This window comes from Myxocyprinus asiaticus, chromosome 31 (assembly GCF_019703515.2).
Source record: "Myxocyprinus asiaticus isolate MX2 ecotype Aquarium Trade chromosome 31, UBuf_Myxa_2, whole genome shotgun sequence".
Taxonomy (NCBI): domain Eukaryota; kingdom Metazoa; phylum Chordata; class Actinopteri; order Cypriniformes; family Catostomidae; genus Myxocyprinus; species Myxocyprinus asiaticus.
In genome coordinates, this window is record NC_059374.1 from 4169141 (window position 1) to 4313319 (window position 144179).

Consider the following 144179-nt stretch of genomic DNA (forward strand, 5'->3'; position numbering starts at 1 on the left):
TGGGTGACTTGTAAGACGTCTCAGAGTGACACATGACAAGAAATGCTGTTAGTTAGAGACACGCTTGAAGAAACACACTTTATTATATTTTTAAGAACAGACAAAAGAAAAGCCGTCAGTGCTCGTGTCTGATTCGCTGTTTGTTCAGAGGCGTGCAACAGAACCCTGTCTCGTGGAGCAAGCGCATGTAAAGTGTTATCACTCCTTTTTCTCTGTTTCATTCGACTGAAAACTGTTTGGAAGAATAATGTAATCTATGAGAATGCTGCAAATGACCTCAGACCATCTCAGGAGGTGTTGTGAGTTTCACTTTATTTCCACAGAGCAGTTCGCTCTTACACATTGTGAACGCAACTCTACAGGTTCAGTAATATATTCAGGTATCTTTGTATTAAAGAAACATAGACAAAAGTGATTAAATCATAAAATAATACAAGACACGTCCACCTTGAACCTAAAATGTTGTCCTATTTTCTTTTCTTTAGGCAGCATAAACTGTATTACCAAAACGCAATACAAACACATCTGATAAGAACACACATTTGGCAGCTTTTTTTGGGAACACAAGGGAATTTATTAGGCTTATATATTATGATGATTATTATAATTATCTTTACATTTATTCATTTGGCAGACGCTTTTATCCAAAGCGACTTACAAAAAAGGAAAACAAAAGCGAATCATCTTAAGGAGACAGTGGTATGAATAGTGCCATATTACAAAGTTTCACTAGCATCAGAATAGTATTCAAAACAGATTAAATTGCAACAGGAAATTATTATTATTATTATTTAATAATGACTGGTTAAGTGCTCATGGAAAAGATGTATTTTCAGTCGTTTTTTGAAGACAGAGAGTGAGTCAGCTTCACAGGTGGAGTTGGGAAGGTCATTCCACCATCGTGGTATGATGAAGCTGAAAGTGTTTTGGTGCCTCTTTGTGTTGGTACAACAAGGCGACGTTCCTTAGCTGACCGCAGTCTTCTAGTGGCCGCGTAGCTCTGCATAAATGATTTTAGGTATGCTGGAGCAGACCCAGTGACTGTTCTGTATGCCAGCATCAGAGCCTTGAATCTGATATGTGCATCAACCGGCAGCCAGTGGAGAGAGACAAGGAGTGGTGTAACATGTGCTCTCTTTGGTTCATTAAAGACCAGATGTGCTGCTGCATTCTGGATCATTTGGAGGGGTCTAATTGCACATGCAGGGAGGCCTGCAATGAGAGTGTTACAGTAGTCCAGTCTAGTTATGACAAGTGACTGGACAAGCAGTTGTGTGGCATGTTCATTTACATTTACATTTATGCATTTGGCAGACGCTTTTATCCAAAGCGACTTACAGTGCCCTTATTACAGGGACAATCCCCCTGGAGCAACCTGGAGTTAAGTGCCTTGCTCAAGGACACAATGGTGGTGGCTGTGGGGACCAACAACCTTCTGCTTACCAGTTCAGTGCTTTAGTCCACTACACCACCACTCCAATTCAGAGAGGAAGGGTCTTATCTTCCTGATATTGTAGAGTGTAAATCTACATGATCTTGCGGTCTTTGAGATGTGGTCTGTGAAATTGAGTCTGTTGTCGATGGTTACCCCTAGATTTCTGACCGTTTTGGAAGGTGTTACTGTAGTTGCACCCAGCTGCACAGTGATGTTGTGTTCAACAGCAGGGTTGGCTGGAAAGACAAGGAGTTCAGTCTTGGCTGGGTTAAGTTGCAGGTGGTGTTCCTTCATCCAGGCCGAGATGTCTGCCAGGCAGGCTGAAATTCGATCAGTCACTGTGGTGTCGTTGGGCTGGAAAGACAAGAAGAGTTGCATGACATCAGTGTAGCAGTGGTAAGAGAAACCATGTGCCTGAACATTTTCTGAAACATCTTTACATTTATAATTGTCTTTAGTTCTTAATTTGTATGCTATTAGTAATTTTCACCTGTTGCCACGTACTGATACTTGCTTGGTGGCAAATGGGGCCATTGGAGATGGTAAATATTTGGATTTGGGGAGGTGATTATATATAAGATATTTTAAACACTTAAGTTATTTTAATTGCTTTTTTCGTTTCATTTAAAGTGCAATTTGAATTTAGAAATGTCTTTTAAGTTTTTCATGTTTCAAAAAATTAATTAAATTTTTAAAGCAAAATCAATAAAGCAAAAATATTCACCGACCTTGGGGGTTGACCATATAATCGGATATCCATATAATGCGATTATCATTAAAATATTTTTTACATATCACATTTTTCATGAACAATTGTAAAATGAAGTAATTTTATGGAGACCCGCACAAACGCGTGTACTCAATTCCATATTGCATAATATTACCTATACGTTTTTGAGTAGTCTATGGGCAATATAAACATTTTATTTTATTGAAAAACTTTGTTTTTGAAAATAGTAAATTATTAGTTTGTGGTATGGCTCTTTCAAAAAAATTCTTCAACCAAAAATTTACAAATTGGCTTGTCTGCAAGGCAAGTATACGCTGAGATTCGGTTCATTTTCGTGACGCGCTCCAGACAGAAGTTCATGGAGACCGAGACGGCAGAAAGCGCATCCTGTATGATTTCTTTATTTTACAAAACCACAACGTTTTGCTGTTATTGTGAGCATACACAAATAAAAGTAAAACCTTTAAAGTTTCGAATGATATCATACTCTCATCTGTATGACCAAAAATGACGGAGTATTTCTTTCTGCTGTTATCAGGGAAAAAGTCAGGTGACCACAGAGGATTGACTATGTTATGTTATCAATATAAAAAACAACTCAAGCCCTGCACGATGCTATTTTGAGCCAACGCCTGATTAGCTTGCTTGCTGTTAAGCTTAATGGAGGGCTATTGCCTAAGTTGTGCTGGCTCTATGGAGATTTTTTTTTTTTATTTCACAGCAGTGGCAAACAATGTCGAAGTTTAGGGCAAACATTATCCTTGCCTGGCTGTCACAAATGAAGGCTGGTCAGGTAGACTTTGATGTTGTGTGGAGGCTGTGACAAAGAATGTCAAAGAGGGGGAGGGGCAGGGGCTTGTGTGGTCTCGCAGAATTACAACTTAAATATAGATGTTGGGCACACGTTTAATTGAGAATTGATGCCAAGGGCCAAATTTGAATAAAAACTAAAATATAAATAACAAAATAAGAAATGACTTGCAAAAAGGGCACTTGTCTAGTGAAAGAGGGCGGGTGCTTGAGCACCACTTGGGGTCTATCTGTGCACGTGACTGCCTGCCAAGAGTTTCGTCGACAGTCGGAGGCAGCACGAAATTTGACGGAGGCGGCCGCCTCATAATTCTATATGCAGGAAATACCCAATGGTGAATGCAGTAAACAAGTTTCACACAGAGACTGCTCCAACGCAGATTACGGTGACATAAACACGTATGTGCACGTGTGTTCTTCATGTCTCCTGCGAGATCTAAGGCAGCATCCTCTAGCAGCGAATGTCTGTATAGCAGCTTTATTACTGTCTGCTCAGATGATCAATTAACACATTTGGGCGCAATTTGATTAATCGACGATCGTTAAGCATAATATGTTAAATTATTACTGACAATTAATCGATCATATGTTAATCATTAATGTCCTTTTTGACTGCCAATGAGCTACTGTGTTATCTCAATTGCTCATCTCAATCAGTCAGCGAGCGAGTGAACACTTGCATTAGGCTCTTTTGCATATCACGTTAAGCAAAATCTCTCTCGGTGGATAGTTCATATAATCGCAACAATTAATATAAACACATAGCCAAGCCATATAATCATTAGAACTGTATGTAAATTCGAATTTTCATTAAGTTTAGTATGCCTTGCATTACATTTACATTTGGCAGACGCTTTTATCCAAAGTGACTTACAGTGCACTTATTACAGGGACAATCCCCCCAGAGCAACCTGGAGTTAAGTGCCTTGCTCAAGGACACAATGGTGGTGGCTGTGGGGATTGAACCAGCAACCTGATTACCAGTTATGTGCTTTAGCCCACTACACCACCACCACGCATTAGTCTTCCCACATGCTTCCCATACCAAGTCCGGTTATGGGTGATTTGATCGATCTAACATCTACGATTATTTAAACAATACCTTTACTCTTAGACAATGTATGTCATCTTTACAAGTTATTAAACCAAAATGAACAAATATTTACTTACCAAATTTGACGACGGAGATTTTAAGCTTGTATGTGCACCGTGGACAAATTCCCCAAATGTCTTCTGTCTGCTGCGCTCATCACAAGATCTCGCGATAAGCGTCGTTGAGAATGTGAAATTGTTATTCACTTGATTAAAAATATGTTTTTAAGTTGAGGCAGCAAACACTTTAGTTAAATCTACTTCCAGTCTAGTTGAAGCAGTAAAAACTTAACTTATTAAGTTGACTGAAAAAAATCTATAACTGAAAGTTGTTTCAACTTTAAATATGACTTTGAAACAACTAAACCTCAAAATCATTTTTTACAGTGACTAAACAATGTTTTTTTGAAAATGTAAAAATGCAAAAAGGTTTCTGTGAGGGTTAGGTTTAGTGTGTGTGTTCTGCATTGTGACTGATTTTTATTTGTATTTTTATTTATTTTTTGACAAATGTAAAAAAATATATATATATATATAAATATGTTTTTCACTGAGGATGTTTTAGAGTCTCACCCTGTAATTTCTGTCTGTTTTTTCTGCATTGTGGCTGATTTATTGATTGTATTTGATAGATCAAAAAAAGATTGCTCTGTTTTTTGTCTTTCCCATTCATTTTCAATGATTGGTCAATTTTGACCTTTAATACCAAAGGTGTCACTTTTTATGTTAGGACCACTTTAGACTTATCAAATCTTTTTTTTTTTTATCACATTAGAGAGGGAATTCAACAGCAAGAGGATGTTACAAATAAATCAATAAAAACAACAAATAATATCTAAGCATGGCTGATGTTATGAGAGCGGCGGTCGGTCTGCGCGCCTGTTCTTACACAGTACATGTGCGCTCACGCGCGACCTGTCAATCAAACATGTGCGCTCGCAATCTCACTTGAGAGTTACTGAACACGGCGAGAATATGTCCAATCTCTTGAATAGCTTGAATGTACTCGTTATGAAAACAGAATTTACAAGAAAAAATTACAGTTTTTCCTGCGGTGACGGCATTGAGACAACTTCACACAAATGCTTTTTAGTGATCTACTTCGGTGCAAAACACTAAGGGGGGGTGAACAAATCTTTATGACGTCACTGAAGGACTTTTGGTGCTAATTTTGGATTTATCGCTCTTGTTTATGAACACATTTCTGGTGTATGTGATGTTGAACACTTATGGTGTTTGTTAATTGACAATCACAGTGACAACAGAACTGATCTATATCAGAAAATTGAACTGTTACCTCTTATGTTTAAAATAATTACCAAAAGGGTTAGTTCACCCAAAAATAATAATACTCTCATTATTAACACACCCTCATGCCATCCCAGATGTCTATCACTTTCTTTCTTCTGCAGAACACAAATGAAGATTTTCAGAAGAATATCTCAGCTCTGTAGGTCCTCACAATGCAAGTGAATAATGGCCAGAGCTTTGGACCTCCAAAAAGCATATAAATGCAGCATAAAAGTAATCCATAAGACTCCAGTGGTTTAATCCATGTCTTCAGAAGTGATATGATAAGTGTAAGTGAGAAACAGATAAATATTTAAGTCCTTTTTTACTATAAATATACACTTTCACATCTGTAGTCATGTGGTGCCTGTTTAGTTTCACTTTTTACATCTGAAAGTGAAAATGGAGATTTACAGTAAAAAAAGCCAATGACTTCAATATTGATCTGTCTCTCATCCACAGAGCTGAGATATTTTTTTCTAAATAATCTTAATTTGTCTTCAGCAGAAGAAAGAAGATATACACATCTGTGATGGCATGAGGTTGAGTAAATGATGAGAGAATTTTCATTTTTAGGTGTACTATCCTGCTAACTAACATTTCAACATTTTTACTATAAGAATTTTTACTTATAATTTTATATAAAATCATAAGGATTAAGAGTGCGCCCCTCGAGGGTACAGGGATCCAACTTTGCGGCCCCTGGCCTTTCCGAAGTTGAGTAGCCCTGATCTAGAATTTACTCAGAGTGAGCGGCAATTCTGCAGACGGAAACGTCTTGTTGAGTAGAGAGGTCAACATAGAATGGCCAGAGAGTTTGAGCTGACAGAAAGGCTACAGTAACTCAGATTACAGCTCTGTTCAATTGTAGTGAGCAGAATAGTATCTCAGAATGCACATGTCGAACTCTGAGGTTTCACTTGAACTGATGGCCTCCCCCAGTGTGAGTTCTTTAATGCGTGCTGTAATAAAAAAAAAAAATCTTACCTTACACTTCACAGCAGGTGCACTGAAGGACAGATTATATATTATCAAACATATAATGTGGTTTTTAGATTATGATAGATAAAATGTGATCACGAATGCACTTGCCGGCTATGCATGAAGCCATATTGTTTACATGCAATGCAGCATGGGATTCTGATTTCACCATAGAAGCATAGAAGGTTCTAAAAACTGAACTCTTCAACATTCCCAGCACCAGAAGTGATTAGAATGAGTGACGGATGGAATGGGAGAAGGCTTGAGTGGACTGACTAGTTTGTATATTCTTTGTTTGACGTCAGAAAACATGGCCACATCGTTGCATCAAAACAGTGCGCTCCAACGGTAACGGCTTTAAACTTTTATTTAGGCACGGCCAACTGGGATGAGATCCTGAGGTCGGCCTAGGACCTGCTGGAGAGATTATATCTCCCAGGCTTGGGAGTGACTGGGGATCCCCCGGGTTGAGCTGGAGGAAGTTGCAGGGGACAGGGATATCTGGGCCTCTCTGCTCTCCCTACTGCCACAGCAACCCTAATGGACTAAGTGGTAAAGAAAATGGATGAATGGGTTGTTTGAATGTTTGTAACATAAAAAATAAAGATATTGTGATGTTGAAAAGACTATTTGAGCAGCTGGTTTGTTTTGACAACCTCTTCAGTCCCTCTTTTGCTGGTAAAGAGCAGCACGAATGCAGATCGCACTGGTTTGATCGTATGCGTCTGAGCCCAGCCTAGTGTAATCACACCACTTTGATCGTACGTGCAAAAGGGTTAAAAAGCTGCCTGCCCACAAGTCGACCTGACCCACCTGGAATCATCCCAGAGCTCTCTCATAGCTTCTCATTGCCTGTTGCAATTACCCAGCTGTGCACTGTTCATTTCCATCTCTTCTGCGTGTACAAAGACGACTCAACACAAAAATTACAGATAATTGCTGAGCTCTTCAGCCTCTCTGAAAAGGTGTATGTGAGGCGGTAACATGTGATCACTGCATCTGTCAAGGCTGATGGGAAATGAGCAGACAAAAGAGCCACTGTCATTCACTTTCTTCATAACAGTTCCAATAAAAGAGGTCATCTATGCTTGTCTAATGACCGGCTGTGTTTATCTCACAATTAGCGGTTGATTGTGTTGTTAAAACAATGCTACAGGTTTATATTTATTCATATGGACAAGAATTCATTCAGAATTCATTCAGTAATGAATTGGATAAGAAGGAAGAATTGTCGGAACATTCTCTCATTCTTTGTCAAATTTGAGTAGGTTTTGTAAAAGAGGGCCCACTTTCTTGCTGAATGAATTGATTAGCCTGCCGTCCATTTTTATTCTCTGTCATTAGCTGCATTCAGAGGTTTTATTTGAAGAGTTCAAGTTCAAAATTCAACAATTAAAATCCAAAAAGTCTACATTTAAAATGTAATAAAAATAGTTTTTTAATAAAAAACTTTTAGTTTTATTTTCTCCAAAAGAGACTAGACTTTAAAATAAAAAGTATGGTAGAATATATCTCCAAATATATTTTAAATCATATGTATTGTCATTTTTGAGTCATTTTAGATATTTTTCTTTAATGGTAAAAAATCCTTCATCTGACTTTTCTTACATTTACCATCTGAACACACAATTTTTTTTTATTTTATTTTTTTTTGTACTGGATTCGATGAGTTGAGGTTTCATGACTAAAAAAGTAACTAAAAGTAGTTGTTCCGGGTCATATTTGACCCACCATAGGAAATTAATGGGTGGGACTATAACACAGAGCATTTTTTTTATTATTATTTGTAAAATAAAATCAATAAATGCAGAGCATGCACAGAAATGAAGTGGTGAGACCACAACGCATTCACAATGCAGAAAAGACACACACACACACACACACACACACACACACACAGTTTGTTACAACCAGGCATGAATTAGTGGATCTCTGCAGCCATCTAATGGTTATACTTGTGATTATATGTGATTTTCCTTTCTTTTTTTTTTCCAGCAGAGGGCAGCTATCTGCCCACAATGCATGACACATGTGATATTTTCTTTATGTTTGAACTTGAAGAATGTATTAAGTGAAGGTAACATAAAATGTGTTATTTTATATGAAAATAAATGGTGTAATTTTGTAATTTAGAGGTAAATAAGGCCTAATACCATTGCCCCCAACAACTGTACAACTGTACTGCACTGCACAACTGTAGTGTTTTTACTTAATTGAATTTAGAGTTATTACATATCTTTAAAAAAAAATTAAAGCATTACACGTGTATGTTTGGGTAAATTTTGACCCGCAAATGACTTAACACAAACTAACAATGCACAAAGGTTAATGCATATTTTACTAAATCTATAACATGATCACACAGGAAGTCGGCATGCTGTTTCCGAAGGTTCCGGTACCCTAGGATCGGCAACAGTATGCCGACTCACTGACATGCCCAATCTCCCATCGGACATATTTGGAACAGCTCAACAACAATTAATTTCTCTCGTGGCACGACTGTTAGCATGTTGCGTCAGTTGCATGGGAGATCACAGTTCAATCCCCATTCAAACAAGGTGGTAATCACGTTTGTATAAACAATCATGAGTGTGATAAAGAGGTTGCATTTTTATACCTATCATGGCATTTTGACTATACTAATGGTTAGGGTTAGATTTGGGGTTTTGGTTGGTGGGTAGATTAAATAAAATAAGCATTTCTCTTCACTGTTTGACACCCTGTTCAGCTGAAAACAATTCTTTTTACAACTGGCTTCTGGGGAACTCTCTCGGATATAAATGGATGTCACACTTGTTTATATACTCTGAAACATTTACTGCTTTAGCCTCTGGGGGCAGTGTTTTCAAATTCGGTCAACGTATACCAATTTCGGCCAAAGAAAAATCGGCACACACTTGCCAAATTTTATGTGAGATCAGGCTGAAATCTAACCCCAAACCTGAACCTAGCCCTAAGGCTTTTTGTATTTCAAAATGTATTAATCCAAATGTAAACCTCAAAGGAGAGCATGACATTTTCTGATGCTTTTACAACACTTACAGTGCATTGAAGGTACATTCTGTCAGTTTGTGTGCTCCCTGGGACTGCGAGTGCCATGTTCTACAACTAGAGTTATACTGAAACTTACCTACAGCAAAATATTTGTATTGTAATAAATAATGCAAAATGATCAGTGTTTTATTATGTACTCTCCCTCAAACTACCCTTTTCCATACAAATTGGTCAATATATTGCAACTGTTGTGAAGGGATTGTTTGAGGAACAGACCAAAATTCTTCAAAATGCTAATCTTTATTTATCTCAAAGTCTTGAAGTGCCTTGGCGAGCGAAGTTCTGTTTGATGTTTTGACATGTTTCCTAGTGAAACAGGAAGTGTCGGCACATAACCATCCCACAAATGCACACATGTCTTAAAACCAGACATGGAAATGGTCCCTATAATACAGCTTTCGGTATGTCATCAAAACTTAGGCTGCTTCATTTTGAATGTGTTGTAAACTCCTCAGAATGAAATAAAATGATATATCAACTAATTAAAAATGTCAATTATTATTACAGTTCTCATTGTGTAATTTATATTTATCTTTTTTAAGTTTTATTTCTAAGTCTGCTTCAAATTTAATATAGCGTTGTGCATCTAATCATTAGATTATAATAGAGTATACAGTATTATTAAGGTGGTGCTATGGTGCTACTTGTATATTCAGATTTGATCAGATGTGGCACTTGTTAGGAAAAGTTTGATGAATCACTGAACAACACAGATATAGAAATAGGCTGCTCAACTTCATTGTAACTATGACTCAAAAAGGGGCAACAGAGTCCTCTAGTGGCTTTGTTGATAACTGCTGGAAATGGAATATAAAAATAATTCATGATGGGAGACCAAAGATGTTCTAAATCAGTATCCGGGTCCGCTTTTTTGGGCCATAACCTGTCCAAGTTTCAAGTTAACATTCAGCACCTTCAGCATCTATCTATGGAGCCCCTTAGAGGACAGGAAAGGGGATGTATTTTCTGAAATCATTTTGTTTTCTTGCAATAAAGCAAACATAGTTGAACTATGGTACTTGTAGTAAATCCATAACCACAACATTTTCCACGGTTTTACTACATTAATCATATTTTAGCCATATTATTACGATAACCATGTTATTACGATATTCATATTGAAATCATAGTAAAAATACAGGAAAACGTATTTGGAAGGGAACACAAACTTTTGCGAGAGAAGGGAATGCAAAACTTTTTGCTAGGGAACTATTTCAGAAAATACATTTCCTCCTGTCTTCTATAGAGGCTCTGCAGTAATCTATAAGAATGTCAATTGCCGCTCTACAGTTTATCTCCAGTGGGGCGATTATTATGAGCTGGGTGGGTAGGCTGACACATGAAAATGTATTAATATTCTATGAAGAGTATCTCTATGTCTTTGTATTAAATGGTCTGATTGACCATGCAGTGGGGAATGATGGGATTTCTGCAGTACAGGAAGGGTTGAGTTGACTGGATTCTATTCTATTTATAGCTTTGTGAGCTTCTGGATCAGCAGGTTGCACTTCACAGGAAAAGTCCAATTCAATAAAGGTAACCCAAATAGAAAAATTATAACCAAGTATAGATACCAACAACAGGAATGCTCAGTAATTATGTGAATACAGTCCATTCTTTACAGTTGTTTATTCATTAGTGGTGCCTGCTTAGGTAGTGGTATGTTCTAAACCATAAGACAGTCACAGACACAAGATTTGTGCTACAAAATGAGTCGTGACTCTGAAATCAAAAAATTTTGTTTACAACAGTTGCCTCACAATAACCTGCTGTTTTATCTGTTGTCTGCACAACCACACACACACACACACACACACACACTCAAAGGCACACATTTCAAGCCATGGATAGCACATGGGTTCTAGAGTTTCTCTCCCACACAGACAGCCTCATGCATGATTTAAAGTCTAGTGTGCACACTACAGAATAAGATCTCTCTATCTGTTAACAGCACAGAGACCTGGATTCAAAATACATAAATGTACTCAAACAATTAATAGCAAGTGATTATATTTTGTACGTTTTTTTTTTTTTTGTTTTTGTTTTTTTTTTGTGTGGTTCTTGCACTATGACTAGAAGAAAACCAAAGCATCTTGAATCTAGACAATCATTTTCTATAATATGATTATGGTGGTCAACTTGGAATGTAAATTGGTAACACTTAGTTTACATTAGTTAACTACAACCCCAATTCTGAAAAAGTTGGGACAATATGAAAAATGCTAATAAAAACAAAAAGGAGTGATTTGTAAATTATATTGAAAGCACTAAAACTAAACATTATATGATGTTTTACCTTGTGAATTTCATTGTTTTGTTATTTAATGTACAGTAATTTCAAATTAGATGATTGCAACACGCTCCAAAAAAAAGTTGATGCAGGGTCAATTTAAGACTAATAACAATTTGACGAGTTGAAATAACAAGGCGATGTGAAACAGGAGATGTTACACAGGTGAGGCAATCATGTCATAGCATATAAGGAGCCTCCAAAAACAGCCTAGTCCTTCAAGAGCAAGGATCATTCGAGACTTGTCAATTTGCCAACAGATGCGGCGGCAAATAATCCAGCACTTTGAGAACAGTGTGCCCCAAAGACAAATTCGAAGGATTTGGGGCAATTTACCCTCTACAGTGCACAATATAGTTAAAAGATTCAAGGAATCTGGTCAAATCTTGATGCGTATAGGACAAGATGAAAACCACTTCTGAATGTGTGTGATCTCTGATCCCTCAGACATCACGGTCTTAAAAAAACGTAATTCATCTGTAATGGATATCATGAACATGGGCTTGGTATAACTTTAGTAAACCTTTGTTAATCAACACCACTCGCTGCTGCATCCACAGATGCAAGTTAAGACTTTACTATGCAAAGGAGAAGCCATACATCAACACTGTCCAGAAGCGCTGCTGACTTCTCTGGGCTCGGTCTCATCTTAGATGGACCAAAGAAGAAAAGGACCATCCAAGCTGTTATCAGCGTCAGGTCCAAAAGCCAGTGTTTGTATGGGCCAGGGGTGTGTCAGTGCCCATGGCATGGGTAACTCGCACATCTGTGAGAACACCATGAATGCAGACAGATGTGTACTATCACGGTCCTGTCACTCAGTCAATCTGTGATTTTGTCTGACAGGACCATGGCATCATCGTCCCATGTCTGTCTTGTGTTTCGTTGTCTGTCTTTGTTTGATCGTGTGGTTTTGGTTGTATTCCCTGCCGTGCGCTCTTGTTTCATGTCAGGAGCACGGTGTCTGGATCCTGACTTTCTGTCTGGTTCGGTTTCGGTCTGTTTCGGGATCTGGACACTAGTGCTCCATGTCTGTCTGTTATTGACGTGGGTGCATTGCGCTTATGTCATCTTGGCAACATGCACTCGCATCAATTGTTTGTCTGTCCCTCGCGAACACAGGAGCCTCGCATCGCGCTTGCATTGCGCGCCTGGGTCGCGAGCTGTCTTCATGTTGTGCTGAGGTTCGGTCACTTCAGTCTAAGGTGTCGGTGTGTGTGTGTGTGGCCGAACTCTCGCACAGGTGTCCTGTCTTGTTTGGCGTTTTCCGTTGCTACGCATTCTCTCATGTTGTTTGTCAGTTGGCATGGGCGTATACTGCCTCATTGCCTTGGCGATGTGTGCTTATGCCATTTGGGTGTTTTGTTGTCTTGTGAGAGCACGTGGCTTTGTTTTGTTTCTGTGTCTCTCTGTTTTACGTCATTATTAGTTTATTAGTCACACCTGCCCAGTCTTGTTAACCTTTTGATTTCTCTCCCTATTTTAGCCTCTTTGTGTGTGCTGTCGAGTGCTAGTTCTTCTTGTGTGTATTCCAGATGGTCCTGTTTGTTGGTCTTGTTAATCGGTCTTGTTTCCAGTCTTGTGTGTTCAGTCTTCCTGGTCAGTCCTGTTTCCCTCTGCCCCAGCCTGGATTACCCTTTTTCCCCTTCGGGGGAACTTTAAGTTTGTTTTTCCCCCTTGTGGGAGTTTTGGTTTGTGTTTTTGCCCTTGTTATTCAATAAATTCCCTTTTATTTTTCAACTCTGCGTTTGGGTCCTGCCTCCTGCATCCTGTGACGTACAAATTTTGGAGCAACATATATTGCCATCCAGCACCGTCTTTTCCAGGGACGTCCTGGAATTTTCAGCAGGACAACTTCAAACCACATACTGGCCGAATAAGCAGAGAGTGCGGGTGCTAGATTGGCCTGCCTACAGTCCTGACCATCTTCAATTGAGAATGTGTGGTGCATTATGAAGTGCACAATACAGCAATGAAGACACCGTACAAATGTGCAGCTAAAGACCTGCATAATGGATGAATGGGGGAAAATTCCACTTTTTAAACTTAACAAACTTGTGCCTTCAGTGCTCAAATGTCTAATAAGTGTTATTAGAAGAAATGATGATGTTTCACAGTGGTAAACACTCGACTGTCCCAACTTTTTGAGTGTGTTGCAATCATCTGATTTTAAATTACTGTACATAAAAAAATAATAAAATTTAATTAATAAATTAATTAAATTCACAAGGTAAAACATCATATAATCTTTAGTTGTAGCGCTTTCAATATAGAAAGGGGTGAATATAATTTACAAATCACTCCTTTTTGTTTTTATTAGCATTTTTCATACTGTCCCAACTTTTTCGGAATTGGGGTTGTAGATTAGTTAACATGAAATAACAAATGAACAATAGTTTCACAGTCAGCATTTATATATTTTTAAAGTTATATACGTTAATATCAGTTGATGCATTATGAATGAACTAATAATAAACAATTGTATTTTTATAAATAAATATAAAAAAAAAATAAATGAATAAATAAATAAGCTAGGGGGGCCTGGGTAGCTCAGCGAGAAAAGACGCTGACTACCACCCCTGGAGTTGCAAGTTGGAATCCAGGGCGTGCTGAGTGACTCCAGCCAGGTCTCCTAAGCAACCAAATTGTCCCAGTTGCTAGGGAGGGTAAAGTCACATGGGGTAAACTCCTCGTGGTTGCTATAATGTGGTTCGCTCTCGGTGGGGCACGTGGTGAGTTGCGCGTGGATGCTGTGGTGGATGGCGTGAAGCCTCCACACGCGCTATGTCTCCGTGGTTATGCACTCAACAAGCAACGTGATAAGATGCGTGGATTGACAGTCTCAGACACAGAGGCAACTGAGATTCATCCTCTGCCGCCCAGATTGAGGCGAGTCACTACGCCACCATGAGGACTTAGAGCACATTGGGTATTGGACTTTCCAAATTGGGGAGAAATAAAATATAATAAAACAGCTAAATATTGTAAATTTTTAGTTAATAATGCATTTACTAGTGTTTACAAATACAACCTTATTGTAAAGTGTTAACTGTAAATCTTACCTTGTTTGCTTTATAAAAAATAAAGATTTACATTTACATTTTAGTATTGTATTACAATATTTTTATTTATTTATTTGCTAAATTTTATAAAGAACAGAGAAATAAATATAACATTTCTTGTTTGTGAAATATTTTAAACTACCCCATGTTATCTAAAATTGTAAAAAAAAACAAAAACAAAACAAACATTTAAAGCACCGGTGGCTACATACTGAGTTTAGCCTATTTGTTCTTATGTATATTAGGGCAATTTTCTATCATTTTCCTCATTGAATGTTCTGTTGTCCACTGTTATTTGTTGTTTATCTGTTAGAATTAATGTTTTGTTAGAATCAAACACAGTATTCTTTTTTCTTATGCCTGTGCTATAACCAAAGGCCAACATACGTAACCTCTGTTTTATGCTGCTTCAGCAAATGCATATTCATTGGACCTCATAATGACATTGGACAATGGTGTATGCATAATACAAGGTTTCTTCAAGGGTGCTAATCTTGCTTTTGGGTCATGCACTGTATATGTTGAAATTTCATATAAACAAATAGCCTATTTTACATGGATTATCCATAAACATTACATTTATTTTGATAAATACTATTCTTTATGTAAGAGATTATGTACAGCCAATTGGTCATTATTGTACAGTAAAATAAACCCCTGTTATTTATAGTTATAGTTTTGTAAATGCAGTATTGATACTGGCAAGTTCTGAAGTGAGGGACACAATAAATGATAACTTCCTTCATACACCTGCTTTATATCAAAGCCAGAACGCCTTTAAATTTGCGGTATTGGACACCATGTACTTCTCTGAGCTATAGTTTATCAAACCCACATTTGTGGTGAATTATTGTTGTGACAGCTTTGGGTTGCTTGGTTGTTGCTATGGGATGATACTTTCCTCATTTACTGAATGTTTCAAATAATTTTGATCTTTTGACAAACTAATCAAAAACATGACATTCTAGACATCACCTGTGAGGTGCAAATGATCATATCTGATGACACCAACACAAATGGACAGGGCATATCATGTAAATATCAAGACTTTTATCTTTAATCAAATTTGATCATATGAAATGAAATATCATATGGAAACGGTTACCAATACTCTTCAGAAAAGAGGTGAAAGGGACAGGCAGTAAGGACATTTTTGCTTATGGGGAACTTTTCCATCCTAGATTTGTTGCTATTCGTTGACTGACCTGATGAATTTTTTAAGCTCTCGGGGAGGCGCATCAGTTACCTATGTTATCTATGGCAGATCTTCATCTCTGTGTGATGACAATTTAATTGCATTTGTCTTCTCAGAGAAAGAGAATTAATCAAGACGTTCTCTTAGTCGAGTGTTCTGAGTCCAGTTAGTTACTTTGTTTGAGTATTTCGCCTCTCTATGCACTATTCCGAGCAAAGTCAACAAACGAAACTCAACACTCGGTGATGAATAAAACATCGTCCAGAGTCCCGAAAGGCCAACCACCCGAATCCTTTGAGCTGTATAAGTGGTGAAAGGCGACATAATCTCTCCGGGACAAGATTTGGACTGAGATTGAAAGACACTTTGGGAGAGGTCTAGTATAAGGGGTGGAAAGAGGAATCTTCATGCTGCATTCGGAAGGGCAGCGGATAGTCTGGAAGCCTTTCAGTACCATGGAGAATGGATGGAGCTTGACGCACGTGATCTCGAATATGCAGAATGAGATCCGAAAACTGGAATGTGAAAACAAAGCGCTCCGTGGGCAGCTGAGCCGGCCGACGTCGGCTTCAGACTCGCCGAAGCCCAGTCCGATTCCAAACGGGTCACAGGAAAGCTCGGCCCATGCCAACCTGAGACGAAATGTGTCTGCACCAGTACTTGAAGGACAGTACAATGGTAAAAACCTTGCATTACTTAATCTGTATGTGCCATGTTAAAACGTTTGGTAGAAAATGAGTTACTTCACACACTGTAAAACATAAATGCTTGAGTTGGTTATGTTAAATCATATTTTTGACAAAAAATTATTTAGATGTGACAATATACACATGAAGCATTAGATTATCTTTACAGTTGGCCTATAGTTTTACAAAGTGCAACAGTCTGGTTCCGGAAGCAGGCAAAAAATCTCTATTATTTTCTCCATAAATAAATAAATTTTTTAACGATAACTTATAATCGATTGTATATGCTTTTGTTGAAGCAATCAGTCTGCATTATTTCAACTTCATAAAAAAAAAAAAATACAAAATTGTTTAAGTGTGGAATTCCTGGTGAAGAAAAACCCTACTGGTAAATCATAAAGAGAAAGCTCCACCAATCAGAGAGTCGTGGCAAGAAACCTCGGCAAAAAAAACGCCAACATATTGTGAAAGACCGAATCGGTCTCCTTACATTCTCAAACTATTTATACATTTGCATATATCTGAATATTTTGCTTTAAAATTAAAATATATTGTTTCTATACTTATAATCAACAACCTGAAATCAATAGTTTTATGAATTTCCATAGTTTTTTATTCAATTATGTCATTCACAATGCTTCGTGGGATTTTAGTTAATTCCCTCATTAAAGACATTAAGCACACAATCTTGTACCTTCGTCTTTTTGTCCAATTTTCAAATACATTTTTGCTTCAAATCAAAGCTGTAATCTTGTGATAACCTGGGAGATGGTTGGTTTGGTGCTTAGAACGCTTTTATAAAGGATTTGATAAAATCCCTATTGAAGAAATGAATGGGAGAAATACTCCCAGAGGCAGCTGTCGTGACAAATGTACATATATAATGAGAGTAGTCTTAGTTCTCTTAGTCACATACTGGTTGTAAATGACAAAATACTGATTTAAAAACATTAGCCAATATATCTCTCTGTTTCTTTTTAGAAAACATTATTATGACCGTGCGGAGATACTCCATCTCCTCCAACACCATGAATGGCCCTAGAAAAAATGAGATTTTGCACAAGCCTATGCGATATGAGGAGACTGTAAACAACAATAAATGGGTCAAACTGCATGATGGTTTACATGGGCGTCCATCCAGTGCCTACGCTAAACCGGACATGGAGAAATTAAGCAACATGCACTCCCTTCAGGAGTATGTTAACAAAAACAGGTGGGTTAACCTTTAGCCTGCTGCTGTCTTGTAAAATGTTGGCTAGCATAATTTGCCATTTTATTTTGAGGCTTTATGTGTTTGATTATTGAAAAATATTTGCCATAAAATATAAGAACACAAAGAAATAATAAAATATGTTGCTAAGGCATCAGGAATAAACAAATGTGGCTGGAACGTAGTCTCGCAGTTGCTGAATTTTGCACAACAACATTGCTACAGGCGTCTCGCGTCGTAAGGCCTGGGTATACTTCATTTATTTGTACAGTCGCCGACAATGCGCACAGACATGTGGCATTTCTCAATAGTCTTGTCTAACTACCTAGAAAGAGCTAACTTAAAGACTTGAGGACTTAAAAGGCATCTATGCGAGTTTTGAGATGTTCTGCTATATGTAGATTCAACAACCTCTTAACTATTTTATTTTTTTGGAAGTGAGTGATGACGTCAAACAAGTCCACAAGAATGGAACACAAAAAGAACAGACATTGAAAAACAGCCATAGACTGTACTAAAAGAGTATCACAAGCATTTGCAGTGCACATGCGTCAAATGCGGACAACTAAAGAATACTTAGCCTACATTTCTACGTTGTTACACATGGAGAACACTTGGCAAACAACGTTGCAAAAGTAAAAACGGAATGTTTGCATGGTGGCCTTCTAATAATTATTTATTTAACATTTCAGAGCCAAAGTCAAGACGGTCACTTTCCTGTTGCCTGTAGAAGACATTTATACCAATCGACCTGTACTGGCCGAGCAACTGCCTGACAGGAGCTCATGTGAACTCAACGCAACAGCTGAGACAGACTCGTGAGGTCTGAACTAATGGCTGGAAACACTCACGAAATGGACTTGTATGAAGTTTACATGAGGAGGAAGTGAAGAAGAGGTTTAGTTATGTGGTCGAACTCAGTCCCACTCTTTGGTGATGTTTTAGGTCAGTCCGATGGCTAATTCATACCTACACCTGACCTCTATACACTCTGACTCCTGTTACAGATTTGGTTTCTCAAATTCATCCGGCCAAAGAAACCCAATTCATGTCACAGTCTTGTCCGAAGAGCAGTCAGCCCCGCTATGGTGCATGGATCGGGTGTCGGCACGGGTCTACCCTCGTGTGAAGTACCAGCGGAGACACGCGCTTCCCGCGCTCTGCTGTTGAGTGACTGTTTGGTGTCAGTACACAGAACTTTGAATGATGAACATTACTTATTTACATCTGCTTGTTTTTATCTCATATAATGGCCCAGAAGTAACTGGAAAACTCCCCCCATTTTAATCTGAGTTAGCCTATATTTAACTCATGTTTGACATGGTTTACGTGTTGTCTAACTAAAACAGCCTGAGATGTGCACATCTTCTTTGTAAGCCTAATAAACGCAAACTGCATGAAAGTGACATTTCATTTAAATAAACTGAATAGTCAACTGGATCTCTAGAGAAATCAAAGAATGTTTTCATAAAATGTAGTACAATTTCATTTTTGCTACAAGAAGGAAACATAAGAGAAAAGCAAAGTGGCCATTTTATTTAGCTGCTTAGGTGTAAACAATCAGCTGATTTAGTCAAAGGAGTAAGTCAAAGAAACAAGGAAAAGCAATTATTAATTGTTCTCATAGTTTCTAAAAGTTTTACTGACCGCTGTACCGATTGCGAGGTTGAGTGTTTTTATTAAGCCACAAACCTGGGGCCGTAATACAGAATTAAAGTTGAACTTTCACAAATCCCTAAAATGGATCATACCATTGACATTGCCTGAACGGTTGGTTTAGTGGATTTTGAATGTTCATTTGTAACACTACCATTTTAATTATTGATCTGCTGTGATACTATTTGTACTATAGAAATTTGCCAATAAAAAGATGAAGTAACATGCAGTCTATTTCTTTAGTCATTATAGAGAATGAGGAACTCATCATCAAATGTGGAGACAGATGGCAAGATGCCATCAAAACTTACAATTATTTAGCTATTACACATTAAAATTATATTACATTTATATAAGAAAAAAGCTTGTTACTATACACCAATCAGCCACAACATTAAAACCTCCTGCCTAATATTGTGTAGGTCCCCCTCATGCAGCGCCAACTCGCATCTCAGAATAGCATTCAGAGATGATATTCTTCTCACCACAATTGTACAGAGTGGTTATCTGAGTTACCGTAGACTTTGTCAGTTCAAACCAGTCTGGCCATTCTCTGCTGACCTCTCTCATCAACAAGGCATTTCCGTCCACAGAACTGCTGCTCACTGGATGTTTTTTGTTTTGGCACCATTCTGAGTAAATTCTAGAGGTCTGTCCAGCACGTCTGGCACCAACAATCATCCATGCGATTATCTACTCAGCCAATCGTGTGGCAGCAATGCAGTGCATAAAATCATGCAGATACAGGTCAGGAACTTCAGTTAATGTTATCAATTAAAACTCCCAATTAACATTTTTTATTGATTCATAAATACACAACAAAGAAAAACACAACACATATACATCAATTCAACATTTAACATTTAACCCCCACTAATATTCCTCCCCAATCACCAACCCCACCCTGACCCCCAACGGACACCCCTGTGGTCACATATCATAATACACACACACACACACACACACACACTATATATATATATATATATATATATATATATATATATATATATATATATATATATAATAAACATACATAATTAAATTAAACTCCCCTCCCCGAGAGTCCCTCAAAAGCGTTATATAATTGCCCCATTTCCTAACAAACAAGTCCCAAAACCCCAGCCTTCTACTTGCCACCTCCTCGAAAGCTGCTACCCTCCCCATCTCCGCACACCACTCCAGAAATGAGGGTGCTCCTTCCGCCTTCCATCCCCTTAAAATAATTTGCCTGCCAATCATGATATTGGTCAGAACCCAATTTTTTTATGTGTTTATCCCCCAAATTTATGACCGCCCCATCACCCAAAATACAGAGTATGGGGCAAAGTAAAGTTTGAGTGCCCAAAACGTCACACATACAACTCTGAACCTTCAACCAAATTTCTTGGATTTTAACACACCCCTCAAAAAATTGGGTTGTATCTCCATCTTCTGATTTGCATCGCCAGCAGGTAGGTGTGACTTTAAGACCAAGTCAATACAATCTACAGGGGGTCCAATAGAATCTATGTAAAATCTTGTATTGCAGAAGGCGCACCCTTGCATCTCTAGATATAGACTTGACGTTTTTTAGAATCCTAGCCCACACTCCCTCCTCCAATACCACGTTTAATTCTTTCTCTCATAATCTCTTGATAGAAGTTAAAGCTCCGACCTCCAGACTCTGAATTAGCAGGGAGTAATACACTGATGCCTCATGACCTCTTCCAAATGCAGTAATCACCTCTCTCAGAGTATCTGCCGCTTTGGTGGGGTGTGTGCTACTCCCAAAAACAATACAGAGCAGGTGGTGCTGCTGTAAATACCTATAGAACTGAGATCTGGGAATCCCAAAATGTTGAACCAAATTTTCAAAAGATCTCAACACTCCACTCTCATATAGGTCACCGAGTGTAGTAACCCCCCTCACAATCCACTCTGACCAGCAGAAAGGGGACATATTAAAACATAATACATAATGAAGTGTTACTGTTGCTCTAGGGGGCTTTCACACTTTTACTTCACTATGATCAAGGACTGAGTCCATCAAAAGATTAAAGTCTCCTCCCAATATTATATCATGAGGGGTGCCAGCGGCTTGCAACATCCTTTCAAGATCTATAAAAAAGCTCTGATCATCAGCTTTAGGTGTGTAAATATTAGCCAAAATCAACCTTTGCCCCTGAATTTCTGCTAAAACAATAATGACTCTTCCTAATTTATTTTTAATCTGTTTGAGACATTTGAATTGTAGATGCTTATTTATCAATGTAATGACTCCCCTGCTCTTACTTGAGCCAGCACTAAAGAAAACATGTCCACCCCATATCTTCCCAAATTTTTCAGCTTCCTGCAGGGAAAGATGCTTTTCTTGAAGAAACACTATATCATATTTCTTACATTTAATAAAAGAAATAACCTTCCTTCTATTTAATGGGGTGCTCCAACCATTCACATTCCATGTGGAGAGAGACAATCCACTCTTATTAACATTTGAGATTTTGACATATTAGAAATAATAGATTGTGTGTCAAAAATAAAATTATAACGACCACAAGGTTTGATGTTATTAATGTAGCCGCTATATATGATAAATAAACCCTGTGAAGAGTTTTTAAAAATTCATCTTTTGTGTTCCAAGGAAGAAAAAAAGTAAAACAGCTAAAGGCCTTTTTTACACCAAACGCTAAATGAATGTTCGCCGTTAGCACATTTACGCCTTTACAATATGTGGCACTAATCGACAAGCAATTTTACCCCGATACGGTAGGTGGCTCAACGCACCTTTTGAGCTGGTCCACCCTCCGCCCATCACCGGGTGAGAAGAAGAAGAACTAACCACTTGATAAGTTTGCAAAATAAAAAAGAAAGAAAAGCAAATGATTCTCTAGCGAGCAGATCGAACAATTAAAATGCATCTCTCTACTGGCTAAAGCAGCAATGACGAGTGTGTTGTTGATTTGCGCAATGAGGAAGAAAACTTCAGAGATATTTCACAAACTATTTCAGTTCACCTGCTGGACAAGTTGACTGACAGTATTATCATGTATACACAGTCTGAGTGGTGATCAGAAAGAATCGAGGGTAAAAAATGGTTAAACGGTTAAAACATTATCATTTGGAACAATATTAATTATATGCAACTGCGACACATACTGTATATACTTGTGTTAAGTGCATTTGTTTAAAATCACTGTGTAATGCACACTCATAATGACTGTTCAAACCAATGTTTGACTATAGACCTTTCTCACACTCCGGGTTTTGGAACACGTGGAAGTAAACGTTTGCAGGGTAAACTTCGACAGCGGTCAATGGGAGTGAATGGGATATCACAGCAAATATTATTTTCACTTACCCATTTGCTCCAAGAGCAAAAGAAAAAATCCACTATTACATTTGAATGACTTTCCAGAAAAGGAAAAAAAATAGAGAGCAGTGGATTAAGAGAGTAAAGTGGGAGAAGATGCAAAATTTACTGTCACTCTTTCAGCAGCCGTAATCAAAACCCCCTCGCAGCTGTGGTAATTAATTTTTTTTTTTTAACTAATTCCAGGGTAATATAACACAAAGCATAATGTTTTAAATTTACACTCAATATTTTAAAAATTTATAATATAAAACATTTGAGATTTACGCCAAGGCGGAAACGCGTCATCACAGTCTGTGAGAAAGGTCTATTGCCATGTACATCTACTTGTGTTATATTTGCTCAAAACCCTGCATGTTACTAATTAAACGTGATGAAATTTAAACGCTCCAAGAGTGCAAGCAATACGTCAAGTCATTTTTATTTTACATATCATTTCAAAGCAGCGTTACAGAAAATTATACTTTAACAGAAAAATAAGCTGTAATATCTGTAATGTCTGAGAGTCATAATTGTGCGATTTGATTAAAAAAAATAAAAAAAAAACGTTATTGTAAATTGTGTCTTAGAATAAATACTAATTGTATTTAGACCCAGTGGGCAAGCTGGCGATCTCACCCAACAAAATCCATCTTCAGTCTGACCCATTATTAGATACTTTAAAACTGCTAATGAATATTAAAAAGAGCACAGCAATAATGATTTTGTTTTTGGTATTCAAAGGCACACAGTAGTATTAATATTATTAATATTTGGCGAAGAATAACACTTAAGATACCCAAAGTTGTTTATTAAAAAAGCAATACAAAGGCAAAGATGGCGCGATATTTATTATATTAAAGATACAAGAGAACCCGCGTAAGATTAAATGCAAAGGCCAAACAATGCAGCAATATGGAATAAATTATGAAGACAATCCACATAAGATCAGATCATTTTTAAAGGGGGTGCAAGGCAGTGATGCAGCAATATCATTTACATGTTAAGAGAACCCATTTGACAAAACAAAAATTCAGTTTTTAAGGCATTTGATGCCAATAAAATAAACATCTCCACTGCTGATTCAGGATTTCTTTCTCAAGTTACTTCACAGTTTAATGTTGGTGGTCAAAACAGCTTTCTGTGCATTAGTGCCACCAGTTGCTCTGGTTCTGGTAACTGCAACGGCTTCTGATACGTGATCTAAAGCTTATATATTATTGGTCAGGGCAGAAAAAAAAATGGACACACTCACTGTAAAAAAAGGTTCGCTTTGTCACCACGTGATTCTGTGCGAATGTTCGCTCCAGGTGAGAATGGCTCGTTAAAAATGTTGATTACGGCGAGAAATTGCACCGAACATTCACGTTTGGTGTGTAAAGGCCTTTAGAAGCAGCATTAAGGCGAGTAAATAATGAGGCAATTTTCATTTTTTTGGGTGAACTATTCCTTTAATTTCAATGTAACCACACAGAGCACATTTATTTGGTCTCCTGACAAACATTTTTTTTTTTTTTTCAGTGTAGGATCTTATAGAACTTGAATTTGTCAGATCTTAACTTAACTTAATGGAATATTCAAAAGGCTATTACAAGGCTATTCAAGTACTTTTTATTTGAAAAGCACTTTTCACTATCATTTCAAACCAGCAGAAGATCTTACTGTAATGTCTTAAATGTCTAACGTTTCCATGAACATACACTCAGCCTCATGTTGTTTCTGTGCAGAGAAGCTCATTCTTTAGCTGCTGTTGCTTTCGTGAGGTTTAGAAAAGGAATAGTTCACCCAAAAATTATAATTGTCTTACCCTCATGCCGTATCACACTCATATGACTTTCTTTCATCTGAGGAACACAAACAAAGATATTTTAAAGGATGTATGAGGTGTTTTTGTCCATACAATATTAGTCATTTGGGATCAAAACTTTCAAGCTCCAAAAAGCACATAAAGGTAGCATAAAAGTACTCCATAAAACTCCAGTGGTTTAATCCATGTCTTTTGAAGTGCTCCAATCAGTTTTGGGTGAGAACAGACCAAAATGTAATTCCTTTTTCACTGTACATCCTTTGCAGTTTCTAGGCTCGATCATGATCACTTTGCTTCACGGCGGAATGGGACAAAGATCATTGAATAAAGACTTAAATTTGGGTCTGTTTCTCACACAGAGCTATCACATGGCTTCTGAAGATTTTGATTAAAGCGCACAAATAGAATGGATTACTTTATCATTGTTTTATGGTGCTTTTGTGGTGTATTTAATCTTGTCCCACAGCAAACAAAATAAATATTAAACAATTAAGTAATGATTAAACGATCAGAGAATTTTGTATTCATATTAAAGTTTAGTCTTGGTTAAAGTGATATAATAGTTTGTAATGAGTTGAATACGGCACCAGAAATCAAACAAAACAGAATGAAACATATTATAATGTCATATTAGGTAAATGCGTCAATTGTGTTAAATAAATTTGATGGCTTTGAACATTTAATTCATCTCATTGATTATAAATACAATACAATTAACCAGTTATTTCCATTTATTCAATATTCATGCATTCAATAAGGATATGTAAACATTTAAACATCTATGAAGTTGTTCATATGTAAAATGATTACGTTTTAGATGCTGTCAATATGTCAATATTGTATGCTTCAGTCTATGCAAACGTAAGCAAATGTACAGTACATGTGCTAGAACCACACTTTCATAAGAATGCATACTCATGAGAGTTGTATTTTTCAATTAAAAGAGGTCATATCATTTTTTATAATTTTACTTTTTTCTCTTATGTCCACTGATAAGGTCAAAATGACTAAATATATACAAAATATTGCAGTATAAAACGTGTATTGTGCACAGTATGCACATTTTCTATATGCGCTGAATACTCAGATGACCTGCTACCTTTGCCAAAATGAGCAGTATACAATCTTCAATGCAATGTGCTTGACCTTTCATTTACAGTGTATACAATGAAAAATGAACCTAAAATAACATCAATTGCAATTTTTATTTTTCATGACATGACCCCTTCAGGGTTTCATTTCTACAGTAATGCAAGCTGGTACCCTTTATACTGCTGTGTTGGGGTTCACTGAACTCTGCGGGAGGTTTGCTGTCTATCAGAATATCCCCATATTTCATTGGTACTATTGGACAACTGTCCCCTTTCTGCGACCTCTGTCTGGGTTTAAGAGAGAGAGATGAGAAGAATCAAGTCAAGTCATTTTTATTTGTATAGCACTTTTCACAACACACATCGTTTCAAAGCAGCTTTACAGATAATTATGCATAAACAAAATGAAACTGTGATATCTATAAAGTCTATACACAAAATAATTCAAAATTGCTTGGAAGTCGTAGATCTAGATGGTCTTCTGGAATTAATCTAGAAAAATCTGTGACAGAGTGACTTTTCACACATCTAAATATGAGTCATACATTAACTGCACCTCAATGGCAAGGAACATTTGCGGTCCAGTTATTATAAGCTAATGCGCCAAGTCACCAATTCCTTAACAACCATTCAACAGACTGAATTGAATGCTGGCCTATAGTGAGGCAAATCCAAGGCACAGTCTTGAGTAGAATGAGCCAACACCCGGCCCATTCATTTACATTTACATTACATTTACTGTAGCTTTACAGGGTCAAACTGAGAATTTTTCAAGAAGTATAAAGTAGACAGAGGTAATATCTTCATAGAGTAGTGCTCCTCACTGATAAACACTGGGACTAAGGTGGATTTTGTCAGACAGCCCATGACTCTCCATTTGGGAGGTTGTGTTAACTGTCTCCAAACAGGCAATATTGGGGCATCTTCTCACCAACCACCGCAGCCAGGATCATCTGTCCACAGTTAGACAAATTGTTTATAAATGGCAGAGGTGGGTAGAGTAGCCAAAAGTCTTTACTCAAGTAAAAGTACAAGCCATAAAAAAAATAAAATAAATAAAATAAAAAAAAAATGGTAATGGTAAAAATAACTCAAGAGTAAGAAAGTATCCAATTAAAAGAATCCTCAAGTAGCGAGTAACTAGTTACTTCCACATGTAACATAATGGATGTTTACGCCCCAATATTCCATTACATAATACACATTTAACATGTATTACACAATAATAATACTCCAAATAATAATCATTCTACTTATTATTATTATTATTATTAATGGAAATTGTCATCATACACCCTCATGTTGTTTCAAACCATATGACTTTCTTCCATGCACCACAATTAATGAGATGTCAGACAGAATGTTAGCCTTAGTCTCCATTTACTTTCACTGCATGTTTGTTTTCCTTCATATTTTAAAAGGGAATGTTGACTGAGACTCTCAGTCTCTAACATTCTGTCTAACATCTTTTGGGTTCCACAAAATACAGAAAGTCACACAGGTTTGGAACAATATGAGGGCGGGGAAATGATGACAGAACATTCATTTATGGTTGAACTATCACTTTAAGGACACTTGTCAGGACGAACCTGTCAATTAGAAGAAATGTTTGGAAACCAGTTTTTAGTAATTATTATGGTGAAAAATGTGAACAATGTCCCACAGGCCCAATTATATGTAATGCTGAATAAAACAAAACAAGACCATGCTTTATTAAAGCCTACTGTCACTATTTCAAAAGTCATGTCAATTTTTAAAGTCCTAATTGGATCTTAGTACAGTGTAGTTACTGTATTTTTAGTGTCTAAAGAATTTAGATGATTAGTTCTGTACACTAAGTGTTAACTAGACTAGATGTGGGCATGGCGAGCGACATGACAAAGTTGAGAAATGTTTAACTCGATGCAAATGATGAGCAACTTTCGAGAGGAGTGAAGATGTGTCAGTGGAGCTCACGTCATCCGTCTCCTGTGAGATAATGGAGTCGAGTGCAGGCAAGACAGAGGAGAAGTTAAAGTTTCTGTGAGCAATTTCACTGTTCTCTGTGATTCATCTGTAACCACACGTGGATATAATTAAAAAATGGTGCATGGAAAAGAAATTGTGTGAGTGAGTTTGATTCGTACATTGATAGTTCGTTTGTCTTAATTGTCTTGTATTAATGTTATGATGCATTAAGCACTGCTGCAGTTCATATAAAAACACTCTCCCCTGCAGAATGTATATTTTTAGGTACAAGAAAATGGATTCCTTGTTAAATTAGAATGAAATCGTAGTTTTACTAGCAAAATGCCTCATCTGTGATCATATTTTCTAAAGACAATGCCAGACGTGCAGTCCACCAATAACGTTAGAGCGACAGCAGTAGGAGCGCCCACTAGTGACTTCATAGTACAGAGACTAGCGACATCAAGCGATAAAGTTGCTGCATGTGTGTAGGGGGCTTAACTGTCAGCTCGCTCTCCAGAAGTGCAATCAGCAGAGCAAAAGACATGTACACTTAACGCGGATGTTTACACGGATTTATACAGTAGGAACTGATATATTGCATACTTATAAACTGAGGACATAAGAGCCCATAGTTACAGAATCACCCTAAAACAACCATGATACAGACAAGCCCACCACATCATTATCGCCAACACTTACCGCGCTGCAGTTTTAATCTTGAAATCGCCACTTGTCTTGATGTAAAATGAAGGCATCGTGTGATGAAAGAAAGTGCTTGTTTGGAGCACTTGCTACTGCAGGAGTGATGAGCTTGACTCGAGTGACAGAGCGCAGCTGTAAAGTTCAGCTGTCAAAATCACATTCAAAATTTCTCAATAAATTACAAATTTTATTAACACTTAAAATTAAAATTAAATAAAAACCAGTAATGTAATGACAGGAATGTCGCCCATTGTAACGAAATTTAATTAAATTAATCAGAAATGTACTTGAGAAAGACTAAAAGTGCCCACCATTAAATATACTCATAAAAGTGAAATTTTTCCAAAAATTTACTCAAGTAAATGTAATGGAGTAAATGTAGCGCCTTGTTCCTATCCACCTCTGCTAAATAGAGATGATTTAGTACTGTGGCTAGTCTCCCTAGAAGTGGCCGTCCAGCCAAGATGACTCAAATGGAACACAGCAGAATGCTCAATGAGGTAAAAAGGTCCCTAAAGTGACAACTAAAGAATTGACTAACTAAAGAAATCATTGGAACTGGTTAACATCTCTGTTCATGAGGGGGGCCTGGGTAGCTCAGCGAGTAAAGACGCTGACTACCACACCTGGAGTCGCAAGTTTGAATCCAGGGCTTGCTGAGTGATTCCAGTCAGGTCTCCAAAGCAACCAATTGGCCCGGTTGCTAGAGTGGGTAGAGTCACGTTGGGTTAACCTCCTCGTGGTCACTATAATGTGGTTCTCGCTTTCGGTGGGGCATGTGGCAAGTTGTGTGTGGATGCCGCGGAGAATAGCATGAAGCCTCCACACACCCTATGTCTCCGCGGTAACGCGCTCAACAAGCCACGTGGTAAAATACGCAGATTGACATCTCAGATGCGGAGGCAACTGAGATTCATCCTCCGCCACCTGGACTGAGGCGAGTCACTACGCTACCACAAGGACTTAAAGCACATTGGGAATTGGGCATTCCAAATTGGGGAGAAAAGGGGATAAAAAAAGATTTTAAAAAAAACATCTCTGTTAATATCAGTCTACTATACAGAAAACATTAAACAGGCATGGTGTCCATGGCAGGATACCACGAAGGAGGCCGCTGCTTTCCAACAAAAACATTGTTGCATGCCTGAAGTTTTCCAAAGACCACCTTGACACTCCTCAAGAATACTGAGAAAATGTTTTGTGGACAGATGAAACTAAGGTTGAATTGTTTGGGAAGAACATGCAGCACTACATATGACGTAAAAAGGCCACCGCATACCAACATGAAAACATCATCCCTACGGTGGAGGGAGCATCGTGATTTGGGGCTGCTTTGCTGCTTCTGGGCCTGGACCATTTGCCATCATCGAGGGAAAAATGAATTCCCAAGTTTACCAAGATATCACACAGGATAATATCAGGGTGGCTGTGCGCCAGCTGAAGTTCAGTAGAAGTTGAGTGATGCAGCAGGACAATGACCCTAAACATTGAAGGAAATCCACTACAGAATGGATACAAATTTTTTTTTAAAAATCCACCTTTTGGAGTGGCCACTCAGAGCCCAGACCTTAACTCAATAGAGATGCTGTGGAATGACTTCAAGAGAGCCATTCACACCAGACATCCTAAGAATATGGCTGAGATGAAACAGTTCTGTAAGGAAGAATGGTCCAAATTTCCTTCTGAATGTTGTGCAGGTCTATCAGAAACGCTTGGTTGAGGTTATTGCTGCCAAAAGAAGGATCGACCAGTTATTAAATCCAAGGGTTCACTTAATTGTTCCACAGCACTGTGAATGTTTAAGGGGATGTGTTCAATGAAGACATGAAAGATTATATTTGTTTGTGTTGTTGGGTTAAGCACAATGTGTTTGACTTTGATGAAGATGAGATCACATTTTATGACCAATTAATGCAGAAAAACAGCTAATTCCAAAGGGTTCACATACTTCTTGCCACTGTATATACATTAGGGCCGTCAATCGATTACATGTTCTATTGAATTCATTACATGACATGCCAGTTAATAGATTACAATGCATACATCAATATTTGCTGAGAAATCTCCCAAATATAGATAATTCTATTTAATCCTTGTGCGAACTTTGGGTCATTTTTGTCTTTTTTATTTTTGTTTTTTCGATCATTTTGGCTGTGTTAATGCCAAAGGCATAAATTTTGCCAAAGGTGTGTATTTTTGGGGGAATTATAATGCATCTATAATACACTGTGTACACAAAATAGTTACACTCAGGACCTTAAGGACAAAAATGTCCCCACTGAAACCCATTAAAACTGCAATATTTGATCCCAGTGCCATTAAAGCATAAAATCATGAATTCTATGATATTATGCTTTCATTCCGGAGCTCTGGCTTAAAAATCTAAAATTTAAATATTTTCCACCAGATGGCGCCATTTTTCTCATGTTTAGCCTATGGAGCAAATACATGCTTTTTTCCTATTTTCTGTTTGCTGTATTATAGAGCACTGCAGGCCAATTGAATAAATGATGCAGCTAAAATTGTGTGGGTGTGTTGGTATGGATGTCAGAGTGTGTTTTGTATGTATGTACTGAGAAATGTGTGTGTGTGTGTGTGTGTGTGTACATATTTATACTACATTGTGGAGACCAAATGTCCCCACAAAGACAGTAAAACCTTAGATCACCTACCTTGTGGGGCCCAGCCAGCGGTCCCCATGAGGGAAATGTCTTATTAAACATACTAAATGATATTTTTTGAAAATGTAAAAACACAAAAAGGTTTCTGTTTGGGTTAGGTTTAAGGGTAGGATTAGGGTTAGGGGATAGAAATTATTGTTAGATCTGTATAAAATCCATAAAATGCATGGAAGTCTATGGAGAGTCCCCACAATGATATAAAAACAAGTTTGTGTATGTTTGTGTGTGTTTGTGTGTGTGTATGTGTGTGTGTGTGTGTGTGTGTGTGTGTGTGTGTGTGTGTGTGAAAACCAACAGTGGCATTATGTAAACAAATTGGCATTTAAAGGGTTAAAATCCTGAAAATGAATGAATATTTGGTAGTTATGCTCAGGACAGATGTTGGTTAAAAAATCTACAGTTGTGCTCAAAAGTTTGCATACCCTGGCAGAAACTGTGAAATTTTGGCATTGATTTAGAAAATATGACTGATCATGCAAAAAAACTGTCTTTTATTTAAGGATAATGATCATATGAAGCCATTTATTATCACATAGTTGTTTGGCTCCTTTTTAAATCATAATGATAACAGAAATCACCCAAATGGCCCTGATCAAAAGTTTACATACCCTTGAATGTTTGGCCTTGTTACAGACACACAAGGTGACACACACAGCTTTAAATGGCAATTAAAGGTTAATTTCCCACACCTGTGGCTTTTTAAATTGCGATTAGTGTCTGTGTATAAATAGTCAATGAGTTTGTCAACTGAGCAGGCTAGATACTGAGCCATGGGGAGCAGAAAAGAACTGTCAAAAGACCTGCGTAACAAGGAAATGGAACTTTATAAAGATGGAAAAGGATATAAAAAGATATCCATAGCCTTGAAAATGCCAGTCAGTACTGTTCAATCACTTATTAAGAAGTGGAAAATTCGGGGATCTCTTAATACCAAGCCAAGAGGTAGACCAAGAAAGATTTCAGTCACAACTGCCAGAAGAATTGTTTGGGATACAAAGAAAAACCCACAGGTAACCTCAGGAGAAATACAGGCTGCTCTGGAAAAAGACGGTGTGGTTGTTTCAAGGAGCACAATATGACGATACTTGAACAAAAATGAGCTGCATGGTCGAGTTGCCAGAAAGAAGCCAATGCCACAAAAAAGCCCTGTTACAATATGCCTGACAACACCTTGACACGCTTCAAAGCTTCTGGCACACTGTAATTTGCAGTGACGAGACCAAATAGGGCTTTATGGTCACAACCATAAGCGCTATGTTTGGAGAGGGGTCAACAAGGCCTATAGTGAAAAGAATACCATCCCCACTGTGAAGCATGGTGGTGGCTCACTGATGTTTTGGGGGTGTGTGAGCTCTAAAGGTACGGGGAATCTTGTGAAAATTGATGGCAAGATGAATGCAGCATGTTATCAGAAAATACTGGCAGACAATTTGCATTCTTCTGCATGAAAGCTGCACATGGGACGCACTTGGACTTTCCAGCACGACAATGACCCTAAGCACAAGGCCAAGTTGACCCTCCAGTGGTTACAGCAGAAAAAGGTGAAGGTTCTGGAGTGGCCATCACAGTCTCCTGACCTTAATGTCATTGAGCCACTCTGGGGAGATCTCAAACGTGCGGTTCATGCAAGACGAACAACAACTTTGCATGACCTGGAGGCATTTTGCCAAGACAAATGGGCAGCTATACCACCTGCAAGAATTTGGGGCCTCATAGACAACTATTACAAAAGACTGCACGCTGTCATTGATAAAGGGGGCAATACATAGTATTATGAACTAAAGGTCTGCAGACTTTTGAACAGGGTCATTTCATTTCATTTTTTTCTTTGTTGCCATGTTTTGTTTTATGATTCTTCCATTTTGTTGTTGGGCCTCATGTATTTAGATAGAAGACAAAGGCAGACCTAATACAGTCGTAAAAACCTAACTCAAGCCCCCACCTTCCAAGTCGTAAATTATACTGATAAAAATCGCGCCAAAATCAAACAAAGGGAGTCCAAAACAGACTACAAATCCATGAAGCCTTGCTCACTAAAGGATCGAACTCTCAACTCCTATTGGATGAGGCACACAACAGAACGTCCCTCAAACATGACATCATCAGGAGTTGAAATACCTCTGAAATGCTTCCAGAATTCACTTCCAGCGACTTTGTTCACCGAATATAGACGTAGTTTTTTTTGCTGCTCTCAGGTGCAACCTCGTGGCACAAGGAAGTAATGTCCGACTTGAAACTGTAGCCATACAATCTCCATCTCGCTGGACGAGTTGAGATTACTCTGTGTTCAACAGAACACTCTAACGGATCCGAAGGAGACCGCCGAGCAATTCGCATCTTCATCCGTTTGCCTACAGAAGTGAAGAGATCAAAGATTTCTCTTCCATCTTCAATCAAGTCGACATTTCTGAGTTCTCCGCCAGCCCGCCGAGAATCAACAGCCGTACCGGCCGCCGACAATCAACAGCCGTACCGCCCGCCGACAGAGCGAGGAAACGGCCTCCCGACATTACACGAGCCTCAAGGAACCGGGTCAGAGTTAAAGGACGGAGGAAAACACATTCTACCTGTGTCCTCATGCGATTCAAGTAAGAGGTTTACATCTGGGCAGGGATAGAATATTATAGTGTGTTATTCTTGTGTTTCAAGGTTTTTGCTTGTACAGTTTACGGACCGCCATGTCCGCCCATTATTAATACTCAGGGTATTAATTATCACGATTTTGTTTTGCTGTATTGTGGTCCAACCAAATTGGACTGTTATGCAATTTCGCCATTGCGGGTGAGACAGCAACTGAGTTCATCCATTAAAGAGTCAAATAACGTGGGACTGTTTACGAGCCGTCCACCGCGTCTCTGAGCGATGAACTAAACAGCTGCTTTCTCTCCCACGATCGCGGAATCAGCTTTAGGGCTGTCACTTCTCTCTCTCTCTCTCAAACTAATTACACACACACACACACATACGCAGGCACGCGACCCCTCACAAACATTCTGGCACACATTTTGGCTCGTAGATAGCTTAAATGCTAAAGCCCAGCTTTGTCCCTAAGCTATCGTACAAGCGGATATACGCGGTAACTGGTAGATGCCATCTCCGCCCCCATTCGCGGTCATATTCCCTGGCCGGAAGTCTCGCGTGACATACTCTCCACGAGAGTCACGTCCACTATTTTGTGCGCATCCCTCCTTACACACACACTGTCACACACACACACTGTCACACACACACACCCTATGTGTTATAGAGTTATTTTTATTTCCATATCTAATCATATCACTGTTTAGTTTGTAGTTGTAAGTCGGAAGTTTCTTGACAGCATTGTATTAATTATTAATTGATATTACTGCATAAATAAACTTTTGTTTATATTACAAAGAGAAGTGTTTTGGTTTGTTTTGCATACGCCTGTGTCATGCTGAAGGGATGTCAGTGCTCGGATTCAAACCTTCATTCATTGTTTTTTTCCTGAAAATCGATATTCTTCAGATGTCGATTTTCCTAAGGAAACAATCTAATATTGAGACTGTTTTACTATTTGGTTATTAGTCCCTGATTTCAGGGTGGTGCCCCGTCAATGTTAATCCTTATTAATATTCTGTTGATTTTTGATAATTGATAATTATCTTTGATAATTTTAGAATTTGAATGATCAATAAGCTAGTGTTAATTTAATTAATGTTTCATCGATGTTAACAATTAACGGTTATCTTTGATAATTGTTGATTTAAAGGATTTTAAAAAGCTTACATTGATTCTCATCAATGTTCTATTGATTTTAATAATTAATAATTATCTTTGATAATTATTAATTATTGCTAATAACCAAACCCGCTCCTAAACGTAGCACACTACATTTACTGGAGCCCTATATGAGGTTTTAATGAGTTAGATTCAATTAATCAATTTAAATATTAATTAATAACTAAAGAAATAATTATTAATTATTTCTGATAGTAACACTGATCTAAACAACCAGTAAAGCCCTACATTGTTATAACCTACAGTTGAATATGAATCCCATAAGAAATAAAAGAAATGTGTTTCGCCTGCTCACTCATGTTTTCTTTAAAAATGGTACATATATTACCAATTCTCCAAGGGTATGCAAACTTTTGAGTAAAACTGTAAATCAGTGAAAGTGGAAAATAATATTAATATATAATATTTTTATGGCCGTTTTTTGACACGGACATTTTTGTCCTCTAAGGTCCTGAGTGTAAGAGTTTTTTTTAATCTGACACTGCACAAAAAATAATAATGCATCAAAATCAATGTTGTTGCTAATCATTGACATATCCCAGACTTTGATAATAAAAAAAATGTAAAAAAAATCCCCTTAGCATTTAGTATATGGAAAATAATTCATTTTTAGTGGTTTGTTTTTTTTGTTTTTTTTTTTTTCATAAAAACCAACAGTGGCATTGTATAAACAAACTGGCATTTAAAGGGTTAAAATCCTGAAAATGAATTAAAATTTGGTAGTTATGATCAGGACTGATGTTGGTTAAAAAATGTACTCGAGGGGGCCTGGGTAGCTCAGTGGTAAAATACGCTGGAGTTCGCTAGTTCAAATCCCAGGGCGTGCTGAGTGACTCCAGCCAGGTCTCCTAAGCAACCAAATTGGCTCGGTTGCTAGGGAGGGTAGAGGACTTAGAGCACATTGGGAATTGGGCATTCCAAATTGGCAGAAAAAGGGGAAAAATCCCCCCCCCCCCCCAAAAAAAATGTACTCATTGAAAGTGGAAAATAATATTAATATATAATATTAATATGGGAGTGTTTTGACGCAGACATTTTTGTCCTCTAAGGACCTCTGAGCGACTTATAATATGTAATAATTCAAATAATTAAAAATATAACATATAATAAATATCAGTCAGATATTCAGATTGAAATATATTGAAAAAAGCATTGATTAGACAATAGAAAAAGTGGTTTTAGAAGTCAATATATTGTTTGTTTTATTCCCATGTCATTGAATATAAACCAACAATCAAAAGCAATCCATTGTGCAATTGAGTTTATCAATCTGTTCTGCAGAGGAAGAATTCTTGTGTAGCACCTGAGCTATTTTTAATTGTTGTCTATGTGCATATACGTCAGATGGATGCTTTTGGAGCCTCTCACTATGTGCAACACTTCTCATATTCTATAATCCTGTTTTAAAGTGAATGGCATCTACGCTAATATTATTCTATCTGTTTCCCTGTCTTAACCTCGGGATACATATCCTGAGGTTACCAGAGCCTGCAAGATCCAGCTCTGGTCCTGCATATCACTTCAGTCTACTACGATGGACTTTACAGAGGATGAACTGATGCCAGCACCAACCGTCAGACATGAGATACTTCACTGGACACTGCCTGGAACTTGGATTTATGATGGACTCCACCGGAAATTAATCTGCCACAAGCTTACAGTCGAACTGCAGTGCACCTAACTGACTTCTGCCTGCATCATCTTGGTCAAAGGTTGGACTACACACTTAAAATGGAATACGCAGATAATAAATTATTGCAGCCTTCATCAGCCAGATAACAAAGGACAATGCATCTGTGTGCACTTCAGCAGTTAAATAAGAATGTATATTCTGATCGATACAGTGATGTCATGTGAGAAGCAGACGTGTGAATCACGAGCTCTGCGCACTTTGCTAGTTTTTAAATTATTTTCATGTTATAATCTGGTGAGATTCGATACACACAATTACATATTTCCTCTTTGAAGTAAACATGGCAAAGAAGTCAAAATCCTCAGACTCTGGAGACATTAAAAGATACTTACGTAGGGTCACGTGACGCCATGCAAGGAGCAGACGTGTGAGCGACGAGCTTTGCGCACTTTGCTGAATTTTAGATTATTTTAATGTTATAATCTGGTGAATTTTGATACACCCAGTTACACATTTGCCCTTTGTTGCAAAACATGGCAAAGAAGTCAAAATCCTCGGGCTCTGGAGACATTAAAAGACACTTACATGTTCAGGATGAAAGCCCCGATAGGCCTACAGACCGGGGACTCGATGTGGATGGCGCGGCAGGAGAGGAGATCCAGCGTCAGTTGTCCAACATGTCGGTGATGTTGACGAAGATTCTTGCTGACTTGGAGGATCTCGCTGTAATACGTCGATCGATTACGGCGATGGAAATAAAATTCTCTGAGTTAGTTACAAGAGTGACTGATGTTGAAAAACGAATCGATTTTCTGGAATCTTCGGAGAGGGAATTAACCACTAATCCGACCAAAGTTGATTTGGAACATCTCCTTGAAAAGCTTGAAGATCTTGAGAATAGAAGCCGCAGGAATAATGTTCGAATTGTTGGAATTCCTGAGCATGAGGAGGGCAGAGATATGGTGAAATTCCTAGACGAGTTTTTCCCGAGTCTGCTCAACATAACAGGCCACAAGCTGGAAATCGAGTGAGCTCACAGAGTCCCAGCTCACAGATCTGCTGAGGGAGACAGGCCCCGATCGATTCTGGCCAGATTTCTGAGATCATCCGATAAAGATCTTGTGTTGTGCCAGGCAAGGAGCAAAGAGAAGCTTTCTTGGAAGAACCATAATATTTTCTTGATCCCGGATTTTGCGAGTTCGACAAGAGAGAAATGCGATCGGTTCAAGGAATGAAAGAAACTCTTACATCAGAAAAAGATCTCGTTCGCTCTGATGTTTCCAGCAAAACTGAGAATAGAAACGAAGGTCTGTCTTTTATAGAATCAATGTCTGAGTAAACTGTTGGATGTTTCTCATGTGAGTGGGTCTGACTCGCTGTACTTACTCTTGAGGAAGCTGGGCGACATTTTAGGTTTTTTGCGTTGGCTCCGCCGAGCGGCTGGAGCTTGTTCTGTGAATAACACTTTTCCTTAAAGAAACATTTGCATCGAAGTTCCCGGACAGATTGAGAGTGGATACTATGGATGACCACAAAATATCTACATGCTCACACAAAGGATGTCTTTTATAAAGTTAACAGAATATGTAAGTCATGGTATATACGTTTATGTGGCTTCTGAATGAATTGACTCGACCATCCAGGGAACCGGGATGCCGGTTTTGTTTCTTTTTGTGTTGGCTCTGCCTAGCGACTGGAGCTTGTTCTATTGAATAACACCTTTGGAACAGCTGTGGATTAATCTGTTCGTTCTTCGTGATTATTCCTCCTGCTGGCTGTAGTTTGTTTTGTTGAGTTTTTTTTTTTTGTTTTTTTTTTACGAGACATTGAAATGATTACGTCATCCGCTGAACTCATAACAGCTGGCTCACTGAACATTCATCTGTCTGTCCAAGGAATCTGAATGGTTTTATATCAGCTGGAATTTGTTTCGTGGAAGATCACACCTTTGAGACAGTTCTGTGAATGAATCTACACATTCTTTGTGTTCATTCTTCCTATTGACTGGGTTTATTTTACAATGTATTTTCTGTTATGTAATTTTGCTTCACAAATTTGTGAGGCAAAATTGAGCAATCCGATGGCAAAGTTGTCATGGGCTCTCGTAGGCGTTCATGGACCTTTTGAGTTTAGAGGGATTGTCGCCGGTTGGCGCTGTCGTGCGCGGGGTTAATGCACATGTTTTTCTTTTTTCTGTTTGTTTTGTTCGGGGGTTGATTGTTTCACTAATGGGGAATGTGGTCTGTATAATTTTGTTTTTGACACACTGTTTTTTTTTTTTTTTTATTATATAAATATGTCAAATGTTAATATGAGCAGATTGTCTCTCTCCACATGGAATGTAAATGAGTTGGGGCACCCCATAAAAAGAAGGAAGGTTATTTCTTTTCTTAAACATAAGAAATATGATATAGTGTTTCTTCAAGAAACACATCTCTCCCCACAGGAAGCTGACAATTTGGGAAGATATGGGGTGGACATGTTTTTTTAGTGCTGGCTCAAGTAAGAGCAAGGGAGTCATTATATTGGTAAATAAATATCTACAATTCAAATGTCTCAAACAGACTAAAGATAAATTAGGAAGAGTCATTATTGTGTTAGTTAAAATTCAAGGGCAAAGGTTGATTTTGGCTAATCTTTACGCACCTAACGCTGATGATCAGGGCTTTTTTATAGATCTTGAAGGGATGTTGCAAGCCGCTGGCACCCCTCATGATATAATACTGGGAGGAGACTTTAATCTTTTGATGGACTCAGTCCTTGATCATAGTGAAGCAAAAGTCTGTAAACCTCCTAGAGCAACATTGACACTTCACAGGATGTGTAAAAATCTTGGTCTTACAGATATTTGGAGACTTTTGAACCCATCTGGTAGGGACTATACATTTTTTTCATCAGTCCATAAGATTTATTCTAGAATAGATTTTTTTTTTATATCCAAATCCCTCATTTCATCGGTTGTTGATTGCTCAATTGGAAATATCTTAGTCTCAGATCATGCCCTGGTGAGTTTAAAGGTGTTGCCATATACAGAGAAAAATAATTCATATAGTTCATATTTGATTTCCAACAAATGTTAAAGACTGAAATCAGTGTTTATATGGAGACCAACTGGTCCTCAGTATCCTCTGTGGACGTGGCTTGGGAGGCACTTAAGGCGGTTCTTAGGGGTCGGATCATACAGTATGCCTCATTCATTAAAAAATCCAAAGCACAAGAACTTGTGGAGTTGGAAGGAAATATTAAAAGTGCCGAGGCAGAGCTGAAGCACCCAATGTCGTCTGAAGGCCTCAGAGAATTGACCCGATTGAAATATAGATATAATACTATTTTGTCACGGAAAGTGGAGTTTTGGTTATTCAGAGCAAGACAGTCATACTTTGAGTCGGGTGACAAAGCAGGAAAACTTCTGGCTAGATATATAAAGCAGAGAGAGTCTTTTTCTATCATTCCCTCAGTGAAATCTGCTTGTGGTGAAATATTTACCTCGGCTATTGATATTAATAATGCCTTTAAAGAGTTCTATCTTGATCTCTATGGTTCCATGTCTTCATCCACTGATGAAGATATTAGGAACTTTGTGGAACCATTAGATCTCCCTAAACTGATGACTGTGCAAACAATTATCTTGATTCTGAGATAACCTTGGAGGAGCTTGATGAGGTAATTAAAGCCTTGCCTACTGGCAAGGCTCCAGGGCCTGACGGCTTTTCCTCTGAGTTTTTCAAATCTTTTGCTACAGAACTGGCTGCACTTTTGTTAGAAGTTTATACGTAATCATTTAAGAACGGAAAGCTTCCACTAACCATGACAAAAGCCCAGATCAGTCTGATTTTAAAAAAGGACAAAGATCCAAGCAAGTGTAAAAGTTACCGCCCAATTTCCCTGATCCAGTTAGATGTAAAAATGTTGTCCAAAATTCTGGCTAATCGATTAAGTAAAGTTATGACATCACTTATACATATAGATCAGGTGGGGTTTATTCGAGGCAGTAGCTCTTCTGATAACATCAGGCGGCTCATCAATATTATGTGGTCAGTAGCGAATGATCAATCTCCGGTTGCTGCCATCTCTCTTGACGCCGAAAAGGCATTTGATATGGTAGAATGGGATTATCTTTTTAAGATTTTGGAAAGGTATGGGTTCAGGAGTACATTTATTGGTTGGATTAAGTTACTTTATAGACACCCTGTAGCAACGGTACAAACAAATGGGTTAATTTCAGATTATTTTACTCTGGATAGGGGCACCCGGCAGGGTTGCCCTCTTTCCCCATTATTGTTCTGTCTTGCCCTGGAACCATTAGCAGCCGCGATAAGAAAGGAGGATGATTTTCCAGGGGTGACGGCGGGAAGTGTGGCGCATAAGCTTCTGCTTTACGCAGATGATATTTTGTTATTCGTCTCCGACCCCACTAGATCTATGCCTTGCCTCCACAGAATTATTAACTCCTTTTCCAAATTCTCAGGATACAAAGTCAATTGGTCTAAATCCGAAGCTTTGGCAGCGTACTGTCCAGTAACGGCCTTCCAGCCAGCTGCCTTCCAGTGGCCCAAACAGGGAATTAAGTATTTGGGAATTTTATTCCCAGCAAATTTGTCTGATTTAGTCAGAGTTAATTTTGATCCCTTAATAAAAAGGTTTTCAAATGATGCTACAATCTCTCCCTGTAGATGTCCCCCTCTCTTATTTCAAGCAATTTGATAGCATCGCGAAGTCCTTCATTTGGAATGGTAAACGTCCCAGGTTAAATTTCATTAAGTTACATAGGCCGATTGACAAAGGTGGATTAGGCCTACCCAAGATTTTATTTTATTATTATGCATTCAGTCTTAGACATGTGGTTCATTGGTCACTTCCACCTGAGAGAGCTCCTCCCTGGTTTCGTATTGAAAAGGAAGTTCTTGCCCCTATCTCGCCACTGCAAAGCCTTTCGATTAAACTAGCTGGAGAGGTTAAGTCACACCCCGTTATTTTGCATTTGCACTCGATATGGACAAAAGTGTCCAGAGTGTTTAATTCTGATATTTATTTAAACGTAGCCTCGAGCATATGGCTGAACCCTAAACTATGTATTAATAAGTCCCCTTTCTGCTGGTCAGATTGGATTGTGAGGGGGGTTAATACACTTGGTGACCTGTATGAGGGTGGAGTATTGAGATCTTTTGAAAATTTGATTCAACATTTTGGGATTCCCAGATCTCAATTTTATAAGTATTTACAGCTGCGCCACCTGCTCTGCTCTGTTTTTGGGAGTAGCATACACCCCCCCTAGAGCGGCAGATACTCTGGAAGTGGTGATTGCTGCTTTTGGGAAGGGTCATGAGGCGTCAGTGTATTACTCCCTGTTAATTCAGAGTCTGGGGGATGGAGCTTTAAATTCTCTCAAAAGATTATGGGAGGAAGATTTAAATTTGTTATTGGAGGAGGGAGTGTGGGCAAGGATTCTAAACAACATAAAGTCTGCATCTAGAGATGCAAGGGTTCGCCTCATGCAATTTAAGATTATACATAGATTTTATTGGACCCCCTCTAGATTGTACAGGATTGGTCTTAAAGACGCACATACCTGCTGGCATTGCCAGTCAGAAGACGGGGACATAACCCATGTTTTTTGGGGTTGTATTAAGATTCAGGAATTTTGTTTGAGGATCCAGCGTTTTGTGTGTGACGTACTGGACACTCAATTTTCATTTTGCCCCAGACTTTGTATTTTGGGTGATGGAGGGGTCCTGAATATAGGAGATAGATATATGAAAAGCTGGGTACTAACCAGCATGATGATTGGCAGACAGCTAATCCTTAGGGGTTGGAAGTCAACTGATGCACCCTCATTTCGTGAGTGGTGCACCGAGTTGGGTAAAGTGGCAGCTTTCGAGGAGATGACTTCCGGATGGCAGGGGAACCTGTCGAGTTATGGCAGAAAATGGGGCAGTTATTTGTCTCATTTGAAGAGGACCTAGTGTGGGGCAGTGGAGGGAGACAATATTTTTTCTTCTTCTTCTTCTTCTTCTTTCACTATATGTTGAACTTTGTCTTTTTTTATGTACTATTTGTGTGTCTGTTTATATGTGGGTATTTACTTATTTTATATTTGTGCGGGCGGGGGGGTGGGGGTTATAAAGGGTTTTAAGTTAACTCCTAATGTATAATTTTGTGGTTAAATATATTCTTGTCTGTCTCGGAATCAATAAAAAAATTTTAATAACAACAAAACAAAAAAAAGACACTTACGTGCTCAAGCTGACACCCCCGAACAGGCCGCGAGCAGGGGACTCAATTTGGATGACATGTCGGGAGAAGAAATCCAGCGTCAACTGTCCAACATCTCGGTAATGCTGATGAAGGTTGTTGCTGACATGGAGGATCTCGCTGTAATATGTCGATTGATTACGGGGATGGAAAAAATTCTCGGAGTTGGTTACAAGAGTGTCAGTTGTTGAGAAACGGATCGATCATCTGGAGTCATCGGAAAGGGAATTATCCGCTAATCCACCCGTGTCCAAAACAGACTTGGAACACATTTTGGAAAAACTGGAATATCTTGAAAATATGAGCTGAAGGCACAATATACGAATTGTTGGAATTCCTGAGCATGAAGAAGGCAGAGATATGGTGAATTTCCTAGATGAGCTCTTCCCGAGTCTGCTCGACATAACAGGCCATAAACTGGAAATCGAGTGAGCTCACAGAGTCCCAGCTCATGGATCTGCTGAGGGAGACAGGCCCGATCAATTCTGGCCAAATTTCTGAGATCATCCGATAAAGATCTCGTGTTGTGCCAGGCGAGGAGCAAAGGAAAGCTTTCATGGAAGAATCACAATATTTTCTTGTTCCTAGACTTTGCGAATGCGATAAGAGAGAAACGACATCGGTTCAGGGAATGTAAGAAACTTTTACATCAATTTTGCATTGATGTTTCCGGCTAAACTGAGAATAGAAATGAAGGATGGTCGCAAAGTAATTACATGTCCAAAACAGGCACTCTCCTTCATAAATACATTCAAGTGAGTAAGCCATTTGATGTTTCTTATATTAGTGGTTTGACTCACTGAACATACACTCGATTGTCTGAGGAAGCTGGGCGCCATTTTTTGTTTCTTTTTGCTTTGGCTTCGCCTAGTGGCTGGAGTTTGTTTTGTGGAATGACACTTCTTTCAAGAAACTTTTGCATTGATGGAAGATCGCTTTTACACTGAAATTCCCAGTCAGATTGAGAATGGACACTACGGATGACCACAAAATATCTACATGCTCACATAAAGGACTTCTTTTATTAAGTTGACGGACTAAGTAAGTAATGATGTTTTTTTTTTTATGCGGCCTCCAAGTGAATTTGACTCGCTCAGTACACACTTGATCATCCGAGGAACCGGGATGCCTGTTTTGTTTCTTTTCGTGCTGGAGTTTGTTTTTGTGGAATATTTTTAAGGGACATTAGAATGATTATGTCATCTGCTGAGCTCATAACAGCCGGCTCGCTGAACAATTGTTTGTCTGTCCGAGGAAACTGAATGGCTGTATATAAGCTGGAGTTTGTTTTGTGGAGGAACACACCTTTGAGACAGTTCTGTGAATGAATCTACATGTTCTTTTGTGTTTATTCTGACTGTTGGCTGGGGTCTGTTTTACAAAGTATTTTCTGTTATATAATTTTGCCTCACAAAATTTGTGCAGAGGCAATTGACTTGGACAATCCGATGGCAAGGTTGTTGCGGGGGCTCTCGTGTGCGTACTTGGACCTTTTGAGTTTGGAGGGATTGACGCCAGTTTGCACTGTTTAGCGCGGGGTTAATCCACACGTTTTTCTTTTTTCTGTTTGTTTTGTTCGGGGTTTGATTGTTGCATTAATGGGGAATGTGGTCTGTATAATCTTGTTTTTGACACACAATATTTTTTCTTTTACATTATTATATCATTATGTCAAATGTTAATATGAGTAGATTGTCTCTCTCCACGTAGAATGTGAATGGGTTGGGGCACCCCATAGAGGGAGGGAAGTTTGTTTCTTTTCTTAAGCGTAGGAAATGTGATATAGTGTTTCTTCAAGAAAAGCATCTTTTCCTGCAGGAAGCTAAAAAATTTGGGAAGGTATGGGGTGGACATGTTTTCTTTAGTGCTGGCTCAAGTGAGAGTAGGGGAGTCATTATAATGATGGATAAACATCTACAATTCAAATGTCTCAAACAGATTAAAGATAAATTAGGAAGAGTCATTATTGTTTTAGGAGAAATTCAGGGGTAAAGGTTGATTTTGGCTAATATTTACGCACCTAACGCTGATGATCAGGGCTTTTTTATAGATCTTGAAGGGATGTTGCAAGCTGCTGGCACCCCTCATGATATACTGTAATATTGGGAGGAGACTTTAATCTTTTGATGGACTCGGTTCTTGATCATAGTGAAGCAAAAGTGTGTAAGCCCCCTAGAGCAACATTGACGCTTCACAAGATGTGTAAAAATCTTGGTCTTGCAGATATTTGGAGACTTTTGAACCCTTCTGGTAGGGACTATACATTTTTTTTTCATCAGTCCATAAGATTTATTCTAGAATAGATTTTTTTTTTATATATATATATCGAAGTCCCTCATTTCATCTGTTGTGGATTGCTCCGTTGGAAACATTTTAGTCTCAGATCACGCCCTGGTGAGTTTAGAGGTGTTGCCACATACGGAGAAAAAGAAATCATATAGTTGCCGCTTTAATGTATCCCTTTTGCAAAATCCTGATTTCCAACAAATGTTAAAGACCGAAATCAATGTTTATATGGAGACCAAGTGGTCCTCAGTATCCTCTGTGGGCGTGGCTTGGGAGACACTTAAGGCAGTTCTTAGGGGTCGGATCATACAGTATGCCTCATTCATCAAAAAATCTAAAGCACAAGAACTCATGGAGTTGGAAGGGAATATTAAAAGTACCGTGACAGAGCTCAAGCGCCGAATGTCATCTGATGGCCTCAGAGAATTGACTCGATTGAAATACAGATATAATGCTATTTTGTCACAGAAAGTGGAGTTTTGATTATTCAGGGCAAGACAGTCATACTTTGAGTCGGGGGACAAAAGAGGGAAGCTTTTGGCAAGATATATAAAGCAGAGAGAGTCTTTTTCTACCGTTCCTTCAGTGAAATCTGCTGGTGGTGAAATATTTACCTCAGCCATTAATATTAATAAAGCCTTTAAAGAATTCTGTCTTGATATTTATAGTTCCAAGTCTTCATCTACTGATGAAGATATTAAAAAATTTGTGGAACCATTAGAACTTCCTAAACTGATGACTTAGCAAAAAAATTATCTTGATTCTGAGATAAACTTGGAGGAACTTGATGAAGTAATTAAGGCCTTACCTACAGGCAAGGCTCCAGGGCCAGATGGTTTTGCTGCTGAATTTTTTAGATCTTATGCTACAGAACTGGCTCAACTTTTGTTAGAAGTTTATACGGAATCATTAAAAAATGGAAAGCTTCTTCCAACCATGACACAGGCACGGATCAGTCTGATTCTTAAAAAGGAGTGTAAGAATTACCGTTATATTTCCCTGATCCAGCTAGATATAAAAATGTTGTCAAACATTTTGGCTAACCAGTTAAGTTATGATATCTCTTATACATATAGATCAGGTGGGGTTTATTCGGGGCCGCAGCTCTTCTGATAACATTAGGCGTTTCATTAATATCATGCGGTCAGTAGCGAATGATCAGTCTCCGGTCACTGCCTTCTCACTTGATGCCGAAAAGGTGTTTGATATGGTAGAATGGGATTATCTTTTTAAGATTTGGGAATGTATGGGTTCGGGACATTACTTTATAGACACCCTGTAGCGGCAGTACAAACAAATGGATTCATTTCAGATTTTTTTTGCTCTGGATAGGGGCACCAGCTGGGTTGCCCTCTTTCCCCATTATAGTTCTGTCTTGCCCTGGAACCATTAGCAGCCACGATAAGAAAGGAGGAGGATCTTCCAGGGGTGCTGGCGGGAGGTGTGGCACATAAGCTTTTGCTTTACACAGATGATATTTTATTATTTGTCTCTGACACCACTAGATCTATGCCTTGCCTCCACAGAATTATTAATTCCTTTTCCAAGTTCTCTGGATACAAAGTCAATTGGTCTAAACCCGAAGCTTTGGCTCTGACAGCGTACTGCCCAGTAACTGCCTTTCAGACGGGCGCTTTCAATTGCCCAAACAGGGCATTAAGTATTTGGGTATTTTATTCCCAGCAAATTTGTCTGATTTAGTTAGAGTTAATTTTGACCTTTTAATTAAAAAGTTTTCAAGCAATGCAGACAGGTGGGCTTCATTACATTTATCTACACTACCGGTCAAAAGATTTGAAACACTTACTCATTCTTTATTATAATTTTTTTTCCACATTTTAGAATAATAGTAAAGTCATCAAAACTATGGAATAACATAAATGGAACTATGGGAATTATGTTATGACTAAAAAAAATCCAAAATAAATCAAAACTATGTTATATTTTAGCATCTTCAAAGTGGCCACATTTTGCCTAGAATTTACAGGCATGTACTCTTGGCATTTTTTCAACCAATTTCTTGAGGTATCACCCTGGGATGCTTTTTAAATAGTACTGAAGGAGTTCCCATCTATGTTGGGCACTTATTGGCTGCTTTTCTTTATTTTTTGGTTCAAGTCATCAATTTAAAAAAAAAAATATTTTTTTATTAAATATTAGTTTTATAATGAAATAAATTAATATGGTGGCACAATTATATTTTTGTCTACAAAACTAATTTCAAACATTTAAGCATACGCCTTCAGATCAAAAGATTTTTAAGATCATGAGAAACATTTCAGGCAAGTGTTTCAAAACTTTTGACCGGTAGTGTATGATTGGGAAAGTTAATATATTAAAATGAACTGTATTCCAAAATTCAACTACCTGCTACAGTCACTCCCTATAGATGTCCCCCTCTCTTATTTCAAGCAATTTGATTGAATTCCGAAGTCCTTCATTTGGAATGGAAAATGTCCCAGACTACATTTCAACAAATTACATAGGCCGATTGACAAATGTGGACTAGGCTTACCCAAAATTTTGTTTTACTATTGTGCGTTCGGTCTCAGGCATTTGGCTCATTGGTCACTTCCACCTGAAAGAGCCCCTCCCTGGTTTTTTATTGAAAAGAAAGTCCTTGCCCCTATTTCACAATTGCAAAGCCTTTCTATCAAACTAACCAGAGATGTTAAGTCACACCCCGTTATTTCACATTTGCACATGATTTGGACAAGAGTGGCCAGAGTATTTAATTTGGACATTTATTTAAATGTTGCCTCAAGCTGAACCCGAAATTATGTATCAATAAGTCCCCTTTCTGTTGGTCAGAGTGGATTGTGAGGGGGGTTGTTACACTCGGCGACCTGTATGAGAGTGGAGTGCTGAGATCTTTTGAGAATTTGGGTCATCATTTTGGGATTCCCAGATCTCAGTTTTATAGGTATTTACAGCTGTGCCACATGCTCTGTACGGTTTTTGGGAGTAGCACACACCCCCCTAAAATGGCAGATACTCTGGGAGGGTGATTACTGCTTTTGGAAAAGGTCATAAGGCATCAGTGTATTACTCCCTGCTAATTCAGAGTCTGGGGGATGGAGCTTTAGCTTCTATCAAGAGATTATGGGAAAAAGATTTGAATTTGGTATTGGAGGAAGAAGTGTGGACTAGGATTCTAAAACATGTCAAGTCTGCATCCAGAGATGCAAGGGTTCGCCTTATGAAATTTATGATTTTACATCGATTTTATTGGACCCCCCTCTAGATTATATAGGCTTGGTCTTAAAGACACACCCAACTGCTGGCATTGTCAATCAGAAGTTGGAGACACAACTCATGCCTTTTGGGGGTGTGTTAAGATTCAAGATTTTTGGATGAAGGTACAGAGCTATTTGTTTGATGTTTTGGGCACTCAAGTTTTGCTTTGCCCCAGACTTTGTATTTTGGGCGACGGAGCGGTCATAAATTTGGGGGACAAATTTATAAAAAATTGGATTTTGACAAGTGTTATGATTGGCAGACAAGTCATTTTAAGGGGTTGGAATCCGATGGAGCGCCATCATTCCCAGAGTGATGTGCAGAAATGGGGAGGGTGGCAGCATTTGAAGAAGGGGTACTTAGAGGATTGGGTAATTTGGACTTGTTTATGGGGAAAGTGGGGTAAATATTTGGCATTTTTGGAGGGTTTTTGGGGAGGGACAGTGGAGAGAGAGATATAGATGTAGAGGTTATCTGTGTGATTATATTTTTTTACTTATTTTATTTTTTAATATTTGTTTTTGTGTGTCTATAATTATGTGGGACCACTGGGATGTTCTTATGGGTGGGGTTGGGGATTGGGGGGGGGGGGGGTAGTAATAGAGGGGGTTAAGTATTGATTATCTTTGTATTTGTTCTTGCTTTTATGTGTTAATATAGGAATCAATAAAAAAACATTTAATCTTAAAAAACAAAAAAATGTACATTCTAAGAGTTTAGTCATTAATATTACAGTTAATACTTAAAAAAAAAAAAAAAGGCTTTAGCCTGGTTTCCCCCAAGTTTATTTTTCTCCATTAACCAACATCTTATGGAGTTTTGTGTTCCTTGCAACAGTCACTTTAAGCTTGCTCACTGGGGGTCTATATATAGATATAATTATTTTCTATTATTTATTTTGAGGCACAATTTACAATCATGTTTTTTTTTTATTAAACTGTACTATTATGACTCAAAGACATTACCATATTACAGCTTTTTCTTTTAAAGCATAATTTTCTGTAAAGCTGCTTTGAAAAGAGCTATACAAATAAAAATGACTTTATTTGACTCACTGGTTTTCAGCATCATAAATGCAGAATTTTTAGGATGCTGTGTCAAGATAAAATAGTTGAAATTTGTTTTTGTTTTTTTGTTTGTTTTTTTTTTATTTTCTCCCCTTTTTCTCCCCAATTTGGAATGCCAAATTCCCAATGCGCTCTATGTCCTCATGGTGGCGTAGTGACTCGCCTCAGTCCGCGTGGTGGAGGATGAAACTCAGTTGCCTCCGCGTCTGAGAACGTCAATCCGTGCATCTTATCACGTGGCTTGTTGAGCGCGTTACCATTTGGAGGCTTCACGCTATTCTCCGCAGCATCAACGCACAACTCACAACTCACCACGCGCCCCACCGAGAGCAAACCACATTATAGCGACCATGAGGAGGTTGCCCCATATGACTCTACACTCCCAAGCAACCGGGCCAATTTGGTTGCTTAGGAGACCTGGCTGGAGTCACTCGGCACGCCCTGGATTCAAACTCGTGACTCCAGGGGTGGTAGTCAGCGTCTTTACTCGCTGAGTTTCCAGGCCCCCAAAATAGTTGAAACTTTGAAAATCGCATCTTGAGATCCCTGCATTCTGTTGTGCTTCATCCCAAGTATAGGTCTCTGTGGAACAATAATGGGTGTTTTCCAATCGGTGGGCATTTTCAAACCATGATGGCTGTTTCTAAACTATCCAATGAAATTAAGGAATATCAATGGTTTGAAAACGCCCACTGACTGAGAAAAAAGAACACGTGAGAACACGGGCTGAATTCAAAATGGCATACTACCATAGACAGATATGGCAGAAGTAGTAAGAGTAGTGTGCAATTCCGAACTCAGCAACATTCTTATTCTGCGGCTGCGCTGTGAGATTTGTTATGGCGCACTGACTGCCCTCTGCTGATGCGGCTCATAAAAACACAACATTACATGTCCTTCAAGCTTGAATTACTCTGATAACAGGAAAATATGTACTTTTATTATGGAAATTATGTATGGTTTAGGAGGCAGGGGGATTTCTCCTGAATTCCACTATCATCTCCACTGTTTTGAGCGTGTTCAGACTGCACCAGACAGCCAGCTATTCAGCCTCCCATCTGTATGCAGGTTCATCACCGTCGCAGATGAGACCAGGCCGTGGTGTTGTCTGCACACTTCAGGAGCTTGACAGAGGGGTCCTTTGCAGTGCAGTCATTCGTGTACAGGGAGAAGAGCAGTGGAGAGAGAGAACACATCCCTGAGGAGCACCAGTGCTAATAGTGAGGGTCCCGGATGTGATTTTCCCCAGTCTCACTAGCTGCTGCCTATCTGTCAGAAAGCTGTTGATCCAACAACAGATTGTGGTTGACATGGAGAGCTTGGTCAGTTTGGTTGAGAGAAGATCAGGCTAGATGGTATTGAAGACTGAACTGATGTCTACAAATAGGATCCTTGCATAAGTCCCAGGTCTGTCGAGGTGTTGCAGGATATAATGCAGTCCCATGTTGACAGCATCATCCACAGACCTGTTTGCTCGGTAAGCAAACTGAAGGTGGTCTAGCAGGGGTCCAGTGATGTCCATCAGGTAGGCCAAAACCAGTCTCTCAAATGACTTCATGACCGCAGACGTGAGAGGTCTGTAGTCATTTAGTCCTGTGATTTTTATTTTTTGGGGGGACCGGAATGATGGTGGAGCATTTGAAGCAGCAGGGAACTTCACACTGCTCCAGTGATCTATTGAAGATTTGTGTGAGGACGGGGACCAGTTGGTCAGCACAGACTTTCAGACAGGCAGGTGAGACACCATATGGACCTGAAGATTTCCTAGTCTTTTGTTTCCAAAAGACCCAGCACACATCCTCCTCACAGACCATAAGTGCAGGTTGAGTAGCAGGAGGGGGGTTTCAGGAGGTGTTGGAGTGTGTGTCAAGTGAAGATCACAGCGGGAGAGGGGTGTTTCAAACCTGCAGTTAAACACATTCAGTTCATCAGCCATTTTTTGATTCTTTGCAGAGCGAGGGGGAGGTGTCTTATACTTGGTAATGCTTTTCAGGCCTTTCCACACAAATGCAGGATCGTTGGCTGAAAACTGTTTTTTCAGCTTTTCAGAGTAGCTTCTTTTAGCCACTCTGATTTCCTTAGTCAGTGTGTTTCTGGCCTGGTTGTACAATATTTTATCCCTACTTCTGTAAGATGCTTACAAAGCTGTCTGAGTTTTCCTGTAAACCATGGTTTATCATAATTAAATGATAAAAATGTCCTAGTAGGGATGCTTATATTCTCATAGAAACTATAACAAGATATGATGTCACAGTATCTGTGAGCTTGTCCAGGTCTGTGGCTACAACTTCAAAACACTCTAATCAGTGCAGTCAAAGCAGGATTGCAATTCAATCCCTGCTTCATTTGTCCATTTCTTTACAGTCCTTACTACAGGCTTAGCAGATTTAGTTTCTGCTTGTAGGTCGGGAGAAGATGAACCAGATAGTGATCAGAGAGTCCTAAAGCTGGACGTAGGACAAAGCAATATGCACATTTTACAGTAGTGTAGCAGTGGTCCAGTATATTTCTGTCTCTGGTGGGGCATGTGATGTTTGTATTTTGGCAGTTCAGAGGAGAGGTTAGCTTTATTAAAATCTCCCTGAATAATGATAAGAGAGTCCTGGTGTTGTTGCTCCATGTCTGTGATGTAATCAGCCAGCTGTTGCAACGCTGCGTTCACGCATGCTTGTGGGGTGATGTACACACACCAGAATAAATGAGGAAAACACCCGCGCCGAGTAGAAAGGCTTACAGCTGATGAAGAGCGCTTCTAAATTAGGACAGCATATCTTCTTCAACGCTGTTTGTTACGTCCCAGGACGTATTTCTTTATTATTTATTTATATATTTATTTATTTCCTTGTTACATCTGTGGATGTAACAGTTGATGCATATTGATTATACAGTGTTTGTATATTTTCTGCTGTCTTCCTTGTTCTCTCTCTGTCATTTTCCCAACCAGATTAACTGACATCAGCTGCCAATGATTAAGGTCAAGAGCTGAGCTGCTCTGATTGGTGGACAACATGAAAACATGTGGATAAAGCTGAGGTGGAAAGTCAGCTAGGGGAGACTCTTTCCTCCTGCCCCAGCATGTGTAGCCCTTGTGTTTATCTTTGGAAATCTAGTCTCACTCCCTATCTAGCCATAAACAGGAGAAAACAGGGTTAACAACAAAAATGGCATCCACCTCTCTACTGCTTCCATAAATGTTAATGGGTGGAAATAAGCACACACCCAACAAAGGAATTTATACTCACAAGGTTTAAAGAAAAGTAACTGTTTACCATTGAATGCAACTTCAAATTCTTATTAACAACAGCAACTAAACACAAGAGCTACACATGCTGCGTTTCCACCTCAGCTTTATCCACATGTTTTCATGATGTCCACCAATCAGAGCAGCTCAGCACTTGACCTTAATCATTGGCAGCTGATGTCAATTAATCTGATTGGGGAAAATGACAGTGAGAGAACACAAGGAAAAACAAGGAAGACAACAGAAAATATACAAACACTGTATAATCAATATACATCAACCGCTACATCCACAGATGTAACAAGGAAATAAATCAATTAATTATTAATAAAGATTAACATATGTAAACCAACTTTCATTGATGTAAAAGCATGTTCCACCACCTCTTGTTTTCCCCGATGATTCCACAACGTGATCCGCTCTGAACAGCCGGAAGCCCGGCAGATGTAGCACGTTGTCTGGGATGGCTTCATTCAGCCAGGTTTCCGTGAAATACAGAGCAGCGGAGTTAGAAAAGTCCATATCTGTTTAAGTGAGCAGAAGCAGTTCATCCGTTTTGTTGGCGAGGGAGCGGACATTCGCCAGATGAATATACAGCAGCAGAGTCCTAAAGCCGTGTTGACGAAGCTTCACAAGTGCACCGGTGTGCATCCCTCACTTGCGTCTCTTGAAGCACTTGTAGAACAATGCTGCGCCTCCAACTAAGATGTCTAATAAAATGTCAGAATAATCAAACACCGGCAAAAAATTATCAGGTATGCTCTGTCGAATATTCAGCTGTTCATCCCTGGTGAAACTGATCAGGAAAGTGTGACAAAAAACATGACAAACAAACAAAAGTAACAAAAATGCTAGAGAGCTCCACACCGAAGCAGCCATCTGCGGTGCCATCATGACATATATCATGTAATACATTAATAAATGTACAGTAGCAATAATGTTAATTGCAATATATTAATTTATATATATTTTACAGCCGCTAATCCTACGCCTACTCCTAAACTTAACCATAACCATTTATTAAGCATATAAAACACATAAAAGGCAGATACATTTAATCACAATAATTTCTTCAGAAAAATGGCAAACTTCAGTACAGAAGTAGTCCAAAGGGTGATGCGCTGCATCCAATGTGCTCTCTGATGGCATACAATAGCATTGTGTGAGGTGGAGAGTAGAATTTAAATTATTAATTGCTGTAAATCTTCTCCTGGTAGACTCTCTAACAGCACAGTCATATCTTATTCAAACATATACATCACAGAATACAGCATTTCGCAAACGGTCATGAGACACTTGAGAGCCAATGAGCATTCAACATCACTGCCATAAAACCACTGGTCGTTATGCTTGAGGTGGCAATTTTTTAATTTTGAAAACGAAACCAACATGGGTTGACGGTTACAACGGGCGTCAAGTACTCCTCGCTGCAGACTATAGCACGATGATGTAGTGGATCTAATCCCATGCGTATTGGATTTTAGTGACATAGTGGATGTTTTAATGCACACGCGTATACACATTTTAATGTTTTGTTTCATTACTGTAGTATACTAAATTAATATAGTATACTGAATATTCATTTCACACACACACACACACACACATTTATATATTAGGGCTGCACAATTAATTAAAATAAAATCGCGATATGACATGGGCTTCTACAATTTAATTAAATTAATAAATAAATCAAGCTGTTCGCTTCAAAGTCTATGCACGCTGCTCTGTCCTGTCTGTATTGTGTATAAGCATTATTACAGTGTATTCAGAACGGTTCTTTTTTTAATGCCGTTAACGCGTAATATGACCCTTTGAATAAACCGTAGTTTATGAGAAGCGAGTCAATTCGCACAAATGCCACTAATGTCACATGCATTGACTGTCGGGAAAACAGATAGTGGGATTATAGATTATGCTGATACCTGTGTCAAGCATTTTATCAATGTAGTACAGCTGTAGAACATGCCCGAGAAGCACAGATTGAGCTCGGAATTTTGTAACATGATTGCAGTGGCAAGACAGCTGCCATTTGAACACCTGCCTTGCACTGCGAGGCACGGTACGAAAGTTGCGAGGCGCGAGCGCGAAATGAAAGTGTGAGCGTGAGGTGATCGTCTGTGTTCCGTGACTACTACTGGGTCCTTGAATAACGTATAATGTGCCAGTAAAGGCAGCCGGTGGAGTTTCTGGTGCCCACACTATGGAGTTGGTGCCCTATGCAGACTGCGTAATATGCATATAGGAAGCGGTGGTACCGGCTAACAGAAACCTGCTGCTGTCTCCAAGGTTCTGTCACAGTGTCTCTGTTTGATAGTGCACTAGCCAATGCAGAAGTTGGAGACATTGCTGGAACCATGTAGGTAATCTACACTGTCATATTTAATCCCACTGGTTACAACTGTGACCCGGGTCTAAAAGGAGTTTATGTATTTTCCACAGAGTTGTCAATTGTAAATGACAGTGCAGACTTTTTTGCATGAATGGTGCAAATAGTTACATGACCAGAGATATTTGATTCCACTGTGCTCCTGGAAAGAATATGTCTGTCAAAACTCCATAAAAAGAAGCGAATAAATCCTGTCATAATACACTTACAACTACCATATTTTGTACATAATTTGAATTGAGTTGTGCTGTGTTCATTTTCTGTTGTTCAACTCTGTTCGTGGGGTAGGTTTTGTGTGGATAACTGAAAAATACATCTGGATGAAGCATATTTTGTCCACTCATGTTTATAAAGATATTGCGATTAATCACGATTAACTACAAAAACAGTATGTAATTAATTGCGATTTAAATATTTTAATCATTTGCCAGCCCTAAATTGTACATTAGAACTAATTACACATGCAAACACAACAGTGACTAAAGGTTTGCATAGCATGAAGGCATGATTTTAGGAAAGAGATTTCACAGAACGAGTTTCATTCTGTGTCATTTGAGTCATCGAGTTTGTCATATTTGGCGCCATCTCCTGGTGGCCATGTGTAACATTGTGCTTTGTGTAATTTGTGTGGGGGCTCCTTTGAAAAATAATCACCTCCTCTAAGTAATGGTATGTGATGTACAATGTACCGTTTATTTTTCGTGAAGTTATAAGTGAAAACACAGCATATAAGCAACACCAACATAATTGTCAAAGACATATACTTAGCTATTACTCACTATATTTTTGTCTGAGTAAAACAAATATGATGGTTGTATTCTACACTTTGAGAGCTTTCCAACAACATATGATACATGGCTATTTGATGTGACTGATGTTTTTACTGATTGCAATAATATGTACAGTTAAAAAAAAAATTATATTAATTATCAAAATGGAACACTTCTGATTTGTCTGCAAATTTCAAAACACTTGTTCAGTTTTGGTCATAAAGCCTACATGCACTGGAAAGTAGAGCTACTAAGCTTTAAAAGGATACCTATTTTGTGTCAAAACTGTATTAATTAATATTTTGACAATTTTCTTTTTCCCGAGCCTGCCAGCATGCCCATACGAGCTTAAAGGGTTAATTCATATATTTTTTTTCCTGTGGGTGAAGAGGAAAGACAAGGAAAAGTAATTTACAAAATGCATGGTTATGACCATTTTTAAAAGCTAAGCTAAACAAATGTCTCCAGTGTAATATTACACACTGTAATGCATAAAAACCAAAACATCCACTACGTCACCAAAATCCACTACGCAGAGGATTAGATCCACAACCTCATCGCGCAACAGTCTGCAGCGGGGACCCTCTCGCAGGTATGACGGCACAGTGGTGGATGGAGACAGAGATTGTTGAACAAAAACCTTGAATTTGTGTCTGTCCTTCACAGAAAATAGTCTGAAGATTTGCATTATAGCTAACAAATGTATGGATTAATTGTATTATTGTTTTATGGTACTTTTTGTGGTTTATTTAATTTTTTGGCATATTCTGAAAACTTCTTTTGTGTCCCATGCAAACAAAGATAAAATTAAATGCTTAATGATTAAACGATTACAGAGATTTTATCATTTTATCATCATGATGGCGCCACGGATGGCCGCCTCGGTGTGGAGCGCTCCTATTGTTTTGTTGTTTTTGTTTGTTTGTCCTGTGTTTAGTAATCTTTTTCCAGTCAGTTTTACCAGAGACGAACTGCTGAACATTCGACAGCATATACCAGACAATCTTTTCCCAGTTTTTAATATTCATACGTTTTGCTGGACATTTTAGTTGGAGGCACGACTGTGTTGTTCATGAGATGCAGGTGAGAGATACGAGCAGGCTCGCTGGTCAAGCTCTATCGGCGCAGCTTTCGAATAGCACTGCCGAGTATTCATCTTGCGAATCTCCACTCTCTTCCTAACAAAACAGACGAACAACATCTCCTCACCCGCACAAACAAGGACTTTTCAACCTCTGCTGCCTTGTGCTTCACTGAAACCTGGCTGAGTGAAGCCATTCCGGACAGCGCGTTACATCTGCCGGATTTCCAGCTGTTCGAAGCGGATCGCATTGCGGAGTAAACGGGAAAAACGAGAGGCGGTGGAACATGCTTTTACATCAATGAAAGTTGGTGTACAGATGTAACAATGTTAAAGAAGATGTGCTGTCCTAATTTGGAAGCGCTTTGTATTAACTGTAAGCCTTTCTACTCACCGTAGGAGTTTTCCTCGTTTATTCTGGTGAGTGTTTACATTGTGCCAAACACGTGTTTGAATGCTGCGCTGCAACAGCTGGCTGATCAAATCACAGACACAGAACAACAATACCCGGACTCAGTTATTATTATTCTTGGGGATTTTAACAAAGCAAACCTCACACGTGAACTGCCCAAAAATAGACAGCACATTACATGCACAACCAGAGACAGAAATATACTGGATCACTGCTGCACAGCAATAAAGGATGCATATCGCTCTGTCCCTAGAGCAGCTTTGGGACTATCTGATCACTGTCTGGTTCATCATCTTCCAACCTACAAACAGAAATTAAAATCTGCTAAGTCTGTATTAAGGACTGTAAAGAGATGGACCAATGAAGCAGAGATGGAACTACAAGCCTGCTTTGACTGCAATGATTGGAGTGTTTTTGAGGCTGTAGACACCATTCTGGACAAGCACACAGATACTGTTACATCATCAGTTTCTGTATATATGATATATTTAGGATACCTAGGACTTATTTTACGTTTAACAACGACAAACCATGGTTTACAGCATAACTCAGGCAGCTTCATCAGGCCAAAGAGGATGCTTACAGAGGTGGGGATAAAGTCTTGTACAATCAGGCCAGGAACACACTGAATAAGGAAATCAGAGTGGCTAAAAGAAGATACTCTGAGAAGCTAAAAAACAAGTTTTTAGCTAATGATCCTGCATCAGTGTGGAGTGACATGAAACAACTTATGAATTACAGGACTCCTACCCCCAACCCTGTGGTGGACCAACAACTGGCTGATGACCTGAATGTGTTCTACTGTAGATTTGAAAGGCCCAATCTCACACCCACTCTGACCTTCACTTCACACAAACACCAACACTTCCTGCAACTCCCCTCCTCCCCCTCCTGCTACTCAACCTGCACTTAAGATCTGTGAAGATGATGTGTGCCATGTCTTTTGAAAACAAAAGATAAGGAAAGCACAAGGCCCAGACAGCGTTTCACCTGCATGTCTTAAATCCTATGCTAACCAGCTGGCCCCCATCTTCATACTGATTTTCAATAGATCACTGGAGCAGTGTGAAGTTCCCTGTTGCTTCAAATGCTCAATCATCATTCCTGTCACAAAGAAACCAAAAATCACAGGACTTAATGACTACAGACCTGTCGCCCTGACGTCTGCGGTCATGAAGTCATTTGAGAGACTGGTGTTGGCCCACCTGAAGGACATCACTGGAACCTTTCTAGATCCCCTTCAATTTGCTTATCGAGCAAACAGGTCTGTGGATGACGCAGTCAACATGGGATTGCATCATATCCTGCAACATCTGGACAGACCAGGGACATATGCAAGGATCCTTTTTGTGGACTTCAGTTCAGCTTTCAACACCATCATGCCAGCTATTCTCCGGACTAAATTACACCAACTCTCTGTTCCCATGTCTATCTGTCAGTGTATTACCAGCTTTCTGACGGACAGGCAGCAGCTTGTGAGACAGGGGAAATTCACTTACAGCACCTGTACAATCAGCACTGGTGCCCCCCAGGGATTGTCTACACCAACGACTGCATTGCCAAGGACCCCTCTGTCAAGCTCCTGAAATTTGCAGAAGACACCACTGTCATCGGCCTCATCCGAGATGACGATGAGTCTGCATACAGAAGGGAGGTTAAACAGCTGGCTGTCTGGTGCAGTCAAAACAACCTTGAGCTGAACATGCTCTAAACGGTGGAGATGATTGTGGACTTTAGGAGGAACACCCCAACACTGACCCCCCTCACCATTCCAAACAGCACTGTGGCAGCAGTGAAGTCATTCAGGTTCCTGGGCACTACCATCTCACAGGACCTGAAGTGGGAGACCCACATTGACTCCATTGTGAAAAAGGCCCAGCAGAGGTTGTACTTCCTTCGCCAGTTGAGGAAGTTCAACCTGCCACAGGCGCTGCTGGTACAGTTTTACTCAGCAGTCATTGAGTCTGTCCTCTGCACTTCAGTATCTGTCTGGTTTGGTTCAGCTACAAAATCGGATATCAGAAGACTACAAAGGACAGTTCGGACAGCTTAGCGGATTATTGGTTGCCCCCTGCCCTCCCTTCAAGAACTATACACTTCCAGAGTGAGGAAAAAGGCTGGAAAAATCACTCTGGACCCCACTCACCCTGCCCACTACATTTTTGATCTGTTGCCTTCTGGCTGACGCTTCAGAGCTCTGAGCACCAGAACCGTCAGGCACAGGAACAGTTTTTCCCTCAGGCTATCCATCTCATGAACAGTTAAAACTGCCCCATTGAGCAGTAATTAATGTGCAATACACAGCTTAGTCTTTTTCTATTATCCAACACATCCAACCTCTTCTGCCATTACATTCCCTTGAACTATCTGTATATAACAGATTTGTATTTAGATTTGCACTATGTATGTGTATGTGTCTGTGTGTGTATGTTTGTGTGTATATATATATATATATATATATATGTATGTGTGTGTGTATGTATGTATATGTATGTATGTATGTATGTATATATTAGTCTATTCTATATATACTTTATTTTCTTTTCAATATTATTTATTTTGTATTCAATTTTTAAATATTTTTTAAAGTCTTGTTGCTGTTTTGAATTGTTGTGTACTGGAAGCTCCTGTCACCAAGACAAATTCCTTGTATGTGTAAGCATACTTGGCAATAAAGCTCATTCTGATTCTGATTCTGATTAACATTTTAAAGTTTAATCTTGGTTAAAGTCCTTTAAAACGTTGAATAGAGCAGCAGAAATCACACAGAAATGAATGAAGCCATTAAAATATTATATATTCATATTATAATGTCAGCTGCATTAAATAAATGTGATGACATTTAACTAATCTCATTGATTATAAATTAAAAGTAATTAACTGATTAAATCTATAAATTATTCAATATTAATCCATTCAAACAGTACACGTAAACATTTGTAAGTTTCTATAGGTGTTAATACATAAAATTATGATGTTTAAATGCTGACAATACTTCAGTACTGTTCTTTTTGGTGTCTATGCAAACATAAGAGACATTTGCTAGAATTAAACTTTACGTAAGAATACATACGAATTCTTTGAGATCACGTTGAATTATCAGGCACTCGAATCCTATTTGTATGACAAAATTATCCTGCTTCTGACTGAAAACAAGACGTGCGCTGATTTTTATTTTTCATTTTCCCGGACGCTTTTGTCAAGTGTTGTGTCCATGTAACGTTTAACAATCGATATCTCACACAACTCATGCAATAGGTATGTGTTTCAGGTCCATTTTCCTGATTTGTGAAACATTCTTGGCAGTTTGGTGTGAGACACTAAAATACAGGATAAACGGTGTCCAGTATGGATTTCTTACAGAACGCAAATTTGTTCCCTCAAATATGGGACGATTCCGAATTATACGGGACCATTGGCAACCCTACACAGAATGGTGAAAGGACCCAGTAAGTGGCAGTTCTGTGGACAAAAATATCTTGTTCGACAGGGAGGCAACAGTAACTGTTATACTGTTATTAAACTAAATGAAATAATTGGCACCATGCAGAAGAGCATTTCTGAACACAACACGTTGAACCTTGATGTGGGTGGGTCACAGCATCAGAAAACAGCTAAGAATCAGCTAATCAGCTGAGAACTGAAAACCGGTATGTAGTCCAGACTTGTTCTGACCAATCTTGATTTTGCTGTAACATGCATATGGTAGGGTCAGAGTTTCATGAAACAAAGAGACATTGTGCCTTTTGTCAACGGTTCAAGCTGTTGGTGGTGTAATATGTGACAAGGAGGAGGATGCACGCCCGGCCCCGCCCTCCTCCTCATCACAAATACACTTACGGCAAAGTTCTTCTTCGTACTTTGCTCAGAGCTAGAAAGAAGATCGAAACAGCTAAGCAACGGTATACTGTTTGCAAACATTCAAACACCGGCCCTGCAGTTTAAAGCAGAATTTAAATGAGACACACACTGTCCTGACAAGACTACATGTAAAACCAAGTGACAATAACCCTGTAAAGCCTGACATATGAAAGAATTGTCAGAAAATTCAAATTTTTTGGAATAAAACTGTTTTTAGTACTATTAGACAAACTATAAAAAGAAATCTTTTTTTATGTATCATATTTGATACATTAGGCTTTAAAGGTCATTATTTTTGTGTAAGACATTTGTTACTGAGGTTTTTCTACAGTGGTAAATCTTGGGGTATTATCAGAGGATCACTGGGCTTTTCAGAGATATCAAATGTTTGAGAGTTTGGTCATGACAACTTCCTCTCCTTCTATAAATATGAATTTAAATGTATCACAGTTCAATTCAGCACATCAAATACAATATGAATAAAATGTTATTTTTTCAATAAACTATTTTTATCATAAGTACTTTTTGCACAAAACATTATATTGACATTTATAGTCTTCCCAAACTCTGAGGATTGGTTTTTCCAGCAGGACAATGCTCCATGCCACACAGCCAGGTCAATCAATGTGTGGAATGATGACCACCGGATCAAGTCCCTGTCATGGCCAGCCCAATCTCCAGACCTGAACTCAATTGAAAATCTCTGGAATGTGATCGAGGAAGATGGATGGCCACAAGCCATCAAACAAAGCCGAGCTGCTTGAATGTCTGTGCCAGGAGTGGCATAAAGTCACCCAGCAGAAATGTGAATGACTGGTAGAGCGCATGCCAAGACGCATGAAAGCTGTGATTGAAAATCAGGGTTATTTCACCAAATATTGATTTCTGAACTCTTCCTAAGTTAAAACGTTAGTATTGTGTTGTTTAAAAATGAATATGAACTTGTTCTTTGCATTATTCGAGGTCTGAAAACACTGCATCTTTTTTTTGTTATTTTGACCAGTTGTCATTTTCTGCAAATAAATGCTCTAAATGACAATATTTTTATTTGGAATTTGGGAGAAACGTTGTCAGTACTTTATAGAATTAAACAAAAATGTTCATTTTACTCAAACACATACCTATAAATAGTAAATCCAGAGAAACTGATCAATTTGCAGTGGTCTCTTAATTTTTTCCAGAGCTGTATATATAAATTAACGCAATTAATGCAATATATATATATATTTTTATTATTATTTATTAATTTTTTTTTACTTCCTGAAACTTCACTAACTTTTTTCCCCACTTCCTCTGGCTAAAATTGGCATATGTATATTTCTAGGAGTTACACGCTCCTTCACTTATAAATCATGTTTATAATAAGACTTGCTCTCAATGTCAGCAAAACAAATAAACTGGTTAATGACTTTAGGACACAGGGAACAGTACACACATCAACTGTACATACTGTGACAGGACAGCTTTTAAATTTCTCTGTGTCATGCTCACTTCTACCCTCAAGAGGACAGAACATGTAAAGACTGCCATCAAAGGCCCACATGTCTTCACTTATTCAGACATCTGATGAAAACTTCTGGACCCTTCACTCAGAATTTTTATTGTCAAATTTGACTTGGACAATTTACTCAAAAATGAAAATTCAGTCATCATTTACTCACCCTCAAGTTGTTCCAAACCTGTATGACTTTCTTTCCTCCATGGAACATGAAAGATGTCAGGCAGAATGTTAGGGACTTACAGCCTCAGTCACACGGGAGTCACAGTTTGTGACATCATGAAGTGCTGAAACTCATGAATATTAATCAGGTTATGTGCAGATAATGTCAAATAGTCCTTTACTGTTTTGATAAATAGTCATTCTTAATGACCAATTCAAGCACTCTAATGAGTGTTTCACATGATAAATTTGATAACTTAATACAGACATGTGACACTGTTAGTGCTGGGATTTTGTAGGTCAGTGGATAAATACTGTATATGAATCTGTACAGCATGCATCTGAATAACTGTTTGGTCTCATGGTAAAATTTTCAGCTCTAGTTCAAGGAGTTCCTGATTCTAATCTGCCCTAATATAACTTTTGATAATTGCCAGACCACTCAAGCGCTCGTGCCATAGATGAGTGCAAGTATATTTTGATGAGCTTCATTTTGGAAAAACTACACACAGCAGAGGCAACTGTCACAGGGAGTGTTTTGCAGGTGGTTGTCATGAAGAAATTATAACATCTCCAGAGCCGTTGTGTTTGGTGGTAGTTGTGGGAGGTTTATGATTGCTTGTGCCAGCTCTTGTCCATCAATATCAGCTCCTCCCTTTGTTGTCAATGCCTTCTCTACCTCAGTGCAGGGTTTCTGTAAAGTATCCTTCAACATCCCTTGAACTTGGCTGAAATCAAGCAGCACTCCAAATCTCTTTTTGACCTGACTGAAAATCTCAAATCTCTCTTGCAGTGAGCTCAAAGCAGAGTCCACAACACTGTTGAAAAATGTTACCTCGTTAACTTTTTGAGGGCATCACTGATGGGCTCATCTGCAGACTTGTAGGCAAAATGGCTTTTAGTGCTCCTCAGCCTTTTCTCTTTAAGCTCAGGCTCTATGTTTAGACTATGTTCTATGTTCAGGCTTTGGTTCCAAAGACACAGTCTGTAATATGACTGACATTTGTTCTTTATGACTTGTATCTGGGGTGCAGTCAAGAATTATGTTGTGGAGCAATGCTGGATGCTGTGTCAGTGCCTGTGTAGCTGCTGGGTTCCCCTGGAGCAGTGCTGGAGGTTGCCACTCCATCACCTTTTGTGACAAATTTCAGCACTGACCCTGCATTAAATGAATAATGCATAAGATATTAGTAATTCAAGAAGACTCATGATGAAGTTTTATGATACTGTTTCTAAACTACAACCAACACTAAAACTGAATTAACTTTGCACTGCCTAATGTGACAAAAATTGAGCCCTGCTCTATTCCTCACCCCCACAATAGCAATGAATTTCCCCGATACTTGTTGCCTGTTCTGAGACCACAACAATATTTGATAACATCTAATATGTTATCAAACACATTCTTTTATTTAGCAATGTTAAAAATTAATAAATATGAATAAATACAGCAACAGCATGTACCCTTCCAAGTATTTCTCAATTAAGTGAATGAACATTGTTTCAATGTTTTTTCAAGTAATTATATTTAAAGGTGCACTATTTTAAAAGCGTGATTATATTTTTTGCATGATGCTGGATCCATGTCATTAGATGTCAGTATAAATCCAAAACATCTGCCAATTTATTTGTATTATTTTTTTATAATTACTGGGTGCACCCTTAAGTAAACAGTGAGTTATAAAGAACAAATACATAAATTAAGAGCAGTGCGTGTTTAATAAAACAACTGTATTAACAAGAACAAAAGATAAGTATCTCTTATGTTCTTGTTAATACAGTTGTTTGATTGATATTACACTCTTGAGCATTGGCAACACTTTCTGCCTGCTGTTTTTACAAATTCAACTATTCTGTTTTCAGAAATCACCCAAAAAAATGAAGCTGTTTTTGTTACATCAAATAATGATTTACAAATACGAAAACACTGTAGGCCTAGGCCCTATTATTAACACGTAAAGCCATCGCACTATGGATTTATACTAAAACATCTGAATGTCACGCCACAAATAGGCTATCTTTACCATTATATTTAAATAATTGAAGTATGACATAATTTGGACATACATTGTAAGTACTTTTATCAAATCAGGTAAATGGGTAGGTGGTAAGAATTTTAACAGTGTTAAACACGTTTAATTAATCGCATCCGTTAATCCGTTAACTTCGACAACAAAAATATAAAGTTTCACAGGTTTCTTTCATTTGTGAACAGACCTGAAAGTGAAGCACGGACTTGAACTTTTTTGCTTCTCTGCGCCAGACTCCTGTTGTCTCTTCCCGGGCATGGTTGTCAATTTACAATGATCATTTGCAGGTGCAAACATTGGCGGGGAGGCGTGTGCTGTCTGTGCTCACCGTAAAATGCCTATTTGTTTATATTTATGATTACATATTTTACGAGTAACAATTTGTTGTGTTTAATAATGGTTGGTGCCCTATGCAAACTGCGTAATCTGCATACAGGGAGCGGCGGTACTGGCTACATATTATAACACAAAATGGAAACTCCTTCTGAATTAGACACTTACCTGATGAAAGCTATTTCAAAAAGTGGTGGGGACAAAATTGGTAAAGGGAAAAAGTGTTAAGGACATGTTCCACCCAACCCACCAGTAAATGATGCCTATGCTCAGTCACCATTCACTTTCAATGTATGAAAAAAAAAGAGATGTAATGAAAGTGAATGGTGACTGACACTAGCATTCTTACTAACATCTCATTTTGTGTTCCACAAAAAAAATTAAAAAAAAAAAAAGAAGAAAAAAAAAATAAAATAAAACACTATTAACTTATTTGTGATTGGCTATCGAAACTTAAAGGATTATGACTCTTCATTCTGGCCCATTTTACCCTAATTTAAACCCTGAGTGAATTCAATTAAGTTTAAGCTTTGTCATTGTCAACTGTACTTGGCATGTAGCACCTGATTTCTGACATTTCTGATGGACAGAACAACTCCTTTTGCACAAATATATGTTTAAGAAACAAATATCACATTTAGAAGTAAAAACAGAACAAACGGATAGAACTGACCTAATTCAAAATATCGGCATATTGAATTTTTGAATATGAAAACAAGGATGTGAGGGATAGACTTACAGTCTATGGGTTGTACATTTGTTAAAAGTGGCATCGATTGTTCAGCGTATGACATTTTGAAGAAAAAAAAAACATCTTTCCAAAAAACATTTCAAGGCGTCATCACATGATAGCTGTTATTTTTCACTGCGCTGGTAATCATAGACCAATCGCAGTGGCTGACAGGATATTTTATTATTTTTATTATTATTAATTTTATAGCAATTGCTGGGGCTGATTTTAATTTGTATATCTGGGAGCAATCTTTAAAAGTAATATTTTTTTATATTATACATGACATTTGAATGCAGTTCAACAGACAAAATGGCTTTCTGAGCGTCAAGTGCCCCCTTGAGGCTAACAATCCATCCAACTTGAAGTTTCTGAAGTTTTCGAATGCTTTAAATTAATTAGGGTTAATATAAATTGAGTTACAATTTTCTTGTAATTACTGTAATTGGTCACCAGTTTTTTTTTTTTATTTTATTTTTTTATATTTTTGCCTTCACTAGTTATTTTTAAATAATGGCAAATTAATTTTGTACACATATTCCATGTAATTTCTTATGGAGGCATAGCTATAGAAGAATTAGCTAATTGCTGTCTAAAATACATTTATTGTAGATGGGGTAGAGCGCAACAGTTCCCGCCCACATTTTCAGCCATCTTTGTTCCGGAAGTATTTTTCCCATTTATTTTTTCCATAGGCTTTTCATAAAATCCTTCATAAAAGAGTTGTAAGCCATAAACTAAACGAACCAGTTCCGAGGTGAATCACAAAATTACAAACTTTGATTTGAAGCCAAAAAGTACTTGAAAATCAGACAAAAGTTAAAGGTACATGACTTTGTACGTATATGAACTACAATCCCATGAAGCATTGTGCATGACGTAATAGATTAAGAAACGATGAATATTTATTAAAAAAGTTATTTTAGGTTGTTGATTATAAGTATATAAACAATATATTTTAGATTTACTGAAAAACATATTTGATATTTACAAATATATATGTAGTTTGAGGGTGTAGGGAGACTGACTCAATTGAGTCATTCGCAGTGTGTCATGGGAGTGAGTGGTCACTGCTGGACTTGTTTGCTGCAGTTCTCTGATTGGTGGATCTTTCTCTGCTGGATCATGGGTAGTGTAGTTTCACCAGATTCTGCAATTAAACAGGATTTTTAAACAATGAAGTTGAAATAACAAAGGCATATACCGTTGATGAACAACCTCTAAATTCACGCTAGGTCTGTCTTTAAAGGTTTATAAGTTACTGTTGAAAATCAATTCGTCTTTGCAAAAACTGAATGGGAATTTTACTTCCAGAACCAGACTTTTGTGCTCTATAGCAATTTTAGCTAGTAATACCTCAGGACATGTCAACTTTTAAAGAGTATGACCAAGTGCAGAATGAACAACCATCTTACTATTTCTATATGGCAGAAGTAGTAAGAGTAGTATGGGTAAGTATGCCGTACCCAGTCTATTTCATGTCAACTACCCAAATATGATTCCTTGCTATGCATACAATCTCGCGTGATTTGCATTAGTATCGAGAAGCTACGAGAGTTGAGCGTCCGCCATCTCTGAGTGAAGCCCCAGTGTAGCTGTACGCGCAGCGGCTTGTCAACAAGTCCGAGTGAGACTCTTAAAGAAGGTCAAGTGGAGGCAAAGCGGCGCCTCAGTATACGTGTCCCCCGTCTTTTCTCAGAAAACATTTTCATGTGAAAGAGACAACGGCGGGGAATAAGCCAGACATGTCAAATCTTAGCAAAGGCGGCACTAAGAAAGACACCAAGATGAGGATACGAGCCTTTCCTGTGAGTATGACCGGCGGACAGGTGCTCAGAGGCGGCGAGACCGCCACTCGAGCACCGGGGATTCAAGCAGGCAGGCCTGTGTGCTCAAATCCCACAAAGTTTTAAATAACTGTCATGAGAAGAGGATCAGTTTCGGTTCAGTATCACGATGTAGTGACAGGTTTAGTCGCTCTTGTGTTGTTTTTGGATCAGTCAGCTAAACAGCAGCAGATATCACAAGTAAATGCGTTATGACTCAATTACATTAATAATATAATCCACATTAAAAATGCTTTTCAATCAGACCTAAAGCAAAATTATGTGTTGGTATGAGTTCCTTGAATGTGGATTCAAGTAATCATGTTTATGAGAGTTTCCTGGTGTATCATGACGTTTTGTACTGTTTGCTTGTTTTGCGTCACACGTGGCCAGCGCGTCTTTTTTGTGACGTCACGCATGTGTTGGGGTGTTTAAGTTTTTACCAGCAAAGAAAGATAAATTCAGTATTACAAATGCAGCACGGAGCGTTTTTGATACGGGTGTCATTCATCCTGCTGTTCCCTTGCTCTAAACGTGTAACATAAAACCCAAATGCATTCGGTCATTTAAGTGTGACATCATGACCATGACGTCATTGTGCGAGTTAGTGACGTCAGATAGTTGCGTTTGTGTACGTTTAGGTACTGATACAGGTGTAGTTCATCACATTATTTATGGACACGTTCCACTCACGTTTGACGACCATCGTTGTAATATTGTTTTATCATTTAAAACCTTGAATATGTTTCTGTGAAAAGTTTTGCTTGCAAAGTGCACTTGTGCTATCTTTGTTTAACATAGTTGTCACCTGGTTTGATATATTAATATTTATCTCGATATATACAGAGCAAGACATTCAGACATTTATGTGTGACTTAAGTGTCCCATTTCTTTTGGGACCATTGTATTTATTTAACGTCCTGTAACTTTTTGATGATTACAGCAAGTATAATGCCTACTTTAGATTAGAATTATAATCTTAATTTCATTCCAAGATTTATATATACAGTGTGTGTGTGTGTGTGTATACACACACACACACTGCATGCACAATTATTAGGCAAATTGTATTCCTCAGGATTCATTTTATTGTTGAACAAACACAATGCTCTCAGTCAATCCAAACTGTTATTGAACCTCAAACCTGAACGTTTAACAAAGGAAAAGTGAGTTTTGTCTTTCTCAGGGGAACATATAAGTGTGCACAATTATTAGGCAACAAAATTACAAAAATAATTTCTCCCAACTCAAGTGTTTATTCTCAATTTTTAGAGTAGGTGCAGCAAATAAGTAACACAAAATGACAATTAAATAACATTTTTGGCCTTTCAGAAATATTCAGTGACCAATATAGCCACCCTTCTTTTCAATAACTGCTATGAGCCTTCCATCCATGGAGTCTGTCAGTTTCTTGATCTGTTCACCATCAACTTTCACTGAAGCAGCAACCACAGCCTCCCAAATGCTGTTCAAAGAGTTGTATTGTCTTCCCTCACTGTAATTCTCACATTTGAGAAGGGCCCACAAGTTCTCAGTAGGATTTTAGTTAGGTGAGGAAGGGGGCCAAGTCATTATTTGGGCAACTTTGAGGCCCTTGCTGGCTAGCCAAGCAGTGGAGTACTTGGATGCATGTGATGGAGCATTGTCCTGCATAAAGATCATGACCTTCTTGAATGTCTTGTGAATATATTCGGGTCATGTTTCAGCCGCCTTGACCTTGGCCATGTCTCTGAGCACTTGACACCTTGTACTTCTGGACACTCCAGGTAGGTTGCAGTTCTGGAATATGGTGTCACTGGAGGATAATGGGTTCCTGGTAGCTTCACGTTTAATTCTTCTCAAGTCTTTTGCAGTTAATTTGCGCCTTTTCTTCTCCATGCGTTTTTTGCGCCCCAGTTGACTATTCGCAACAAAACGTTTGATTTTCCGGTGGTCATGCCTCAGTAGTTTAGCTATTTCAAGGGTGTTGAAAGGCATTTTACAATTTTTGACTTTTCAGAGTCAGTTAAATCTCTTTTTTTTGTCCCATTTTACCTGAGGAAATGAAGCTGCCTAATAATTTTGCACACCTTGATATAAGGTGTTAGTCACTTTCGCCACACCCTCCCTCATTACACAAATACATGTCACCTGAAAATGATTGAATCCAATAAGCATTCAAGTTTATATGGTGTGGAGTTGGAAAATGTGCATGGAAATAATGATAAGATCAGAACACTCACTTGCCTAATAATTGTGCATGCAGTGTGTGTGTATATATATATATATATATATATATAGGCCAAAAGTTTGGAATAATGTACAGATTTTGCTGTTTCGGAAGGAAAGTGGTACTTTAATTCACCAAAGTGGCATTCAACTGATCACAAAGTATAGTCAGGACATTACTGATGTAAAAAACACCACCATTACTTTGATCAAAAATGACTTTATTAAAATGTCTAGACAGGCCCCATTTCCAGCAGCCATTACTACAACACCTTATCCTTCAGTAATCATGCTAAATTGCTAATTTAGTTATAGAAAATTACTAACACTGCTGAAAGCTATTTGGTTCGTTAAATGAAGCTTAACGTTGTCTTTGTGTTTGTTTTTGAGTTGCCACAGTATGCTATAGACTGGCATGTCTTAAGGTCAATATTAGGTCAAAAATTGCAAAAAAGAAACGGCTTTCTCTAGAAACTCGTCAGTCAATCAATGTTTTGAGGAATGAAGGCTATACAATGCTTGAAACTGCCAAAAAAACTGAAGATTTCATACAAAGGTGTACACTACAGTCTTCAAAGACAAAGGACAACTGGCTCTAACAAGGACAGAAAGAGATGTGGAAGGCCAGATGTACAACTAAACAAGAGGATAAGTACATCAGAGTCTCTAGTTTGAGAAATAGACGCCTCACATGTCCTCAGCTGACAGCTTCATTGAATTCTACCCGCTCAACACCAGTTTCATGTACAACAGTAAAGAGAAGACTCAGGGGTGCAGGCCTTATGGGAAGAATTGCAAAGAAAAAGCCACTTTTGAAACAGAAAAAGAAAAGGTTAGAGTGGGCAAAGAAACACAGACATTGGACAACAGATAATTGGAAAAGAGTGTTATGGATCTTAACTCCATTGAGCTTTTGTGGGAACAGCTAGACTGTAAGGTGCGTGAGAAGTGCCCGACAAGACAGACACATCTATGGCAAGTGCTAGAGGAAGTGTGGGGTGAAATGTCACCTGAGTATCTGGACAAACTGACAGCTAGAATGTCAAGGATCTGCAAAGCTGTAATTGCTGCACATGGAGGATTTTTTGATGAGAACTCTGAAGTAGTTTAAGTTCTGAAAAAAAATTCTAATTGTAATTTTCCATGTTATTAATGTCCTGACTATACATTTTGATCAGTTGAATGCCACTTTGGTGAATAAAAGTACCAATTTCTTTCCATAAGAGCAAAATCTGTACATTATTCCAAACTTTTGGCCACCAGTGTGTGTGTGTATGTGTATAAATATATATATATATATATATATATATATATATATATATATATATATATATATATATTTTTTTTTTTTTAATTTTTTTTTTTTATTGGTAATATATGTACCATTTTTAAAGAAAACATGAGTGAGCAGGCAAAACACATTTATTTCTTATGGGATTCATATTCAACTGTAGGTTATAACAGAATGGCACAATCATAAAACAAAACATGGCAACAAAGAAAAAAATGAAATGACCCTTGTTCAAAAGTCTGCATACCCTTAGTTCTTAATACTGTGTATTGCCCCCTTTAGCATCAATGACAGTGTGCAGTCTTTTGTAATAGTTGTCTGTGTGGCCCCAAATTCTTGCAGGTGGTATAGCTGCCCATTCATCTTGGCAAAATGCCTCCAGGTCATGCAAAGTCTTTGGTCGTCTTGCATGAACCGCACGTTTGAGATCTCCCCAGAGTGGCTCGATGATATTAAGGTCAGAAGACTGTGATGGCCACTCCAGAACCTTCTTTTTCTGCTGTAACCGCTGGAGGGTCAACTTGGCCTTGTGCTTAGGGTCACTGTCGTGTTGGAAAGTCCAAGAGCATCCCATGCGCAGCTTTCGTGCAGAAGAATGCAAATTGTCTGCCAGTATTTTCTGATAACATGCTGCATTCATCTTGCCATCAATTTTCACAAGATTCCCTGTGACTTTTGAGCTCACACACCCCCAAAACATCACCATGCTTCACAGTGGGGATGGTATTCTTTTCACTATAGGCCTTGTTGACCCCTCTCCAAACATAGCACTTATAGTTGTGACCATAAAGCTCTATTTTGGTCTCGTCACTCCAAATTACAGTGTGCCAGAAGCTGTGAGGCGTGTCAAGGTGTGGGAATTTCACATTTAATTGCCATTTAAACCTGTGTGTGTGTCACTTTGTGTGTCTGTAACAAGGCCAAACATTCAAGGGTATGTAAACTTTTGATCAGGGCCATTTGGGTGATTTCTGTTATCATTATGATTTAAAAAGGAGCCAAACAACTATGTGATAATAAATGGCTTCATATGATCAATATCCTTAAATAAAAGACAGTTTTTTTGCATGATCAGTCATATTTTCAAAATCATTGCCAAAATTTCACAATTTCTGCCAGGGTATGCAAACTTTTGAGTAGAGCCCAACCTATATGGGATTTTTGAGACCGATACCGATTTTAGTGAGGGAAAATTCACCAATTACCGATATGGTGACCGATATAGCTAATTTTTGAGCTGGAATGAAAACAGACCTTTTCTATGTGAATTTTTCACTGATATGACTATGCAAAGGTACTCAGAATGCTGCTTTCTTAAACAAATATTTTTTTATCAAAGAACATTTGACATTATTATTATACACTGTCAACAAATTCTAGAAATGAACACTGAGAAAATAAAGAATAAATAAAAATACAATAAATAGCTAAATAAACATCAGTACTGTATGTTTAGTATCAGTCAAATGCTGACCATTTAAATAAAGAATAAATAAAAATAAAAGAAATAGCTAAATAAACATCAGGGGCCGGTTGCACCAGCTATACATGTGTTACAACTTAGCCTAGTTGTGGCATAAATGGGCACTAAGTCACAATTTACACTCTACTAAATATTTAACCATTGCACCATCAAATGTACACTACCGTCCAAAAGTTTTGAAACACTTGCCTGAAATGTTTCTCATGATTTTTTTTTTAATTAAATTTTAGTTTTATAATGAAATAAATTAATATGTTGGCACAATTATATTTTTGTCTACAAAACTCATTTCAAACATTTAAGCATACGCCTTCAGATCAAAAGATTTTTAAGATCAAGAGAAACATTTCAGTCAAGTGTTTCAAAACTTTTGTAAGGCAGTGTGTGTGTGTGTGTGTATATATATATATATGCATACATACATACATACACACACACACATACAACTTGAATAATCTATTATTTCGTTAGCTGGCACAGTGAAAAACCATTCTCATGACCTTTTCTCCATCAGTTCTTCTTTTTCTCTCTCAATTTCAATTTGAAAATACTGTATTGACATGATTGTTTCACACACACTACCTCCCTCTGTTAGATGACTATGGATGAGAAATATGTCAACAACATCTGGGACCTCTTGAAAAATGCCATCCAGGAGATCCAGAGGAAGAACAACAGTGGGCTGAGCTTTGAGGAGCTCTACAGGAACGCCTACACCATGGTACTGCACAAACATGGAGAGAAGCTCTACACAGGCCTGAGGGAGGTGGTCACTGAACATCTCATCAACAAAGTAAGCACCATACGTCTCAATCAGAGGTTAGAAGGAAATGTTTGGAGGAGATTTAATGGAAAGAGAACAACACTAAATGGAAACGGCTGTTTCACACATACTGCGTGTGCGGAGCAGGGTTGTAAACCAAGAAAGTACTGCGACAGCGAGTATGTAAAACTGTATGATGTCATCCTTTTGCCCGTTTCTGTACATTACCGCAGGGTGGAGTTTTTCAGGAAACTTCAGCAGTGAGACATAAAGCATATGATTTGGCATGGGCATGTTTATAATGGAGGAAATACGTTTACTACCAACTACTTCAACTAATGAAAAAGAAGAGAAGTGAAATCTGCAACTATTTTGTGTACAAAACAAAAGAGGTGAACCTCAGCTTACAGACCTAACTGCTTTTGTACTGTTTTGTACATCAAATAGTTTTAAGAACTCCTTTCTCCATAATTTTATCACTGATAGGGAAACGCTGTCAAAAATTATTTTATTTAATGAGATAACCTCTGCGGCTCTGTCATAGGAGAGAGCGTAACGGTCAACTAGCGTGTTAAGACAGTTCCGCCCATAGAATGTCTATGGGACCGCCACGTATGCTAAGCTTGTAGGCTCTGCTTTGTAGAAGGACTCTGTCTCTGTGGTGTGTGCATCAGTGTAATGACTCCGGGCGGACACATAACAAAGGTTCCGCCCTTCACACCAGTGTTTATGCTGTATTAACGACAAATGCGTTAAAGAAAAAATTAACGCGTTCAACTTTTGAAATGAATGAATACGTTAACATGCGTTAACACATTCATTCTGACAGCTCTACTCAAGACATGATGTGGCGCTCATCCCGGATTATACTGGGAAGTCATAGTCATCAACACGTCAGCAAGATAACATATCAGACTATCACATTAATGATGCAAAATATAAGTTGAGAAACAACTTTTCTAATAACCGTTTTAGTCAAAATGCGTTAGTCCACATCAGTGCTACTCTGCCCTCGAGCCATCTTTTTGCAGCCCATGTTATGTGGTCATCATCAAAACTCTATTTAACAATATCAGATGTGTATGAACAAACTCAACTCGACATATTCAACATTCAAAATCTGTACATTTTGTAGAATGAATAATAACTTTTCCTTTAAAGTGGATATGAAAAGTGATGTCGTAATGCGTGTTTTAATCATACAAGGAAATCCAACATCTTCATCAACAGAGTAGGGCAACATAACTTTGGCAATGAACACCCTAAGCACTTTAGTTACTGTTTCATGTCTGTCCGAATTAACACCGAGTACCTGCTTAAAAACGGAAGGTGTGTGCAGTTTTTGGCTTACCTGCAGATCTTTCCCTTGATGATGCCGGCTTAAACGATTAATCATATATTGATGTCTGCAAATGGTGCCTGTTTTGTAAATGTTTTTTACCATCGCTGTTGTATTTGACTACAAAAAGAAAATGTTTCCAGACAGGAGACTTAAATAATGCAGGAGGCATCTCTTTCAGCGGCTTGTTTTCTCCGCTTGCCATTTTCAACTACATGCAACGCACGCAGCACTGTGATGTCATCAAGTTGACCCACATGAAACACCAGTGGAGCGAATCCACCTTGAGAGCCATTCAGGTGCATTAACGGAGGTTGTAACTGTGCTTGTCTATTTTACCTTTTGCTTTCTTTGCCAAACCTTGTGCACCAGATGCGTCATTAAACTTGAGGGGAACCGTGGTGCAAATGCTTACAGAACTGTGGGTGGCAAACTGTACAGTTCTGTTTTTTACCAAGAACCATTACACCCCTAATAAGCACTCACTCAGCACTTTATTTGGAACACTGTGGTTTATTAATATAGTAATTTGCGTGCTTTCCAATTCACTCAATTGGCCTCTGTTTAACAGTCTGACGTAATAGCGTTGGGAGACCACAAGAGGGTGATATACCATTTAACGAAGCACGCACACAAACACGCACGGGACGAGCTGAAGTGGCACAGATGGCAGTCCAAAGTTATGAAGGTTTTTGTACTTCAAGAAAAAACAGTGACGTTGATGTGTTTGCGGGTTAGAGAAACTGGTGAAACGCAAACTGAACGATTAGAAATGGTGACGCTTATGCAAATTCTCTGTATGTATCCTTGAAGTCTTTCATTCAAGCTGTCAAACCACAAAACAGGCTCTATGATAGATACATGTTCACAATAAATCATTCAGTGATGGCTAGAGTAAATAATCTTTGTCCTTTGATAATGATTTGGGTTGAATTTAAAGGAAACTATGCGAGTTGCACACTGTTGCACTTCAGAATGTTCACGCCAAGTGTTGGTGGTGTGTGCGAACATTTGTAGAAAACAAATAATTGTTTTGAATTTTAGAACATGCCATGTCCGGTGTGCAACCCCCCTTTAATTTACCCTGCCGCTCACACTTTATTAAAGTTGTGTTGAGAAATATGTCTGAAGAGACAAAGACTTTTGTTCAACGAGCAGCCCAATTTTTATCTGAAAAAAAAAAGGCATCGATCCCAAGCCTATAAATAACACATTTTTAGGCATGTGAGATGACATCTGATGTCATTGAATGTGATTGTACTATATCAGTAATAGTAATTTACATGTTTTACATGCTTTTTGTATTAGTCCTCCTTTCCCACCCACTTACAGAGACAAACAGAAGCAAAAAAATCTGCAGCTAAAAGGTTTTTTTTTTTTTTTTTTTTTTTTTACTCTGGGAAGTTTAACCAGTCTAAATTTAAAGTAGGGCTGGGCGATATGTCTTAAATTATATCTCTATATTTTTCAGCCTATTGACAATATTCGATATATATCTCAATAATTATGTACTGTATTTGCTCTAAAATGTTTTTTTTTTTTTTGTTTTTTTTAACTCCGCCGTGTTTTGGCGGCCGGTAGGGAACTCCTCCGCCCCTGACAGCGGCCCGTGGTCCCTTATATACTGCTCTCCCCAAGCTCACTGCAATTAGAAACAGGTGTTAATCATAATCTGGCTCAAGTGTATGCACCCTTACCGCTTTCTCTCTCTCCGGATGGACGCTCGACCACGCCCCCGCTGCCACACATTATTATTCTAAATATTAGATTTGCGTTATACAAAAGTAATATATTTCTGTCCCGTTTACTTCATCTTCACCTGGGGCTTTTATTTTGACACCGAAATTGCTGTCGTATTTACTTCAACTTCACAAGGAGCTTTTATTTAGACAGAAAAGGCGATGTGTAGTTGACCGTTCACAATGTTCTGCATTTCCTGAAACGCTGTAATTTCCTCCTTTTCTGTTATTCTGTGCCGTGTTTATGATTTGTATAATAACTTGTAACTGTTACTAATGTTTGGAATTGTGCGAATGCTTGAACTTGCATTATTTTGATTTCACAATGCATGTGAATAAAGTATGCTTCACTGGTTTGTTCTGAATCACACACAGACCATGTTTATCTGTCTTTAAATCACAGCCTTATGTGGATTAATAATCACATATGACTAACTTGCCATTTTGATCTTATTTTGTTTAATTGTGCAGCCCTGAAGGATCAGGAAATTAGTCTACTGATGCGCTCTTTATGAAACTTAATGGCCAAATGAAAGCACATTAAAATCATCATAATATTCACGATATAGGTCAATTTTACATCGTCAGCAAAATTCTCGATTATATCATTAATATTCGATATATCGCCCAGCCCTACTTTAAAGTGTATTAACCTATCCCAGGCTAAATTTCAATTTTTGAAAAAATGTCTCCAAGTGCACTTATGTATTACTGATATATTTGTTACTGTAAATATTATAAATCAAACGTCAAGTGAGTATGCATTATCGCAAATTAGCTTCACCTTACAGCTTGTGAGATGAGTTTATAAACTTCTCGAGTTTTGTTTTTCTTTTATATATTATTTCATGATTTAAATTGGCCTCCTACTGCCAAAATGTGGACAAACTGTTGTTTTTGTATTGATAATGTGAAATGCTATCTTCAATTTATATTGTAAGGTTTGTACTAATGTTTTATATTTTCTGCACACAATGCATAGCATACATTTAGCCTATACTTGTTTTATAGCTTTTAATTTGGAAATAGGAGAAGAACACTGGCATATAAAGGACAAACATGTTTTGTCATTAGGTGGGCTTCCATTCAGCTATTTTTATGTGCATTTTAAAATCGTGCATAAGAAATCCTGAATGGAAACCTTTGATATGCGAATAAACGTTCTAAATTCGCTTAAAATTGAATGCGCTAGGAAGAGGTGTATTTTCTAGAGTTTCGCATTAGTTAAAATGCGGTGATAGAAACGGTTTATTTGCTACATTTATTTTGACCATTCGTGCACGTGTTAGGAGTGTGCGATAGCTTGATGTGACTAGCCCACCGAAAGGTCCGACCTTGGCACACAATTCTTTGATCATGGCTCTTATCATTTGGAAGTGTTTAACCCACAGCTGGTCTGTAAAGTGGCTCACAATCCGCCAGAACAGTTTTGAGAGCGGGCGCTCCCATATTTGCGGAGACTGGCGGTGTGTGGGCATCACAGCTATTTCAGCCCACATTATATCAGATGTTACACTTATTCTGCTGTCTCTCGTGGATGCATTTAATAAAATGAGATACTTGCTCCAATCTTGCAATTAAAACTGTCCCCAAAGCAGGGAGGTCCTTCAGCTGCTCCATGCACCTCATGATGAGGTGGCTCCCTCATGATAATGCGCATTACATAGTGGATGGAAACTCGCAACAATTCTTATTTTCTTAAGTCGAATTTTTAGAAATGCACTTAAAAAATGCAAAACATTTTGGATGAAACCCAGCAATTGAAATAACGGAAATAAAATTTGGCCTTTGTCAAATTAATCAAAGAAATAATCAACAGATTAATCATGATCAAAATAGTCAGTAGCTGCAACCCTATAGCCTACCATTTGTTTAGATTTCCATTTGCGACCATTAATGCTGGATAACACTTTTTATACAGTATGGTACCTCAAGTCACTGGATATATCATTGTTTTCTGGCTTTAAATCTACTTGAATAAAACAAAATTTTTCATCCTCTCAAAGGTACGAGAAGATGTGCTAAACTCCCTGAATAACAACTTTCTGCAAACACTGAATCAAGCCTGGAACGACCACCAGACAGCAATGGTGATGATCAGAGACATCTTGATGTACATGGTGGGTCCTTACGACAACGTTTCATTAAGAGTTGCTTTGATTTTGTCTTGGTACTTCACTTTGTAAGTGGTAGCTCTTGTCTAGTTACTCTTCAACCGAAAAATGCCACTGGCGGATGCAGACGTTGATGGTTGTACCAGGTTGCTCTCTTTACCTGTATGTCTTCCTATAGGACCGGGTGTATGTACAGCAAAATAACGTAGAGAACGTCTATAATCTGGGTCTCATCATCTTCAGAGACCAGGTGGTTCGTTATGGTTGCATCCGGGACCATCTGAGGCAGACCCTACTAGATATGATCGCCCGTGAGAGAAAAGGCGAGGTGGTGGACAGGTGGGTGTCTTCTCATTTGAAGTAAAGGGCACACAAGAAGTACTGAAAGATCTGGATTTGGGTTTAAAACTTGAAAGTGTTGCTGAATTCATCTGTCAAGTTTGCATCCTTGAGTACATAAAAGAGCGACTGGCATTTTTGAATAGAAAATCATTTCCAAAAAAAATAATGTTGTGTTGCTTTAGAGCTTATATTAAACCTCATATTGAATGTTGAGCAAAGAATAACAAAACTAATTCTGATTTGTTGCTTTTCACAACCATCAGACAACACTGGTCAAATACTAAAGCAAAGTTTTCATAGTGTAAGTGTTTCTTTTCATCCAGGGGAGCCATCCGTAATGCTTGTCAGATGTTGATGATTTTGGGCCTGGAAGGACGTTCAGTTTATGAAGAGGACTTTGAGGCACCTTTCTTAGAAATGTCTGCTGAGTTCTTCCAGGTTTGTAAAGCTAGATTAAACAAAATGGCAAGTGCTAGATTTCTCTATCTGTTGAAATGATCAAAACGTAACAATGAAACTGGGTATATTTCAGCAGTTTAAGTAAATGAGGTTGTTTTCTTTTGAGCAATGAGTTCCTTTGTTCCTTTGCTGTAACCATATTCATTTGTTTTTATGTTTCTTATTTATCAGATGGAGAGTCAAAAGTTTTTAGCCGAGAACAGCGCAAGTGTGTACATAAAGAAAGTGGAGGCGCGGATAAACGAGGAGATTGAAAGAGTGATACACTGCCTGGATAAATCCACAGAAGAGCCCATTGTGAAGGTGGTGGAGCGAGAGCTAATCTCCAAACACATGAAGACCATTGTAGAGATGGAGAACTCCGGCCTGGTGCACATGCTCAAGAATGGAAAGACAGAAGGTGCGCTGTCTTTAGACTTTTACTGATGTCTCTTATCAGTCATTTATTATTCAAGTTGTTGAAGCACAACTTGGGCAACTCTATTAAGCTAGCACGTCTGTGGCAAATGCTAGTTGTCAATCCATGTATGTTTGTTGAGGGTTCCACAGCAATTATTTTTTATTGAAGTGGTTTAAAATGTGGGCTGGTAACTGACAGGCTGTAAATTCTAACTCCAGAAGGGATTGAGTTACCACCATTGTACCCTTGAGCAAGAAACTTAAATTAAGAGGATTTTCGCTTAAGCCCACACATAATGTCAGTCAAGTTTTATTTTTTTTTTTTGGCATCAAAATAGTTAGGAACAATACACAGTCCCTAAAGTGTGATTATAGACCCCTACATGTATGGCAAGCCCTTTCAGCATTTAATCATGTGCAGGATATGAATTACAGCGCATATAGAAAATCATCATACTCTTTTGGAATAGTCACTTTTTCTTTTTTTTTGTCTTAAAGCCTGAAATCAAAACCAATTTTAAAAAATCCAGCTTTATTCACAAACTTTGCCTTACAATTTTCAAGTAACAAAAAAAAAAGGCAGCAATTCCAATAATGTATAAAAGATGACAAACTTGGATAACATTGGTTGAAAAGTGATCATACATCTGGATTTAATGCTTCGTAGAGCTACCTTTTGCTTTAATGACAGCCATCAATCTGTTTGGATGTCTCTACTAGATTCGTACACCTACATTGGAGAATATTTGCCCACTCTTCCTTGCAGAATTGTTTGAGTTCAGTCAATTCCAAAAAGTTTAATTTTTGTCTCACCTGACCATAAAACCTTTTGCCACATAGCATCAGAATCCTCCATGGTCAGATGGAATGAAAATGGAACATTTGGACTGAACTCCAAGTGCTGTATTTGGAGAACCAAACACAGCACAGCACCCAGAACATACCATAACTACTGTGAAGCATGGTGGTGGCAACATTGTTGTTGGGGTGTTTCTCTTCAGTGGGGACTGGGCAACTGGTCAGGATTGAAGGGAAAATGCTTCCATGTACATCCAAAATCTGCGGCCTTCTGCTCGACAACTGAAGATGGGCAGGTGGTTCACCTTTAAGCACGACAATTGGCCTCTTTCATGAAACATTCGTAAATATATGAGTAATTTGCGTGTAAAATGGACCTTCCCAAAAACTTTACGCCGGATTCACAAACGCTTCGTACTCCTCAGATTTGTCAGTTAAACGTGTATATGTTAGTGAATTCCAAACATTCATAAAGAGGAGGCGTGTGCACGTTCAGCCACAATTATCATAATCCACGCCCATGAAAACGCCATATAAGGAAGTCACACGACTCGCTAGTAAAATGCATTTAACATTGATGCAGAACAGTAATTAAAATCAATTTTATGAATGAAGTGCATTTACATCGTAAAATTTTGATTTAGCAAACACAATAGCGTCTCAAAGAAAGTGAGGACTTACTGTCATCACATGATTTTGCTGTCATATGACGCTCTTTTGTGAATCAAACAGTTCAAGAAGTCAATAAAAATGGTTTGACATAAGTGTAAAAAATGTTCAGTTCATGCCAAGAGGAGGATGTCCACCACCATTAACCTTCTCTGGTTCAGTTCACAGCGCATCGCCAGTATCGTTCATGAAACTTCTCATGTAAATCATGATGGTAACAGTGATAAACCTGCAACTGGAAGAATCTTCAGAGAAATTAATAGAATGCCTGAAGAAGATCTTTGACCGAAACAGTGTAAGATATTACAGATTTGCAAGCTATACGACAGTGTCCGGGCCTTTTCTATTTTTTCCCCGTTGTATTGTGTACGCATCTGCCCACAATGTGTTTATTCAGCTTATGAATTAAACAGCATTAGCATTGAACATGTTATTAACTGAACGCGATTTACCAGTGCCTATACTAAATTATGAAACCTAAATTATAGAGCTCATATTAAAAAAAATCTGTCCAACCAGTCATGTTAGAGGGCATACATTTTTTTGAGAAAGATCAAACACTTCTGCTGGAAAAATAAGCAGATTTAATAAATAATTTCAAGCAGTAAAGAAGTGTTTCTAAATAAGTATAGGCTATGATTTAAAAAGATAAAGCTTTTTTTTTTAAGATTAATTTCACTCATTTAATTATTAGTTAATTTTTTAATTTTATTTGCAATGTATACAAAAGTGAGTACATAGCAGGAAATATGTAGGAAACAACATTACAGGAGAGATGCATGCACCATGTATAACAATGCAGAGTGTGAGACACATATACAAGATTAATAGATGACCAAATATGAGCTGATTTTAGTCTATAAGTATGTTAAAATGTAAATGTTTTCATTACTTATTTAATTTAACTTCTATCAGAATGTAGTCATGTCATTTTGCCTGAAAGCACACAACACATTCGGATGTCTTATGCACGATTAACACATGGTCGGTAGCAGGTATAAATTTCATTCATACCAACTAACGTTTTGAAAACACGAAAACTTTCATGAATCTGAGCATTTACGTCAGAACGGCTCTACAAACAATTTACACTAATTTGTTCTGCTCGTGTTTCATGAACAAGGCCCAATGACCCTAAAAACACCGCCAAGATTGGTTTTGATTTTAGGCTCTTCAGACTATTCTAAAGGGGTCTGATGATTTTCTGTAGGCACTGTATATCTGTAATTTCACTTTTCATTGGTGAAAATGCTCATTTTTGATATCAGTATATATGTATGCACTAGTAAAAACATTAATTCTTTATTAAAAATGACGTAATTCTTGATTTTAAAAATGAAATTTCAGTTATTGATATCTGTAACTGCATCTTCACTAGTAGAATATCACAATGATCTGTGATATACTCCTGTTCAAAACACAATTCCAGATATCTATAATTAATGTCTTACTACTTACAATTCCAATTTCGCATATCAGCAATCTATTTCTTACTAGTAAAACCATAATTTTTTATATCAATAATTACATTGTAACTAGTGCAAATGCCTATTCCGATATCAACAGTGGAATTACAACTAGAAAATTTGAATTTTTGAAATCTGTAATTTAGTTTTCACCGGTGGCGATGCCAATTTCAGATATGTAATGTGTAACTAGTGAGAGAGCCTTTAAAGATATCTTTAATTACACTTTATCCATTTCCATTTTTAGCAAACAATTACAGCTTTTACTATTTGAAATTCCATTTTTTTAATACCAAGAATGGGTATTTCCGTAGTGACATCATTTTATATCAAGAATGAACATTTTTACTAGTGAAAACTAGAACTTGGCAATATGTAAAAAATATTTTAGCGATAAGCGCTTTTTTATATTGCGATATCCAATTATATTGTCAACCCCCCTGCCGAGGATCGTTGAATATTTTTGCTTTATTGATTTTGCTTTAAAAATTTTATTCATTTATTGAAACACGAAAAACTTAAAAGATGTTTCTAAATTCAAATTGCACTTTAAACGAAAAGAAAAAGTATTAAAATAAAGAAGTGATCAAAAAATCGTATATAACCACCTTCATCACCAATCAATTTTAGGTTCAAGGTGAACATGGTCTCGTATTATTTTATGATTTAATCACATTCATCTTTGTTTCTTTTAATATAAAGATATATTTGAGCGAACCTGCAGAGTTGCGTTCACAATGCGTGTTAAACGAGAACTGCTCCTTGGAAATAAAGCTAACTAAACTTCGAGCACCTCCTGAGATGGTCTGAGGTCATTTGCAGCATTCTCATAAACAATATTCTTGCAAACAGTTTTCAGATGAATGAAACAGAGAAGAGTGAAAACTCTTTACATGCACATGTTTTACGAGATGCTTCCGCTGCACACCTCTGAACAAACAGCGCATCAGACTCGGGCATTGACGTCTTTTCTTTTGTCTGTTCTTAAAAATATAATAAAGTCTTTGTGTTTAACAGCATTTTTTGTCACGTGTTACTCCGAGACGTCTTACAGGTCACACACCACTGTTGCAGGTAGATGAGCAAACTTACCCGCTCATGAAATACCTGCATTTTTTTGGATGAGGAGCTTGCAAGTAAGGAACTTGTTTCAGCCTCGTGGCATTTGGTGGGTTGCGGATGCAGATTTCACACCCTGGGCTACTGTTTAATATATCTGGCGACTCCCCAGATCCATGGTTTTGCCATTTACTGATATTGTCGATCATCATCTGTCAATGAGTGTCGAAATTGGCATCGGGATATTTGTAAGACATCGTCGATATCTGATTACATTGTCCTATTGCCCAAACCTAGTTCAAACCTAATTAGCATTTTCTCTTGTAGTAAATCCACTGCTGATATTAAGAATGAGCATTTTAAAGAACCACATTACGCAAGTAGGAAAGAAGACTCGCAATACCCAGATGACTGGAGAAATATTTTCATGCACGGATATGCTGTTGATAGCATTCATGATATTACATAGAAGTTTAGTAATGACTTGTATACATCATTCATGGTGTTGTTTTTGTGTGCACAGATCTGGCCTGCATGTACAAGTTGTTCAGCAGAGTACCAAACGGATTGAAGACCATGTGTGAATGTATGAGCTCATATTTGAGGGAGCAGGGCAAAGCTCTGGTGTCTGAGGAAGGAGAGGGCAAGAATCCGGTCGACTACATCCAGGTATGAAGAAAAGCATAAAAATCATACCTAATTTACAGAACGCATGAGAGGTGGGATAGACCTTATTTTCCTCTTTCTCTTTACTTCTCTCTTTCATAAGGGTCTTCTGGATCTAAAGTCACGGTTTGATCGCTTCCTCCAAGAGTCCTTTAACAATGACCGCTTGTTCAAGCAGACCATCGCAGGGGACTTTGAGTATTTCCTAAACCTCAACTCTCGTTCACCAGAGTATCTCTCACTTTTCATAGATGACAAGCTGAAGAAAGGAGTGAAAGGAGTAAGTTGCTTTCTCTAGTCACATGTTAATGGGGATTTCCTAAGAGATGAATCCTGACCTCTTCCTCGTTCCTTTGGCTAAGCAGAAATCACCTTAGGTGACAACTGAACATGTTTGAGGCCCGTTGGGTGGGCTTGTTTTCTGATAAAGAAACGTGCTGTGCCTGCTCTACTCTTACTTTGCTGTGTGAGCAGTGTATAGTAGGGTCCAAAGTCATTAGTGAAAATGCTTTTCAAATTTAATGCATTTAATGCAAACATTTTTCATCACAAATTAGATTATGATCAGCATAACGATTTGAGTGATTCGAGAGTCCATGATATTCCTAAATTATTTGAGAATGTTTTAAAGAGCATCTTGTGTGCTTCCAAGGAAATCTGACCTTTTGTACAATGGAGTTAAAATGGTCAATGTTACAAATTTGTTAAGTGACCTTGAAATAGAGCGGAATCTTAAATATTTCCACTTCATTTTATAGCATAATTTTTCTTAGTTTTACATTTTTAGGGTTCCCACGGTCTTGGAAAACCTGGAAATATCAGAAAATGTAAAGAATTTAAAAATAAAATCTTAAACGTCATGGAAAAATCATAGACATTTCTACAGTGAATATATATCAAGTTACGCTGTGCTCTAAAATATTTCATCCCCTAAATTAAGGATGTATCGATAACATTTTTATTTATCTTTTTGAGAACGAGTACCGATACTTCCATTTCGGTATTCGCTGAATTTTCTGAATACCAAATAAACCGTTTATTTTATTTTTGTCATCACAATGGTGTTTAAATAAATGAATTTATAAAAACTTTGATGTAATGAAAATAGAACAATTACATTTCAATGTAATATTGTATTATTTTTATCAAATGAAGTGCTTTTATACAGAACCTCACAGCACAATCCAAAACAGCATTAGTTATTTTAGTTAAATAAAGTGCTGCATTACAGAGCATCACAGATGTGAGATATTGCTTAAAAATGATACAATTACTATTGATTTTTTATTATTATTATACGTAGTATTACAGTAAATATTCCGTAACTATACAGTAGTGATATATTTCTGTCATACTTTTTTCCATTTAAGTTTTGGCGGAAACTTTTATTTTGAAGCCATTTCTGATTCTGTGTTTTTGACAGTAGCTTCTCACAGCCAGAAAAGAAGATTGCTACGTGACCCAATGCGATTATTAAACCACAAAAGGCTGCTATTTAAGAAATAAATATGTAGTCTGTATGTGCCTTGCACTACAAAGTGAATTAGCGCTCTGCTCGATGTCATCTGCTACAAATGGATCGTGCGATGCTCATGATGGTGTTTTCCATGTATTTGCCAAAGAGCACTTAAAGGTATGTGCACATTCACTTTGAAGCATGCAGCACATGCAAACTATATATTTATCTTATTAAATTGCAGCCTTTGCGGTTTACCGGTAATAATCACACGACATAATGCGATTTTAACTTGTGCACTGAATGTTTGCGGAATGACACTCATATGTCAGATGGTATCGGAGCATTTTTATGAGCCCGAGTACAAGTACATGAGCACAGTATTGGACACGATTCCATTACCAGTATTGGTATCGGGACATCCCTACCCTAAATATTGCTCTTGGTTATAGTAGCTTGTGTAGAGTAGTACTTTATTTGCTAGACATAGCATTGTTCAGTTTGTGAGCTAATCCTTTTTTCTTTTTCTTTCTTTTTTTTTTTTTATTCGGTACTTTGCAGGTATTTGGTCGAAATGGTTCACAAAATGATCTGAATGATTCATTAGCGAATCAGTCTGAATTAAAATGATTTTAAAAAATTGGTTTCCTGAAATCACAAATAACTGGTAAAGTTTTGGAAATTCATGGGTCGAAAAAAATTTAAACAACTTTCTAAAGGACAAAATGCTAAAATAATTCATCTCTGAATGTTTGAAATAGAAAGGTCTAAAGGTAAATGTATCATTGTTTGGCAGTATTTAATTCAGGACTATGTCTGTGTATTCAGATGTTAATATTAGGTTCATGCATGTTCTTGAAAATAAATGCTAGAAATACACATTTTAAACAGACTGCTTTATTTTTTATGCTATTTGTTCTCTTTTAGCTGACAGAGCAGGAAGTGGAGTCTATATTAGACAAGGCCATGGTACTGTTCAGGTTTATGCAGGAGAAGGACGTTTTTGAACGCTACTACAAACAGCATCTGGCAAGAAGACTCCTCACCAACAAGAGCGTCTCTGATGACTCTGAGAAAAACATGATCTCAAAGCTGAAGGTGAGATTAGCTGCGTTACTAACATCAGCTGCTGTACAGAGTGGTGCTGTTTGTTTGTCTCATTTTGTTTTGTGTTTCTCATTCTACAGACGGAGTGTGGCTGTCAGTTCACATCTAAACTGGAAGGCATGTTCAGGGACATGAGCATCTCAAACACAACCATGGATGAGTTCCGTCAGCACCTTACGTCAACAGGGGTGAGATATATTGAGTAGGGTTTTGTGATATATGTACAATGATTTTGCTGATTCAATGGTTTGTTTGCATTATCAATCAAATAAGTTCAAAGAAGACCCTGTGTGGCATTTCGCACGTGATTATTTTAAACTAGATTTTTACTAGGGATGTATCGGCTGCTAAAATTTAACGGCCAATTATTGACCAAATTAAAACCATCGGCATATTGGTTATAAGCATGAAAATGGCGATATAAAAAGCAGATGGTTTATTTATAATTTATTAGTAAAATACTTTGTAAAAACTCCTGAAAACATGTCAAATTTAATTTGTCTTTCTTACGTTAATGCGGAAACGTGAGAGTTGTGAAAGCGGCTCATACCTAAAGGCTACATGATGAAGGAAACCATCCAAAACACTTTGAAACCAGCAGACTTTGACTTGCGAGACATCGGTTTGATTATTCATTAATGCTGCATGATTGATTGAATTAAGATTGAAATCGCAATATGGCCTAGCACGATTACTACATTTATAATCTGCATTCAGCGCTGTGTGAGCAAGCAGCGCTCTCTAGCGGTCTGGATGTCATTATCCATAATACCGCTATAATACAGAATTTAAAACAGGGCTTTGCTCCTTTGGTTAAAACTTTTAATTTTTCCATGATGTGGATAACATTTCTGTGGAATTGCCCAAAGTATGCATAGTATGAATTTGTAATGTTCTATCATATACAGTACATACATGTAAAATATGAGTTCTGTTGTTTTGAACTGCAAAAACAGAAGTGCAAAATAACATTTTTACATCATGTTATCATATTTAGTTACGTTTTGTATCTTCTTTTTTTTTTCTTCTATTTATCTTTCATTCTGGCTCTCTTTAACATTTTGGCCTGTCGTGTGTTCAACAGATCCAATCCATGTTCAATGAAAATTATTTATTGTTACAACAGTAAGAAAGCTTTTGTACCTCTTTGTACATTTTAAAGCATAATTCTAAAGTAAAACAGTGGTCTCATGACAAAATAAGTTAAGTGGCAGAATATAGGTATCAGCCTATAGTTCTTTTTTTTTTATTAAAAAAAAAAAAAGTATTTTATTTTTTCAAAATCGGTGCATCCCTAATTAATACCATATTTTACTTCTTGCTTTAAACATTTTTAATTTACAAAAGCTATATCAGAGTAAATGCATAAACAGTGACATGTTTCTTTAACCTCAGGTACTTTTAGCACTGGGAACTTTTAGGAAGTAAAATCTTAAAATATTTTTCACACAGTAGACAAATTTGTCTACTTACATGGTCCAACAGTTTATGTACATGCATCACTAGAAATGTATGTCATTTTTTTTCTGAAAGTCATGAAAATTAGAGGCCGAAAGATAGTGGATTTTGCTAATACCGATAATTAAGGTCATCGTAAAGGATGATAACTGATTAATCGATTTTTAACTATAAGCAAACCCGAAACACATTGGGGACTCTTATTTTGAAATGACAGAAACTTTGCCCAGTTTTAATGCTCAATTTGGTTACTACTTAATATAAAGCTTTTTCTAGCCTAGATTTAGCCTAGATATTTACCAGATGATAAAGGGTGAACATCTGTAAATAATAGGCATTTTAATAGTGCCAAAAAGGCCTTTTAAAAAGTTTCTAATTCAGTTTTAATATGACCTTCAAATAACAAAGAGAAAAGAGTTGAAATCTGTTTGTTTTAGTAAAAATCAACACATGGGACATAAAAGTCATAGAAATACCCATATATTTAATAACCTCATAAGGCTGGAAAAAATAGTTTTAGATATATTGCCCAACCTTAATACTGAGAACAATCTTCTCTCCATGGCATAATTAGGAATTAGACTGTAAGTGAACATGATTTTTTCTTCTCAGGTATCTTTAGGTGGTGTTGACCTCACAGTGAGGGTCTTGACGACAGGATACTGGCCCACCCAGTCAGCCACTCCCAAATGTAACATCCCCAATTCACCAAGACATGCTTTCGAGGTCTTTAGAAGGTGTTTATTATTGTATATTGTAACATTTTCTTTCATTTTGTTGGTAAAATCATTCGCATAGGTTGCTTCGGGGGGTTGTTTCACAGTCTCTCTTGGTGTTGTATTGCAGGTTTTATTTGGCCAAGCACAGTGGCAGGCAGCTCACATTGCAGCATCACATGGGTTCAGCAGACCTCAATGCCACCTTTTATGGGCCAATCAAAAAGGTACATGCCGCAGTAGCAAGCAATCATACACTGGCATAAAAATGACCAGTCTTGTACAGTTCTTACCTTCTCTGCTCATCCGTTTGTGTCTCCTTACAGGAGGATGGCTCAGATATGGTCGGTGGCGCTCAGGTCACAGGCTCAAATACTAGGAAACACATTTTGCAGGTTTCCACATTCCAGATGACAATCCTGATGCTCTTCAACAACAGAGAAAAATCCACATTTGAGGTACTGCACTCCATCGCATGTTATAAAGTCACATGTTTTAAACTAATCATACTACTTTACAAAAATACTGTGTCTGAGGTAGGGGTAGGAATCTTTAGGTTTCTCTTGATTTGATTTTGATTCAGGGAATTATAAAACCATTCTGATTCTAGTTCATTATACCTGCCTATTCTGTTTCTGTTGTCCAATCAGTGCAGACATATTTTAGTATGGCTTTTACGCAGCATCTTTACACATAAATTGGCAACGATGAGCCAAAAAGATTTTTTGAATCAATTATTTTTCCCGGCTCCTAGTATGTAATACAGTTTCTGACTGAAGTAAGCCAATGCATCGGCACATGTCTCTTTTTTTTTTTTTTTTCTCTGGTGACAGGAGATTCAGCAGGAGACAGATATCCCAGAGAGAGAGCTGGTGCGGGCGCTGCAGTCTCTGGCCTGTGGAAAGCCCACACAACGAGTCCTCACTAAAGAGCCCAAGTCTAAAGAGATCGAGAGTGGCCATGTGTTCACTGTCAATGACCAGTTCACCTCCAGACTGCACAGAGTCAAGATTCAAACAGGTGCCTCTCCACTTATTTGATGATTTAGAACCAAAGCCAAGTCAAGAAAGATGCTCAGCGATAATGAAAACCCATCAACATACAATGTAGCTTTTGCTATCTTTGAAATACTGTACGTTGCACTTGCAGTAATGAAGTAACAAAGCTGCCTTTTGAATCTCTGCTTGGCTTCTTTGTTTTGGCAATTATGAAAAGATATAAAAATTCTAAAGGTGGCAAGTTGGTCATTCCAGAGCTTTGAAGATTTTTACCTGTCTGAAATCCAAAAACTAGAATAATGGTGTATTTTTGGACTCTCAAAAAAATCGATGTTTTTTATGTGAATAGATAAAGGTACATTTATAGTTTCAACATTATTTGTTCTTCAGACTTTTGTTTTGTAGGACAAGAAAAAATAGCTGCATACTATGTGACCCACATTTGGTTTTCGACCGATGGGTAAAATTTACACTTGGAACCAAACTGAGAGCCCCATATCTCTGGGATTTAACTATATAGGGCCTTAAATATTAAGATACCTAAAGGAAGGGGGCCTGGGTAGCTCAGTGAGTAAAGACGCTGACTACCACACCTGGAGTCGCGAGGTCGAATCCCAGGGCATGCTGAGTGACTCCAGCCAGGTCTCCTAAGCAACCAAATTGGCCCGGTTGCTAGGGAGGGTAGAGTCACATGGGGTAACCTCCTCGTGGTCCCTATAATGTGGTTCTCGCTCACGGTGGGGCGTGTGGTGAGTTGAGCGTGGATGCCGCAGAGAATAATGTGAAGACACGTGCCATGTCTCTGCGGTAACGCGCTCAAAAAGCCACGTGATAAGATGCGCGGATTGACGGTCTCAGACGCGGAGGCAACTGAGATTCGTCCTCCACCACCAGGATTGAGGCGAGTCACTACACCACCATGAGGACTTAGAGCGCATTGGGAATTGGGCATTCCAAATTGGGGAGAATTTTTGAAAATCCAAAAAAAAAATAAAAATAAAATGATACCAAAAGGAAAACCAGAATCTAAAATTATATTTAGATATCTTTACAACTTCTGGAGTGATAAGCACTCGCACACCATTGGCATTTAATGCCACAAGGGGTGCTGAAGTCAAGTGATTTACGTAGATGTACTGTGTAAAATAAAATAAAATATGATTCCACCTTTCTAAGGTTATTTTATTTATATATTTAATTTTTTTTTTTATCATAGGAGAAAATTGTCATTTTTTTACCCCCCTCTATAAAAATAATGGATTACTCTGTAAACATTGATTAATGGCATTTAATATTTTGGCTTTCATCATTATTTGTTTATACATTTTCATTACTATTTTTAATCTATTTAACTTTTATCATTCCACCTGTTTGTCTCATTCATGTAGTTGCAGCCAAACAAGGTGAATCTGACCCAGAGAGGAAGGAGACACGACAGAAGGTTGATGATGACAGGAAACACGAGATCGAGGCGGCCATCGTTCGCATCATGAAGTCCAGAAAGAAGATGCAACACAATGTTCTAGTAGCAGAGGTGTGGATACTACATATTGAGGCAGTAGTCTGGGCACACTAGCGTAAATTCAGCTGTCACTTCCATAGAACCATAATGAAATGGAGCATTTAAAGGAACATTCAGGATTTGTACAGAGTCTTGAAAGTTGTGAAAATGCTTGACTTTTCCCAGCTAGGTTTTTAAGGTTTGAAATATGCTGGTATTTTGAATGTGTTTCTTGAAAATGCTTGATTTTACCTCGTGTTGTTGACGGTTATAAAAGATCTCAAATTATTTTGAATTTGAAATCAATATTATACAGTCGTTATGTTTGTGGTGTCTCGTAACGCCGCTCGTGCGCCGCTCCTCATCTTGTTTTGATGTTGCGTGTATACGGAAGTACTGCCCGTCTCCAGTGTGGTAGATAGGCGGCAAATAAATTATACCTCCGTCTCCAGCTTCCATCAACATGCCAGAGTGCCATATCAGTGACAGCTGGATGGAAGAGGAGACATAAAATATCACTATGCGGAGGAGTGATCAATAATAAGGGAATCTATCTAAAGCCCCATTCACACTGGCAGCGATTTTTGTCACTGTAAGCGACAGGAGACTGTTCTTTTTCAACGAAAGTTGGCGACTTCCGGCAACACGAGCGACAGCAACTGTTGGCGACAGGATGTGGGCGTGTCAAGCGACGAGACAAAGTTGAGAAAAGTTCAACTTGATGCAAATGCAGAGCGATATTTATTTCACTTTTCTATTTCTATAACAACTTACATGGATATAATAAAACAGTGATGCGTGGAAAACCGTTTCAGAAACTCTCAGCATTCTGAGTTTGATACATTGAAAGATCGATCTTTGTGTTGATATAATGCAATGAGTATTGATGTAGTTTATAACACGTTAGAGCGACAGCAGTAGGAACGCCCACCAGCGACATCTAGCGACCAAATTGCTGACAGTGTGAAAAGGGCTTAAGTGTGCAAAGAAAAAAAGACGGCAATGGATGTTGGCACTTATTCTGAAAGTATAAGATGAGACAAAGATTTCATTAAAACTTGAATTTACTTGGGAATAATTCACAATCAATAATAAGTAGGATCGCATGAATACTTCAGTAGGCAGAAAGTCAGCGTATGTGATCAATTAAATAATCAAAATAAAATTGAAATCGCGATATGGCCCAGTGCGATTTATTAAACCCCCCCGAAAGGCTGCAGTTTTATTAAATACATGTGCTTAAAGTCTGGATTAACATGGTCCAAGCACGGCCACTGTTTTCAACTGTCTCAGCGGCTCGCGAACAACCCACTCAAACTCCATCCATCTCTGGAGTGTTCTGACTCTGAGTTTGGTTTGCTATTAGTGCGCGGTGCGTTTTTCTTATAATGTGCGTTGAGAACGCAAAGTACTATGTCATCACGTTCTTTTCATGTAATTCAAAACATTCTTGTAATAATGTGACACTGGGTTACAGAAGAGGAGGAGGTTGCATTTCACCACATTGTAAATGAAGAGCATGTTTTAAAAAAAAAAAACTAAGCAAGAAATACAAATTTCAATTTACCATTTAAAAAGGCTTGAGGGTTTAACAGGACCAATGCTGTGTGAATGTAATGAAATTACGACGGAAATATGACAGTTGTACTAAAATTAAATTAACATATTCAATCCATTCACACTCATTTCTACTGCAGATGTGCATGTTTAGAGGTGAGATTCCACATGCATCTAATATCTTGTCACTGAATAGCTTGTATTTTTCAAAGCAGTCTTCTTTTAGCCTTTATTCAAATAGCTGGGGACCAAACACTCACACAAACTTTCTTTAAAAATTGTCAAATCTATTTGATATTTCTTTTCATTTTCCAAATGGAAATGAATAAGTAACTACAGTAAAAGAGAGAAAAAAAAGGACATTTAAGTTAAATGCTCAAGTAACATGTCAAAGTTTATGTTTTAAATTTTTCAAAAATTATGACCGATGCCCAAACTAATAGTGTACCTATGCAATCAACTCAATTCTCTGCGACAGAAATGTAAACTGCACTGGGTAGGGGAGGAGGCTATTGTCATATAATAATTACTGTATGTATGGTAGTCAAATAAAGGAAAGCCTCCATCGCCATCATTTACAGCAGGGATGTTCATAATTCTGTGGAATGAGATCTACTTTTTCATCATGTTATTGCAGCAAGATCTACCATGTACAATAAAGACTATAGATTATCACAATACCAAAATTTCAGTAGTCTGTAGTGAAATTTGACGATTCTCAATACCAGCTTTAAAACCACAACAAATAATAACAATAACTAATATGTTAATTATGGAAGAATGGTTTCAAGTTCTTAATTATTCAAGACTAGTAAACAGTCAGTAATAAAATAACAAAATTCATAGCATTTTTAACAGCAGTTTCAAGTATTCAAGTAAACATTCGGAATGAAATGCAATATAAAACTACTACTGGTCTTTACTGTATGATTATAATACATTAATACTTTTTAAAGCTACTAACATTATTCAGTCAAGAGCAGTGTGTTTTCTCATTTTCTTGTTCTGGTTGTTTGATTATTATAATGACACACTAGACAGCAGCAGGTCTATTAACTTACATTTATACTTACAAGTCCGACATTTTAATACAAATCTGCTTTTTTCTCTGCTGTTTACGTTCACTTTAGACATCACTCTCTGTGTTTACGTGAATACCTCACCAAGACGGGCATTTTGGCCGAATTTTGAAATGTATTTGACTGTTCAGGTGCGCATTAGCGTGAGCATTTTCGGAACACGCGCATGTTCAGCACACAAACATTCGACGCCTGTCAATCAAACAGGGCACAGCTGTTACTAGATTGCTTGCAAATTATAAAATGACACGCTCTTGATTACTTTCAACAGCAGAATAAGAATAAGAACTTTCTAATAAGTGACACACGCTTAAGCTATCACAATTATAGCTGGTTATTTTTTTGTTATTGACATTTTAATCAGTCTGCTTGTCCTGATTGGGCAAGTAAAATTCTCTTTCACTTGCCTCTTCAAAAATCCACTTGTCCCGGACAAGTGTTCATGTCGAGCCCTGACATAGCTCAGAGTATTAAGTCAGTTTAGGGACATGGTAGAGACTCAAATCTAAGTGAAGTATTAGATTTACAAGTGAATAATTGTGAGATTGTGGTGAGTTTAGCAGCGCCCTGTTGTGTTAAATAAATGAGAATAGATTTGTTAACCAAAAAGGAAAACTCTGCCTCACCCTCATGACATTCCAAACTTTTTATTGCTGCTTGTGCTTTTAATTCTAGAATAAGAATTGTATATCTGTGCATATTTTTAGAATTTAGAATTTTATTCTCTCAATTAATATTCATATAGGTCATGAAACCTGCATGTACAATAATTATAAATATTTGAAATGATTCATTAAAAAATACAGTTCAAAGTACTTTTAGATGGAGTTTTGCATGTCACTAAACTGAGTGGCTATTTTAAAGCAATTAGCATTTAACCTTCAAGTCATTTGATAAAGTTTGCATTATTCACATAAATTCAAAATGCTTATGGAAAAAAACTATAATAATAATAATAATAACAAAAAAATAGCACTAAAGGCAAAAAAGCTTCTTATAAAAAGAGTTTTTACGCAGGAACAATCTGTGTTACACAGGAAAAAATGGGAGCATACGGGTTTACACAGCTCTAGCTATAAGCTCAAATACTGGAGCATATGCAGCAGATGGTTGAACAAACTGTGATGTTTGCTCTCTTTTTTTATCCACAGGTCACTCAGCAGCTGAGGGCACGATTCCTTCCAAGTCCTGTGGTCATTAAAAAGCGTATTGAAGGACTTATCGAGAGAGAATACTTGGCAAGAACGCCAGAAGATCGCAAAGTGTACACATACGTAGCATGAACGAGGAGCGTAATGAAATCTGGCATGAAAGAGCGAGTGAGAGTGCGGACGCGAACGTTGATTTGGGACATTGTCACACACCTGATCTGGGACGTTATTTTATTTCTTTACTTTTCTTTGTTTTCATTAGTACTGAAAAAAGCTGAGAAGCAATCCTTCACATACTAACAGACTTGTTTTAAATTGTTCTTAGCGATTCATGCAAGGCCTTTCACTGGATCAGGTTCAACTCTGGGCTTTCACAGAAGTTCTGTCTCTATGAGAGAATCGAGTTATTGTGTCCACCTAGAATCCCAGAAATAAATTAGAATATTCAGAGGAATTCACGGGAAAGGCTGTTAGCCGGCATTGGATGAATGCTGAAGATTGTTCATATCATTATGAAAAACCTTCCCAGATTTGTTTATGTCTGTGTAAATGTGTTTGTGACTGTGGCACCTCTGGTTGTACAGGTCGTCTGACACAATTGGCACCGCCCATCTGTGCTCGACCTGTAAGTTTGTCCAGAGGAGTTTGTATCTGGGCGGCAGTGAGCTATAGCGTTTGATTGAAAGCATGCTGTTACTGAACACTTACACAGTCTATTAAAAAGGTGGTTTGGCTGTCTTTTTTTTTTTTTTTTTTTCTTCTAGTTTTGTTTTTTCACGTCTGACATGGCCAATTGTAAAGTTGACTTTAAGGGGTCCGTTGAATGCAGTTCAAACAGGAATTGGGACTGGGGGCAGTTTGTGTTTTTCAGCATTATGAGAGAACTTCTGGAGCATCATATTTCAATGTGTATAAATTGTAAAATAATTGTTATTGTACTCAATGCTGAAGTGAACTGTACAGGGCCTTGTTTTCATCATTAAATGTAGAAAAAGAAAGAAAAGGATCGGCCGTTTTGGGTCAGTCTGCCTGATTTGCTTTGACCTTCACAAGGGATATTTTAAATGATGTGTCAAGGCAGAGATGGCATTTTTCTAATTTTTTATAAGTATTATACAGTACATTCAGAAAGTATTTAGACCCCTTCATTTTTTTTCCACATTTTGTAATGTTTCAGCCTTATGCTAAATTGCTTAAAAAATAATGTCACAAATCTACTCTCCATACCCCATAATGACATAGCAAAAACCAGATTTTTGATAACTTTGCAAATTTATTAAAAAGAAAAAACTGATTGACATGCACTGATCAGCCACAACATTAAAACCACTGACAGGTGAAATGAATAACATTGATTATCTCGTTACAATGGCACCTGTCAAGGGGTGGGATATATTAGGCAGCAAGTGAACAGTCAGTTCTTGAATTTCATGTGTTGGAATCAGGAAAAATGGGCAAGCGTAAGGATCTGAGCAACTTTGTCAAGGGCCAAATTGTGATGGCTAGACGACTGGGTCAGAGCATCTCCAAAACAGCAGGTCTTGTGGGGTGTTCCCGGTATGCAGTGGTTAGTACCTACCAAAAGTGGTCCAAGGAAGGACAACCGGTGAACCGGCGACAGGGTCATGGACGTCAAGGCTCTCTGAAGCACATGGGGGAGCGAAGGCTAGCCCATCTGGTCCGATCTCACAGAAGAGCTACTTTAGCACAAATTGCTGAAAAACTTAATGCTGGCCATGATATAAAGGTGTCAGAATACACAGTGCATCGCAGCTTGTGCAGAGTGCCCGTGCTGACCCCTGTCCACTGCCGAAAGCGCCTACTACTGGTTTGTGAGCATCAGAACTGGACCATGAAGCGATGGAAGAAGGTGGCCTGGTCTGATGAATCACGTTTTCTTTTAGATCATGTGGGCGGCCGGGTGCGTGTGCGTTGTTTACATGGGGAAGAGATGGCAGCAGGATGCTCTATGGGAAGAAGGCAGGCTGGCGGATGCAGTGTGATGCTCTGGGCTATGTTCTGCTGGGAATCCTTGGGTCCTGGCATTCATGTGGATGTTACTTTGACATGCACCACCTACCTAAAGATTGTTACAGACCACGTACACCCCTTCATGGCAACGGTATTCCCTGATGGCATTGGCCTCATTCAGCAGGATAATGCGCCCTTAGGTGTCAGAGATGAAGAGGAGACGAGGATGAGGAGCCAATATACTGTACGGACGATTTTCATGCATGGCAGCAAGTTATTGACTTTTTTCCCTTCTCTCTTTGATTGTAATTTTTACAGTTCTCTGCAACAATCATGCCACCACTTTGTTGTTACCAACTAGTCCACAAATAACTTTTATTTGTTTACTTATTAATTTATCTGTTCATCCAATATTGACACCATTCTATGCATTCATTATTATTATTAGTAGCCTTTTCAGTTCAAAAAATAAAATGTATACTGGTTTTAAAAGAGCATAAAGTGTAGCTATAGGTATTTAAATTGTATCAGGTGTAATTTCGCATTTGTCCTGCAGGTGTCTGCATAGTGTCCTTACAGTGTTCTTAGCGCTGTACGATTACTCCAGAGCACTCGTTAATCTACGAGCATTTTCAAGTACTACTTAAGTTACGATGCTTTTGGGAAATGGGCCGCGAAACTATGATGAATCGTAAGATGGATTCTACGATCTGCTTAGGCTTACGATGCTTTTGGGAAACGAGGCCCTGGTTGTTCCAAACTTCTTCCATTTATGAATTATGGAGGCCACTGTACTCTTGGGAAACTTCAGTGCAGCTGAAATTTTTTTGTAGTCTTCCCAAGATCTGTGCCTCAACACAATCCTGTCTCTGAGCTCTGCAGGCAGTTCCTTTGACGTCATGGCTTGGTTTTTGCTCTGATATGCATTTTCAGCTGTGAGACCTTATGTAGACAGATGTGCGCCTTTACAAATCATGTCCAATCAATTGAATTTTCCACAGGTGGACTCCAATCAAAGTGTTGAAAAATCTCTTAAGAGGATCAAGAGAAATGGGATGCACCTGAGCTAAATTTCAAGTGTCATAGCAAAGGATCTGAATACTAAGGTCAATGTGATATTAAAGTTTTTTCTTTTTAATAAATTTGCAAAATTATCAAAAATATGGTTTTTGCTTTGTCATTATGGGGTGTAGAGCGTAGATTGATGTGAAAAAATAAAGCATTTTAGCATTAGGCTGCAACATAATAAAATGTGAAAATGAAGGGGTCTGAATGCACTATACTTGCCAATTTTATTATCTCATATTTCACATGTCCAAACAGTGGTCAGTGCTTTCAAAATCAGGGACTGAAAAAGATCTGCTTCTAAGTCAACACACAACAGCATCATATCTCTATTAATGCATCATAACTAAAAATGAATTAACTTGGAAGAACTTTTACCTTGATATTTTTCTTGCATTTGGATTAATCGTTCATGTATATTTAGTAATTATATACATCAATGAGCCAAAACATTATGACCACTCACTGGTGAAGTGAATAACATTGATCATCTCCTAACAAGGCCAGGTCTGGGTAGATTAGATAGTCAGCGAGCAATCAGTTGGAGTAAAGACCCGAGCGACTTTGACAAGGGACAAATTGTTATTGCCAGACGACTGGGTCAGAGCATCTCTGAAATGGCAAGGCTTGTGGGGTGCTCCCGGTCAGCAGTGGTGAGTACCTACTGACAGTGGTCCGATGAGGGACAAACCACAAACCGGAGACAGGGTGTTGGGCGCATAAGGCTCATCGATACATGAGGGCAACAAAGGCTATCCCGTCTGGTCTGAACCAACAGAAGGTCTAATGTGGCACAAGTCAAAGAAAATTGTAATAATGTTTACGGAAGGAATGTGTCACAACACACAGTGCATTGCACCCTGCTGCGTAGCCGCAGACTGGTCGGAGTGCTCATGATGACCCCTGTCCACCGTCGAAAGCACCTACAACAAGTGTCGGAACTGGACCTTGGAGCAGTGGAAGAAGGTCCGATGAGTCCCGTTTTCTTTTACATCACATGGACGGCCATGTACGTGTGCGCCGTTTACCTGGGGAAGTGATGGCACCAGGATGCACTGTTGGACGATGACAAGCCGGTGGAGGGAGTGTGATGCTCTGGGCAGTGTTCTGCTGGGAGACCCTGGGTCAGGCCATTTATGTGGACATCAATTTGACACGAGCCACCTACCTAAACATTGTTGCAGACCAGGTACACCTCTTCATGGCAATGGTATTCCCTGATGGCAGTGGCCTCTTTCAGCAGGATAATGCGCCCTGCCACACTGAACACATTGTTCGGGAATGGTTTGAGGAACTTGATGAAGAGTTCAAGGTGTTGCTCTGGCCTCCAAATTCCCCAGATCTCAATCCGATTGAGCGTATGTGGGATGTGCTGGACCAACAAGTCTAATCCACGGCGGCTCCACCTCGCAAGTTACAGTACTTGAAGGATCTGCTGCTAATGTCTTCGTACCAGATATCACAGGACAACTTCAGGGGTCTTGTAGAGTCCATGCCTCGGAGGACCAACAGCATATTAGGCAGGTGGTCATAATGTTTTGGCTCATCAGTGTACATTCATGTAAATGTTAACCTAAAATATTGATGTTGATAAAAAAAAAGTTCATGTCAAGCTCATGAAGGACAGACTGGGGAGAAAATACAGAGATGATTGAGTTTATTATAGAGCTGGGGAAAACAAGCCAGTTTACCTTTACTTAAATAAAATGCATTTTTACTCTTTATTTTAGAAAATCATAAACAAGGAGGAACACATTTGACATTTAGTTAGATGGGTCGTTTTGGTCCAGTCAGCGGCACACTACTTCAAAGGGGGCTCAAAATGCCAGACACCGTCCTTTACATGTCCCCTGAATAATGCTTTGTGAGATGTCACCTCACTTGTTCTTTCAAATCTATTTCCTCCGTCTGTTGTGTGTCTCTTTCACACAGGTCTGATGACAGCCATCTGCTGGGCTTCAGCCCCCAGTATTGTTATTGTCAGCTTTACGGACGAGAGGAGCCCTTCCACCAAAATCACTCATTACTAACTGGGCTTATTGGAGCTGTGCTCTCGAAAAATACATAATCTTGTAACGATTCGATGTAAAAAAGAGCTTTTCTGCGAGTTAAAAGTGTTCCTGATGATCATGATAAATTATAACTGTCCTGAAGTGACGTCAGAGTGAACTCGACTCCAGCGAACACACGATGAGTTTTGTAACGCAACACGAAGACAGCACGAACATGTTAAAAGCGGATTTTTCGTGAGAGTAAACGCGCATTATGCTCCGCCAACCGCTTCACATTAGCGGCAGAACGGAGGATGAAACGGTGGATTCGGGCGCGGAGACTGGCGGGTGAGTTTGCGGAGGAGAAGGCTAAAGATGAACACACTTTTGTTTGCGTCGCTAAGCGCGAGAAACACAGTAACCGACTGCGCTGAACGCTTTATGACGTAAGCTACAAAAGTCGCACTGTAACATTACAAGATCTTTGCGTAGGATTTTTATTGTAGAAAACACACCTTCAATTTGACGGTCAAATTAAAGTCTACCTTAATCTAAATTAGACAACTATTGTTCATTCGTATGCAGCCCACCAAGAGTTCTTCGTATTTGTTTTGAATGAATGAATTTGAATTAAAGTTTTTATTTTGGCTTGGTTGGTTTCTCTTAAGGGACATTCATGTAAATAAAAGTGTCTGAAATTTCAGATCAAATTGCATTTCTGCTGAATTGGAGGATGGATATCGTCTGAACATTGACAACAACAGTATGGTTGATATGATACAAGAAAAGTTGCATTTAACCCTGCTGACTTGCAATTTTTTCAATAGATTGCAAATTGGTTGTAAACAAAACACTCTTTTCTTTCTTTTAGATCTGACTGCAGTAAAATGTCTTGCAGTAGCAGTAAGTCCATTTTTATGATATACATTTCATAATAGTTCAGCCCACAATGAAAATTCTCTCATCATTTACTCACCCTTAAATTGTTCAAACCCGTATGATTTTCTTTCTTCTGTGTAATCACAGAACGAGATGTTTAGTAGAATGTTGAGTGTGCTCTTTGTCATAAAGTGAAAGTGAATAGGGAGTTCGGCTGTCAAGGCAAGGTTTTCAGAGAGCAGCGTCTTAAAGGTGCACCAAGTAAAAAAAAAAAAAAAAGTTTTACTCCTAAAAAATATGAATAGTAATTTTTTGACATATATAAAATCATGAGCACTCATTTTAGAAGAAGACTCCAGTCATATCAGTAACCTTATAAAAGCTGTTTTATTCTACATGAAGAGGGTCCGCACATGGGGGCTGCCATGTTAGAATCACATGACCAGCCGAATACTACTTAACCGCCCTGAAATTTTAGATTAAAATAATCAGAGATAATTTTGTTGAGTAGGAAGTAGGCATGATGGTGAATGATGGTTTTATTATGTTTTCTAAATGGAGCTACCATATTATTTCTTGCTGTTTCAGTCATATTCATTTATGTACACTGGTGGCCAAAAGTTTGGAATAATGTACAAATTTTGCTGTTTCGGAAGGGAATTGGTACTTTAATTCACCAAAGTGGCATTCAGCTGATCACAATGTATAGTCAGGACATTACTGATGTAAAAAAACAGCACCATCACTATTTGAAAAAAGTCATTTTTGATCAAATCTAGACAGGTCCCATTTCCAGCAGCCATCACTCCAACACCTTATCCTTGAGTAATCATGCTAAATTGCTAATATGGTACAAGAAAATCACTTGCCATTATATCAAACATATTTGGTTCGTTAAATGAAGCTTAACATTGTCTTTGTGTTTGTTTTTGAGATGCCACAGTATGCAATAGACTGGCATGTCTTAAGGTCAATATTAGGTCAAAAATGGCAAAAAAGAAACAGCTTTCTCTAGAAACTCATCAGTCAATCATTGTTTTGAGGAATGAAGGCTATACAATACTGAAATTGCCAAAAAACTGAAGATTTCATACAAAGGTGTACACTACAGTCTTCAAAGACAAAGGACAACTGGCTCTAACAAGGACAGAAAGAGATGTGGAAGGCCAGATGTACAACTAAACAAGAGGATAAGTACATCAGAGTCTCTAGTTTAAGAAATAGACACCTCACATGTCCTCAGCTGACAGCTTCATTGAATTCTACCCGCTCAACACCAGTTTCATGTACAACAGTAAAGAGAAGACTCAGGGGTGCAGGCCTTATGGGAAGAATTGCAAAGAAAAAGCCACTTTTGAAACAGAAAAGGTAGAGTGGGCAAAAAAACACAGACATTGGACAACAAATAATTGGAAAAGAGTGTTACGGATCTTAACCCCATTGAGCTTTTGTGGGATCAGCTAGACTGTAAGGTGCATGAGAAGTGCCTGACAAGACAGTCACATCTATGGCAAGTGCTACAGTTGAATGCCACTTTGGTGAATAAAAGTACCAATTTCTTTCCATAAAAGCAAAATCTGTATATTATTCCAAACTTTTGGCCACCAGTGTATATCAGGAACTATTGTATGCTTATTGTACATTTTTACACAGAGAAAATGGCACGTATTTTGACCAAAATTCCATCATCGTCAGGCACTTGACTAGCATGTATTTCAGTGTCAAAATAAGAGTTCCCCAATAAATATGCATGAATGAAGCTGGCATCCTCCATGTTTATGACAACAAAGCACTTGAACATGACATGCTCGTAATTCTGACTTCAGAAGTGAAAAGTAGAATAATTCCAGCAGCATAAGACAAAGCAGAAGTTTCTGTCGGTCAAAATTAACATTCGTTAAGCAGTAATCATAATATGGCTGGTGCCTATTTACCTGCTTTTCAGCTATCAGTTGGGTGCTCAATCCAGCCCCTGCCTGTAATTGTTAATGAATCCCAAAAAGCATCATTCGCTGCTTCAGGTGAGTTTGCTTAGAGTTGGATCTAAACTCTGTAGATCTTCAGGAACAGGATTGAGCACCACTGAGTTAGAACTACTGGGCAGATGTTACAACACCTAATTTATATTAATGAATCTTGGTGATAATGTTTATAATGGGCCCCCTCCACTTTTCAGATCATTTTAACATGCTGTTTGGCTACACAAAATCAATCCAGCTGATGGAAAGGGAAAAAAAACAGCATTTTCAGTTTTAATAATTGCAGGGACACCCAATGGCGAATAGAGCGCAACTGTGTCCACCATCTTGGTTCAGCAAGTATATTTCCCATTTATTTCTTCATAATAAGCCATGAAAGAAACCTGTCAGCTCCACAATATTACAAACTTTGATTTGAACTCAACATATTTCATCCCATGAAGCATTTTTGAAGCAATTTGACAATCAAATTAAAAACAATAAATATAAAACTATTGACTAAAGTTGTATATTATAATTACAATTTTCTGATATATACAAATATATAAGTAGTTTGAGAATTTAGGAAGGCCGACTCGATTGCATCATTCACAATGCGTCATGGGAGTGGGTGGTCACTGCAGAGCTCTTTTGGGGTGCTTTGTTGACTGCGATTCTCTGATTGGTGAATCTTTCTCTGCTGGATCATGGGTAGTGTAGTTATTCAGCACAATTTCTGCTGTTAAACTCATTTTTTAAAAATGAAGTTGACAACGCACACTGATTGCTTTCACAGAGGCATGTACCATATACCTAGAAATGCCCCTGGTGTTTCTAGGCATTTTCACATGCAAATGAGCTTTGCAGCAAACTCTTCATTGTTGCCACAGGTTTGCTGCAGGTTCACCACTACCGGTAAAGAGCTGCAAACTTCTGGCAATAATTTGTGGAAAATTGCCAGAACTCTTGATTTTTGTAAGGGTAGGCCTGACGTGATTATTAAATAATCATCTGATCATGATTATTTGATCTAACCATGCTTATTTGAGATAACCACGATTATTGTGCACTCACAGCAGTTCCTAATGAGCGCATCAAGATTAACCGCTTCTGAAGTGCTGTAATACACATGCCTCCAACGGAGGTTCGTACCAAACTCTCACGAAAATACAAGCGAGGATTGTGATAGTGAACGCAAAGTACTTTGATTTACCGTTGGCGTAATGGCAAATGTTCTTGGTCATTGTGAGTGTTAATGACACACAGTGATACAGAGAAGGAGACGTCTGCTTACTCTATTTCTGTAAAGATGATAGAATGAAGAAACGTACTTTCAAATACACACAGAATCTCGAAGGTCTTCCTTTATGCTAAATATGGGCACATGGGTTTAATCAGAGGGCCTTACAATAAAGTGTTAAAGTGAAGAATTTAGGACAGAAATATTTTACTATTGCATAATATAATATAATAAAATAGCTATTCAGGTTGGCATCAGGGCACATGTCAAATGGGCCAAAACTAAACTTGACCACAAAGAGATGCATTTTATGTATTTAGAAAAATATTTTGATATTATATATTATTTTTCATGTCATTTTACCCCAGAGCAATACTTTCCACATTTTTAAAGCCTTAAATGAAATCATATATCTCTATTGTATTATTTAATTCCACGTTAAATATGAATAAAGGTGTGTGATGTTTTGAAAATTAATTGTCAGCCAAATTTCATAATCATGACAGCCCTAACCTTAAATTGTATTATATTTTAACCTGGGTTTCATCATTAAAGGGGTCATGACATACTCTTTATTTTATTTATTTTTTATTTTATTTTTTATATATAATAATTTTATTACCTTCCCTTAGATCCACTGATAATGTTAGTAAAGTGTTTTTGCACCAAAACAGTCATAATTTAGTAATGTATGATAATTTTTCCCCTGTCCCTTGCCGTCTGTCTGAAACACTGGGTTTTGGTCTAAGCACCTCCTTTAAACTTCAGTGTAATAATCATAAAACCCACTGTTATGATTGGTTAACATCATGCAACCCCTCAAATATAGCCATATTTGAAACTCAATTGGAAGAAAATGAACCAATTACACAATAAAACAAAACAACATTTCAGGGTTCACACATAACACACATCCAACACATTTAATCTGAATGTATTACACTGTTCATTCAAGCACAGCAGCACATAAACTAAATCAAGTTTATATTAAATCAAAAATCCATGACATTAGAAATATTCATGAATGAAACTGGTTACTTACAGTTTTGTAGTCGGGTCAATAGAGTTGTAACTGCCCCATCTTTCAATAACAGTTCCTTTGTAAAGATTGAATCATATTGTAACTGGTGCACAAGCAATCCAAGCTAATATGAGCCAAAAACACATTGTACATGCTTATATGTTCAGAACACACAAACGTAATACAATCCACGGTGAAACACACACAAACATAATCCTGCACTGATGCGATCAGAAACTGTTAGCCTTCATTTACTCTTTTCCTGAAGTTGGGGTGCTTCAACAGGCCAAAGCAGAGATGCTGGTCTTCATAGGCACAACATCCCACATCTTCTGTGTCTGTTTACATTCAGCATGGCATGCAGTTCTCTCAGCCAGCGGTAGTTGAATAGAGCAAAACAGACACGTTTTAAAAATTTGAGCTTGTACCGCTCTTAAAACGTGGGGCACATCACCGGAAACTTATCAAATCTATGGAAGATGTCAATCTAGTGCATGTTTACATAGACCAACAATTGAAAATAGTGCAGATGGGAGCAAAAACGCGTCCTGGACGCATTTATACTTAAAACAGCAAGAGTTATATCTTGACATCGCGTCTTTTAAAAGCAGCATGAGAAGCATGATAATGATCAAAGCAGTTCATCTAGTGCATGTTTATGTAGAAGAACATTTAGGAAGGTGTGCTGTGGAAGTCCTTTTTGGTGTATGAATCTTCCATGACAGATGAGGCCTATCTCTCTCCTCTTCACCTGTCTGACTGAGTGCTAGTGGGCAGGGCCAAGGGTGCGACGTTGTAAAAGTGGGCATTAATGTCTTGCTGTAGAGCAATGTATTGGTCCTCGTGACCTCACATAATCCACAAATTCCAAACGAGCTGTTTTTGCAGCTTGATTTAAATAAATGCTCATTTTATATTTAGGAAGTTTTGAGTTCTGAAACTTACAGTATGTTTTTATAGTAGAATGACCTCTTATATGTCAAAAAATCAAGGAAAATTTGATTCCTTATGTCAAGACCCCTTTAAAACAGCCATGGAGCTGGCATGCCGAATAAAAACAAACTAACTAACTATGCCCTGTTTGGAATGACATGAGGATGAGTAAATGATGACAGAATTTTCATTCCTTTACCATCATATTGATAGCCAGGGCAGTTCTTCCACCTTCTGTGAGTTAACATGTGTCAATGCCCATCTTGTCAATTTCTCTGCACTTTTTTAAGTTGACCTCATGGCAGTCCCGGTTCAAGAACCCCTGCTCATCACCATGCACCTGCTGACCAACCCCGGCGATTCACTCCTCCTCCAGCACACTCTTGACCGCCTAATGAAGTGGGTCCGCCCCGGTCTCCGCCTCTTCAATGTGTCCGAACGGGCCATCCCCCTGTGTGACTACGGCAGAGCTGACCGGCACCCTGCGGCTGGTTACCCCTCGCACGCGGTGACCCTCTTCCTGCACGAGTCATACGGAGAGGAGCGTATTCTCAGGGTGCTAGACTTCCTACAGTGCCCACCCTGGCATTACCACCACACGGAGAGCTGTGGTGGAAGAGCAAGTGGCGTTCACATCAGCTCCACTGGTGGCCCATCCAACGCCCTCCTGAGGCCCTACCTCCTCCCCAGCCGGGACTTCTACAGCCTGGGTGTGGGAATGCCAGTGTGGGGGGTGCGCCCGGTGCACTACGGCACGGAGGTGGTGCGGGTGACTTTGCACAGCACGTATGATAACTTTGAGGACACGGTGCGGTTGTATGAGACCGTGCTGCAGAGGAGGGTGGAGGAGCAGAAAACGGGGTTCTGCTGGTTCACTCTGTTGATGGATGGAGGGTTCAGCATCCAGCTGGCTCTGAAGCAGCTCTCGCCCGGGGTCAGAGTGGAGCGCTGTCACTCCACTGTGCTGCAGTTCAGGGTGGGTGAGATCGGACAACTAGTGCCCTTGCTGCCCAACCCCTGCTCGCCCATCAGTGGCACCCGCTGGCACACGGAAGACCTGGATGGCAACAAGATCCTCTTTCAAGTAGGTCACTTGTCTGCCCTATAAATAAAAAGCTATACACAGTAATGTTTGAGATCACATTGAAAATATGGAATTTGTTTATCATATAAACCTGAAAACAATTGAAAACAAAAGTTTCTGGACTATTTTGTATCAAATGTAAGCAAATATGTGACATTGAGCATGTTAACCCTTTAAGTCTGGAAAAAAAAAATTAACGTCAAAATATTAATAACCACAGTTTTGACCAACACAAAACAAGTATCGTTTGAAAGCTTAGAAGCTCTACTTTATAATGCATGCAGGCATTATGTCTAAAACTGAACAAGTGCTTTGAAATTTACAGACAAACCAGAAGTGTTCCATTTAAATAATTTGACAAATTTTGCACTGTACATATTATTGCAATCAGTACAAACAGTGACTGAACTGACCAAACAGCGATGTGTCATATGTTGTTGGAAAGCTCTGAAAGAGTAGAATACAAACAGCCTATTTGTTTTACTTACAGACAAAAATATAGCGAGTAATAGCCAAGTATATGTCTTTGACAATTATGTTGGTGTTGCTTATATGCCGTGTTTTCGCTTGTAACTTCACAAAAAATAAACGGAACATAAAATGTTTTATAACATACCATTACTTAGAGGAGGAGATTATCTTTCAAACGAGCCCACACACAATCCATGCGAACGCAATGTTACATATGGACACCAGGAGGTGGCGCCAAGTACATAACACAGACTCAATGACGACTCAAATGGCACAGAATGAAACTCATTCTGTGAAATCTCATTACTAAAATCATGTCTCCATGCTATGCAAACCTTTAGTCATTGTTGTGTTTGCATGTGTTATTTGTTCTTATGTACAATTACTATGTTTTATTTGTTTGGAGAGGCTTTTGGACACTTGGAAATGTTTTTGGATACTAGGATAAATTATATTTGTAATGTTATAATATTTTGATTGCTATGTCGTATCAACACTAAATTTTTCTCAGATACAGTTGACATGATTGGGAACAAAACAGAAGCAGTTTTTTGCAGCCACATTATTTTCACCCAGAGATCTATAATGTCAAATAAGAAAAATAAGAATGTTTCATAATTTATATCATTACATTTTTTAAGTTTTCTATACAATGATAGCAAACACTTGACCCTCCTTTTTTTTTTTTTTTTTTCAAATTGTAAGCCTTTAATTCTGAGTATTCCACTGAAACAGGAAATCTTTAAAAACACCCTCAGAGCTTAAAGGGTTAAAGCTTAAGTGTATACATTTTTTTATGTTAAAATGCTTTCCTCTATCCCGGCTTATAGGAATAGTTCACCAAAAAATAAAAAATTTCTATCATTATGTTCTCATCCAAACCCATATTAATTTTTTTTTCTTCTTCTGTGGAACACAAAAGGTGAATTTCTAAATGTAAATGAATAATGACTTCAGTCTGTCAAGCTCGAAAAAGGACAAAAAATACCATGAAACTACAGTAATAAAAGTTTCGCACAAGTCACATGAACTACTTTTATAACACTTTTGGTGCTTTATTAAGCATTAAAGTGAGTCACTGTCTACTGCCATTCTATATCATTCATTAAATTATTTCTACTTATGTTCCGCAGAAGAAAGTAAGTCATGAATTACAAGATTTTACAGAAATTTTTCTGTTCAACTTTTCAGTTAAATTGTTATGCCAATAATATAATTTGTTATTAAAAAATGTAATAAATTAAAGAATAAAACATAGAAGAATTTTCACTTGTGGTTTAAGACTTTTGGACACCACTGTATTTTCTATAAATTGTTATACAGTGCCCTCCATAAGTATTGGGACAGTGAGACACCTTTCATAATTTTGTTTCTGTACACCACAGCAATGGATTTGAAGATGCAATGCATATGAGATTGTAGTACAGACTGTCAGCTTAATATTATGTTATTTACATCCAAATTGGGTGAACGGTTTAGGAATTATACAGTGTGTTATATTCACAGACCCCCATTTTCAGGGGTTCAAAAGTAATGGGACAATCAACTGAGAAGCTGTTTCATGGCCAGGTGTGGGCTATTCCCAGTTTATTTCTTTATAAATTAAGCAGTTAAAAGGTCTTGAGCTGATTCCAAATGTGAATTTACGTTTGGAAGCTGTTGTTGTAAACTGACATTATGAGGTTCAAAGAGCTGTCAGTGCAAGTAAAGCTGGCCATCATTAGGCATAAAAAACAAAACAAATCCATCACAGAGATAGCAGAAACCTTTGGAGTGTCCAAATCATCAATCTGGTACATTCCTTAAAAAGAAGGAACAATGGTGAGCTCAGCAACACCTAAAGGCCTGGACAACCACGGAAGACAACTGGTGGGGGATTATCACAACATTCTTTCCTTGGTGAAAAACCACTTCACAATATCAAGCCAAATCAAGTACACTCTACAGTAGGTACGCATATCATTGTCGAAGTCTACAATCAAGAGAAGACTTCATGAAAGTTAATGCTGGTGAGCCTCAGGAATAGGAAGGCCAGATTAGACTGCCAGAAAAAAAAAGACTGCCACATTCTGGAACACTTTTTTTGGACATAACTAAGATGAACCTGTACCAGAACCATGGGAAGAGAAGAGTATGGAGAAGGGAAGGAACAGCTCATGATCGAAGCATACCACATCACCAGTGAAACATGGTGGAGGCAGTGTTATGACATGGGTGTTATGGCTGCCAATATAACTGGGCCTCTAGTGTTTGTTGATGATACGACATAATCAGCAGGGTAAATTCTGAAGTGTTTAGGGCTGTACTATCTGCTCCGATTCAGTCAAAAGCTGCAAAACTGACAGGACGGCACTTCACAGTAGTGATAGACAGTGACCCAAAACATACTGTATAAACAATTAAAGAGCTTTTCAAGGCAAAGAAGTGGAATATTCTTCAATGGCTGAGTAAGTCACCTGACCTCAACCCAGTTGAACATGCATTTCACTTGCTGAAGACGAAACTGAAAGCAGAATGACCCACAAACAAGCAGCACCTTAAGACAGCTGCAGTAAAGGCCTAGCAAAGCATCCCTAGGGATGAAACCCAGAATTTGTGGTGTCCATGTGTTCCAGAATTCAGACAGTCATTCACTGCAAAAGATTCACCCAATTTGGATAATAATACCTTAAAATTACAGCTTACAGACTTCAATTATATACTGTAGTCATTGATTCATTTCAAATCCATTGTGGTGGCATACAGAGCCAAAATTATGAAAAGTGTCTCACTGTCCCAATACTTATGGAGGGCACTGTATATGGATGTGACATTGTAATATTTTTGTATTTTGTTAAACCAACATACAGTAACTCTAGAGACATTGTGTAGGGTTTTTTCCTAAATCACTAAACCAAGACCAAAATGATCAATTGTAACTCCTCTTAGAGCTTTTTAAGCTACATCCACCAAACTTACCACAGACCTTCAGACTGTTCTGACTCTTGCTATGACTTTTCTAACTAATCGGACTCACGGTTTTCGCACAAAGGACGATCAAAACTCAGACAAATCCCATAGACTTACATTGACACATTGTTCAAATGGGCCAAGACCATAAAACGGCAACTGTCAAAAAAATCTAATGTAAAACAAAGGCCTTCAAGTTGCATTTTCTTATAAAACTTTGTAAAACTTTCAGACATGACTTCAAGGTAACAAAGTTTGTCTCGACTAGTTTACATTATTTTGCTTTCATTGGAACCATATGGTTTTGGGGATGGAACAGTTGATGTCATGAACATTAGGATGCGTTTAAGTAATTGTTTTATTCTCTTTAATTGTTTTTGTGATCTTTTACTGGTACGATAATCATAAAACTGAGAGTGGTCTTACAGGCACATTGCAGTTGGAATGCCTACATGAGTAAACCTAAATTAAGTGTTGAAGTGTTTTTCTCAGCATCCTTCATGTGTTCCTAGTTCTTTATATTTTCTGCATTTTTTAAAAATGTATACAATTTTGATATTAGAACTCACAATTGGCAAACCCTTCACACATCAGATGCACACACACAGATTTGTGCGGCTGAGATTTTCAGTGGTATTCCACATGAGTCAATGATGTCTTAACCAAAAACAGAAAGAACACGGAGAGCTGGAGCCTTTAACCAGTAATTATCTTCAACCACAATCAGAACTCACTGCACTTCTGCTTGCCTCATCATAAACTTTAGTGGAAAAAAAAAAGACTCCAAATTCCCTGGAAGGACATTGAATGTGGCATCTGTATGTAAAGACCTACAGATAGGAATGTACATCTTGCTGGAAGCAAAAGAGGAGATGAAAGTCTTCTCCACCACATGACTTTACATTGCTGCAATCTGAGTATTTCAACATATTCAGCAATCATAACTGGTACCTTTTCAACATTCATTGGTAGTTAAGCAGATCAATTTCTAGAGGTAATAAAAACTCAATGCTGTAGCATGCACTAAAAATAGTACTAGCATGTAAGAAACAATAAAACATGAGAGGGATTTTATTAACATGAAAAACACAATGGCTGTGATTTGGCAAAAACGTAAATCAGAGTAACCCTGACAGGTCATTTCAAATATAATTTATTTAAGTACGTATGCCTTAAATAAGATATCTGTTATACCAAAAAAGTTCTCCCACAAGTGATTTCTTGTTTTAGATGGTATCTAATTTAGAAGGAATGTTTCTGTTACCTGGCTACAGGTGGTTCATATAATGAGTGGAATGACAATTACTGCTGGAAAACTGTATTTAAATACTAGATTTGAGAAACCCGCATGCCTGTGAAAAGCATGCCACCACAATGTCAGTGTGTTGTGTGTAGTTGCTTTCTAGCCAAATCAAAATAGCCCAACCCAAGGCAACTCTTAAGTCACCGCAAGTCATTAATTTCCAATGGAGACGATGGCCTGATCTGTTAGCACACTTGGATGGTGTTTGTAATGCCGAAATTGTCAGAGTAAGACTACATAAGAAACTCTCCCATAAGAAATGCATGTTTAACTCAAACATATTTGAGTCATTGTCATTGATGGGCCGAGAGCTCTATTAACATCACAGGGGAAAACATGCAACTCCCTTCGTATTCTTACATCATGTAAAATACATCTGCGATCCATGGGTCTGAGATTGTGGACAAAAGTACCACTCAGATCATGACAATTAGATCATGTCTTCTCGTGACAAATAATTACGAAAGTAACTAAACACTGCTGATGTAACTGTGAAATACTATATCTACATCATGTCCAATGACCTTTACTAATTATTGATTCTTGAAGTTTGGATAAATGAAAAAAAGACAATAGTTTAAAAAAATTTACATAGCATTTAAAATGTGTTTTTGTGTTTCATGACTTTTTAAGTACCTTTTTTTATTTCATTCATTAACAGATAAATAGCAAGTAAAACAAATCTCCATTAAGAAAGAAACCTGATGTAAAAATGGTATTGATTATTCTACTTAAATGCATGTGACATCAAATAAACATCCAAAAGTCAAAAAGATTAGATTACCTAAAAATATAATTACAAGAGATTACATTGCCTGTTGCCATTTTAGTCATGTAATTTGTAATCAGTACCGGATTGCAGTTCAGAAGAAATCTACCTAGCACTGCTAATGTCATGGTAGCAAACCTCAGAAAACAGACTCGAGGGCCTCTTCCCTTTCAATGAATAGAATCATTGCGACTGCCACCAGGGGGCGAAATGCGTCAGTCGTATGCGAGTGTCGGAGACATATGGCTGATGCTGATATCCAGAGAACAGGGTGGCCAATAGGCCGATACAATGCCGATATATCACATAATTTAATAAAGTAAATAACATAAATATAAAATTGTTAAATTTAGCACTATATTTACTCAATTTCACACAAAACTTTAACTACGTAAAAAAAAAAAGAATCTTAAAAAAATAATATTGTATTTTAAATGGTAGATAGCAGTTTCTTCTGATAGTCAGAAGAAACTGAATAGTAATTTATTTGCACATGAAGAAATTGTTAATATATTAGGAAGTAAATAACAGTACACACAGTAGTCCAGCAACCATGGATGGCATGTCCATGTTAGCAATCACATTTTCTAAAAAAAATATATAATCAAATCAATTGTACATAGAGTACATAGTGAATAAAATTTTTACTTATAGCACACGTGAAGTGCTTTTACTTTGAAGTTGCTCTCACACGCACATGCGTATCCAGCACGAGCAGCAATCTTCTCCTGACAGTTTAAACAGTCTGGATCGCCTGCTTGGATTGTTACAGAGTGACCGTCATGATTTGTGAATCAGAGGAACATTTGATCCTGATCCTGAAGTTTTTGATTCTGGCTGATAGAATACGCACTTCAGAGGAAGATATTAGATGAGCGCTCGATGGGAAGAAATTGCTGGATTTTTGTGAGGTTTGTGAATTACATCTGTTTAAACGAGATATCTGCATATTTGCAAATGGTATATAATAGAAGTTTTATTGATATTTGCCTTTTATCATTAGAAAAGACAGTTAAAAGTGACAGGGAACTGCTGTGGAGAGGCTGATAGAATACCTGCTTTAGAGGTAAATAAATGAACACTCACAGGACACTGGATTTGCCCAAGTTTTGTGAGGTTTGTTTATTACATCTGTTTAAACAAGATATGCACATATTTGCAGACAGTATATGATATTTTTATTGATATTTGCCTTTTTATCTTTAGACAAGACAGTTACAAATTAAAAGGAACTGTTGAGGAGAGAGAGGGAGAATGAAACAGACGAGCACTTTAACATTATGAGCTCAAATGCGTCTCCCGCGGCTGATATGTGGACTATTTAAATGATACCGTGTTGCACACCGGTCTATTAGTGTAGTAACATGATGACCTGTCACAAGAAAATGAACCATGACTGGCCATTTACATGTCCCAGTCATTTCACATGCAAGCAGGCGATTCTTTGCACCCTCAAGAAACAAATCGGACAAACGGGAAAACGTATCAGCAGATGCCAGTATTTAAAAAAAGTCAGAATATTGCCCGATTTATCGGCCTCGGCAATATATCGGTCGACCACTACTTAGAAAACACCACACCTTTCTGCTAAACTCCTAAGTGATTTCTTTCAGATTTTTGCTTTCAGGATGATAAAATTGACAAAAAAATAAATGATTCCATAGACATGCACTGATTAAATTTTCTGTATACTTACCAAGGCATAAGTCTGCATTCACGTCTTGTCGGAAGTACTGTAATTTTGGCTGTAATGGCTACTTGGAGATTCTATTCTGACCTTGGAAATTATTTGTTTTTATGGCAACACTCATAATAAGGCTGCACAAGATTGCATTTACACCTGCTGCAATTAACTAATCATGGAAAGTGTAAATTACAGCGCTTCATTTAGGTCTACTCTTGTTGTGTTAAAACATTATATTTGCAATGTATGTTTTTTTCCGTTGTTGTGCAAAAATGCAGTGATAAATCAGAAGCATTTAAATCAGTCTATCGCCAACTCAGTAACAACAACCTAGTATTCCAGTGTTGTTGCATTGCTCAAGTTGTTTACACTGATGATCCAAAACATTATGACCACCTGCCTAATATGCTGTTGGTCCTCCGTGTGCCACTAAAACAGTGCTGATCCGCTGACACATGGACTCTACAAGACCTCTGAAGGTGTTCTGTGGTATCTGGCATCAAGACATTAAAAGCAGATTCCTCAAGTACTGTAAGTTGTGAGGTGGAGCTGCCGTAGATCGGACTTGTTGGTCCAGCACATCCCACAGATGCTCAGTTGGATTGAGATCTGGAAAATTTGGCGGCCAGGGCAACACCTTGAACTCTTCATCATGTTCTTCAAACTATTCCCGAACAATGTGTGCAGTGTGGCAGGGCGCATTATCCTGCTGAAAGAGGCCATTGCCATCAGGGAATACCATTGCCATGAAGGGGTGTAACTGGTCTGCAACAATGTTTAGGTATGTGGCACATGTCAAATTGACGTCCACATGAATGGCCGGACCCAGGGTTTCTGAGCAGAAGATTGCCCAGAGCATCACACTGCCTCCACTGGCTTGTTGTCTTCCCACAGTGCATCCTGGTGCCATCATTTCCCCAGGTAAACGGCACACACGTACATGGCCGACCACGTGATGTAAAAGAAAACGGGACTCATCGGACCAGGCGACCTTCTTCCACTGCTCCAAGGTCCAGTTCCAACTCTCACGTGTGCATTGTAGGCGCTTTTGACGGTGGACAGGGGTTAGCACGGACACCTGTGAGTGGTCATAATGTTTTGGCTCATCTGTGTATATTAAAAATTTGAATAACACTTTTATTTTTCATGCAAATAAAGTCATTCAAGAACCCAGTTCTCAGCTTTTTAAAAATGTAGCCGACATAAAGAATACAGTATGCAGTTGCCTCAAACAAAATAAGTATTTTAAGGTAAATTTTATTATCGAAATAATCACAATTACAAAAACCAAGGGATATAATGGACAATTATGATTTCTGTCATAATCATGCTGCCCTAACTAGCCAAAACGGCTTTGTCATAGATAACAGCAAAATATTTATCTTGCTAAATGCTTAAGAACACAGAAAGCGCTCCACAATTGCATAATAAAATGGTGTTCCTAACAGAAATATTTCTTCCTGCAGGTTAAAGGTCCAGCAAAAACCCAGGGTCTCCTCACATCTGCTTTCCCACTGAGCTGCCCCAACCTGTCCTCCAGAACCCTGCTAAGGAGCTGTGCATCCACCAGGCCCCCGTCCACCACGCCCCGCAGCAGACTGTCCCAGCTGAATGAACGTTCCATGGGCTGCTCTCACGTGGAGCTGCCCCTGGATCGTTGTCCACATGCTCTGAGGTCAGGAGCATGTGCTGGAGAGAATATGGGTTCAGACGGCACCTGTAGCACACCTCCTGGAAGCTCCTGTTACTCATCCCAGCGCAACAGCCCAGCAGGCCTGTCTGTTAACCTGTATGACCCAGTCATCACCCCTGATACCTCCATCTCCTGCCTCCTGCTGGAAGAGGAGAAGCCAGAGACCAATGTGGACACAGGTTGTGCTGTAAACCCACGGCCCGCCGCAGTGGGGGCGTCTGCGCTGGAGACTCTGTCCAGGGACCTGAAACATGGGCTACCTGAGTCACAGTGGATTCGGACTTCTGAAGAGAGCGCAGAGAGGATTCAAACAGACCCCGGGATGCAGACACAGGCAGCACAGTGTCATAATATACATCAACATGCACAAGTAGATGAGTTTTTTATCTAACTGTTCTCAATTACTCTGCATGGAAAAGTTGAGTAACTGTGACCACATTTTACTTGTTAGTTGTTTTTATTATGGCAAGCATCGCTATTTCTCACACGGTTCAAACCCCTAAACTTAAAGGCTGATTTATACTTCTGCATCGAACCAACAAAAACAATGTTATTAATGGATTTAAAAGTATTTATAAAGTTGTTTACCAATAAACATTAGTTCATCAAAGTAGGTACATATTATTTATTATACATGTTGCAGAGAGAAAATAAATCAAGCACATGCTTTCTCATGAGTCACTTAAAAAGTAATATATAAATATTTTGGCATACTTATTAATTAACTTTAAAGAGTTTATAAGTTGTAAACAGATGTGTCTTTTTTGTCTGTTTTTGCTTAACACTTCATGAAACATAAAGAGAATATAAAAAAACAGCAGATTAAAATGAATTGATTTGATTAAAACACAAAAACAATGTAATATGATGAATAGATTGTAAAATAATCTTGGAGGAAATGCAAAGCCACACGGATTTCTTTTAATCCTCCTGGGGTGCGGTCTGTGGTTACAAAGCGGACCAATCACAGCTGCTGTTGTCTGCATTGACATGACGCATAGTTACATTTATGGAGAGGTGCGCATCAGGCAACGGTGTAGGTTCAACGCAGAAATATAAATCATCCTTAAGTATTAAACTTTTAGTTTTTAGTACACTAAAAAAAGTCGAGTAGGATTTACTTGATTTTTATTTCATACGTTTTTGAATAAAAAAACTTTTTTTGCATGGTATCAAATTAAGTCAAATCTACTTAAAGGTGCACTCAGTAATTTTTTCCTGATTAAAAAAGTTTAACTTCTAAAGACATGAATTGTAATTTTACAATATATGTAAGAAATCATGATCACTCACATTAAAATGAAGACTCCAGTCATATCAGTGACATTATAAAAGCTGTTTTATTCTACATGGAGAGGGTCCGCACATGGGGGATGCCATGTTAGGATCACATGACCAGCCGAATACTACTCACTTAATCTCAGTAACCATCCTGTTATTGGACACTTTCACTCAGTGATTAAAGTAATCATGGCTGACTGTGAATAATACATTTCTACAATGACATCTGAAACTGAAAACTATTGACTTTAAATGATGCTGCATCCAAGCCGCTAGGTGTCAGTGTAAGTCCAAGATGACACAAAGACAAAAGTTACTGAGTGCACCTTTAACTTCATGACATAATATTGATTAAAGTGAGTGTGTACATTTAAGTTTATACTATAACTTTAACTTGCAAATTTGATGTACATGGTACTTAAAGCCAACATTTTGATGCTCCAAAAAGCACATAAAGGCAGCATTAAAGTAATCCAAAGTCAATTTTTGCTAGAAATTATTCTCCCTGCCCAGTAGGGGGTGCATGCATGAAGAATGTGAATCACCAAAAACACAAGAAGAATGTGAAAGTTAAAGTGGAGATTGACTGAGCAGGGAGAAGAAATTATAGTAAAAATGTAAGTAAATATTGATTTGTTTCTCACCCACACCTATCATATCACTTCTGAAGACATTGATTTAACCAATGGAGTCTTATGGATTACTTTTCTGATGACTTATGTGATTTTTGGAGCATCCAATTCTGAAAAAGTTGGGACAGTATGAAAAATGCTAATAAAAACAGAAAATGAGTGATTTGTAAATTATATTCACACTTTGCTATATTGAAAACACTACAACTAAACATTATATGATGTATTAACTTGTGAATTTTTTTTTAATGTACAGTAATTTCAAATCAGATGATTGCAACACCCTCTAAAAAGGTTGAGACAGTCGAGTGTTTATAATTATAATTTTATTGATTTATCACACATTATACATTTGCACATATACAGTGAAATTCTTTTTTTTTCACATACCATTTTGAAACATTTACCATTTACCATTGTGAAACATCACCATTTCTTCTAATAACACTTATTAAGCATTTGGGCACTGAAGACACAAGTTTGATAAGTTTAGAAAGTGGATTTTTTTTTTTCCCCATTCATCCATTATGCAGGTCTTTAGCTGCACATTTGTACAGGGCCTTTGTTGCTGTATTGTGCGCTTCATATTGTACCACACATTATCAATTGAAGATGGTCAGGACTGCAGGCAGGCCAGTCTAGCACCCGCACTCTCTGCTTATTCGGCCAGTATGTGGTTTGAAGTTGTCCTGCTGAAAAATGCAGGGACGTCCCTGTAAAAGACGGTGCTGGATGGCAGTATATGTTGCTCCAAAATTTGTACACATCTGTCTGCATTCATGGTGTTCTCACAGATGTGCGAGTTACCCATGCCATGGGCACTGACACACCCCTGGCCCATACAGACACTGGCTTTTGGACCTGACGCGGAGCTTGGATGGTCCTTTTCCTCTTTTGCCCGGATAACGACGGCTGTGTTTTTCAAAAACGTTTTTACATGTGGACTGTTTGGACCAAAAAACACAGTTCCACTGTTCAACTTTCCATCTAAGATGAGACCGAGCCCAGAGAAGTCAGCAGCGCTTCTGGACAGTGTTGATGTATGGCTTCTCCTTTGCATAGTAAAGTCTTATCTTGCATCTGTGGATGCAGCGGCGAGTGGTGTTGACTAACAAAGGTTTACTAAAGTTATACCAAGCCCATGTTCATGATATCCATTACAGAAGAATGACGTTTTTTAAGACCGTGATGTCTGAAGGATCAGAGATCACGGGCATTCAGAAGTGGTTTTCATCTTGTCCTTTACGCATCGAGATTTGACCAGATTCCTTGAATCTTTTAACTATATTGTGCACTGTAGAGGGTGAAATGCCCAAAATCCTTCCAATTAGTCTTTGCGGAACATTGTTCTCAAAGTGCTGGATTATTTGCCGCCACATCTGTTGGCAAATTGACAAGTCTCAATGATCCTTGCTCTTGAAGGACTAGGCTGTTTTTGGAGGCTCCTTATATACTATGACATGATTGCCTCACCTGTGTAACATCTCCTGTTTCACATCGCCTTATTTTAACTCGTCAAAATATTATTAGTCTTAAATTGCCCCTGTCTCAAATTTTTGGGAGTGTGTTGCAATCATCTAATTTGAAATGACTGTACATTTAAAAAACAAAACAAAAAAATTCACAAGGTAAAACATCATATGATGTGTAGTTGTAGTGTTTTCAATATAGCAAAGTGTGAATATAATTGACAAATCACTCCTTTTTGTTTTTATTAGCATTTCTCATACTGTCCCAACTATTCTGAACATGTGAAAAAATGTATGAGCCAAAAATGATCATTGTGTAGTTAAATAAACTATTGTTCCTGAGACACAATGTTTAATAATTTAGCTAAAAGAACATAATTAGGTTGTTTTGTTATCCAATTATTATTGAATTAAACATGTCTGTTTGCCGAACTTATTATATGTCCACTAAATTATTAGCATTAAAATATTTTTGATTTTTAAAAAAGGCTTTTTGATACTGTATGTAGACATTAAGCATTTATGAGATGTTTTAAATATTAGTTATTTGTATTTCATTACAAGTATTACTTGTAAAATAATGTAACATTTTAGGTCTTTAACCTTGCCAAACTAATTTAGCAATTATGTAATCATGTCAAAATGCACACTTGAATTAAACCAGAGGAGGATCGTCCTCTTTAAAACGCTTTCTTTTGTTGAAATTATTGTGTGCATTGTATCAGAATCAGTGTAATGTCAAACTGTAATTATACAACTCTTTTTATGCTCCTTTTCTTTGACTCTTCCTGTTCTTTCTGGAAACTGTTCTTCCGGCTTTATGTTTTGGGGTCATTGACAAGTAAGTTTGTTCGAGGTGATAAAAATGAGAAATCTTTAAAAAAAAAAAAGGATCTAGTTTAAAACACAAGTAATCTTTGAGTCCATGTTGGTTTTTAAATTGTTTTGAAAAACACAAAAAAAAATACAAAAATTTTATGACTTTAAAAATGTCATGTGGTGTAACCATCAGGTAAGAAGTATTAAAATACTTTCCTTGCACCTTGAATACATGAGAGAACTTAATTTCCAAAAAACAATATATATATTTTTTTATTTATTTTGTTCAAGGTGAATATTTATTTATTTATTTGTTTATTTATTTTTTACAAATATTTTTAAGAAGATCTAGATGTTTTCTCAGGGTTACACCAAATGACCTGAACAAAATGTGTCTCTTCATAAAAATGTCAAAATATAGATGTTAATGAAATTTAAAAATTATGATTTACTCTTTTAAACTTCACAGTCTTGAGGGACTAAAGGGGTCCATGTTGGTTATGCTACCTGACTTTAATTTGGTGGATGAACGTTTTTCAAATATTAATCATATTTTAGAATAAAATTGTTACACATCTTATTTTTTTAAGCCAACTAGTAAAATATTATTCTGCACTAGTCATGCCAACATTTCTCTTATTTTCAAGAATTTTTTTTTTTTTTTTACTGTCTCTGGACGGTTACACAACATGACATTTTATGTCCCAGAAAAAATCTGAAAATGACTTCATCATAGAAGAGTAACTAATTACTAATTCAAGTAATTGTTTTGTGTGAATTTTTTTATTTTTGAATAATTTAATAGATCTGGACAAAATATCATGTCATTGACCCTTTCATTTTTGTCTTATTGTATTATGTTTGTTTCCGTCTGCTATATGTGACCTTATTTGAGCTCTGATTTGCCCAACACCAAGGGTCCAAAATGTAACATTCACCAAATGCAAGTAAAAATTGCAGTTTGGTTCCTAAACCTATTTAGGAACTGCATAATGCATGATTTAAATAAAATTGTAAGGTTGATACTCTGATGCTCGCTGCTGATGTACTGTAAGCAATATGAGCATTTCAAATTAAGGGCATACAAGCCACTGTTGTGGAACAAGACTTTACTTCCTAGAAATACACAGTGCTAAAAGTGTCTGACATTGAAGAAACACACATATATAGCACTCAACATAAATCTGATTAAATCATTTTTACCAATCTCTTTGCATTTTGGAGGCATTTTGCCAAGACGAATGGGCAGCTATACCACCTGCAAGAATTTGGGGCCTCATAGACAACTATTACAAAAGACTGCACGCTGTCATTGATGCTAAAGGGGGCAATACACAGTATTAAGAACTAAGGGTATGCAGACTTTTGAACAAGGGTAATTTCATTTTTTTCTTTGCATTTGTGGATTGCAACTTAAGAAGAAAGATTTTACTGGCCTTTTTGTCCCAGACAGACTCTTTTTTTTTTTTTTTTTTTTTGGCCTGTGATTTGCACATACAGTTGTGCTCAAAAGTTTGCACAACTGGGCAGAAATTGTGAAATTTTGCCAATGATTTTGAAAATATGATTGATCATGCAAAAAAACTGACTTTTATTTAAGGATAGTGATCATATGAAGCCATTTATTATCACATAGTTTGGCTCCTTTTTAAATCATAATGATAACAGAAATCACCCAAATGGCCCTGATCAAAAGTTTACATACCCTTGAATGTTTGGCCTTGTTACAGACACACAAGGTGACACACACAGGTTTTAATGGCAATTGAAGGTTAATTTCCCACACCTGTGGCTTTTTAAATTGCAATGAGTGTCTGTGTATAAATAGTCAATGAGTTTGTTAGCTCTCACATGGATGCACTGAGCGGGCTAGATACTGAGCCACGGGGCGCAGAAAAGAACTGTCAAAAGACCTGCGTAACAAGGTAATGGAACTTTATAAAGATGAAAAAGGATATAAAAATATATCCAAAGCCATGAAAATGCCAGTCAGTACTGTTCAATCACTTATTAACAAGTGGAAAATTCAGGGATCTCTTGATACCAAGCCAAGGTCAGGTAGACCAAGAAAGATTTCAGCCACAACTGCCAGAAGAATTGTTCGAGATACAAAGAAAAACCCACAGGTAACCTCAGGAGAAATACAGGCTGCTCTGGAAAAAGACGGTGTGGTTGTTTCAAGGAGCACAATACGACGATACTTTAACAAAAATGAGCTGAATGGTCGAGTTGCCAGAAAGAAGCCTTTACTGCGCCAATGACACAAAAAAGCCCAATTACAATATGCCCGACAACACCTTGGCACGCCTCACAGCTTCTGGCACACTGTAATTTGGAGTGACGAGACCAAAATAGAGCTTTATGGTTACAACTATAAGCGCTATGTTTGGTCAACAAGGCCTATAGTGAAAAGAATACCATCCCCACTGTGAAGCATGGTGGTGGCTCACTGATGTTTTGGGAGTGTGTGAGCTCTAAAAGCACGGGGAATCTTGTGAAAATTGATGGCAAGATGAATGCAGCATGTTATCAGAAAATACTGGCAGACGATTTGCATTCTTCTGCACGAAAGCTGCACATGGGACGCTCTTGGACATTCCAGCATGACAATGACCCTAAGCACAAGGCCAAGTTGACCCTCCAGTGGTTACAGCAGAAAAAGGTGAAGGTTCTGGAGTGGCCATCACAGTCTCCTGACCTTAATATCATCGAGCCACTCTGGGGATATCTCAAACGTGCGGTTCATGCAAGACGACCAAAGACTTTGTATGACCTGGAGGCATTTTGCCAAGACGAATGGGCAGCTATACCACCTGCAAGAATTTGGGGCCTCATAGACAACTATTACAAAAGACTGCACGCTGTCATTGATGCTAAAGGGCGCAATACACAGTATTAAGAACTAAGGGTATGCAGACTTTTGAACAAGGGTCATTTCATTTTTTTCTTTGTTGCCATGTTTTGTTTTATGATTGTGCTATTCTGTTATAACCTACAGTTGAATATGAATCCCATAAGAAATAAAAGAAATGTGTTTTGCCTGCTCACTCATGTTTTCTTTAAAAATGGTACATATATTACCAATTCTCCAAGGGTATGCAAACTTTTGAGCACAACTGTATCCTCAACTCCTCTCAAGAGTGTAGTGAATTTCCTTTGGCTCCCTCTCTTGGTCAGAGTAGCTCATTATGTATGATGGAGTCCTGTGGCAGCCAATCCACTGCAGACTCTCCGCCCACCATCCAGTCGTAGTGTTACGCACCTTCCCTGGATCAAACCTCCAGTACTGCTGTTATTTAAAGAAGTACAGTTTCTCATCGGGCCAGGCCACTTCCCCGTTTACACCCCGTGGAATGCCCTTCCAGTCCCTCAGACCACGAGGACAGTACGGCTCCACGTTTAGAGTTTTGAGGTTCAGAACGAAGTAACAGGATCCTTTGAAGAGCACCATGTGGCCCAGAGGGCAATAGACGAAGGCACAGTCAATGTGTTTAGGGCAAGCCAGATTCACTGTTCTTCCTGGGGAATCCAGGGTCCAGATTAGAGCCTGAGTAGCGCCACATACACCTTCCTACCAGGAGAAAAGAACATGGAGAATAAGGAATGGTTAACCAAAAAAATCTCAATTCTGTTGCTGTTTACTCACGCTCATTTTTGTTGATTTGTAACATAAATTATGAATAAGAGAATTTTATGTTTTTGATTAATACATGTATTTATTAAGAAATATGATCATATTAGCCCCATTTTATCGTCGTTACATTGGCTACCTGTTAAATTTCGTATTAATTTAAAAATTCTGTTAACTACATACAAACCTTTGAATGGTCTAGCTCCACAGTACTTAAGTGACCTTCTACCATGCTATATTCCATCACGTTCATTAAGATCGCAAAATTCTGGCCTGTTAATAGTTCCTAGTGTAGGGCTTTACTGGTTGTTTAGATCAGTGTTACTATCAGAAATAATTAATAATTATTTCTTTAGTTATTAATTAATATTTAAATTAATTAATTGAATCTAACTCATTAAAACCTCATATGGGGCTCCAGTAAATGTAGTGTGCTACGTTTAGGAGCGGGTTTGGTTATTAGCAATAATTAATAATTATCAAAGATAATTATTAATTATTAAAATCAATAGAACATTGATGAGAATCAGTGTTAGCTTTTTTAATCCTTTAAATCAACAATTATCAAAGATAATCGTTAATTGTTAACATTGATGAAACATTAATTAAAATTAACACAACCTTATTGATCATTCAAATTCTACAATCATCAAAGATAATTATCAATTATCAAAAATCAATAGAATATTAATAAGGATTAACATTGACGGGGCACCACCCTGGAATCAGGGACTAATAACCAGATAGTAAAACAGTCTCAATATTAGATTGTTTTCTTAGGGAAATCGACATCTGAAGAATATTGATTTTCGGGAAAAAACAATGAATGAAGGTTTGAATCCGAGCACTGACATCCCGTCAACATGACACAGGCATATGCAAAACAAACCAAAACACTTCTCTTTGTAATATAAACAAAGTTTATTTATGCAGTAATATCAATTAATAATTAATACAATGTGCAGTCAATAAACTTCTGACTTACAACTACAAACTAAACAGTGATATGATTAGATATGGAAATAAAAATAATCCTATAACACATAAGGTGTGTGTGTGTGTGTAAGGAGGGATGCGCACAAAATGGCGGACGTGACTCTCGTGGAGAGTATGTCACGCGAGACTTCCGGCCAGGGAATATGACCGCGAATGTGGGCGGAGAGAAACCAGTCAATGGCGTCTACCAGTTATCACGTGTATTCGCTTGTACGATAGCTTAGGGACAAAGCTGGGTTTTAGCATTAAGCTATCTAGGAGCCAAAAATGTGTGCCAGAATGTTTGTGAGGGGTCGCGTGCGTGTATGTGTGTGTGTGTGTGTGTGTGTGTGTGTGTGTGTGTGTGTGTGGTTAGTACGAGAGAGAGAGAAGTGACGGCCCTAAAGCCGATTTCGCGATCGTGGGAGAGAAAGCAGCTGTTAGTTCATCGCTCAGAGACGCGGTGGACGGCTCGTAAACAGTCCCGCGTTCTTTGACTCTTTAATGGATGAACTCAGTTTACCTGTCTCATCCGCGATGGTGAAATTTGCACAACAGTCCAATTTGGTTGGACCACAATACAGCAAAACAAATTCGTGATAATTAATACCCTGAGTATTAATAATGAGCGGACATGGCGGTCCGTAAACTGTACAAGCAAAAAACACCTTGAAACACAAGAATAACACACTATAATATTCTATCTCTGCCCAGACGTAAACCTCTTACTTGAATCACATGAGGACACAGGTAGAATGTGTTTTTCTCCGTCCTTTAACTCCGAACCGGTTCCTTGAGGCTCGGGTGATGACGGGAGGCCGTTTCCTCGCTCTGTTGGCGGGCGGTACGGCTGTTGATTCTCGGCGGGCTGGCGGAGAACTCAGAAATGTCTATTTGATTGAAGATGGAAGAGAAATCTTTAATCTCTTCACTTCTGCAGGCAAACGGATGAAAATACGGATTGCTCAGCGGTCTCCTTCGGATCCGTTAGAGTGTTCGGTTGAACACAGAGTAATCTCAACTCGTCCAGCGAGATGGAGATTGTATGGCCACAGTTTCAAGTCGGATGTTACTTCCTTGTGCAACGAGGTTGCACATGAGAGCAGCAATGAGCTGCGTCTACACACTGCAAACAAAGTTGCTGGCAGCAAATCCCGGAAGCATTTCAGAGGTATTTCAACTCCTGATGATGTCATGTTTGAGGGACATTCTGTTGTGTGCCTCATCCAATAGGAGTTGAGAGTTCGATCCTTTAGTGAGCAAGGCTTCATGGGATTTGTAGTCTGTTTTGGACTCCCTTTGTTTGATTTTGGCGCGATTTTTATCAGTATAATTTACGACTTGGAATGTGGGGGCTTGAGTTAGGTTTTTACAACTGTGTTAGGCCTGCCTTTGTCTTCTATCTGAATACATGTGGCCCAACGCTAGAATATCAAAAACCACAAAAGGAGGTAGATCCTTTTCATATTTGGCTCCTAAACTATGGAATAGTCTCCCTAACACTGTTCGAGATGCAGACACACTGACTCAGTTTAATTCTAGACTAAAGACTCAGCTATTTAGTCAGGTATACACCTAATTTACCCATCAACTCACAATTAGTCTGCTTTAGTTAGGTGTGCCGGAACCAGAAACCAGAAACCAGAAACATGGATCGTGATCTATAAATCTGCAATATTTATATATGCAATATAAGTTTACCTTAACACTTACTTAGTTTAATAATTTTAAACCATGACTTGCACTATACATAATTAAGTAATATTGGCATTATATTCATGCTGTTAGCCAGAGGGGAACTGGCCCCACAGTGAGCCTGGTTTCTCCCAAGGTTATTCTTCTCCATTAACCAACATCTTATGGAGTTTTGTGTTCCTTGCCACAGTTGCCTTCAGCTTGCTCACTGTGTTTCTAAATACAATTATTATTTAATTACTTATTTTTAAACACAATTCACAATCGTATTTTATCAAACTACACAATCACTCTAAGACTTTATAGATATTACAGTTTCATTTTCTGTTAATGCATGATCTTCTGTAAAGCTGTTTTGAAACGATGTGTGTTGTGAATGGTGCTATACAAATAAAAATGATTTGACTTATAACGTGTTAAAAATACTCACTACTGGCAAGTATTGCATGAAAGTTATTTTTTTATTCATGTTTTTATAACTGCATATCAATGATTTATAATGCACGTGTAAATGACTTATTAGTCATAAATAAACCCCTTTATAAAACCAACAAAGGGAACTTTAATGTAAAGTGTTAACGAGTTAATAAAATATGCATTCCTCTTCAAGAATGCACCCCTCTGTGGACATTTCACCTGGAAACGAGCTCACACTTGCCCTTATATTCAAAAACACGTCCCTCTTTGGTCACTGGAGGCAGTGCTTCAAATTTCGGTAAGCGCAGAACGATTTTAGCTGAAAAACTTTTGACCTACTGCCACCGAATCCACGGAACCGCTGCAGAGTGATGTAGAGCTGAAGATGTTAATCAGTGTCTTTGTCTTCTTTTCCACTTAAATAAAAATATTGAAACATCTTTAAAACACAAGAAATTTACCTAAGTAGTAAAACATTTGATGTGTGAGCTTAAATGTGTGTACTTTGTCTTGTTCCACTGCCAGTTGTTTTTCACTTTATTTCCACCTAAACGTAGTGAATGTACTGTAAGCCTATGCTTTTTTAAAATTTATTTATTTTTTCTCCCCAATTTGGATTGCCCAATTCCAAGTACGCTCTAAGTCCTTATGGTGGAGTAGTGGCTCGCCTCAATCCTGGTGGCGAAGGACAAATCTCAGTTGCTTCCGCATCTGAGAGTGTCAATCCACGCATTTTATCATGTGGCTTGTTGAGCGCGTTACCGCGGAGACCTAGTGCGTGTGGAGGCTTCACGCTATTCTCCGTGGCACCTATGCACAACTCACCACACGCCCCACCGAAAGTGAAAACAACATTATAGCGAACATGAGGAGGTTACCCCATGTGACTCTACCCTCCCTAGCAACCAGGCCAATTTGGTTGCTTAGGAGACCTGGCTGGAGTCACTCCGTACGCCCTGGATTTGAACTTGTGACTCCAGGGGTGGTAGTCTTTACTTGCTGAGCTACCCAGGCCCCCCACTGTAGGCCTAAGCTTAAAACAAGTTTTAAGTTCTGCCAATGGAACAAGACTAACTACTCTATATTAAATTTATATTTTGGCAAAATATTTACATGCCCACAGCAAGCCTTTTTCTTTTTTCTATGTGTTTTTTTTGGGGGGTTTGATTGTTGCACTAATGTTGGAATGTGGTCGTTATAATTTTATTTTATTTTTTTATTTTTTTTATTTAATACAGAAAAAACAAAAAAATTATAAATACACAAAATCAACTTTTAACACCCACTACCACCCCTCCTCCCCCACCCCCACCCCACCCCACCGCACAACAAACATCCCTGTGGTCTTAGATGAACACATATAAAAGAATACAAAAACAAAAACTAAACAACTAAAAGAGGAAAATAATAATAATAATAATAAAAACATTTATATACAAATATAAAAATCACACACACTGACAATTACCCCTCTCTCTCCACTATTCCACCCGAGAACCTCCAAGAATGCTAAATATCCACCCCATTTTCTTACAAACAAATCCAGATTCCCTAGTCTTCTATAAGACCCCTCTTCTAAGGCTGCCACTCTCCCCATCTCCGAGCACCACTCCTGAAACAGGGGTTCTCCAACCGACTTCCAACCCCTCAAAATCACCTGCCTGGCGACCATAACACAGGTTAGGACCCAATCCTCCACATGTTTATTCTCCACATTAATTTCTGCCCCATCTCCCAGAATACAGAGTCTGGGTCAAAACGAAACCTGAGTGCCCAAGACATCACATACAAAATTCTGAATTCTCAACCAAAACCCTTTGGTTCTTAACGCACCCCCAAAAAACATGGGTTATATCTCCATCCTCCGATTGGCATCGCCAGCAGGTAGGTGTGTCTTTAAGACCAAGCCTAAACAGTCAAGAGGGGGTCCAATAGAATCTATGTAAAATCTTGAACTGAATAAGGCGAACCCTTGCATCTCTAGATACAGACTTGACATTTTCAGAATCTTACTCCACACTCCATCCTCCAATACCAAATTCAAATCTTTCTCCCATAATCTCTTAATAGAAGTTAAAGCTCCATCCCCCATACTCTGAATTAACAGGGAGTAGTACACTAATGCCTCATGACCTTTTCCAAAAGCCGCAATCACCTTCCCAAAGCATCTGCCTCCTTAGTGGGGTGTGTGCTACTCCCAAAAATAGTACAAAGCAGGTGGCGCAATTGTAAATACCTATAAAACTGAGGTCTGGGGATCCCAAAATGTTGGACCAAGTTTTCAAACGATCTCAACACGCCACTTCCATATAGGTCACCGAGTGTAGCAACCCCCCTCACAATCCACTCTGGCCAGCAGAATGGGGACTTGCCAATACATAATCTTGGGTTCTGCCATATGCTCGAGGCAACATTTAAATAAGTGTCCAATTTAAACAATCTAGACACTTTAGTCTATACCGAGTGTAAATGCGAAATAACGGGGTGTAACTTAACTTTTCAGATTAGTTTGATAGAGATGCTTTGTAATGGCGAAATAGGGGCAAGAACTGCCTGTTCAATAACAAACCAGGGAGGGGCTCTCTCAGGTGGAAGTGACCAATGAGCCAAATGTCTGAGACTGAACGCATAGTAATAAAACAAAAACTTGGGTAGGCCTAGCCCTCCTTTTCATTCGGCCTATGTAACTTATTAAAATGCAATCTGGGACGTTTACCGTTCCAAATGAAGGACTTCACTATGCTATCAAATTGCTTGAAATAAGAGAGGGGGACATCTACAGGGAGAGATTGTATCAGGTAGTTGAATTTTGGAATACAATTCATTTTAATAACATTAACCTTCCCAATCATCGATAAATGTAATGAAGCCCACCTGCCCACATCGCTCGAAAATCTTTTTATTAAAGGGTCAAAATTAACACTAACTAAATCAGACAAATTTTCTGGGAATAAAATCCCCAAATATTTAATGCCCTGTTTGGGCCATTGGAAGGCGCCCAGCTGGAAAGCGTTACTGGACAGTATGCTGTTAGTGGCAAAGCTTCGGATTTAGACCAATTTAGACTATCCTGAGAACTTGGAAAAGGAATTAATAATTCTGTGGAGGCAAGGCATAAATCTAGTAGGTTCAGAGACAAATAATAAAATATCATCTGCGTAAAGCAGAAGCTTATGCGCCACACCTCCCACCACCACCCCTGGAAAATCATCCTCCCCCCTTATCGCGGCTGCTAATGGTTCCAGGGCAAGACAGAACAATAAAGGGGAAAGAGGGCAGCCCTAACGAGTGTCCCATCCAGAGTAAAATAATCTGAAATTAATCCATTTGTTTGTACCGCTGCTACAAGGTGTCTATAAAGTAACTTAATCTAACCAATAAATGTACTCCCGAACCCATACATTTCCAAAATCTTAAAAAGATAATCCCATTCTACCATATCAAGCGCCTTTTCGGAGTCAAGTGAGATGGCAGCGACCGGAGATTGATCATTTGCCACTGACCACATGATATTGATGAGACGCCTGATGTTATCAGAAGAGCTACAGCCCCGAATAAATCCCACCTGATCTATATGTATAAGAGATGTCATAACCTTATTTAGTCGGTTAGCCAAATTTTTGACAATATTTTTACATCTAGTTGGATCAGGGAGATTGGACGGTAACTTTTACACTCGCTTGGATCTTTGTCCTTTTTAAGAATCAGACTGATCCAGGCTTGTGTCATGGTTGGAGGAAGCTTTCCATTCTTTAATGATTCAGTATAAACTTCTAACAAAAGTGGAGCCAGTTCTGTAGCATAGGATCTAAAAAATTCTGTGGCAAAACCATCTGTCCCCGGAGCCTTGCCAGTAGGTAGGGACTTAATTACCTTGTCAAGCTCCTCCAAGGTTATCTCAAAATCAAGAGAGTTTTTTTGCTCAATTGTCAGTTTAGGAAGATCTAATGGTTCCACAAAGTTTCTAATATCTTCATCAGTAGACGAAGACATGGAACTATAAAGATCAAGATAGAACTCTTTTAAGGCATTATTAATATCAGTGGCTGAGGTAAAAATTTCAGGGAATGATAGAAAGAGACTCTCTCTGCTTTATATATGTAGCCAAAAGCTTCCCTGCTTTGTCACCCGACTCAAAGTATGACTGTCTTGCCCTGAATAACCAAAACTCCACTTTCCATGACAAAATAGTATTATATCTATATATCAATCGGGTCAATTCTCTGAGGCCATCAGCTGACATATGGTGCTTCAGCTCTGCCTCTGCACTTTTAATATTCTCTTCCAACTCCACGAGTTCTCGTGCTTTGGATTTTTTGATGAATGAGGCATACTGTATGATCCGACCCCTAAGAACCGTCTTAAGTGCCTCCCAAGCCACGTCCACAGAGGATACTGAGGACCAGTTGGTCTCCATATAAACACTGATTTCAGTGTTTAACATTTGTTGGAAATCAGGATTTTGCAAAAGGGACACATTAAGGCGCCAACTATATGATTTATTTTTCTGTATATGTGGCAACATCTCTAAACTCACCAGGACGTGATCCGAGACTAAAATGTTTCCAATTGAGCAATCAACAACAGATGAAATGAGGGATTTGGATATAAAAAAAAAATCTATTCTAGAATAAATCTTATGGACTGATGAAATTTATAGTCCCTACCAGATGGGTTCAAAAATCTCCAAATATCCATAAGACCAAAATTTTTACACATCCTGTGAAGTGTCAATGTTGCTCTAGGGGGTTTACACACTTTTGCTTCACTATGATCAAGGACTGAGTCCATCAAAATATTAAAGTCTCCTCCCAATATTATATCATGAGGGGTGCCAGCAGTTTGCAGCATCCCTTCAAGATCTATAAAAAAAGCCCTGATCATCAGCATTAGGTGCGTAAATATTAGCCAAAATCAGACTTTGTCCTTGAATTTCAGCTAAAACAATAATAACTCTCCCTAATTTATCTTTAGTCTGTTTGAGACATTTGAATTGTAAATGTTTATTAATCAATATAATGACTCCCTTGCTCTTACTTGAGCCAGCACAAAAAAAAAATGTCCACCCCATATCTTCCCAAATTTTTCAGCTTCCTGCAGGGAGAGATGTGTTTCTTGAAGAAACACTATATAATATTTCTTACATTTAAAAAAGTAATAACCTTCCTTCTTTTTATGGGGTGCCCCAACCCATTTACATTCCATGTGGAGAGAGATAGTACACTCATATTAACATTTGACATTTTGATATAGTAGAAAAAATAAATTGTGTGTCAAAAACAAAATTATACAGACCACATTCCCCATTAGTGAAACAATCAAACCCCGAACTTCCCCCCGAACAAAACAAACAGATAAAAGAAAAACATGCGCATTAACCTCACGCACAAAAGCGCCAACCGGCGACAATCCCTCTAAACTCAAAAGGTCCCTGAACGCCCACGAGCCCCCACGACCACTTTGCCATCGGATTGCTCAATTTTGCCTCACAAATTTGTGAGGCAAAATTACATAAAATACTTTGTAAAATAGTATTTTATTATGTAAAATAAACCCCAGCCAATAGGAAGAATGAACACAAAGAACGTGTAGATTCATTCACAGAACTGTCTCAAAGGTGTGATCTTCCACAAAACAAATTCCAGCTGATATAAAACCGTTCAGATATGTTCAGTGAGCTGGCTGTTATGAGTTCAACGGATGACGTAATCATTCAAATGTTCAACAAAAATACTCAACAAAACAAACTACAGCCAGCAGGAAGAATAAGCACGAAGAACGAACAGATTAATCCACAACTGTTCCAAATGAGTGTTATTCAATAGAACAAGCTCCAGCCGCTATGCGGAACCAATACAAAAAGAAACAAAACCAGCATCCCGGTTCCATGGATGGTCGAGTCAATTCACTCGGAGGCCGCATAAAAGTATATACCATGACTTACACAATCCATCAACTTTATAAAAGACATCCTTTGTAGGTCACGTGACGACATGCAAGAAGCAGACGTGTGAACAATGAGCTCTGCGCACTTTGCTAATTTTTTTATTATTCTCATGTTATAATCTGGTGAAATTCGAAACACCCAGTTACACATTTGATCTTTGAGGTAAAACATGGCAAAGAAGTAAAAATCATTATTCAAGGCAAGACAGTCATACTATGAGTCCGGGGACAAAGCAGGAAACCTTTTGGCTAGATATATAAAGCAGAGAGAGTCTTTTTCTACCATTCCCTATTTTTAGATCTTATGCTACAGAGACCACTGCTGGTGGTGAAATATTTACCTCGGCCATTGATATTAATAATGCTTTTAAAGAATTCTACTTTGACCTCTATAGTTCCACGTCTTCGTCTACTGATGAAGATATTAGAAACTTTGTGGAACCATTAGATCTCCCTAAACTGACGACTGAGCAAAACAATTCTCTTGATTCTGAGATAAACTTGGAGGAGCTTGGCGAGGTTATTAAGGCCTTACCTACAGGCAAGTCTCCGGGGCCTGATGGCTTTGTTGCTGAGTTTTTCAAATCTTATGCTACAGAACTGGCTCCACTTTTGCTAGAAGTTTATACTGAATCATTAAAGAATGGAAAGCTTCCACCAACCATGATGCAAGCCCGGATCAGTCTGATTCTTAAAAAGGACAAAGATCCAAACGAGTGTAAAAGATACCGTCCAATTTCCCTGATCCAGTTAGATGTAAAGATTTTGTCAAAAATTCTGGCTAATCGATTAAGTTATGACATCTCTTATACATATAGATCAGGTGGGGTTTATTTGGGGCTATAACTCTTCTGATAACATTAGGCGTTTTATTAATGTCATGTGGGCAGTGGCGAATGATCAGTTTCTGGTCGGCGGTTCAAATGAATTAATTAATTTCAGATTATTTTACTCTGGATAGGGGCACCCGACAGGGTTGCCCTCTTTCCCCTTTATTGTTCTGTCTTTCCCTGGAACCATTAGTGGCCACGATAAGAAAGGAGGATGATTTTCCAGGGGTAGTGGCAGGAGGTGTGGCGCATAAGCTTTTGCTTTACGCAGATGATATTTTATTATTTGTCTCTGACCCTACCAGATCTATACCTTGCCTCCACAGAATTAATTCCTTTTCTAAGTTCTCAGAATACAGAGTGAATTAGTCTAAATCCGAAGCTTTGGCTCTGACAGCATACTGCCCAGTAACGCCTTCCAGTGGCCCAAACAGGGCATTAATTATTTGGGTATTCTATTCCCAGCAAATTTTTGTGTTGAGTTAATTTTGACCCTTTAATAAAAAGGTTTTCAAGCGATGTGAGCAGGTGGGCTTCATTACATTTATCTGTGACTGGGAAGGTTAATGTTAATAAAATGAATTGTATTCCAAAATTCAACTACCTGATACAATCTCACCCTATAGATGTCCCCCTCTCTTACACTATATTGCCAAAAGTATTCGCTCACCCATCCAAATAATTGAATTCAGGTGTTTCAATCACTTCAATGGCCACAGGTATATAAAATGAAGCACCTAGGCATGCAGACTGCTTCTACAAACATTTGTGAAAGAATGGGCCGCTCTCAGGAGCTCAGTGAATTCCAGCGTGGTACTGTGATAGGATGCCACCTGTGCAACAAGTCCAGTCATGAAATTTCCTCGCTACTAAATATTCCACAGTCAACTGTCAGTGGTATTATAACAAAGTGGAAGCGATTGGGAATGACAGCAACTCAGCCACGAAGTGGTAGGCCACGTAAAATGACAGAGCGGGGTCAGCGGATGCTGAGGCGCATAGTGCACAAAGGTCGCCAACTTTTTGCAGAGTCAATCGCTACAGACCTCCAAAGTTCATGTGGCCTTCAGATTAGCTCAAGAACAGTGCGTAGAGAGCTTCATGGAATGGGTTTCCATGGCCGAGCAGCTGCATCCAAGCCATACATCACCAAGTGCAATGCAAAGCGTTGGATGCAGTGGTGTAAAGCACGCCGCCACTGGATTCTAGAGCAGTGGAGATGCGTTCTCTGGAGTGACGAATCACGCTTCTCCATCTGGCAATCTGATGGACGAGTCTGGGTTTGGTGGTTGCCAGGAGAACGGTACTTGTCTGACTGCATTGTGCCAACTGTGAAGTTTGGTGGAGGGAGGATTATGGTGTGGGGTTGTTTTTCAGGAGCTGGGCTTGGCCCCTTAGTTCCAGTGAAAGGAACTCTGAATGCTTCAGCATACCAAGAGATTTTGGACAATTCCATGCTCCCAACTTTGTGGGAACAGTTTGGGGATGGCCCCTTCCTGTTCCAACATGACTGCGCACCAGTGCACAAAGCAAGGTCCATAAAGACATGGATGAGCAAGTTTGGTGTGGAAGAACTTGACTGGCCTGCACAGAGTCCTGACCTCAACCCGATAGAGCACCTTTGGGATGAATTAGAGCGAAGGCTGCGAGCCAGGCCTTCTCGTCCAACATCAGTGTCTGACCTCACAAATGTGCTTCTGGAAGAATGGTCAAAAATTCCCATAAACACACTCCTAAACCTTGTGGAAAGCCTTCCCAGAAGAGTTGAAGCTGTTATAGCTGCAAAGGGTGGGCCGACGTCATATTAAACCCTATGGATTAAGAATGGGATGTCACTTAAGTTCATATGCGTCTAAAGGCAGATGAGCGAATACTTTTGGCAATATAGTGTATTTCAAGCAATTTGATAATATAGCGAAGTCCTTCATTTGGAATGGTAAACGTCCCAGATTACATTTCAGTAAATTACACAGGCCGATTGACAAAGGTGGGCTAGGCCTACCCAAGATTTTGTTTTATAATTATGCATTCAGTCTCAGACATTTGGCTCATTGCTTGCTTCCACCTGAGAGAGCCCCTCCCTGGTTTTGTATTGAACAGGACGTTCTTGCCCCTATTTCACCATTGCAAAGCCTTTCTATCAAACTAATCGGAGAAGTTAAGTTACACCCTGTTATCTCGCATTTGCATGTGGTATGGACAAAAGTGTCCAGAATGTTTAATTCAGACATTTATTGAAATGTTGCTTCAAGCATATGGCTGTCCAGCAGAAAGGGGACTTATTAATACATAATTTTGGTTTCAGAGTGGATTGTGAGGGATGTTAATACGCTCGGTGTCCTAGTGGAGTGTTGAGATCCTTTGAAAATGTGGTTCAACATTTTGGGATTCCCAGATCTCAGTAGCATATACCCCCCTAAAGCAGCAGATACTCTGAGAGTGGTGATTACTGCTTTTGGAAAAGGTCATGAGGTATCAGTGTATTACTCCCTGTTAATTCAGAGTCTGGGGGACAGAGCTTCAACTTCTCTCAAGAGATTATGGGAGAAAGATTTAAACTTGGTATTGGAGGAGGGAGTGTTGGCTAGGATTCTAAAAAATGTCAAGTCTACATCTAGAGATGCAAATGTGCACCTTATGCAATTTAAGATTTTACATCGATTCTGTTGGACCCCCTCTATTTATTTTCTTAAACGAAGGAAATATGATATAAACTTCCTTCTTTTTATGAGGTGCCCCAACCCATTCACATTCCATGTGGAGCGAGATAATCCACTTATATTAACAATTATAATTTTATTTTTGACACATATGAGAAAAAATAGATTGTGTCAAAATGTCAAAGACCACATTCCAGCATAGTGCTACAGTCAAACCCCAAACTTCCTCCCAAACCAAACAAACAGAAAAAAGAAAAATGTGCGCATTAACCCCGGGCACAACAGCGCCAACTGGCGTCCATCCCTCTAAACTCAATGTACGCCTACGAGAGTCCCCGCAACCACTTTGCCATCGGACTGCTTCAATACAAATTTTGTGAGACAAAATTACATAACAGAAGAAAATCTATAATACAAACTCCAGCCAATAGGCAGAATAAACACAGAGCACATGTAGATTCCTTCGCATAACTGTCCCGAAGGTGTGATCCTTCACAAAACAAACTCCAGCCTGTAGCGGAACCAGCACAAAAAAAATAAAAGGGATGTTCAGTTTTCTCAGACAGTCAAACGAATGTTCAGTGAGCCGGCTGTTCATTAGTGCAGTAGATGACCTGATCCTTCCTATGTCCTGCAAAGAATACTCCACAAAACAAACTCCAGCCACCAGGCGGAACCAGCACAAAAAAGAAACAAAACAGTCGTTCAGTTTCCTCGGACGGTCAAGTAAATGTTCAGTGAGTCAGGTCCACTAGACTGCAAAGCGAGTGCCACACAATGACTCATTCGATAGGCTTTATGAAGGATATCGCATGTTGGGGACCAGTAAATACTTTGCGGCCATCCTTAGCATCAATTCTCAACCTGGCCGGGAACTTCAGTGCAAAAGCGACCCTCTGTCGATGCAAAAGTTTCTTGAAGGAGTGTTATTCCACAAAACAAACTCCAGCCACTAAGCGGAACCAACACAAACAGAAAAATGCACCCAGCTTCCTCAGACAGTCAAGTGAATGTTCAGTGAGTCAGGCCCACTAGGCAGCAACATGAAAACCACCAAATGGCCCACACACCCCACCGTCTCCACGAAGAACAATGCCCACTGCGGGCAGGCAAACACCCCGTGGCCATCCCCAGCATCCACCCCCAACCCGGCCAGAAACACCAGTGCAAAAGTGACCCTCCGCCAATGCAAGAGCCCCCTGCACTCCTTGAATCGATCACGCCCATCCCCCACTCCTCGCCCCGCGCAACCCAAATCTTCATCAGATGATCTCAGAAACCCAGCCAGAACTGATCGGGGCCCGTCTCCCACCGCGGATCCCTGAGCCAGAACTCCGTGCCGAGCAGACCCAGAAAGAGCCTGCCCAGGAACTCCACCACATCTCAACCCTCCTCATGCTCAGGAACCCCAACAACTCGGACGCTGCCTCGACGACCACGACTCCCAAGGTCTCCCAGCCCCTCCCAAATGCGTTCCAAACCTACCCTGGTCGCCAACGGGCCAGCAGCCAATTCCCCCTCCGATGACTCCAGACAATCGATCTGCCCCTTGACATCTCCGACTCCTGCAACCAACTCAGAGAACCTCGCCTCCACCTCAGCGATCAATCGACAAACCACAGCAAGATCCTCCAAGTCCGCCATGACTCCCACCAGCACAACAGACACGCCCACCTGCTGCCGCCGAATCCCCCCCGCCGTACTGCCCAAACCGAGCCCACGGTCTGCGGCCCCGTCTGGGGCACCAGCACGAGCACGTAAGTGTCTTTTAATATCTCCAGAGCTTGACGATTTTGAATTCTTTGACATGTTGACTTCATAGAACAGTTATGTAGCAGGGTGTATCGAATCTCACCGGTTTAAGACACAAAACGAGTTTAAAACTAGTCAAGTGTGCAGAGCTCGCCGTTCACACATCCAGCCCCAGCATGGCACCACGCGACTCCCCCTTGTGCATATTTAAAAGTTTTTAGAAGTTGTCATTTAAGACCATGTCCTACCTCTGCCTGTGCGACTGTGGACACCAGAGCAAGGGCATGGCCACAAGGGTGGCAGCCCCAATTTCAACCATTAAATTATCATTTTTTGTATATTGATGTAATGCTGCGTTTCACAGTTTTTAGAGTTCATTATAGTCAGCCAGTTTCTCATTTGAGTAACAGTAAAAAAGGAAAGTCTGACACAACCACACATACATAACCACGACACACCTTCAGTCCTAGTATCTGATGACTACAAAGTCACATAATGGTAAGGCACAAACAAGAAAATTTAAATATTAAATAAATAAATACATTTAAAAATCTGATAGTATTAAATTAAAACGCTGTGCAATTATGATAGGTGAATTATTATGAATCTTATTTTTTAATAGGGTAGCTTTAATTGTTATTAATGTGCTTTTTTATGTTGCTGTTAACTACAGTATGCTGTGTGACAGAATAAGGCCCAAATGAAGAGGAATGGAGACATAGACGGCTATTTTTTTTAAAAATCATAGCAGGATGGAGAGGAAGCAGGAGAGCAGGAGCGGAGAGAAGAGGCAACTTTACAAAAGGTTGAAATCAACAAAGAGAGGAATACAGTGGAGAGACAGAAAGAGGATGGAGAGATGTTGGATGGGTAAAGTGACACAGAAGAAGAGGAAGAGAAAAGTAGAGAGGCAGAAGGATCATCAGGGATACACAGGGGTGTATATTACAGGGGGATGGGGGGAGGTAACTCCCTCAATAATCAAAACAAGCAAGTACAACCCTGCCATTATTTATCCCATGATCAATGAAAACATGCAAATGCTTCACGCTGCAACCCCCCTGTAACAGGTAAAGGTTGGGCAAGCAGGAGGCGAGAATCGGCTAAACAGTCAACGTAAAGTTTACTGATAAAACTCAACATAAAACAAACATAAACACAGACAACACAGCCGCATGCGTCTCTCTCTCGAACTCCTGCCTCCGGCTCATCTTTATCCCCCTCCCAGCTGATTAGCCCGATTCAGGGCTGGCCGTGTGTCCTCATGACCCAGCCCCACCCTCCTCCTCAAAACACCTCTCAATGTTCAAGCCAAATCTATGCCCTTGGGGATACACCTTTTGCATGTCCAGTAGGAACTCATGGTATGCCCATTGTTAACAACAATGTTGTCATAATCCTTCATTTAGGTTAGATCAGTGAGTAAATTTAAAGGGAAACTTCACCTTAACATGAGAGTGAGTAAATGATGACAGAATTTTCATGTCGTTCTAAACCCATCTGACCTCTAATATTACACATACTATATAAATAGATAATATTTACAATAATTGTAATTCCAGTCAGGTGCTCATTGAATAATATTCATTTATTCAAAATATTACCTAAATTGACTGAAATGCTGCCGGCAGTAGTCACTCTATGGCTGGTATGGGCTGCATGAATTCGTCACTTAACAACACAGACTTTAAGCCTATAAATTAGCGATTTAATTATAGTGTTTGAGTCAAACTGAATTTATCAATGGGAAAGCTTCAAACAGATTTTAAATCACACCTGAAAGCTATAATCCTTCAATGTGATTTCTTATAGGCTCAATGAATCTTATGCTTTAGTATGGAGGTAGTATGAGGATCATAATGTAATATCATAATGTTATTGCTTTTAGACCTCTTCACAAATCAGATATTCTACAAATGGAAAATTGCAATTTGACTATTTATTTAGCACCTTTGAACTGAACTGAGAGCAGTTTTCGCTCACTGCCTCAAATTTACCACTACAGCAAAGTCCCATCAAGAGCAGGATCCTGCTCAACACACAAGGAGCTGAATTTTAACATCTCTGTCTCCTGAGCTCCTGCTGCCCTAACTCATTCATGCTGTTAATCCTGACAATGCAACTGCAATACAGCTATATATATATATATATATATATATATATATATATATGGTGTGTTGCCACCCCTTATTCTGCTCTTGCCTCCCCTTTGCCACCCCGTGTATAAAATCCTGGACACGCCCCTGCAGTGAAGAACTCACCGCGGTCTTTACTCACAGCAGCATCAACCGCTTCATCTGGGCACTGTGCATTTATGAAAACGGATCCATCACGATAAACAGCCGACATTAAACCAAAGGGAAAAGCTTCAGCCATATGGTCTTCACAGTTCTCACTTGTGGACAGCTGAAGCTCAGCAGAGAGAGTAAATGTGTAATCGGCCTCCAAAACACATGGGCGTCACTTCACTACAATAATGCTGTAGTCATGTGGGACATGAAGGGATGCTGCATAATAGTAATTATAAAGTGTAATATGGAGAACTACTACACAGTAAACTGCACAACTGTGATTGGAAATATGGTTGGCTGTATGATAGCTGTCATAGGAAGAGAAAACTGAACTTGTTGGAATTTGCCTCCAAGGCCAAGAGCAATAAAACCAGTGGCGTAGCCCAGATTAGACCCAGGCCCACCCAGAATCTTACAGATGATTATTTGGCTTCAAATATATAAAGTAGTTTAAAAATGGATAAATTCTGATTTTCTGGAAGTGTGAAAGAATGGTTTGAATGTGGCACCTTTCTGTTATTAAGGAAAATTTGGCCCATCCATTTTTGAGGCCCACCCAAAAGTAATTTCCTGGCTACGCCCCTGAATAAAACACCCAAGGTAACAAATGTTTAATAAATTGTATGACTTTGACTTTTTGCCCCAACATTTTGTATTCACTCATTAATTTCTGAACTTGACCAAATGTGAATTATGGTGTGTACAAATAGGCCTTTATAAAGCAACAAACTGAGATTAATTTAATGAATCGTTAGGGCAACACTTTACATTAATGTTCTCTTTAAGAGTTTATAAAGGGGCTTACAAATGCAAAATATTGCCGTTTAGTGAGCAATTATACCTCACATTATAAATGTTTAATATCACTTTAGTAACCTATGTAAATATACTTGTGTAATGTTAAAGTGGACACATATGAAACATTTATCAAGGAGTTGCCAACATTAGAAACATGTAAACAAAGTTCAGTATGGTTTAAGTCATCAGGCTTTATATGCTGTGAATGAGCATTAAGACCTGAAGTGTTTTTGCAGAGGACTTTCGATGACTAGGAAAAAACATTCTTTTGACATCAACATGACAAGTAAAGGGACAACACAAGTGAGATAAGACATTACAGCAATGAATATAAACAAAGCGGACCATAGCAAAATGACAATCCCTTTTAATCTTACTATAATAACTAGCACCGCATAGCAACAATCATTAATTAGGACTTTTTATATTAATACAAAGTATGAATGTGCATTATAATTTTTAACTTGCATGTTAAAATGCTCACCATCTGGCAAGTATTGCATCAAAGTAGCCCTTTTTATGCATGGTGTAATAACTATTTATAATGCCTTTGTAAATGACCAACTATCCATTAATGAACTCTTTTATAGAACCTTAAAGAGAACATTAATGTAAAGTGTTACTATTGTTACACTTGAAAAGTAATGTTGATTAAGCATATGCCGAACTAAGAACATCAAAACAATAAAGTGATAACACAGAAGCACATTAAGATCAGAAGTGTTTTAATATCATTTGCAAAAAAGAACCCCCCCCCAAATAAAACATTTCATGTTGATTTTACAAAACAATGATATTAAGCATTTCACAAAATCACACACTAAATACCAGATTCTACAAGTCAGGAAATTAAAAGTAACAAAATAACATCTGCCCCTCCCCCCACATTTGCCTAGAGAAAAATTACCCATTACAGCTGACCTGATGCCTTTTTTTGCCATTGCCCTGACAGGACTCAATGTTTTCAAAGAGAAACTGCTCAGAAACCAAAATACAGGGCAATTTCACCCCATTCCCTTCACCGGCCCTTCCTCGGCCCCTCACAGTAGATTCAACAATAACAGGGGGAAAAAAAATGCTCATTTCAGAGTATGCAGGACGATCTTGCAAAGAAATGGTAACTCTCCCAGTTACCCTCTTAACCCCTTCCAATACCCCCCCTCCCCTCACACACACACAAAGGGTTGGAATGGCATCCACATGAAGTCTTCAGTATGGTCGACCTCGTCTATCCTCTCTGTGGTCTCCTCTGAAATACAATGACAAAATTTGATGGAACAAATTTGTCTCACCATTCAATCATGTGCAAGCACTTAAAATGACAGATTTCACATTTAGTGTATTTTTTTTTTTTTCCCCCCAATGTTAAATTTTGTTCTCAGTTTAATATGCAGAGAAAGCCATTTGTAAAACACAGTAGCGCCATCAAAATATTACTCAAGCATCCAGACCAGTCTGAAACGGCAACATTGGCTCAACCAATTGTGCGAATTTGGGGTGGGACTTTGGCAGACTAATGGTAGATTGGAGGGGAGGGTTTGAAAACCTATTTCAAAATGATTTTTGAAACTCTGTTGGGTGACTTTAGTGGCGCAGAAATTAGCTCCACAGTGTGTGTGTGTGTGTGTATATACAGTTGTGCTCAAAAGTTTGCATACCCTGGCAGAAATTGTGAAATTTGGCATTGATTTTGAAAATATGACTGATCATGCAAAAAAAAAAAAACCTTTAAGGATAGTGATCATATGAAGCCATTTATCATCACATAGTTGTTTGGCTCCTTTTTAAATCATAACCGAAATCACCCAAATGGCCCTGCTCAAAAGTTTACATTTGGCCTTGTTACAGACACACAAGGTGACACATAGGTTTAAATGGCAATTAAAGGTTAATTTCCCACACCTGTGGCTTTTAAATTGCAATTAGTGCCCGTGTATAAATACTCAGTTTGCATGATCAGTCATTTTCAAAATCAATGCCAAAATGTCACAATTTCTGCCAGGGTATGCAAACTTTTGAGCACAACTGATATATATATATATATATATATATATAATTAATTAGTCTGGGGTTTTATTACCTTCCACCCATTTTGTAGCCACCACCATAGCCTCCACGGTCACCGCCCCGGAAACCTCCGCCTCCTCTGCCGCCTCTGAAGCCACCTCGGTCCCCGCGGTCTCCTCCATATCCGCCCCGACCACCACGGTCTAGAAGTGGTGAAGCGTTGTATGAATGGTGCAGCAAATGCAGCATTAATTGATGGGAGAAAAATAGAAGTCAACATGAAAATGGCATTCGCAACTGATTTTACTTTCGTTGTGTGACATTGCCAATTAAAACAAGACATTCAATGAGCATAAGTTTTTTTTTTAAAAAGCTGTGAATAAAATCTCTTAAATGCTCCTAATCTTAATGAATAAACAATGTATCCACCAAATGTATTCAATCCCAGACATGAGGCATATCCCATGCCGCTGAAGGCTAGCAAACAAAGTTTGTCAGAGCGTTTTGTCTGCGAGCACTAAACT

At 38.4% G+C, this 144179-nt stretch overlaps 3 protein-coding genes across 4 annotated transcripts in view; 2 read left to right on the top strand and 1 right to left on the bottom strand.

Moving 5' to 3' along the window:
- The first annotated feature begins 67359 nt into the window (after positions 1-67359).
- On the top strand, positions 67360-96444 carry LOC127422260 (cullin-3). Its single transcript, XM_051665652.1, has 16 exons — positions 67360-67605; positions 73201-73398; positions 78453-78566; positions 78739-78899; positions 79226-79340; positions 79533-79761; positions 84276-84421; positions 84522-84698; positions 86802-86972; positions 87062-87169; positions 89052-89176; positions 89286-89382; positions 89482-89613; positions 89989-90175; positions 91542-91687; positions 95442-96444. Exons 1-16 carry the CDS (start codon positions 67543-67545, stop codon positions 95571-95573), a joined length of 2301 nt encoding a protein of 766 aa, XP_051521612.1. The 5' UTR covers positions 67360-67542; the 3' UTR covers positions 95574-96444.
- A 4022-nt stretch (positions 96445-100466) lies between these two features.
- LOC127422270 (protein FAM124B-like) lies at positions 100467-118480 on the top strand. Its single transcript, XM_051665670.1, has 4 exons — positions 100467-100816; positions 101340-101371; positions 106790-107583; positions 116226-118480. The coding sequence occupies exons 1-4, from the start codon at positions 100743-100745 to the stop codon at positions 116841-116843; spliced, it is 1518 nt and encodes a 505-aa protein (XP_051521630.1). The 5' UTR covers positions 100467-100742; the 3' UTR covers positions 116844-118480.
- Positions 118481-142356: 23876 nt separating this feature from the next.
- Positions 142357-144179, bottom strand: part of LOC127422277 (RNA-binding protein FUS-like) — an 11962-nt gene continuing 10139 nt past the window's right edge. For both annotated transcript variants that reach the window (XM_051665681.1, XM_051665680.1), the window contains exons 15-16: positions 143729-143858; positions 142357-142897 (exon numbers count right to left, since the gene is read on the bottom strand). In XM_051665681.1, the coding sequence (XP_051521641.1) occupies positions 142858-142897; positions 143729-143858 (170 nt within the window). In that variant the 3' untranslated portion in view covers positions 142357-142857. The remainder of the gene's footprint in view (positions 142898-143728; positions 143859-144179) is intronic.

What these genes read in the sequence shown, in the direction of transcription:
- LOC127422260 (XM_051665652.1), top strand. Translation starts at nt 67,543, where the DNA reads ATGTCAAATCTTAGCAAAGGCGGCACTAAGAAAGACACCAAGATGAGG. An exon ending in CTGAACATCTCATCAACAAA is followed by an intron (nt 73,399 to 78,452) that starts GTAAGCACCATA and finishes ATCCTCTCAAAG; the next exon opens with GTACGAGAAGATGTGCTAAA. An exon ending in GAGACATCTTGATGTACATG is followed by an intron (nt 78,567 to 78,738) that starts GTGGGTCCTTAC and finishes GTCTTCCTATAG; the next exon opens with GACCGGGTGTATGTACAGCA.
- LOC127422270 (XM_051665670.1), top strand. Translation starts at nt 100,743, where the DNA reads ATGCTCCGCCAACCGCTTCACATTAGCGGCAGAACGGAGGATGAAACG. An exon ending in TAAAATGTCTTGCAGTAGCA is followed by an intron (nt 101,372 to 106,789) that starts GTAAGTCCATTT and finishes CACTTTTTTAAG; the next exon opens with TTGACCTCATGGCAGTCCCG. An exon ending in GCAACAAGATCCTCTTTCAA is followed by an intron (nt 107,584 to 116,225) that starts GTAGGTCACTTG and finishes TTCTTCCTGCAG; the next exon opens with GTTAAAGGTCCAGCAAAAAC.